Below are 106,314 nucleotides of genomic sequence, written 5' to 3' on the forward strand. Positions count from 1 at the left end.
AAGGTTCGCTTCATTAACTGTCTGGGATGCAAGCTGCCAAATATTGCCAACAACCACCAGGCAGCCTTTATCGTCTCTCCGAGTAGGGTCATTCTCTCCTCCCCCTTTTTGAGTCCCTTGTAGTTCTAATCACATTGTGAGCAGACAACTAATTAGAACACAGTAAACCCCCCCCCCCCTGCCCCCCTCTGCCGTACTATTGTAATTCATTCTAGTGTTGGCATCTTGAGTTTCTAGTTTGATGCATCGTGACATTTTTAAACGAAAACAAATTATAAGATTGCCAATTGAACCTGGCATTGCTTGAAGTGAACCTGTTTCTGCACATTAAATAAACCATAATGTGTCTGTTCTTATAACCCTTTCTTCATGCAATAGTTTTTAACATCATAGAACATCATTCTTTTTATAGTAAAGTTAATTCTTCGACATTCAAAGGTGTGTGAGTGCCAGGTGCTATAGTGTTGATCTCTCAACCTGAAGGTCACGAGTTCGAGTCCAGTACATGGGAATGTTTTATGAAGTTCTAATCACAGAATCTTATCAGAGTTCTATAAATAGATAGATTATACAGTCAAGACTGTATATAGATTATATACAATCAAGACGTTTTCATATAAAACTACAGCAAAGGGTTCACTCCACATCCTAAAGTTTCTTAAAACATTGCAGTTTAGTAAGTTAATTAAAAAGGCTGGTAAATTTAACAATCATTACTCGAGTATTTATAGGTAAGTTTTGAGCCGAGGCATGGAGTACAGTTATTACTATTATTATTATTACTATTATTACTATTACTATAATAAAACCACGTCCGTCTGTCCAAAGCTATGAGTGGAAGTTGGAAAAAATACTGCATCGAACAGGAATCAAACTCCTACATTCAGCTCATCAGCCTGGCTCACTACCATCTGTACTATTCAACCACTTTGCTGTATTTTGGAATAATAGAGAAGATATTTATTATGTGCCACCGGGCTGTCTGGGTGCTACTCTGTCTGTTTGTCTGAAGCCGCAGTTGATGTTGAAAACATGCTACTTTGTACAGGTTTTGAACTCACAAAATTCAGCACAACTGCCCTTCACTCTACCACCCGCACCAATCATTACCTTCCTGGTAACTTTAATCATTGTGCATATACCTATTTTCTGTGCTATTTAGACACACTTGACGAACTCTCACGGCACTTGAGACTGTTTGGGTATTAGTGTATCCTAGTATGAACATTTGCGACTATTTATGGTTTCGGCATACAAAAAACTCAGAAGGTATCTCTTTCATATATAGAGGTATGATCTTATTTCGTAACTAAAAGTGTATCAGTATCTGGCTAATAACTGGCTAGCGAATAACAGAATAAAAGTTAAAACAATTCAACTCCTGAAGAGGAAATGACCATTTGAAATCTTAGTACTCTCTGATAGGCTAGCACTGGGATTTGATGTAGGGCATTGGTGGATCAAGTAGTGGAAATGAAAGCTAGTTAAATTGGGCTCCATTACATCTCCTCAACCTTTCTTCAAGTCTATTCTTTTAAACCCTGATAGTCTCACCAATAGGATTGCAAACATGTATAAAGACAAATTCCTGCAAGTTGCGCCAGAATTTTTAGTGGTTACTAACAAAGCTTTTTTGCTGTTTAGCAGTGAACGCAAGTTGATCACCATGGTAACATTCTGTAACAACAAAGAGAGAGATTAAATGCTATCTAAGCATGAAATTAGGAAGCACAATGGCTTTAAATACTCATTTTTGGTAATTCCTATAATTTTATTTCAAGTAGCTTTGAGTGAAGCAATAAATTTATTGTTTTTACTGGAGTTGAAGAGTTCTGGTTACCCTTGGCAGAAAGGAAATTAATTTTAAAACTAGTAGCTACAACCATGGTTCATGATCCAACCTTCCACATTGAGGATGAGTCATGGGAGCACCGCTGTTCACTAAAACTAGCAACCACAGAGATGATTTCTATTTGGAATATTATGAACTTCTCTCTTGCAGTCTTATGTTTTATGTCTGATCATTGACTTCCATGCTGCTTTGTTTTCTGACTTCTCTTGCTATTCGTTTTTTTAGTCTCTTTCACTTTATATAATGCTTAGCTACATCTTCGTATCTCAGCCTGAATCTGCCGTGTTTCCTCTTTCCTTCTGGCCCTATTAGGGGGATTACGAGGAGTTATGTCACTACTTTATATGAGCTGCTGATGGAATACTGTGAAGGAAACTGCCAGTTTCCTTTACCTTCCACAAGGCAGTCAAATAACACCACCGCATGTTAAGTGGTAATCATATATATTTAGTAAATAAATATATAAATATACATGCATGACAATCAAGGAGCTTACATGCAGAGCGTGTGCGCTACGACTCTGACTTTCGAACGATATCGTCACCCTTTTTATATTTTTAGTCGTAGCTTGGGCTCCGCCCCTTTTTTGTCCTTCTACACAGGCATCCTGTTGGTCCCTCGGTCTCTTCTCTTGTTCTCTTGGTCTCCTCTCTTGGTCTCTCGCCTTTCTCTCGGTAGCTCGAGCTGTTTCGGTTTCTCGCAGGCTCAGTCCTGTGACCGTGGTGGCCAGAGAGTTTGTTATTATGGCCCAGGTCACTATGCTGTGCCGTTATAATACATAACGCCTCCATAGAGTGTTTTGATTGATAGCTTTATGGAATACCAATTACCTAGCCAAATAACATAAAAAAAATATAAGATGCAGTTAAACTATTTGCTGAAACCAAAAAATTTTTCATTAGTTTTTAATAATTCTATTGAATGAACTCTTAATTTGATTGTACGAGTTTATATTACTAGTGACTAACAGTACAGTACAACCAGATAAACTAAAATATGTCAGTTTTACCACTTGTCTGTCAAATAATAGAAATAGAACAAGCGGCGCTATGAATTGTGTCGAGGGACACGGCTGCTATTATGCATTGAACACCTACAACTTTAGGATAAGTGCCACACGTAACCCTATAAGTTTTCAGTCGTTTCGGGTTCTGCTTTAATATGAAGATATATTTCTATTATGATTCATTATACACTTGTTCAGACAAACAAGAGTGAGTAGACTGCACATCATGACACCTTGTATACCGGGGGGGGGAGGGCAGGGGTGGATATAATAAAACAAAGGTATCGTATAATGCCTGTACATCAAACTGGATGCTTTACAATTGTACCATAGAGTAGTATTTCTCGAATACTTGGGCGACCGACCCCTGAGAATAAGACGAGGGTCAGTCAATGGAATGCATTTCACCTCGGGGAACATGCTTTTTTATGTTGATTGTTTTACTGTCCTATAATAAAGCGCAATTGCACTTCAGCTACATAACAATAATTAACAGTAATTAACAATAATACATAACAGCTACATAACAATAGGGTGCAGTGGGGCTCTCATTGACAGAGAGTGAACGCGGAGCATTAGAACTGTAGTGTAGGGTTTTGTCTGCACTGAACATGCATGCCACGGACAGAGTAGATGGAGTAGGAAGTCTGGTATATTTTCTGTTACCGTTAATAAAGTTATTATATGCAGTAAGTTGATCCGTATTTCTTTCATTCTTCTCTTTAACGCTAATAAAGATATAATGTTATGCAGAGGTTTACTCATAAGAGTTTTATAAACAAGTGATACTATTTATAGTCATGGCAAGGGGTCCATGTTTTCTTGGCAAGGGATGGTTTCTTTCTGGATGTTGGGAAGGGGCAGGACGGTAAATTATTGAAAAGCGATTTAGAGGATGAGCTGTACAAACTCTTTTACCGACTCCAAAGACAAACGAATTGAACGCTAGAACAGAGAAATTTAACAACTCCATCAGCCTGCTCACAATCGTGTCATAAACACCCTTCAGTTTATGTGTAGCCTCACAAAGAACAAATATAGACTGTTATTTTAGTGTTTGTATTTTTTTAATTTTACTCACAATTGCCTTGACTGCAAACCGATAATTGATTAAATTATAAATAACAATGCAATCACACTTCCTGTGGTTCATGGCCATAAATTATCATGACAACCAAAATATGACAAATTTTATCAACTTTTTAAATAGCAATATTATTTCAGTTACATCGAAACAATGAAGCAAATTTTCCTAAAAATTATGTCAAATATTTTTTTCTATTGTTTTGTTTTATTGTTGTTGTATGGCATAATTTGAAAACATTTCTATTTGAAATGAAATTAGTGTTATTAAAGTAATATATATATATATATATATATATATATATATATATATATATATATATATATATATATATATATATATATATATATATATATATATATATATATATATATATATATATATATATATAAACTTGGACAAATTACGTGCATTGTTTAAAGTTTTACCTTTTTTCTTGGAGCTTTAATTGGTTTGTAAGAAAATAATTAAGAAACCTGTTTTCACCCGCTGACAAAGTTATTTTCGATTTTGCACTTTTGTACTTCAAAGTGACTTTTTTTGTATTACCAGTGTGCTAGTAGTGAGGTTAGCCTTCCATATTGTTGACTACACGGATGGTTTTAATAGTTACATGTATTTAATTGCGCCTGAATAAAATTGGCAAACAGGCAAACCAAATAACGATGTGCGCTGAATAAGAATTATGTAAGAACAATAAATGAGAATGAATAGTACACAGAAGCTGATAGCAAATTTGAACATACAATTATTAGGGAGATATGTATTTTCCAATACTAGATGATGAATTAATGCCCCTGGTTATATAATATAGTATTATACAAAGTATTATATATCATCCACCCCTGTGGTCTAGCTGACAACCAGTTCTTGTATTCGTGTCAGAAGCTGAACCCCCGTAACTGCTTTGCTTTAAACTGAACTTGCATTTTCCAGATTTAACACCAAAGTGACCGGTATCATATTTGTTGTTAAACAGATTATGTTTAATGTTGCTATACAATATCTGTGACACAGTTAAAGGTTTCTCTATACTCTGCATGAATGTGCAGTTCATGTGACTGACCTTGGAGCTTTGATCATTTTAACTTTTCCAGCTAGGACCAAAATAAGTTAGAAAATTGGAAATTGTAATTGAGTTTTCCAAATCAATTTATGTTCATATTCCACATAATATGATGTCATGATTATTATTAAGGGATTTCTTAACCAGTTTGTATGACAGCTAAGATATTGTAGAATGAACGTATTTATACTGTACTTGTGTTTGCCGATGTCAAAGCGCTGCCAAAAACAGTTTTTGGCAACTAGGACAGCAGGATACTAGAATATTTTTTATTTATTTTCTATGTTATCTTGTAGAGATAGATATAAAGTAAGATAGATATTGTTTTGGATTTTTCAACCATAAACTAACGACGTTTTGTTTTACGTGTTTTACTATAATCTTGTAATTATTTTAATTTTGTCGGTTTTGTATAGAGTATTCTGTGTGGCTTAATCATCATCAAATAGCCACTCTCTTGAAGCAGTCATTGATGGACTAAAAAAGTTGAAAAATAAGCACCTTGAGGTACACCAGAAGATTACTTATAGTTAATTAGATATATTATAATTTATAGTTTATTGTCTGTATCATTCAGCTGAACAGTCGTCTTATTATGACTTACTATGTAAGGGTAAGTTTATTACCAGAAAGTAAACTTACTTCAGTAGATAGTTTTTATAATCTGCCTGTTGAGGTTAGTGCATATTTTGATCTTAGCAAAGCGTGCCCGAGCTGTAGATTCAGCGTTTCATAAAGGAAATTGTTTTCTCTTGACATAATTTACTGAATGCTTAGGAGACAACTCCTTCTTTAGCATGCTTTAGCTAATCATTAGTGGAACAATGACTTTTTGTTAAAACAGCCATAAAGTTGTTTGAGATGATCAGTATAAAACAAATGAACATTACTATTAGTTTTTTATAATGTGAGTTAGGTTTTCTATGCCAATATCAGTGCTGTTTGAAACGTTATTGCAGTCATAATGGCTGCATAGAAATCGGTAAATAACTTATACAAGAACATAAGACATAAAATAAGACAGGTCAAGGTCGAAAAGGGTTTATATTTATCTATAGTCCATTCATTGCTCAGTTTCTCCATAGATACAGTGATCTATGACACCAAAAATATAGAACCTTTATTTTTATGAAGAATATAGACAATAATTTATGCTTGTTTCTGGTAGAGTGTGCAATGACTAATTCATGAAATTGTCAATTCTCTAAAAACAGATCACATCAGTCAAACACTAACCTCTCCATAACCGCTGTCTTTTTTATGAAAAGTACTATGTACTATTCTCGGTCACAGAAGCCAATGTACCTACACTAGTTATAGAGGTGTTACTGAATGTATATAAATATACTATGCAATTGGAACTCGTGGCATTGAGGCTATTCATCTTGATCCTTCTTGCCATGTTTCAGAATTTTGGTGAACTCCAAGTAATCAAACCTCTGTCCTTTTATAGGTGCTTCTCGGAATAGTTCGTCAACCTGAGAAAGAATAACAGTTGACATCCTGTAACCATGGAGCTCATTGAAGATCAAGACTCTAATAAAAAGCCAGAAGGTATGGTACACTCACAATATGGACAATTTAATGCTTTGCTTTATTGATGTCAAATTTAAATTTGGATGAAATCTGCTTTGTTCAAAAAGATTGTTCATGGTTTTTTGTGTTTGAGCAATGATAATCTTTACTAGAATATCTCAAAGTCTGTGTGTTGTGTGTATGTCCAGCTATAACGATTAAAATTTAGAATTGACAAACTGAATGGCAGAGGATTTGATCTCGGAGCCTCTCAGTCTAAGTCCAGCAATCTAGTCCACTACACTGCGATACCCAAGGAATAAGCATTTGCAATTAAATCAGTTAGAATGCTTGTGCTTAAAGCACTTGAGATTTTAAACTAGCCCTGCTAATAATTACGAGTAAGGGAATTATTAAGCCATCTGTAAACATGGCAATTGTTTTAGTAAAGATTTTTAACTAGCTTACCAGTAAGTTACCACGCAACACCAGGCTTTCACCTAGTCTTTACTATAATAAAAGCTGCATCCATCCGACAACGCGGTTGGATGTGGAAAAAAATTGTATCACACAGGATTCGAACCCAGTACCATCTGTACCAATAGTTTATGTTGCAGGATTTTTGAGTAATTGCGCATAATAGCCATCATCAGTGTTTTATTAACACACATGATGAACTCAAGACTGGCAGAGTGCTAGCTGTGGTAAAAGGATGTAGACACACTCAAAAAAACTTAAACAGTATCAGAATATGATTATTGGATGGCGAGTTAGAACAAGTGAATACCTCATTAGCTCTTTGTTCATCTTGTCAAAGAGCCAAAGAATTCAGATATAGAGCCCTATCATTGGCTAAACCTCTCACAGTCTGCTGATGTCAAAAACTGAATCAAGGAAATTACGTAGTAATTTTGATGCATATTTTTAAAAACTGCTCATAATAATAATAGTAATTATTCCTGATTCCTAGTCACATGACCTTGCACTATTCAAGCAGTGAAAATAAATTTATATTATATATAGACCAATCATTCATTTATAATAAATGAATGATTGGGCAATATAATATAAATTTCTTTTCACTGCTTGAATAGTGTACAGTCATGTGACCAGGAACCAGTGCACACCTTCTCTGTCCAGCAGCTATTGATGGAAAGTTACTCTACTGTTAATCTAGTGATCTTGACCTTGTCTTGTCGTTGCTCGCTGATTGGTCATTTTACTTCTCACTCACCACTATTTAACAACCTGTGCTACTTAAATCATAGATGAGTACAAAATAATATGTTAGATCTCGTGAATAAAACTTGAAAACCATATAAACATATATTTTGACACAAGTTGTCTGATATTTTTATATTTGTTAACCCAGCAGTAACTCAACTGCTATCTGGTGCCTTTTAGATGTATCCTCTTGGTAGCAAGCAGCAAAATCTATGTTGATTTGCCATTAACACATCTCTAAAGTGTGCCTACGAGCGTCTGACCCTAAATTGTTGCTGTTCAACTTTGTATGGTTTCATAACGCTATTTTACTAATTTTACAAATAAAATCTGCTAGAAATTCCACTGTCATACAGCCCACGACCAAATTGATATTGGAAAAAAGAAAGGGTACTGATGGTTGAGAAATGCAATATTAGCAGTCAAATGGCACTGCTGTGTAATAGGATAACTGCAATGGTAGCTGTAATGTACTGGGTGTGGGTGTTATTATATACAACAAACAGCAATAATGAAAGGAAAAGATTATATGTTTATATTTCTCCCCCTGCAATAGGAGAAATGCAATATTAGAAGTAAAATGCACTGATATTATTAGAATAACCAATATTATTAATATAGTAATACAGTAATAATAGAAAACCAATGAACAATTTTGTTTACATTTAAAAACGTCATAGCTAATAATATCAAAAAAATATCACAAACTTAGTAATAGTAATACAGTAATAATAGAAAACCAATGCACAATTTTGTTTACATTTCAAAACGTCATAGCTAACAATATCAAGAAGAATATCCAAACTTATAATTAAATATCGTAATCTCATATGAATCGTTAGAAAAAAATATCATCATCATTTCCTTTACTGAAATGAAACGATTTCAGTACTCCTAACGTTAATTACAGAAACCTTCGACAATGCTATAGAGTGGTGAAATGTGCACGTTTTTTTCGTGAAATGCGCAAGACTTAATCGTTCTATTCCCTGCCGCTCGGCGTTTCAATTTCGGGTCTTAACTTTGAAAAAAGTGAGGCTTAGCAAGTTTTAATAACGATTTTCGTCCAAATAAATCTGTCTATTTGTGTATAATCTGATCAGATGGGTACGTTTTAAGAGAATTTCGATAATTTACAAAGACTTGGTTACATATTTAAATAGGCCTATATGTGCTTGCATCGTTATTATACTTTAACTAATCTACAAAACAATGGTTAAAATTGTTGATGACATTCTGATACAAGGGTTCGTCTCATTGTTGATGAATAATTTTCGTAAGTTGTGTGCACATGCATTTATCATAAAAGCTCCACAACTTCGCATCCGTTCGTTTGGTCGTGGGATAAATTAAGATATCCTGGAAACCAAACACTTTTAAAGAGAAAGCGGTGTTTAACAGTCAGCGTAAGTTGCTATCTTGACTAAGTTGTATAAAATTGTCACATTTGCTGCAACTTTTGCATGAGTAAATTAACGATGTCCTCAATATGTTGAGTTAAAATTAATTTACTGACAATTTCACAACAATGTCAAGGGAGGGGTAAGTGTACCGCCCGCATTACATGTACCATATCATCCAGAGTACATAATTACAATTTGAAGTTGTCTTCTTTTTTTATTGCTAACCTCTAATAAAGACAGTGTCTAAGATTTGCAATCTTAGATGAATTATATCTATGAAAATGATTCGCAGCCTTCTACTAATATGATAAACTACAATTTACAAACAAATGAGTAAAGCTAGTCATAACTGCAGGTTTAGTGTTAATTGCCCTTACTGGTTGATAAGAGATTATATTTTATGATTATGTTTGCAACAATAGCTGTGACATTTACAATGTGCTAGAATGTATTTTTGTAAATTATGAGAACAAATTAGTCTGTCACAAAAATCTCCAACTATTTTGTTCATAACATCTTTCTCAGCTAAAGTTTTTAACTATTAATCGTGTATTTTACAAAATATGAGACCTAGCGAGCAGTGGATGCTTCTTAGAGGCAGTGAAGATGGCAAATATATAAGTTCAGTTTGAAAATTGGTGTTCGCCGGACTTAAGATACAAACAGGAATAGTAAGCATTGCATCAATGTACTGTGAGCAGCTTCCCTAATAAGCAACTTCTGTTTCACGAAATCCACCTGAATTCATGCTTGAATACACCTCTGAATGAGAGGCAAACGGGTTTGCAATAGTCCAAGCTGTCATGGCCTTTACCGCTACCGACCTGAATCCTTTACAAATATTCCTATTGACAAGCCGGGCGCTGAGCAAATATATTCCTCGCATTACATGCAGCTGATGGTATGTAAGCAGAGCTAAACATCACGTTTCACCTGATTGTATTACAGCGTTATTCTGAGGCAATGCTTTGCGCGTCATGCAAGCGAGCAGCGTTCAGTGTCATATCTTAGTAGGAATATGTCACAAAATATGACATCAAGTCATGGCTTGATGCTTATTCTCAAATATGCCACAAGTTCTCAGCGTAATATTGAGTGTTCAAAATCTCAGATTGTTGCTCAGCTGCTGTTATTATTAATTCACAAAATGTCATTTTTAACATGACAGTTAGCTGACAGTCAAGTCACATGACCTATCCAAGTCACGTGACCTACCAAAGTCACATGACTCTACCAAGTCATGTGACCAACCCAAGTCGTATGATCTATATAGGTGATATGACCCATCCAAGTCACATGACCCATGTATAGGTCACATGACTCCCTCAAGTCACATGACCCTTCAAGTTACATGACTCATTCAAAGTACATGACTCATTCAAAGTACATGATTCACTTCTATAATTTATATGACTCATAAAAGTTATTTAATCTATCTAAGTGTGTTTTTAGATTCTGTACATGTAGAGAGTACAGAATTGTGCTACATACGAAGCATTTGTATTTCAGTTGCATACAATTAGAGAACAACTTAAGCAGTTTTTGCCCTGTTTGGGATGCATGAGGATGCATGGTAACAGCTTCGGGAAAGATTCGTTCAATATGGATAAAAGCATGCATGGTGGTGCATCATAAAAATCTATGACTAGAGATTTTTCTAAATGTTTTCAAGTGATGATAATCAAATGATGGACCCATAACAAGCGCACTCGGTGTATGATACAAATGTTTAAGGGAAGTTGATTGCTGATGATCGATGGAGTGATCGTGTTGATCACATGTCACTACAGGCTGCATGTGGTGAACAATTCCAAGATTACGGATATGCATCGAACTAAACAAACGATCGTCATATTCCCCAATCTACGGCATGAATGTTTTTTGTTTTGTCACGAATACGTTTTCAGGGTACCCATTGGAAACTTGGAATCCCTCATAAGTCCTTGACCTATTTAATGCACATGACCTACTTACGTAACATGACCTACTACTCTATAATGTTGGTTGAGACTGTTCAATACAAATCACACTCCGCATAACAAGACGAAGACCAGAAGCATTGCATAAAATATTTTTTGTTACAGAAATTTGCCATGAAAGCATATTTTTCGCCTATCTCAATTTAAAAATTGATAGGAAATCAATCAAATCAATCAACTTCAGCAATTCGCATTCTTCCGGAGCCCAAAATTAAATTTCAAAGAAAGAATATTTCAAAATCCAGAATAGCTAAAAGTTGGGTATTCATGGCAAGCTTGTGTACGTGATTTTAGCAGATTAGCTTTACATTGATGCGTATAGTGAACTCGGTTTTACTTTGCAGGAGGAAATAATTTCCTTCGTGTAAATTATCTTGTACACCATTGTTCAACCACATGAGCTGGTAATGGTAATGTCAGCGTTGTTAACCTACATGAGCTATTGATGATAACAAAGCTTGATCATACCTCTGTATCAGTAAATCGATCACCCATTGAGGTCAGGATCTCTCGTAGATAGTCTTCATTCAGGTATCCTGCAATTTCAATAGCTGGTTTTAGATACACTTTTAGGGATTTAGACACGGCGTTACTTGAGACAAGACAGCGAGAGAAAGGTGCAATAGCTGGTTTTAGATACACTCCCTTTGGTCTAGACACAGTGTTGCTTGACACAAAACAGCAAGAGCTGTAGCCAGAAGTCATAAATAGTCATAGAGAAGTCAATATGAAAGTATTGGCTCTCTTCATAGACAATTATAGTTTATCAAACTAATTCATATCAAATTTATTGTTGAATTTTGCTCTTACGTATGAATTCTCTCACCATTGAGTTTTTTCCTGCGATGCATAGACTAGTGATAATGTCACATCAAAAGCAACATGGATTGGTCTGTGTAAAAATTAGGCCTATTTTTCAGCACAAAAAAATTGCAAGTTTATCCAATGGAAGAACACTAGTTGGGTTATTAATATACTTTCCCAAGTAATTACTAGTACATCTAGTTGGTCATAGTATTCCTATAAGACTATTTGAGTTGGCTGAATACAAACCTTTTATACAGAATACAGAATAAGCCACACATAAGGTTTGCATTTTATCTTTCTACTATTGATAATAAGAAAAAAACAGTTTTCGAAACATCGAGAAAATTTTAAGCTTGCATTCAATCTATTTTGCATTCATTTCAAATGTGGCCAGGCCAGAGAACAATCTTTCATTATAAAAAGGCTTTTTATGTTTTGCAGAGGTCACAGCAATGAGTTCTTCGATAACTCGTTCAAAGGCAATAATGATGAATATAGCAGGTTTAGAACACCAGAATCTGGCGGCATGAAGTAAGTCGAGTTTGGAAGATTGATAGTCTGAAATGCATGAAGTTAGCGTAATCAGATAGTTTCCTACCTATCAACAGCATGTATTAGAGAGCATGTTCAAACTACTACAAGTATGTAAACATCACCGATTTTGGGAGCATAACTCTATGTTCCCATGACATAGTTAGTTGGGAGCATAACTCTATGTTCCCATGACATAGTTAGTTGGGAGCATAACTCTATGTTCCCATAGACATAGTTAGTTTGGAGCATAAAGCATAACTCTGTGTTCCCATAGACATAGTTAGTCTGGAGCATAACTCTATGTTCCCATAATCATAGAGTTAGTCAGCAAGTCATCAGCAAGATGGAAGCAGTAAAAACCCGCAAGCCAAACGAGTTTTGCTACACGCATATCTTTATCTCATGTTTCATACTTTCACAAGATGGAAACTTGCGAATGATCAGCAAGAAAGTGCCGTGGAGCGAAAGGAGAGTGCCAATACAATGTTGTTCCTATCGCAATACTAATTATAAAACATAGTGTCAGGATAACCATGCAAAAAATAATAAATGTATTGCTGGACCTATTGTGTCAAAACAGCATGCTAATAAGAGAGACAGGTGTGCGCACACTATTACCTAAGGTGTAGGATGCTTCGTTTTATCTAGCAAAGTGCCGGCATTAATTCGCAACCTGCGAATATCCGTCAAAACATTCATCTCATGATAACTCGATGTACATGTGCACACAATTCCAAACCCACACAATGGAAACATAGTGTAAGGAGGAAGGTGCAAGATTTATTTCATCAATTGTCATTGATTGAGCCTTTATCAGTCTAGCTAAAGTTAACATATGGTAATTGCGTTAACATGTGTTAACTGAGCTAACATGTGTTAACTGTGTTAACATATGCTAATTGTGTTAACATGTATTAATTGTGTTAAGACATGTTAACATATTTTAACAGCGTTAGCAAGTGTTGAATGCGTTGACATGTGTTAATTGTGTTCACATGCGTTATTGTCAATAACTCGTGTTAACTTTGTCATCGCAGGTCATGTTTGTAATGTGTTTTAAAATTCAAATTTGAAGGTTTGTCAGTTCAATCTCTCATATATCACACTTGTGAGCGACATACACATTTACTTTTGAGAAATTGAATCTAAACTACAGATAGTTGATTGCAATCAGATCACTCACACATCTGAGCCATGAGACAATATAAAAAAGCAGTAGCATGCCGCAGACGATAACTATTCTCAGCTGAATAAAATATTAAATATTTTATTAGGGAAAAACGATGATACTATATGGTGTATTAAAGTTGCAAGCAATTATTTTTGTCATTAAAATAACATACTAGCTAGTAGAAATGCAAATGATATCAAGTAAAAACTATTTGCTATTGTCACTAATGTAAAATTACTTTCTGGAATGGCATTACAAGCAAAGTGAGACTAAAAGTTATATATTAAAACCTCAAAATCTATCATTTTTCATATTCTTCATTATTCATGTTTTTAACTGTAAATTAGTATTACCTGTTCCTTCCTCATCAAAACAACCGAATGCATTTTTTATCACTTCCTCTGGATCTGTGCCAGTAAGCTTTTCTCCAAACATGGTGAGGAACATGGTGAAGTTGATTGGACCGGATGCCTCTGCGATCATGCTCTCCAGGTGCTGGTCGGAAGCATTCTTCCCTAGACGAGTGAATAATTACATCACATGATCGAAGAATGCTGCGTTATTACATTGTAGCTAATTGTAGACTCCGGCTGGGATGATAGCTAATTACTCTCTAGAAAATTTGCTAAAATTTAGTGTTTTGCGATTTGCGCAAGTCTATAGTTAAATGTTAGCGCATTCATATTTTCTCTATTTAATAGTTTTATTGTAAACAGCGGTGCTCTGCTAACAGGAGTTATAGTCTGCCATTCGTGGGTTTGTATTTGTAACTTTTTATTAAATTAGTCATCATCAACAAATTGATGTTATCCATTATATACCAAAACAAAAATTTAAAAACCATCAGGAGATATTGAGTAAGTTAAACGGATGTTTTTTAAAAGTTGATGATCTAATAGTATTGCGGAGGAGTCAGGATAGTGGATTGAAGGTTGTAGCAGCAGAAAGTTCATAAACTGAAACATATGATGGTGGGTATAGTGTGTTTGCGTCGCGGAATAGAAACCGGTGTTTGTCATATATGTAGAAGGTGAACACTAAAATTTTGGGCGTAGTTCACTCAGGATTTTTAAACCTGTAACACAAATGTTCAAAGATTTTTTGATGTGATTGGTTTAAGTGTGAAAAGCTGGAATACATGATCGGCAGTACACAAATCTTAGTATAGATTTCAATAAGAGGGGTATACATTTTGCTGTCGGTATGGTGTGACGGAGAATATAACTAATTCTATGAACGCCTTTGATCAGATGACAATGCATAAATTGAAAAAACTGCAACAGGTGAGTTATTGAACAGACAGAAATATGGCGGAGTGACAAAAGAAAAATTGTACGCATTCCAAATAGACGCCTCATTATTTTATAGATTACCCACATGCCAAATAAACTATGGAGAGCTTGAATCTTTATGCAATTTTATCTTCGTCTAGGAATTTGTTTCTGCCTTTATAAACATGGGCATGATCAACACCACGTCAATGAAGCAATGTTATACATCTTTGATAAGCAATGCAACACGAATAGCAAAGTTCTATACCGTATATCATAGTGCGGTTGGGCGTATGATAGCCCTCCCCAATGCTGGCTCATCTAGATGCGCAAATATTTGCTTTATGTGTCAAATTGCCTTTCTGAAGAGAATGATGTCAGGGAGATATGAATAGTGAAATTAGCCGCTGTGTAGCATTCCTAATACATGCATAACAGCTAGACTTGATACAGATATAACACTGGAGACAGGATCGAGTAGAAGGGCTGATACGGTGCAGGTGGTACAATAGGAAGGTATGCAGGGAATTTATTGGACAAAAAGTGTGTTCATAATCGTATATAAATGTTTCCTCTCATTGAAGTTAAAAATAAACTAGATAGGAATCGACACAAAACACGGAAATTGCAGACTCGTCAACGAACTGTGAAAATGTAAGAGATGATTGACTGGGCTATGAAATGGTGAGAGAAGCAAGCAAGATGAAACCAAATGTAATATAATTATTTTTCTTTTTTTGGGAGCAGGTTTTCTACTCTATTTTTATTAATATACTAGATTTAAACCCTGAGTTGTAGATACTCATATGTAATCATAAACAGGTTATCAAAACAAGAGTCTCCTTGTAAATAGACTGATTAAAAGCCTAAAAAAATTTCAAATCGAAAAAAATTGGGCAATATTTTTGATTCAAGTTTTTATAAAGAAATACCTTTTTTACAAAATTCAGCAATTTTGTCGCACTCCCTTTATTTAGGAAACTTAGTGAAAATTACAAAAAGGTAATTATGAAATCTAAAAAAAGCAAAAGATTCCAGGGTTTGGGCTTGTTAGTTTAGGTAACACTTAGTGAGCGGTGGAAGGTAACACTGAAGCGTGGGATCAGTTGCCATGCCAACATTTGTGTACCGAGTGAGTTGAGCATGTCCTGAAGATCATTAGAGTCGATGATACCATCCCTGTTCTGGTCTATGAGGTTGAACGCCTCTTTAAACTCAGAGATTTGCTCCTTGCAGAATATTGCAAATATATTTGATGTTCGACGAACAACCCGCTTGGGCTTGTGGAGTATTTTTCTACTTGACATGTGGAGACATGTATGACACTGAAAGAAATGGGCAGTTATATGACTATGGAGATGAGATGAACAGAGGCTTGTTTGAAAGGAGAAGTCGCTGTCATTTTTTCCAGCTGATTATGACCTGTTAACCGACTCTGTTAATAAACTCTGTTAGCAGAATCTGTTAAAAACATAAAATAGTTTTTTGCCTGGGATTAAAATCTTCAAGGCTTTATAATGAAACTTAACTCTTTCATTACGGAAAGCTATAAAACGGCTCGCCTTAACACCTATTAAAAAACATCGATCACAGACCCAGACTAAATTTAGGATATGGCACAATAAATTTTGGATTTTGGGTTACCATTTTGTAAAATACAAACCAGTTTGTTTTCCTTTTACTCAGAATTCACAGCAGAGTATCGCTGTTTCTCTATTTTCGAATTAGGATGAACAAAAAGTAGAATTGTAAACAGCAACCTAAACGTACTTCTGCTAGTGAAAATCTTTAACATTGGGCCTCAGATATTACTGATAACTATAGCTTTATATTACATAATAGGGTCTGTTTTTTGGTCAAACTGCTAAAATGATGGCATTTTTTTGCAGCTGGCTTTACTAAACTAAAAACTACTAAACATGGCTTTTGTTTGTCGAATGCATTGATTCTCATGCAGAATTTTTTGCCAACTTCAAAAAACTTGTGAATAAAGATGAACTCACACAAAAGTTTAGTTGATTTAAACAAAAAGTATTGGTCTTCTTAATCATTTGCGATTGTTTTTAATAAAAATCAATAAAACTTGTGAAAAGCAGTAAAAATGTTTAAGAAAACCAGACAAAAGAAATCCTTAGGAAATAATCACATGACGGATAATGTGAGTTTAAAATTAACTCTTCAGGTGTTTCCAATTCTTTACAGTCACACCTCAACATATGAAGTGAATATGTTTCCCGATATTTGTTTTATATGTCGAAAGAGTTTTATGTTGAAGCAAGTATTTTTATAAAAATACATTGTGTCTTGTTCAATTTGTTTTAAAACCAGAAAATGAATATATGGTTAAACCTCAACATGCGAAGTTAATCTAATCTTTGTATCGTATGTAAAAACTTTTTTATGTTGTGGCAAATATCTTTATATTAATACATTTTATTTCATTTAATTTGATCTAGCGCCAAAAAATACTTTTAGTAGTTACATATAAAACCAAAATAAATTCATTATATAAATCTATGAAATAATTTGAATATAAAAACTTGAATTATACATAAAAAAATTTAATAATAAGAATAATAATAATCAGTAAAAAGAGGCATTTGCTTACCTCTGAGACCCGTGAATGGAAGTGTAAGTTTCACAATGCAGAAGTTCAGTAGTAAAGTAAGTAATAACAATATCTGGTGTAACTTACTGTAGCTTACACTAAATATGGTTAAAAGAGATTTAATTTATATATTCTCTATAATCTTTGCTTTATATCTTTTTATTGGAAATTACTTTGTATTTCAATAAAAAGATTTGAGCAACTCCTATTTTGTATGCCAAAAAACTAGCATAAGGTAATGGTAAAACAGGACTGTATATCCTTTCACAAAGTATTGTAGCTTTCAAATGCTGTCGACAGCAGTAAGTGTGATGTCGACAGCATATGAATGTTTTAGCATATAAAGGTCAGAGTGAGTGAAGCAAGTCTAATTATGGCTTTGACATAAGTTAAAATGTGAAAAAATGATTACAGCGTTCCCTACTTTGAAATTTTCGATGCCATAATCCATTTTAGGAAATTTTCCTTGATACTTGGCTCTTACGCCACCTATAACCCACAAGTTCATAGTAAGTGATGCCTTCTAAGGTTACTTTCTTTCATAACACTGAAGTAATTGCACAAAATATCATTATCTGTATTATTACTAGATAAATAGACATCAAGACAAGTTCATTTCACGGCCAATTAGCTCAAAGCTTCTCACAACACACAAACATACTTGGCACCGCGACCTTTTCACTTCACGCATGTTTACGCTTGGCTGCCTTTGCACTGACTAATCTGTTTGACTGTGTGACAAATTTTCAAAAAGGTCAAAACCTTTATCTACTCTCGTAAGAAAGACACAAACTAGTGATAAAAGTTTGCAGAACACTAATGAACATGACACAACTTTATAGGGCAAACTCACAATAGACAAATCAAGGTTGCTTCAGCTCATGCAGCTCCAGTATGCAGACACATGCTATGATTATAGTTCTATTGTGTACAATATGTTGAAGCAGGATGGTTCATTGCCCCAATAAGTTAGAGATTCTTTTCAGAGAGATAATAAAATACATTCTTTATACGGTAGTGCTTCTGATCTCTGTACAAAAGTGTATAAAATGGTATTTTAATCAAATATCTTATTATTTATGATGTTTGAATTATACAATTTACTTCAATAAATCAACCCTTTTCAATCAAGAATCAGCCCTTTTAAAGTTTTCTGTGATATGTTTAAAATGCTCATGAGATCAAACCAAACTTTTAAGCATTGTTTTGACAGCCTAGGAGAATGTAGCAACCTGTTGCTAAGCAACTAGATTCTAAACCAGCAGCTAAACCTCTACCCAGAATACCTAGTGAGGCCAGCATGTCCCCCAGATCTTCCTTGTCTATGAATCCATCACGATTCTGGTCGATTAGATTGAAGGCTTCCTTGAACTCCTGTATCTGCACCTGATCAAACATGGCAAACACATTGCTCGTCTGTCTCTGCGCCCTCTTCTTTGGCTTTGCCTTGCCCGCGCCAACCTTACGGTGGGACATCCTCTTCTACCTGCTCACACGCACACACCATGCAGAGGACAGAAACCAAGTGCATTCCATAGCTTACAAATACACACGAGTGCCATGCAATAGATATGATCCTACATGTAGAAGCTTGAAAATCCCAAAGTGTTTCTAGCATGGGCTAGCCTAGTCCCGCACTCAAGGATTTCCGCCAAACCCACCAACCCCCACACACAAAACACACAACACAAACAACAAGGTAAACTCACTAGTCGCGGTCTTCCGCACGAATATTCAAAAATACCAACAGATGCCAATTCTATCGGCCAAACACAACCAAACACAACTTACTAATGAATGAGCAACCTATTAATGTATCTGAATACTTCATATAAAATAGGCCAACCAAGTTGCATAATGGTTAATACCCATTTTTTCTCTGGAAATATACCTGCCCGCGATTTTTGGCCAAGAATAACCAGGGTTCATCATACACCGAAATGTCTCTCACGGGTTTCAGAGATAGTCCGTTATCTGGCATTATCGGCTGGGTCCATTGCTCCTGTAACGCCCGAACCTAATCTAAAGTACAGGCTACCTCCGGAACCCGTGAGAGACATTTCGGTATATGATGAACCCTGGTTATTCTTGGCCAAAAATCGCGGGCAGGTATATTTCCAGAGAAAAATGGGTATTAACCATTATGTAACTTGGTTGGCCTATTTTATATGAGGTATTCAGATACATTACTAGTTTGCCCATCCATTAGTAGGTTGTGTTTGGTTGTGTTTGGCCGATAGAACTGGCATCTGTTGATGTTTTTGAATATTCGTGCGAAAGACCGCGATTAGTGAGTCTACCATGTTGTTTGTGTTGTGTGTTTTGTGTGTGTGGGGATTGGTGGGTGTGACGGAAATCCTTGAGTGCGGGACTAGGCTAGCCCATGGTTTCTAGATTCACCCAACACAAAATCATTAGAACATTCTACAACTGATCTTTAGCTATCGAGATCTGTCTTAATCACTTATTGCTGTTTAATCAATAGCCTAGGTTCTGGTAATTTGATGGAAATGTAGCCAATCTTTAGATGTTGATATTTAAAATAATTTTCCAGCTGAAAAATGTACATATATAATTATACTATGACATATAATATAAAGAACACTTGGCTGTTAGTCAATCATTACAAATTTGTATCAAGCATATGTAGATCTGCTCTACTCCGTTTCGAACGATAATAAATAATTGTTAGATAATTATGTATAATTATATATAATTATATTTAGTTATAATTATAGATTTATTGAGTTATTGTATAAATATAAATGTTGCTATATAACTCAATACTGAACTAATAAGAGTACTGCTAACAGACCAACTATTTTTGCTGTTGAAGTTAGGGAAGTGCTTATAGTAAGGGGATAATATAGTGACACCCTCTGCTGCCTACTTTGGCCATAGGCTAGACCAGTGATTCTTAACCTTGTTGGATGTTCTGAACGGCTACCAGTCTCATATGCATTTCACCGAGCCCTTCTTTATTGAAAAATAAAATATGATTTTCGACATTCAATAAAGGTACTGGTAAATATTTGACCGGTGCTCAAAAAGAACTGTATATTAACATCACTGTGTTTAAAGACAAAAGCCAATACAATACATAAACTCATCACAACAAACTACTTTTTTTTTATAAAAACTCGTCCTTGGAAATCAGTGTGACTTCAGCTGCTGCATGTAAGAGATCTCTTATGTGTCTTGACCTTTGCTGAACCCTTGAGACTGACTCATTGAACCACTACGGTTCGGTTCGATCAAACCCAGGTTAACAATCACTGCTATAGAATATCTCACAGTTAACGGTGTGCTAAGGTCTGGTGCTGCTAGACCTTATACCTTAATTTAGTTGTTGTGTGATACACCATTTGTACACTGTACTCTTATATATACAGCCAGAAAAATACAACCAAGATTCGGAAGGCAGTCTTATCACACTGTAATCCGAATGTTTGCTATAATAGCATCAGAAGTTTGAATGTTATTTCGAGCTTGCTTAGGTATAAAAGTCTAAACTGAATCTTGACACGCTGACCCTAGACTAAGCGCTGACCCTAGTGCGCTGACCCTAGTGGGCTGACCCTAGTGGGCTGACCCTAGTGGGCTGACCCTAGTAGGCTGACCCTAGTGCGCTGACCCTAGTGCCCTGACCCTAGTACGCTGACCCTAGTAGGCTGACCCTAGTGGGCTGACCCTAGTACGCTGGCCCTAGTGTGCTGGCCATAGTGTGCTGACCCGAGTGGGCTGACCCTAGTCTGCTGACTCCACTGCGCTGACCCTAGTGTACTGACCCCAGAGTCAGACCCAAGTGTATCTGACTCTGGGCTGCATATCCTAGTGTTGCCCACCTTAGTGTACAATGCTGTCTGATTTAACTTTTGTGAAAAGCAATTATTTGACTCCACCCTAGATAGAGAGATACTTTAACGAAGCCCTTTAGGAAGCCATGCGTAAATAAGTAAAATACTGCACCTGGAACAATCTTTAAGGTGATCAGCCACTGTCCTTTACCAATATCCTTTCTTCCTATCTCTGCACCTGAACAGTTCTACCTCAGAGCAACTGAAGGCTTCGACTCAGACCTAATCTAGAACAAGGCTCATTACACAAATCTGCAATAGAATGCTTTCTATTACTGGTTATGCTTTCATCTAATGTAAAGCCGCTACCTTATCATGATGCGTAATAGCGTTATTAGTGAGCCATTTACAGACACGCCCCAAATTAGGCGGAGTAAAGATTTCTTTACATGCTGTGACAACTCTTAAACTGTAATCTTAATTTTGTTGAAGGAGTCTTTACATAAAAGCAGTGCATACCTACATGTATATAAATGACATTTGCTATCTGATATAAGAAGGTTGAGAAATAGAACAATAACCAAAATATGGTTATAGGCATTAAAGAAGGTGTACTATCAAAACAACCACATTTATGTTCAATTAACCGTTTCCTGCCACTTTGGTAAATAGAGGGTTTTGCCGGTTGCTTACTCATTTTCATGAATGGCGTAATTTTCTTTTTGCGTAACTTGCGATTAAAATGATAGATTGGTGTGTATTTTTGCATTTATTGTGAGTAAGAGGTAATACAGCTACATATACAAACAAAAAGTTGCTTATTCTGTAACATATAGACACTAAATCTAGTAAAATGCCTAAATAACATCAATAAAATGATCTGATTCAGAGCCGCCCTTACTAATACCCGAATCAGAATCTACTCAAGTACATACCTGAAGGAGTTCACCTGATATATTCTATGCTTCCTTCACAGCAGGTCTTGTATTTGTTATATACTGTTTATATGTTATACTCGGCTATGATGTTGGCAAATAAAAATGCGGTAGAAAAAAATTGTTTACCTAAAACGTTAAAAGAAACTTTGTAAATTCTATAGCAACAATTAGAAAATCATATTTGTGAGCATAACTTAGACTCTTGATTGTTATATGAAACTAGAGCAGTAAAAGTAAAGCCATTTGAAACATTTTTAATGGGCTTTATTATTATTAGTTTCGATATTGAAATTTGACTATAGTCACCGATGACAAATTACTATAGGATCAACTATATTGTTACATGGCTGTGAATGAGTTAATTAATCTTGATGCCAAACTCTCCAAAATTGCCAAACCGTCTGAAGAAAAAAATCTGCATAGTTAGTAAATTTTTTTCAGATTTCAGCAAAATAATAAAAGTGTAAGAGTTATTTTGTGGTATCTACTACCTATTTAGAATCAGGCTTTAACGCCCAGAACTGACTTCACTTACAATGCTAACAGGATATCATTTCATGTTGCTGTTGATGCATATCACAAATATCAAGGAAAACCTACTGATTGCCTCATGTATGCTTGCAGCCATTTCCATGATTGGTACTATGAACGAACAAATACTTTTGTAATCTAGTTGTACTAAAACTCTACAAGCCATGACCATTCCTTCTAGCTGAAGGTAATGCAATCAACCTTCTTCCATCAAATTTTAGAACTTTGTTACGAAGGAGTTTCCAGAAGCGTCGAAGCGCTTTAATGGTGTAAGAGGGTGATTTATTGATGGTTATTAGTCATCACTCGCTCTCTCAGAGATTCCATCAGTTTAATCCTTCAGATGATCCTTCAGACTTTAGTCATGTAAATTTAAAGAGACTGCGGAGAGACCTGTTGTTCAGTGTACCGTCACTCTTCTGCTCATCAACAGTACAAGCTCATGAAAGGTAAGTCTATCGTACGTATACAGTATCTCATGGATTCGATGCCAGACCACTTGTCAGTTTGCATTTTCTACATGTGTCCCAGAGAACTATGTGCGGTAAAATATATCTACATATCTATCTATATATCTACTGCAATTTTCTGTCTATCTAGTGTATATATTGTATTTACTGTATTACTGTATTTATTTATATACTGTATCTATCTATAGTTTAATAGGGGCACGCAATGAGCTACTGTTTGTACATATCTATGAATTTAAAGTTGTCCTGTACACACCACTTTCAACCATAGATGGTGGATATGGTATCAACTTGATTGATGACAGGATCCAATCAGAGCATGTTTAGTATTTGGACGTGTTCATAAATAATTATGTGGGCATTTAGAGTTATCTGATGCCAACTACACATGCAGATTTGCTAACATTATAAAATTCTCTGAATTAATTGATGCAGTATTGTCTTGGCTTTCAGATAATATAAAATTTACTGCTTTCAAAATAGTAGCACTGGAGCTATGAAGCGCAACATGAGTAAATGACGGGACATCACAAGATGTCTCATCATTTACGCATGTTTAGGAACATGTTTAGTGTTTACAGAATTATGTTTCTTATGTATGAAGAATTGGATTAGTATAGTCACAAATTTTGAATATTTATAAAGATCTCGAACAAGAAACCCGTCTCATCTACCATTGTGACAGTGAGAGGGTTAATCTGTCTTAATGCTCGTAGCAAAAGCTCGTAAACATGAAAAAGCAGTCAAATTGTCTGAAAACAAATCTATTTAATTGTTGAAAAAAAAATTTATATTCCAGCAAAATAATAAATACAGTCAAACACGGATAACTCGAACTTCACGGGACCGAGCGAAAGTGTTCGAATTATTAGAGCGTTCAAGTAATCAGAGCACTGTCACAAGTCCATGTATTTACTTATTTATTAGTAGACACATGTACATATACAAACTATAATATAAATCAAAAGCACAAATGGCTTGTTTCGAATTAAATGCTTCTAATGTAGAGTTTAAAACGTTTTTATCAAAAAGTATAGAGATTTTTCTATCACTTGAGATTGATTTGTTGTTTGAGGTGATATTATTGCCAGGACGTTTTTAGATTGACATTGGCAAAACTTGATTGTTGTTGAAATGCTCAAAAGAAAAGACATCAGTACATATACAAACTATAATATAAATCAAAAGCACAAATGGCTTGTTTCAAATTAAATGCTTCTAATGTAAAGTTTAAAAAGTTTTTATCAAAACGTATAGAGATTTTTTTATCATTTGAGATTGGTTTGTTGTTTGAGGTGATGTTATTGCCAGGACGTTTTTTAGATTGACATTGGCAAAACTTGATCATAGTTGAAATGCTCCGAAGAAAAGACATCTTTTTCTTTTGAGTGTTTTACCCACGATCAATTTTGCCGATTTGTCTTGAAGTTTATGCAAAGATTACCTCACTTTACCTTGCTTCCGAAGGGCGAACGCTAATATAATATTGCTAATATAAGCGGATGTTTGGTATAAATCAAATTTCACCAAACCTTTAGAAAAGTCGTTGACAAAAATATTTTGCCGATGGTGGTAATAACGACACTTATGAATTACGAAAAGTTGAGGTTTACCTCTATGGCTTGGAATAAAGTGATTTTCTAAAGCGATAACAACCGTTTCGGTAGCCGTTGGGCAAAAAACAGTTTGAGTTAACAGTGTTGAGTTCGAGTTATCTATAGCAATTTATCATTACGTGGGAACGGACCAAAGAAACCGTTCGAATTAACCATGTGTTCGAGCTATCCGTGGGCGAGTTATTCATGTTTCACTGTATTTAGAAGTCACATGAGCTGTAGCAGCCATTGAGAACCAGGCTTTAACACTTACAATTCTAACAGGAAATATTTTAATGTTGCTGTTGTTATTTTTGTTAATGCAAAAGCTCTCACAATCTTTTTACAATTATGAGGAATATATAATACGAATCTGAATATCACAAGTATATCACATGTATATCACAAGTATATAACATGAATATCACCATGTTAATTATATGTATATCACATGTATATCACATGTGAATCCATCAAGTAGGGAAATGGAAAGCTCCTTAATATTAGCACTGTTCAGTCTGTCTACTACCAGAAGGGATATTCTCTAAATTACAAAAATTTTAAATTCATCAATTTTAAACCATGTGTCGTAATAATATGTACAGTTTATATATCATGCTGATTTGAAACTGACAAGACTGGAGTAGTGGCACAGGGTTAGACATTACAGTGGACCCAAAGGCTAGGCTATTAGAGAAGGTATACCAACTGCATTCGATACAGCAAATTAATTGCTTTCTTTTTTTTATATAAATTAGGAATCAATTGTCTTGCCTTTCATTGTTAAGGATAGTTAACCAGTTTATTCCTGTTGAACTCAACTTCATTTTTTGGCTTAGTTCAGTTCTTTTACTCAGCAAATGTTTTTTAACCATGTTTAGAATTGGCAGAATTTTATTAGTTTTATTTGATCCATAAATACACTTTATTGGAATTTGATTGGTCAAAGCTAGATATGGTATGCTGTAGTGATAGTAGCATTTATGCAAGTAGAGATAACTCTCAAATAACTTAATGTGAAATATTTACAATATTTGAAAATTGAATGAACTGCAAATTTTAACCTCAAAGTTTCTGTAAGTTTTCTTTCTGGAAGTTTTTCTTCCATTTTCCTCCTTTGATTAATAGTCAGTGTAGCTGGGAGTCTATTGTGATGAAGTCACCTGAAACATGTTTCTAGGCATAAAAATTGCGGGTGTTGGCTGCCGATGACAGCTACCCTAGCTAAACTGCGAAGTTTAGGGTGGCAAACACAGCGTTCCCTAAAAATTACAAACAATGGTAACTGGGCTTTCAAGAAAATCACTGCTCTATTTCCCTTTGTGGCGCTGGAGATCTAACTACAACTTATGTACTGTGTTGTGTTCTTCTCCTGCTGGGAAACCACAAGCATATTTCCTAAAGTCTTGTAATTAATCAATGTCGTTACTCAACAGAGTATTATTAAAGATCGTGAAACCATAAATCACTAAACTAAAATGGTGATTGTCTCACTATGCACGCTCATATGATACACTGTTGGGCTGCTTTAAGCTCAACTAGGCGTAAACTATTACGTGTACATATAAACAAACAATGAGCTCATCGAAGAACGTGTCATCTACTGGAGGAAATTGTGAAATTCCCATTTAAAACTTTGGAAAAAAACATTCAGAGTTGACGTCCGAAACCGTGTGCAAATATTCAAAGATGGTATAAATATTAAAATATAGGCATTAGGATGTGGTTAAGCTTTTCGTGGCACAAACAAGCGGCTCATGAAACGCTAAGTTCGCTAAGCAACGACAATTGCAAACCAAGCAGAAAGTTTAATTACTACCAAATGCTAGTTGGTCCTAAGTGAATGATTTAGAGGGGCTGTCTATCCATGTAAAACTGTGTTAGGAATAAGGGCTTATCATAAATGACTTACCCAGTTGTACAACTTGCAAAGTTACTGTAGTTATTGTGGTGAGAACTGTTTTGTACATAAAACATAACGTTTCATGCCACCTATACGAAAGCTTGTTAAAAATGTCATACCAATTTAGAAAGAAACCCCATTTGTGATAAAAACTAATGTTATAACAACAATTATAAAAATGTGACGGTAACTGAGGGCAGCAGTTGTCGCGAACAGACAACTCTGAAATGAAGCTGAAGTTTATATTTAAATACCGGTACCCAACAGATCTGTCTAAATAAGACCTACCTTTAAGCTGTTCGATGCTGCTGTTCTGTGCCTGGAATTTTTTCAAATAAACTAAAGTGCTAAAAATAAAAAATTTTTAATTAAATTTTTAAGAGGTTAGACGAATCCTGTGAATCACTCTTCACTATCAGTCCAGCCTAGTAGTTAGCTTATTATTAGTGATGTCAGCCCATAGTTAGGCATGCCAACTTATAAAAGCCATACAGAGAAAATGGTCCGTTTGTACTAAACTGTCTTTCGCAAATGATGATATACAGTGATTCTATTAAACCCTTTATAGTTGGATAGATGTACCAGTGACTGGAGTCAGGCGAGTTACTTTGAGTATTAGTTTCAACCATAGACCTATTAACTATACTATACTATTAACTATATGTATAGTTAATAGGTCTATGGTTTCAACACGTCCAGGAAATAATGAGTTCCAGTGGTCCCAAGTTCAAGTAAAAACAGACAGGAGAATATGTAGACTAAACACAAGTAGTACAACACTATCTTATAAAAACTAACCAGCTATGTTAGTGGTGACAGATGAGGGTAATAAACAGTGAAAGGCTGACAGGTAGTAACAGGTGGGAGGATTGAATAAGAAATTAATCTTTTCTTCCCAACAATTGCTCTTGCAGCTGAGTGTGGGGTCACTCGGTGCATGTACATGGCTGGTAATGAACATGTGGGTGGCATTCTTGTGGCTGATATTAAGATTTTAAACCTTCAACATTTTTTCCTTTTATCAAATTAAATAAAAGTGACATTTAGATAACGGAAGACAAAAAGGGGTGTATGATAACTTTGTAGCGTTTGTGTTATTTCTGTATTTCACTTTAAACTGTAGATTTTTGTAAAACTGATATAAAGAGAGCTTTTTACGGCTTGTGGATGACTTTTATGTTTCACATGATGTTCTTTCTATATATAACTTATGGCAGTGATAATAAGCTGCCATTGCAGCCGTTTTGGAACTTTAAAGATCCTCACGGATAACTCACAGCAGTCTATTTAGAGTTTTGATTTTTTTAAAGTAATAGTTGATAAAATTTATCCAAATTTTATTTTATTTATAAAACTTGTTATTCATAATTAAGCTTTTTGAAGTCCCTTAATTTGCATCAATATTGACCATTTTTATTGCTAACAAAGTGTGCGGAAGAATTCTTTTATGAAAGACATGTTATAAAAGGGGAAACAAACATCATGTTTATCAATAGTTTTATCTAAACCGGAGGAATTTTGTTTACTACTGCACTTTATAAAGATATCCTTCAGGTAGAACCTGACCAGTTACTTCAGACGTTGTTAGCCCTGCCCCAACTCTTTTCTTCTGCTGTAACGTTGTTATAGTAACAAATAAAACTAATAGTTAAAAAGGAATATTCAGCTTATAATTTTCTACAGTGCTTTGTCAAAGTGCATCAATTGCACTACAGATTAGATTAATCCAACTGACCGATTGACACAATTGACCGATGATAACTTCGGTATCTGCATGGTCATAATGTAATCAGGGATTTGCTCAAGGCCAAGGTCCTAAGGAGAATCAGAACTTTCCTTCACTAGAGATTGACTAGATACAAGCTACATATTCCCTAGATACACTCAAATTTTATTGGTCGATGTCAAAAGTGTGAAACTGATCCTCTATAAGTGGCCGATGTAAACAATATTTTAGGGAATGTCTGAACTTTCCTACACTAGAAAGCTTCTAGCTGTTGCCATATTATCTCATAGCACATGCTGGGTCTCAGCAATAACTATAGATTCCCTGAATGCTTGGATAGTCCGTGAAGATATAACAAAGCGGTAAGATTGTTAGTGAGTGACAAACTGTAGAGCATCAATTGCGTTTTTCGAAAGTGAAATTTATTACTTTGTTTAAACTTAAAAATTACATTGCTGTGGTTAATTCATGAAGTCAAAATTCATCAATTATTTTATCTTGTTTGTTTTTAGATGCCAAAGTTGTTGATCGACGTATTGCTCCTAGCCTTGCTAGGAGTGGTAGTTAAAGCAGATGGACAGACGCTGGAATATTTGGAGCAGAGGCTAGCAGTAAGTACCAGTAATAAATAGATATAAACGTTATTATCACCGGTCAATGCCGGTCAGAGTAAATTAGGTCATTAGAAAAAAATAGAATGAAAGAAAAAACTCTTTTATATAACGCTGTTCTATATGGATTCACAAGGTGATGGTGTATGGTATAAGGTGTTGTGGACTTTCTAGAGAAGTAGGAATGTAATGGACTGTCAGGCAGATTGGAGATGTGATCTGAGTGTTTTAGACAGCAAATGTCTAATAACACAGTTAGCACCTCAGCATCAAGGACATTCAGATGCTGATTATAACTGTCCATATCAGGTAGCATATTAGTAGAAAGATGTTGGCTTATAAACGTGTATCTGCATGCTCAGACAAAATAGACAGGAATTGTTGTAGTCCATGATTTTGATCTCTAAAAGTGTTTGCCTGCTCGTGACAAGTGAGGAGATTAAAGAATGACCTGTTCACAATTTTTCTAACAGGCATTCATTGTTGATGAAAAACATGAACCTGTAATTAATTTCTACAAAAAAAACAGTTACTGATACACACATATTGTCTGTTGCCTGACACTGCAATTTTGTTGGATGTAAAATAATTTTCATGAGGTTCATGCTACTAATAGGTGATAAATCAATTTAAAACGCTACAGAAAATTATATTTAGTGAATAAAGTACCATAATTTCCTTACAATAAAACAAACTATGCACAGCTTTCAATATGTGACAAGTCGTATCATTTTCAATGCAGATGTGCCATTTTATATAGTGCACAATGGGCTCCCAAAGTGAAAATTGTCAATGTGGCTTAGAGTTTTGTGAAGCCAGGTCATTCCCAACATTCATGAAAATATAATGTTTGTAGCATGCGGTTGCTATGACCTTCCTAAATCTCAAATAATGATATTGTTTAAAATACTTTCCATCATCTTTGAAGATGAATTTTTCAATATTTTGTGTTGACCATATTGACAAACACCACTTTTGATAAAACGTCGTAACTCAGGTTAACTTGCTTTGATTTCAATTCTGAAAACAGTTTTGAAAAGCTGAGAGATTTTTCTATTAGATAAGGCTTAAAGAGTTTGGTTATCCAACTTCATTTGTATTGAAAATGATAACATATATAAGAGCCAGTTTTGTCCATTTGTCTATCCAAAGCCATTATTTAAGGTTTTGGTAAAAATACACCTCACGCAAGAACCAAGCTCAGATATTCCATTTAGCAGACAGGCACGCAATCACCTGCGCCAATCGACTTCTCTTCCATAGTGAAGAATAATTATGCTTGTACTTATTACACTTGAAGATCTTTCACAGTGTACCAGAATGCCAGCGTACTAGTTATATATTGTAGTTTTAACTCCGAGTATGTCTTTGCATCAATAATCTGATTATGACAGCCGATTAAAGGGTTATACTAACACCATTGCACATATGTTATAAGACAGAGTGAAAACTGTAGAAATTTTGTTCAAAGTAAATAGTGCTAATAACTGCTAATAAAATGCCAGAGAATAGCCTTAACTACAATAATTACTAATTGGAATAGACTGAGGATCCGTAACAGGTGCCATCTCAATATTAAACAACAAAAATCAGGAATTTTTACGATCATAGAAACAATGAACAGAGGAAATCAATTGGGACAGTTTTGATTTTGAATGAAATGAAACATAATCAAATGTACTCACCCATGGATACATAGTTACATGTGACCTTTGTAATTAAATTACCGAAGAGTATCACAGGACATGTTGTAAGCAATGCACTTACTTATGTAAGCCGTGTATATGTAATGAATAGCTTCCATACTTTCGGGGCGTTGACCAATAGAATTCATTAAATAACATGTAATAACTATAGCTAAATAACACTTAGCAAATATAATTCTTTTTAAATCATGATTAGAAAACTAAGTTAAGTGTAAACAAAATTTTTACTTAAAAAGCTTTACTTTTTACTTTAAATCATTTTAGTTAGAAAAAAAAATTGTAGCGCGCAGGATTCAAACACACAACCTCCAGCACGGTAGATAAAGGCTATAACAACTGCACCACTCTACCACCTTACTGCAGTTCTGAATAACTGTATGTATAGTTATTACAACTGACGATCTCTCACAACGCACTCGCCTGCTAGGTACTAAGAACCAATAAAAAGCAACAGATGAAATGTTGATGGCTATCACTGGAGGAGTCAGTAGTTGTTGTTGATGCATGTCATCAGTGAGTTGCGACTGCAGATTCACACACAAAGTCGACTAAACTAGACTCATTTTTACTGACAGACGAAACTTAAAAAGGAATGAGGTGTTCAGAGAGGACACGATAGCACTTTGTGAATGGTGTAACTATAGCTACAGAGATGCATTAAGAGGTCGTACAAATGTGGTGAATCATCTTACACATCATGTTGTGTGGGCACAACTCTCTTGTGAAGTCCAATGAGATATGTGATGGTGTGTCTAATACATAGGATGATTACTTGTTCAACAGACAGAGGTTACCCCAAAATTACTCTCAACTGGTACAACACATGAAACAAACCAGATGTGGTTCACGTTTCACTTCACATACTTGCACTACTATGTTAGGATAAACCAGACACATTCATGTCTGAATGATAACTGTAAAGGTGCTAACTGTGAAGGAGTTAACTGTAAAGGTGCTAACTGTTTAGGTGCTAACTGTGAAGGTGCTGACTGTAAAGGTTCTAACTGTGGAGGTGGTCATTGCGAACAGGCTATTCGTTAAGATGCTAACTGTGCTAAGTATAAAGATGCACACTGCGAAGGTGCTAACTGTAAAGGAGCTAACTGTGAAGGTGCCCACTGTAAAGGTGCTTTGATGAATAAATTACAGACGAAAAGATTGCAGAAACAGTCATTTTAAAACAGTCACCGGTAACTGGGGTGAGAGTAAATGCTGCTATTTTTAGTTTGAGTTTACGAGAGACTAACATAGCTCTATCGACAAAAGAAGGTTTAATTGAATATTAGTAACTCAAAGGCTACACAAGTACGTCTCTATGTAACAAGTCATTTATTATTCAATCAGCATACAGCTTATAGCGCTTGCCAGGCGCCGCAGGTGGAAATGAGTTTGCTGAAAAACAAAGATAAGTTCTTGTAGCAAACACTGCTGTTTTACACAGCTCACAATCTTCAGCATGATAGTCAATATGAAGTCTTATGCAGAAGTATAAAGCCACTCTTTTCAAGTTCTACTAATAACATAATTCTCATAATGTTTACACACTTGAACTTTAGGACTCAATAAGCCTAATATAGTGAACTTGAATATAAAAATGTTATATATCATTTTAACCCTAAAATATGCACTTTTCTGGGATTTTATTGTATCGTTTGTTAGTTACAACTTTATACTTCCTAATTACAAGAGACTCTCACGCAATGACATCTGTATTAATGAAACATTAGCAAAAATTAATTGTTGTTAAATCTTTCTTTCAAGTCATTGTGTAAAATTATGAATAGTATGAATTCAATCATTTTTGATAGTTTAAACATTCATTTCTCAAAATAGCATTTAGTGAAACAAAATGGTTACATTAAACTCTTTTTAACAACATAATAGCCAGAGGACTGTTTTTAAAGACTAGTACATAGAATAAACAGTTAGAGAAGATTCTGAGAATTAAAACGGTATCAAGTTTTTGTTTGCTTGTCCTATTCAAGACAAATCACATAAAAAATTTAAAAACTTAAAAAATACATATACGTGTACCTATATTTAGGAAATGCTAGATTATTGTAGGCAGCTTCACATTTTTACACGTGACTTTATATAGACTTTACCTTCATTGCTTTACCTATCATGCTCCTTCACACATCTGTCTTGCAATGAAGAAGTATATTTTGCTATAGGCCTTGGAACTGCAACATAGTGAGTATAGACAAGTTATCACCTCCTTGGCAAGACAAATTGGCATGCAACAATTCTATGTGGAAGAGATAACAAGAGCATCTGGAGACTCGGGTCTAAAGCAGGCACGAGTGACTCATACGGGTACCCGAACTTACCACACCACCTCCTATTCAGGTACTGCTGCTAAAACAAAAACCTACAGTAGGTCTACATTCTAAGCACCAAGCTCTTCTACGTGGGAACTAATAATTAAAAATGTCATAATCTACTGAAATCACACAAAAATCAGTAGATCTATCAACACATGGTTCATGAATTAAGATGTAAAACGAATATTTAGTTATTATTTTAAATCATTAAAAAATATAAATAATGATGAGTAGGGGCAAAACTAGCAGATTATAAATTATTGAACAATTGTATCGCACAACAATTTAACTTCAAGAATACACAAAATACTATTACTCTCTCGAAAGTGGTAGTTGTCACCACCTTCCTGTGAGAAGCCAACTTTTTTTAATTTAAGAAGCACTGACGGAGAAAAAGGCAAACTTCTGCTTTAACCACTTTTGGCTGCTTTTACGTAAAATAATGCTTTAAAAAATAATTTGCGATGAAATTTTTTCACTAAACCTGCACCTAGTGTCAAAATAGTCAGTTGTGGAAATAAGCGTCTCTGCAAGTTCTCTATAACTTTTAGAAAGCGTGAAACTGGCCATTGTTTTTGTTAACCATTTTTAAACCTGCATGCTTGAGATTTAAATTTATCTGATGTTGCACAACTTGACAATTGCACAGCCACGAAACGGGAGTTTTAGAAAGTTGAGTAGTGATTATACTCTCACTGATTATAATAATTATTACTATTGTTATATTTGAACAATAAGAAGCAACCTCTTGAAACATTTACTACAATCGACACTTAAGCTGGTTATGTAACAGATTTGTAAATCAACTAAATAGACTGGAAACCTTTACTAGCAATATAATCGTTGTTTTAAAAAGAGGGTGACAGATCATTTTACAAAGTTGATACCAAACAGCAATATTTTTCCATTTTTACTTAAGTAAAATTAGGCTAGGATTTTTCTCTTTTGATTTGCCCTTCACATGATAGCATGCTCAAATGCTACCAACAATGGATTTTTCCACTGCATGCGCAATATTTCATATTAGCAAGTATTGTTTGTATATCTGTAATGAAGCTAAAATTAGGGATTTTCCATGAGCTGCTAGATAACCTTTAAAAAGTCTGAAAACAAAACTGCTGAATTGTGATATGCATAATCGCCTTTTGTAATACCACAACATTTATATAATATACTCCTTGCAATCTTTACTATAATAACAGCCGTGTCCGTCTGTATGTCCAAAGCTGCACTTCAAAGTTATTAAAAAAGATCGCTTTCAACAGGAATCAAACTCACAACTATTTGCTTGGAAGATCAACTCTACCACCTACACCAATTGATCGACTTGCCGTGTTTAAAAATAATGGTGCATTTAGTTATTACACCTGACAATCTTTTACAGCATACCACACTGCTAGGGTACTAGTTTTTACTAGTACTACTGTCTAAAGTTATAGTTGCAAGTTGAAAAAATTGCGTCGTATGAGATTCGAACTCATGATAGATAACAATGCATAAGACCTAAACTGCATAACAATTCATGCCTCAAAACTTAGACTTGACAACAATGCAACCATAACTAAGATGGTAGTACAAAATGTGTTAACGACAATTAGTATCAAGTTATCCTAAATTATTTTTCACAAAAGATTTGAATAGGTTCCAGTATTTAAAAGTTTATACAATAGTCTGGCTTTTAGTTAGCCGGATGAATCATCTATTGCATAACTAAATGACAGTAACTTGCTTTTGATGTTTACATGCACTACTCCGACTAAAAAAAAGTTGTCTGCTCCTGTAATCATAGCAGAATGCATAGAAGTTGTTGCCTCAAGGCTTTACCATAGAGGTTTGCATGGCAAGCTGCACATGTGCAATTTTACAATATGATTTTTACATGTATTACGCATATTGTTTTGCTCAATGCAATCATCTGTGCGGCTCTTCCTTGTGCTTCTGTAATATGAGACGCTGCTAAGGATTCAAATCTCAATTATACCAACTTTATTTATTTCATTCTAACATTTTAGTCGAGTCTTTTGTCTATTCAGAAGTTTTACTTCCTTCAAGATAGTCAAGAGCTGGTGTGTATTTCTTTGTTGCATTGCGAAAGTATGACAGTGTAAACTGCCCCGTCCATTCCAATGACCTGCCCTTTGATCTGCATGCTGAAAGGAGGAGCTCATGTAACATAGTGTACATCAATGCAGATGTGCTGCATAAACATTATAGCAGTAGTTATCTACTTTTGCATGAATAGTCGTACAACTCCTTTACGCACATAGTAGCAATGTCCAGCTAATAACACACACTGTAAACTAGCTGTGCATCAAGGTTGTATTTCAGAGGCTTCTAAAAGACTGCGTGTACTTGAAGCTGCAAATATTTTTGCTAAGCCAACTTTTTGTAAGATATTTTACCATTATTTATAGTGAAGGTTCCCATTGCAGATGTGAAGGTAGCAGCGATACATGACCATTCCAACTACCCAAACACACTCGGCATGGGGGAGATAATTGCTGTTCTGAATGGAGTAGAGTTCAGAACAAGGCATAATGACTATAAGTTGGTTATGCCAAGTAGGACGAGCAAGGTCTATGGAGCTACGGAGCCCATACCCTTCCCTGAAGTTCCACCTGAGGTACAGACATACCAGTAGAGGGTGACATAGAAATATCCATCAATATATATCATTGATAGATCATTGGATATCAACCAATTATTGGATAGATACAAGGAACTTGGTCAAATCAAATCAACAAACTAGGTGTCTTTTTAATGTTTTTATTCTATAGCAACTGACAATACTAACTGTTGAAGGTGAGTTAGTGTTTCATAGAGAGCATTTAATTTGATGATTCTAGGCGGAGAACGTCCATTTGTCCCTAACATTAATGTTTCACCAAACAATACAATTAACATTTTGAATTGTTTTAATTTAATAAATACAAAGTCATTCAGCATTAAAAATCAACTCATAAACTCAACACTAGTTTGATGCTAAATATAAATACAATTAGTCTATAATACACAATAATAAAATAACTTCTATATGTATTACTGACCTGCTAACCAAAATTAGTTCCTTTTAAACCAACTCTCAAACCTTCTAATAACAACTCTAGAAAATAGAATGTAGACAATCCAAATTTGCTATTAATCAGGTTCTTGCCAAAGGAAGTGTTGAAGAACAAGAAGAGGAAATGAGGTTATGGTTTAAAGCCTTTAAGGATCAAAACCCCAGCGTGAGAGACTATAGGAAGTACTTCAAGGTAAGACAAATCCTTAAAGCTTTGTAGATTTTCTCCCTTTACCACAATTTTTGGTAGACCATATTCTGGAAGGCTAGTCATTATGTATGAGATGTGTTCAATTTAATTTCTTATTATTATACAAGCTGTCGAGAAAATGCCAACTCTTCATAAATACTGTGACTATGTCAAGCTCCATGCTTGTGGTCTGATATTTTAAAATAACATGACATACTCTGTTAGTGTGTGGAGCCTGAGCAAGTTAGCATAGCTCCTTAGTGACACTAATTAAAAATTTTTCAGATTCCACAAGTAAGCTAATGACAGATTTATTCTTACTGTGAATGTTGGCCATTGTAGTTCAGGGTGTTTTGATTTATCTTCTCTTACAATAGAGTAGTTACTATTTTTGTAAAATATTCAAAAGGCCATAAACAAAACAGTGTTTCAATTATAAACAACCATCGTATAATTAACTCATTGATCGAAGGCCAATGACACTTTGGTTTCACACAAGGGCCATTCACTCGTAGTTTGTTGTTGTTTGTTTGTTGTCACTCCAGTCCAGTTTGTCCATCCTGGTGAAAGTTGAAAGCACAGCAGAAAGTGTATTTTCTCCGGTCACACATTTAGTAGTGTGGCGCTGAGTGCTTCGTAATCACTACAATTTGCTGATCTATTAACTAGTCTGTGCTCTATTATTTTTTTATGCCTTAATTACAGCCAGTCTTATGCTATATGGAAGGAATGTGGACAGAGTCTAATGGTGACTCCATGGATGAACCATTTGAGAGTGACAGACATTTCCTAGCAGCGGATAGCTTCTTTGACTTACAGGTATGTCGTTCGTCAATGACCCACATATAGGTCAGCCTGACACAAAATTATGATCTAAATAAGAAAACTGGAAATTGGGTTATTAACATGATATTTTGAAGGAGTAAACAGAGAGATTCTATAAAATTGACTAGTTGTTTATTATTTTCTGGCTGTTCGCCAAAATCGACAACGACTTGCATCTTAGCGATGCATGCTTGGGTCAAGTAGTATGGTAGAGAAGAGGTGACCCAGTTTTCAGTATCACTTCCGTAACTGTGAGATTAACCTGAAGGGATGCCGGTGCAACACGTCCAGTCTGACAGAGCCATGTAGCCATTTCACTTGCCCAATGTGTGAAGGACAGAGGTGGATCTTAAATGTGCTCGCGTTGTCAGTGTGGTACACAGGGCCTCCAAGTTATGGTCTAGATCTGAAAGACCCAGCAATTTAGGGTTGAAAGCCTGCTGAGAGCTTTTTATCAGATCGGCATTAAGCAGGACTTAACCACCAACCCTATGCTTGACATGTTGACACGTTGTATTAGCCCAATAAAAGCGGGTGTCAAATTTTTGTTTTAAACTAAAATAGAAATCACTTTGTTTCATTCGTTATCAGCCTCCAGTAACTTACATCTCAAGTTCAAAAACTTGTAACTGCAAAAAACAGTCAAATTACCAGTTTGTTATAAAACCTTATTAAATGTTCAATAATGTTATGGACTTATACTATGCCTAGGACAAAGCTCAGTATACCTCAGCGACTGGCCGCAAGGACATTGGAGAAAATTACGCATTTTTACCAACCAAGCTTTCACGAATGACGGACAGCGGGTTCCCAGTCTATTCGCAATGGAACTATAAGATCCTTTGTCATCCTCTTAAAAAGGATGTCCCTTTGAGCAGGTACAAGTGATTTTATGCATGTTTAGGTTTTACAAATATATATCATGGAACATTAATCTAGGCGATACTCAAAAGTTTTTTTCATTTCCAACACAAATTGCTACACTGCTTTCATGACAACAATCCATAAAACATGTTCATTGAGGGCAGTTGTCCTTAATAAGCATGTGAAGGTAGATTCTTTAGTTTCTAGTCAAATAGATTGTGGCACATTTATATAGAAAGGTGAAAGTTTTTATGTTGCCAATTGAGCTCAGTATTGCTTGAAGTAAGCCCGAGTTTTTACATGAAGCACCAGTAGTGAGCCTGCTTTTATCAGTTTTCCTTCACGCTAAAGAAAATGAGTGATACTCTGGGCACCACCACTGCTGTTGGCTTAAATTTTTGAATTGTTTTGGTTTTAATTTGTGTAAAGTTAGTTACCAAAGTTTGCACAAAAAATATTTATAAATTTACAGCTTTTTAAAGTACGTACTACCCTTTCCTTTAATAAGATATTAATGCGTTTCTTATCCTTTGAACACGCCACAGCGATTGGCGCAGCGTAAGCTAATCGCTCAACCATCTGTCGATAGGTTCCGGTTGGAAGATGATCTGGGCGCGAGAGTCGCTCGAAGCAAATCTTATGAAAAAGCCCAAAACGAAAGATTTGCACGTTTCAGTTTGTGGCCACCAATTGCTGGGGTTAACTCCCAGTTTCGACCTACTAAAGAAGGATACACTCGTCTAACTACAGGAAGTTACCTCGAAAGCCTCATGGCAGAGATCCCTGGTATGTGTCGGCAGCGTGAGCTTAAGCTGCTATTTCTCCCTCAGTTGGTCAGATCTAAAACTTGATCTCTTTGCTCTGCTCTATTCTCTCAGAATTAGACTAACTCTAACAAATATTTCCACCATATTTTACATAATTTTAATCCTAAAACGTTAGCCTTGACTAGATGGAAAAACATTCATTATTTCTTACGATTGTAGGAAAGGACAACTACATGGGGGACATCGTTGATGACGTGTTCAATGAAACGGCATATGACCACACCTATAGACCTTCACTAAATAATCGTGAAGAAGGGGCAGCGCTTCCTCAACCAAAGAATGTTGCCTATTATCATAGGTACACATTCTATGAGTACACAGCATTTCATGATGAGCTGTACTAAAAGATGAACACACTTTTACAAGTGGTTCATTGTGTGCATGGTGTTGACCATTCACCATTTTAAATTGAACAGGGCCACTGCTGCGATAATTACATTTCTATTCGTGATGTAAATAAATTTACTGCTCATTGCTGGTTCGCGATGTTGCGGAAGGAAACTGGGAAAATTTATGCATTGCAACACATGTAAACAACTTCGTGTCATTTGTTGTATCCTGAAAAATAAGAGAGCAGGCCAGAGACAACTCTGGAGTTTTAGTGAAACTATGTCTGATACTGAACCCTTGAAACTCAGAGAAAAACTGAAAACTTCTGTCTAGATATTGTTGCACACACCTCAACAAATCTGTATGCTATGACTGCAGGCTATACAAGACCAAGACTAGGGATGCTATGGGCTCAGAGATTAGACACAGAGCCTTCTCTGACGCCAGCCTCTATATCGCGTACAACACAAGGTCACAGATCACCCCAACATCTGTATGTAGACAGCTTGTCTATTTCATACTCTTACGCAGTCATGCTAGTGAGAAACATTGTTAGTATCTGTTCTTAACTAGTAGGTATTGTTGGACTCGTATCATAGGTACACAGTCTATGAGGCTAGTTGTTGCGCTACTTGAGCTTATGCTGCTATGCAACCAAGTTTTATATAGTTTAGTAAAAAAATCATGCTTAAAAAACATTGTTGCATGTGCTGACTTTCTTTTGACAGCTGAACTGGTGCAGGAAAAACAGGAGATGCTCACCATCACAGGCATGGGTGAGATTACAAATTATATAAATGTAACTGAGGTGTGGGAAAAGTGGATAGGAAAGTATTATACCTATAGACACTAGCACCCTGAGAGATCTTCAGATGGATTAACTAACTGTACAATTATTCCTAAATGTGGCAAGGAGGTTTATTAGACATCTCACAACGGATTTATTTTTCTTGCTAAAAAGAGCATTTCGATTAATCGCATACCTACATCATATTCCTGCATATATTATTCCAACGAATGATCTTTCCAAATCTTTGCATCTTTTTACTCTGCCTCTGCTAAATGTTTATTTTACTTCAAATCCAGGTTTCAAGATGTTTCATGGTTTGTGTCCTCATTTTTTACAGGACAGTTACAGGTTCTCACTTCACTTCAACCTACATGCTATGAACAAATTGCACACAACCTTTAACAATTATTTTGAAAATATCATTGCCAGCTGCTCTAACAACTTTCCACCTGATATTCGTTCTCTTAGCAGAGAAAGGTGTTTTAAACACTCTTTGTCAAACTATTTATTCGATTTTAATGGTTAATTGTTACCCTTTTTTGTTTTTTGTTTTACTACAGTTGTATGGCCTAATTTAAAAAACATTCATATTTTTTAAATGAAATTATTGCCAATAAAGTACTATATATATATATATATATATATATATATATATATATATATATATATATATATATATATATTAGTGAAGGTGGAAATATTGATCTTCCAAGCCAATAGTCTGAAGTTTGATTCTTATTGAAAGCAATCCTTTTTCCTGAACTCTGAGCATGTCTTCGGACAGATGGAAACGGCCTTTATTATAGTAAAGATCTAAGCTCATGTGTCATGTAATGTATTTAGAGAGGAGAGTGTGAGGCAAAGATATGCAGCTCCTGGACACACAGAGTATCTTACGCAATACCCCTCGAGATTGTCTACCTCAACCCCTTACAGTCCTGGAATCCATATGACTTCAAACTACATGAAGGTAACCAGGTATTGATATGCCTTTCTACAAATGCTCAACCATTATAACACCTAGTGTTATTGCAAAGGTGCTCGTGGAGTTCAGTTAATAAAAGTACATTTTGTAGAATTGAGATAATTTTCTGGCACTTTGTTTTGACTATATTCCCAAAAAGCTCATGAAGATTTACGCTGTTAGCGTGTTGGCAGGTGATATTTCTTGAGCTAGCAACCTGATTTGTCTACTGGTCGAATTGCTCAGTGCTAATTGGATGATTTGCTATTTTCTACTACAGCTTCCAACATCGCAAGCTTCAGGCATTTATTTCATTGCTGTTACATGTAAAAAGTGCAACACACCGGATACCTAATGGAGAATACTGGCATTCCAATAAAACTTTTAATATAGGACATGTAACCCAAATGCAAAAATTTGTTATCCGTTAAATTAATAATGAAGCTAATAAAGCTAATGTAGCTAATGTGGTTATAGTTGGTGTGCCAGTTAGTGGAATCAAGGTGCAATAATAGGGCAGTATTAAAAGAACAGGTATAAGACCAGGTCTGTGGTATTGCTGACCAGGGCTGTGGTATTGCTGATCAGGTATGTGGTATTTATGATCAGGCAATTTCAAGAGTTCAAGATGACGGGTTTCGGGCAATTGACATTCAGGCTTGACTAGGCAATTTTGGATATGAAAAACCGTGTTCTGCTTAAAACAGTGACTAGATAACTCCGGCTTAGTGAATTGTAGTTGAAATTTTCGTTTATTGAATTTCCTGCAATCTAGTGTACAACAGTACGTATCAATTGTAAAAATAAGGAAAACTATAATTGACACAAATAGTTGCAAAACTCAATGAAAAGGTTTTAAAAACACGTGCATTTCAATTTAGGCAACAAGACACAATACTTCAATTGGCTGTTTGACAAAATGACTAATTACAATTGGCTGTTTGAGAGTTCAAGGGCTTAACTATTTGAGCAAATCTACAACATTCGTAACAGTGTGTTACTTCTCTGTTCCATTCAGCTGATCTGACTCCCCAGAACTGGGGCACCAACATGACATACAAACGAACAGGAGAGTCAAGTATAGAAAAAGCAATACATGGCAACTCGAACATCTACTACTACAGGACACCAAGGACATTCTTTGGTAAGTGCAACAGAAACTAAACAATGTAGGAGAAAATATCTAAGCTTATTCTTCTACTGAACAACAAAGAATGCTTGATTGAAAAACTGGAGTTGAGATGTAGAGAAAGTGTTGCAATGGACTAGCTGTATCAATATGACCAAATACAACAAGGAGTGAAGACAGGATTGTAATAAGATCTAAGTGTTCAAAAAAGTGAACTGGCTCTGAAAAAGAAATGTTTCACATGAAATAGGAAATTATTATAGGTTTATATGTCTTATATACAGGGAGAACATCGTCAAGCAAGCATCATACAGATTCAAATGTGAATTACACAATAAAACATTCCATTAAAATAATAAAACTAAATTATCGCTAGCCAATGAATGTTGATGGGCAAATGCTTCAGCAGAGAATTAATGTCATGATAATAGTTGGCCAGACAATTAGAACCTTTATGAAATACAGTGGTGGATTTAATCGCCATGAAATACAGTGGTGGATCGAATTGTCATAAAATACAGTGGTGGATCAAATTGTCATGAAATACAGTGGTGGATCTAATTGCCATGAAAGTCAGTGGTGGATCAAACTGTCATGAAACACAATAGTAGATCAAATCTTATGGTTGAACAAGACCAACTTTAGTCATCAATCTTCTGATGTAGAATAACATAATTACATGCTTGTAGATGGTGGCATCAGCACGCATGACCAGGCAGACACTGCGAGGGCCAGCATGGCTGTTCTTGATCAGAATGGAGTCATGAGGTGACAAAGATATATTACACTAGTGGGGGATGGAGCAATATTAATTCAAAACGTAAAATGATGATAATTTGATGGAACCAAACCATATCCACACATATCTAGCATACTACATAAATAAGGCCATGTTATATCCTTGAACTTGTTCAGGTGTGGTCACTAGAAATATCACCAAAAGGCTGGCCATCAATGATCTTTTCTCATATACTGCGGGAGATCTCCGCAGAAAACACATGCAACTTGTTGTCAAGTATGAGTTAATCTTTTATTCAGACAAACAAGAGCAAGTGGAATACACATAATGACACCTCGCATACCAGGTGTTGGTATAATCAGACAGAGATATCCCATAATGCCTGTACACCAAGCTGGAAGCTTTGAGTATAAGGAACTGGATGCTTTGAAAGATGTTACCTTAGAGGCTGGTGTGTACAAGCGCTTCTATAGACACAAGAGAGAAATGAATGGAACACTAGAAGAGGTAATTTTTAAAACTTCAGTTTTCTCACAATCAATTCATAAGAACTCCATAACAAGACTAAATCTGTTGTTTAAACTTTTGCTTCCGAATAGATCAACACTTCAGTGGCTCACGAGTAGTTCTGAAATGAGAACATGCTGCCGATGGCTTAGATGCTAATTCGGGTGCATTGGTGTTTTTTGTTAAGCACCTCTGCATCACATACATGTCTTAAGACTGGTTCACACCATATCGCATTATGTCGACATTAACCCTAAAATACATCGATGACCACGTGTTAACAATGTTCAGACTACCACAAACCTATCCGAGTTTACGTCGGCATACCGTCCATGATATAATATTTTCAGTACATTATACAGTCGATGAAACGATGAGCTACTAGTCTTGCAGCTACTATCAAGAAAAGAAATATAAATTAGGTAATTTATGACAGACAATCACCATCGCCGAAGCAGTGTATATTGCAGTTTTCCTGACAATTTTGCAATTTTTCCCGACATAACTGTGTTGTCTCGGCGATGTGATCAGTTTGCGGTGCAATAGTTGATGAATAATCGCCAAGAGGACAACTCTGATGTACAGTGATACAGTGTGTACCAGCCTTTAGGAGCAAGTGCTTTATAGTTGTAAAAGGTTGCTAGGGTCAGCCATTGTGATGTTTCGTCTCTCATAGCAGTTACAGAAGATAATAAAATAGTTTTGGAGAAGTAACTCGAGTGACCAATATGTGTAAAAAATATAGAGGAATAAGGATTCTCTCTTAAACATTAGAAAAACATTAGCATACATGGTCGAGTGGTCACTCAAGCATAGGAAAGATGTCTCGAACTGAATATGAGTTAATAAACATGATTATGTAGCTAACAATTAGGTTGAACGCTTTTTGTGGATCATCTTGAAGTCTGTGTTCCAATTCAAGGTCTGTAGTAACATAGCCTAAGCAACACAACTAGTATGCGGCGTATCTCGTTAGTCAAAACACCAAGACAGAGGGAGTAAAGCAATACGCTAAAATAATAGCTCTATCTAGATCTTCAGAATTTTAAAATTCAGAAAACTGATTTACAGTCGTGTTAGATTCTCAAGTAATCCGTTTATCATCAGTTTCATTATTGCGCAAAATGCAGCAAAAAATATTAAATAAATACCAATAGGCTTTCCATATGTTGGGGAGTAACTTTGGAGTCTTTTCCCTTGCTCTGGTAAATCTGGCATTTTATATAAAATCTGTTAAATATTTAACAAAGCTTTCAACTCAAGCAATCTTGACTTTTATCTTCACATTTCCAATTTAATAAACACAACTTTATCCGGTGAACCTGCCAGTTCATATGCACGTATTATATTTTTCAAAGGTGTTCACATTTGAAATTTCCAATGGAGATAGAAGCCCAGTTGGTCCGCACCACCACACGGTTGATTTAACGGAATCGCAGATAACAAAACTGAGAGCAGGAGAGAGGGTGGAAGCCTTAACTTCTTCAAATGCAGGACACAGCCACGAAGTGACTTTAGAGTACAGAGTGGCTACATACCCTGACAAAGATCTTGAACACTGTAAGTAGACCAAAAAATTACTATACAATAGGTCTTTTACTAGATGTTTGTTTAGCACTGACACCAAGTGGAGGGGCGATTACATCATGCTAAGTAGCAAGGTAGAACAAGCAGTAGACCAGAATTAAATGTCATGATTTTATTAAGAATGCTGGTACTTTTCGGTTTTGAGTCTTTTGACACATAAACTGTTATAACTGCCTAATGATACACACCATAAGTGACATTAAGCAGAAGAAACGTTAGCATTCCTAATATGCATTTAGATTTTCAGGGAACTAAGTATAAAAGATTGGCTTTTAAAATTACAACGAGGTCCAAATAACTTGGATTTAAGCGACTTGATTCCCCAAACGTCTAACATTTCTTTCAAGCTCTTTTTCTATATTGTTTACAGCTCAAAATAGTGTGCTTGATTACATCTTATTCTGACTAAACAAAAGTAAAAATAACAATTTGGAAAAGCATCTGACCAAATAATATGCCAACTCAAGCAAAATATAAAAGTCAAACTGCTGACATTAGCTCATGTACACATTGTGACATAAACTCAAGCGATAAAACATATTGTTATCTACATCTTATATAAGCATTAATCATAAAATATAATTGTAACTTTTGTTCCTTTTGTAATTTAATTCTGACTTTAAAGAGTTCACTTATAAATACCATTTTTGAATAAAAATGAAATAGCGTGAAGCTTGTGTAAGCTTAGCTTTCTTGAATATAAAATATGAGTACAAACCAGTGTTATAGGATGAAGGGAGAACTTAGGGTATGAGAATGGGTTACAAATATATTACAGACTAGTCTGATAATTAGAATAAGTAATCTTCAAAAGAAATCAATGCATGGAGACATTGGCTCTATGCATAAATGTTACGTTACTTGATTCAAAACTTAAAAGCCTAACCTGGTGTACATAAGCAAAACCCCGATCCTAGACCATATTAACAAGTTTTAATCTACTGTGAAAGTACTTAGGATAGCACAACTCCTTTTGATAGCACAACTCCTTCTGAACTGAATATCGTTTTGAACCTCCAAGATTGTAGAACTCAATGAAAAACAGCAGAACTCAAATAGGTAGATAGTGTGGGGATTCGAGAGCACTTCTAACCAATTTCCTTCTCACATGTTCCGCTCAGTATCTCGCCTTCATCTGGCTTGCCCCTAAGCGTCACATGCAACATTGGTCAAACTTAAAATGCTCTTGTGAATATATTGTAGTGTTTATCACCAAATGTGACAACCAAGATTGGATGTGTTATGATGGACACAAAGGATGGTCAATATGCAATGAATGCCCAGATGGATTTCCTGATGCCTAAAAGTGTCACATCTCTTCCTGCATGATATTAATGATTAAACTTTTTAGAAGCATGAAATATGTCATATCGTAAACCAAATAAATGTGTACCTTGTACACCAAAGCGCTCATGAGGCTTTTTGTTGGCTTACGTTTTAATGGGGGAATAAATAGCTTCAAGTCAAAATATCAAGGCAATTGGAGTTATGCGGTGCGTTGATGGTAGCACAGAGAGCCAAATAAGGAAATTAGCCTTAGTTTTACAAACTGTCAGTTAATTTTTCAAAATTATTCGATTGCAACGAATCTTTTCATTATTGACGCATAAAAAAAACTGATGGTGGTATTCTGTTGCTTGTATGAATTTTTACACCTTTCAGCTATTATTTTCATGGTTTCATGTAGTTCAGAAGTAATGACCGTAGTAGTCCAGCATTGTAGTCTACTGCATTGACTGCATCGAATGTACCAAGCTATGAGGGAGATGCTCCATCTAAACCACTTAATTATTTGACTTTACACGGCACCAATGACATTATACTATATATATATGTAAACAAGCCATCAAATTAACCATTGTGCCTCTAGATATCAATTTATCTTTCTTGTGTTCAACTCAGGCTCATTGGCCACATCCAGCTCGCCGTGTAATCATATCTTCCCTAAGGGGTCATCTTTCATCGAGATTAAGAATTACCAATTGATATGAAACACTGATAACACAAGTTGCAGTACAGAACTACAAATCCCATAATGTAACATTCTGCCATCTCAGGTCACTCAGATCACTGCAAAAACAGCTGCTAGCAAAAATAATCCTCACAATGACAAATCTGTAAACCAAGTTCTATGCTGTACTGAATTTTGCGGGGTTGGAAAGAATCATGACTTTTTTAAATCAAAAAATCAGATTTTCTTGATTTAAATCAGATTTTTTTTAATTTAAATAGGATTTTTTTAAACAACAATTACCAGCTTTTTTTATAACCGCTACCATAATATTATTTTATTTTGTTGCAGTGTGCCACATTAAAACATTAGCAACATAGCAAAACAACTTAGCATCACTTTAATTTATTCAAAGTTATTTATTTTAATTTTGACCAAGTTGTGCAGTTCATATTCACAATAGACCCTTTAAAAGTCTCATTTTTGACATGGGAAAAATAATCAAAAATGATTTCTTTAGGATGATTTAAATCATTTGATTTTAATCGGCAACCCTGGAATATTGGTTGGTTAATGTGTCAGAAAATGAGATTATGTGAAGTTAATTGGCATTTTGTTCAACTACTCGCTATAGATCAGTATTACAGTAAGTTCTAATAATGTAAACTGCTTGTTGCTATTAAGAAATGTTAGAAAATCAAAAATGGCACATCAAAGTTCAGTAAAAACCTGAGATGAATGTTGAGAAACAAAAATTTCAAATAAACCATAACAATGCTAACCAGTGTAGCAGATATTTCTTAACCAATTCTCTAGCAAAGATTTTGGAGGAACGAGTAGCTGCCCTTTTCGTGTTACTCCATGCTAGTAAAACAATGTCCAGTTAATTGTAAGAATTCTGGAAATAATTTATTCTTGCTTGAATTATACAAGTTGAGAGAGGCCAGTAAAACCAGCAAGACTGAACCAACTTTTAACAACCACTGTTTGAACATAGAGTGCCAAAAATCCGTATATTACAGGAACTTGATAACATACCACATTGCTACATGTTATGTTAAAAATTCAGCGAAAACTCATGTCTAAAATTAGGCACTAATTAGGATGGTCGATTTGGCAATGTTGAAGAACTAATGAGACTACTGGTGCTGTTCTCAAAAGAATATATGCAGGAGATACCTGAGTATGTGATAAGTAGCAAAATGGAATCCGTTTTCTAAGTGGATGGAAAAATTCAGGCAAATAAAATTGAACTATGTTGACTAAATTTCAAGAAAAAAAATAGAAGGCAGATATTCAAAGGTCCTAACAAAATGTTTTGTGTCTCATTGACATATACCAACTTAATCAGTAATATCAGAACACGCAAAAACATAGACTCAACATTGAAGTTTTTTAGCATATTTCGGTATACAGCATAACATTATTGTTCGGTTGATTGAGAGTGAGACTTGGGATGTGCAATAGCTTGATATGCATTCCAAATATCCTCAACTGCAACATCAATGTCAGCAAATGATGTTTTGATGCCAACACTGAGACGAATAGCATTAACTGCAATATCGGAAGGAATGCCGCTATTCAAAAGAATTGGGGATGCAACAATTGCATTGGAATGACATGCGGCCCCTACTCCGGCGATTATCACCTTGCAATGTTGAAGAATAGCTCGTCCTAGAAATCTCTTTCCGACAAGTGAAAAATTGCAGGTGTTTGGCAAACGGGTTGAGTCACTACTTTTGGCATTAAAATGAATCAGAGAACCAAACTTTTGTTGGAGACTGTCCTCTAAGTAATCTCTGACAGAAAGCAGTTGAGACTGGTAGGAATGAATATTGGAGCTTACGAGTTCAGACGCTTTCCCAAGCCCTACAATCATTGCTACATTCTCTGTGCCTGCCCTGTAACCATTCTCCTGTCCTCCTCCAAGAATCATAGGTTGAAGAGGAGCGCCATTACAGTGACCCAAACCACGAACATACAAAGCACCGATTCGTGGTCCATAAAACTTGTGCCCCGCTATGGTTAAGTAGTCAACAGAAAGGTCCTTTACTGAAACAGGAATTTTCCCAATCGCCTGACAAGCATCTGTATGAAGGTAAATTTTTCTATTCGAATGTTGGTATGGACGAAGCTTTTCTGACAATTCCTTTACTGGCTGTAAAACTCCTACAATAAATAACAGCTAATTCCAAAGAAAACCATAAACCAAAGCTAGAAATGAGACGTACGGTGTATGAAAATTACATTATTATATATCAAAATAGAACATTAATTCGTACCAGTTTCATTATTGGCTAACATGAGTGAAATCAGAGTAGTCTGGGGTTGAATTGCCTGCAGCACATCTTCCACCCGAATGGCATGAGTTGTTTTGTCCACATCCACAAAAGTCACTTCTACTAACCCATCATCTCTTAACTTTTCTAAAGGCTTGGTTATTGAAACATGTTCAATTGATGATGTTATAATATGAGGAAGTTTAACAACCTCATCTCCAGCTCCATAACCATTCTGCAACTTTTGTTGGCATTTAAACATGTTTAGCACCATGTTGTTAGCTTCGGTTCCCCCAGAAAGGAAGACAATCTCATTAGGGTGAGCACTAATCATGTGGGCTGTTGCTCTTCTAGCATTTGCTACAGCTTCTTGTGCTTGAAGTCCGAAAATGGTATTGCTGCTCACATTTCCCCAAGCATCACAAAGAGCATTAACAACAACTTGTTGAACTTCAGAAGCAATCGGAGTAGTACCATTATTGTCCAAGTACACGAATGACGTAGAATCACTTATTTCAGAAACCTTCATACCGTCGAAACGCTGAAAAATGACAGCATAATTAGTAGTGACAAGCAAAGTCACCTACTAAGTAACTTTTATGTACGGAAAAAATTAAAAAGTACTTTGAACAAAATGCCCTCGAAACAATTGCCGAAGGATAAAAGTATTTCAGGAGACACAATATGGAAAGGCTGACTGTGGTAACCAATGCAGTAATTAAATGCTATTTCTGCAGGTATATTAAAAAAAAATTTGATAGCCCAACAAGAGTACAACTTCATGTGACTAGGTTAATCAAGTATCCACACAGGTTGGAGAAGGCATCACTTAGTAGCAGCTGATACTGATTCAAACTAATCATCTGTTGCCAACTCCATCTCCGCATTTTCCTACTAACCTAATTAACCACCTACTCAGTAGTAATTGCTACCTTAATTGACCCACTATTAAAAGCAATTTTGCCAATGTGATATGGATTATGAAGTACTTAAATGAGCCACTGCCAATTGAACTGGAAAAATTGGACTTTTCAAACTGCTGAATACGCTACTGGTGAGTGATCAGATAATTGTATTTGGTACTCCAAATTCCATTCTAATATCAACCATAATAAAACACAATAAATAAAAATGGATAGGAACCAAAAAGCAGTACACAAAAATGTCCACTGACAACCCAATTATTCCACACTGAACTGCAACAAAATCTGATACACATTTTATCGTTTTCGTGGAGCAACATATAGCCTAGAGGCTTTAAGGGAATGCCTCCAATACGAAAGCTTTTTACCACATACGAAGTATATTATGGTTGTACATAACGCAAACAACGTAACAATTTTTTTAAATGCGCTGAAAGTTTTCACTTCTTGCTTTACTCATGTTGTAATCTTAACAAAATTACACTGTTGTTTAACGAAATCGATAAAAAAAAAACATTTTATTCTAAAGCAGCTGCTCATTATTCACAATTTCTATCATTTATACTTTTATCAAACATGTTGTATTCCTATTGATTATTTTATACACAATCTGTTTGAACATAAAGTTTCAATTCAAGTACATGTGATTTTTATCTAAAGAAAGATGCCCATGAGCAGCGGCTTGGGCACCACCCCGGATTTCATCATAACCCGCGGAAAGTCGATGATAAACCAATTACGTTTTAAAACTATTCAAATTTAAGTATATTATCAAAAATACGTTAAAAAAATTGACAATTTATTTCAACAAAGACTTAACCTAAATTAATTTTTAATGTAAAAACCACTCCTGGGAGATTTGTTATAAACATTAACCCCGCACTGAATGTCTTTCTCAAACATTTTTGTGATTGTGCATGTTCAATTACTGAATTCAAAGCATAGCTGCGTTTGAGAATATTTAGATACAGCAATGCGTGAAGAAAGCTATAGTCTAGTGTCTGTAAATTTTAATAGTTGCTACATACTGATTAGCTTTGCACCAGTAGCACTACTTACGAATATATATGTCGAATTTCTCCCTAAATTATTTAAATGTACATCACATTAAACGACTAATCTTAGTGTTTACCATCAAATCTGAGGTTTTAGCATACGGTTTTAGTCGCTATTTAATGATCAATTTTACGTAGTCCACTTTTCAAGCCCTCGACGACAATGTCAATGAACTACAGCGAACTCCCTTTCATCAGCCCCACTTTGTCATTCTCTTCTTCGCAATGATGCACAAATCATATTGATACTTCTCGCATTTGTGTTACTTGTTTTTGTTGTTTTTTACAACTAACGGATTACCATGATTAAATAGATTTGAAGTCAATATTTTTATGTGTTCTTCGATGTGTCTTCTCACCACTGTTCTCTTCTTCTTTCTAACACTTGTAGGCCTTAGCTAGAGTTCGTCAAAGGCTTTATATTACATTATTGCTAGTAGCAGGGTGTTAGTGGTGTGAATATGTTATGTGTGCAGCTATTGAGCAATCTTTGATTTGAGCTCCTGACGGTGTGTGAAAGGAAGCTATTATGTTTGAGAGACATTTTGGAGGATCCATTGATGGTTTCCTCTAGTTGGTGCTCTGGTGAAAACCATTTTTTCCGGTCGTACATGCAGCAACAGGGTTGGATAAAACCACAGTTTTTATGAAAAAACTAGGTTTTTTGGTTTAAACCAGTTTTTATGGTTTAAACCGGTTTTTATAATTTTACCAAGGTTTTTGCAATTATAAGTCTAATTAACATCACTTACCATAGCTGCATGATTGAGTATTGGACATACATATGTGGAATCATCTGTTAAAGATGGTACTGTGGGAGTTGTTATGGGAAAAGAGAGAGAAAACATATGGAAATTTCGGAATGAGTCTTTAATCAAACATGATCAACGAAATACAGAGCAGAAATCTTATCACATAAAGTGAATATTTTACATTTGCCTTTATGTATAAGTAGGAATTTTAATCCAAGTGATTAGTCATGGAGTAGTGTAGAGCAGAGCATAATGCAGATGCATTGGTAGTGTTTGGAGCAGTGGCAGATGACTCAACCTCTATCACCTGAATACTAGCATCACTGTCTAAATTGGGGTTTTCAGCTTGACATTTTGCTACATAAGCTTTAAGCCTAACTGCGGGACCTCGCGTTACGACAGCACACCTATTACATTTTGTCTTAAAACCTTTGCCTTTTGCAGCTCGAGTGAAAAACTGCCAAACGGGATCCTGTTTGCGAGGCATGTTGGAAATTTTAGGCACAACTTAAACTTTTCAAAACACCAAAAAACTTGATAAACTGAATTCTAACATTCCAGCCATTTTTGTTTGTGCCCAATAAATGAAATATTAGTTTGCAAACTTAGCTTTTGCCCAAAAGCATTTTATTGTTTTAATTTCTAATTATAAGTAATCCTTTCTCACTGGCCAGACTTGAGAAAGTATTCATTCATTATTAGAGACGATGATTGGATTAGTATATTTCACATGGCTTTTATATTTCATCAGTAAAAAGTTCATCATATCACTTGATAAAACCAATTGAAAATGAAATTCACTAATTCATTGTTGTGCTAGGATTTCATGTAGTTGCAACTTTAGCTAAGCCATCACTTTACTACTGTTTCCTAAATAAACTTCCACAGCTGATAATTACATAAAATTTCATTTTTACCGCACATGAAACCACTAGAAGCTTAAAATATTATGTGTTTCACAAAAAATAATGAAAAAACCATAAAAACCGTTTTTTTCGGCTGGTTTAAACCACTCGGTTTAAACCGAGCCAACCCTGTGCAGCAGTTTGTCATATTATGTTTTAGTGTTCCAGATATCACGCAGTTAATGCTAAAACATTGAACAGACATTTCATATGAAGTTTACCTGTTGTTAAGAGTTGTAGCATTGCTCTTTTTTATCAAGCCAACAGTTGTCTGAGAAAATTTGAAAACATGTTAGTTTTATGACAATAAATAGGCTGAAGCTATAATAGCTGAGCCTAAAGTATTGTAATGTACATTCATTTGAGCCATTTTTTAAATCTGTTTTTATTTATCAGAATAACTAACATTCTATGTCTATGGTTAGAATTCTTGCAAGTGAATTATGTAAACTATCACTAATATGATATTAGCGAACAGTTAAAGCCTTAAATAGCTGAATAATACACTTCATTTTGTTGTTTGACAGGCCATAGACTGCTGAATGCTATCTTTTGCTTGCGATATTGTTTATAGTAGCATCTATATTTTTGAACATCAAACTTTTGTGTGAAATTCCTTGAAGATTATCTTAATATTTTTGTTTATTAATTAAGCATCTTCCCGCTAGAAACTTTTCTATTGATTGTTCTTTTTGTTTCTCCTAGCATATACAAATTAATACAGTACCATCTCAGTATCATTTGTTCTTTAAGAGTTAAGCTAGTCTAGGGGAACTCAGAATATTTTTATCTTATATCAATCCACCTCTTCCCATTCATAAAATTTTAGCGAGTTATTATTATTTACAATTACTAGGACAAGCTTTAGCAAAGCAAGCATTTTAGACTTGTCTAATTCCAAAGTCAACTTACCAAAATGAGGTCATAGTTTTCATATGTAATGTACACACTTATGCAATTAACTTTGCAGGAAGTAAAATGAACAGACTTTTATAAAAACATCTTCCTGGTGTCTCTACAATGAGTGACTTGAAGAAGAAAAGATCTGGTCGTGATGTCAAGGCCAGATTATCAAACTCTAGCTCGACCACAAGCAGGGAAAGTCTCCATGATAATAGCAATTGCAATGAGCTCAGGTCACATTCTAGCAAATCTAGCTCGCAAGCCAGCAGCAGACGATCAAACGGGACAGCTTCTGTCAATCATGGCAAATCGCAAAAACGGAACAAAAACTCAGCTGCTCCACGTAATGGTGTTGCACAGAACAAGTCTCACAGTCAACAAATTCTAAATACATCTGCTGATAATCTGGTTGGAGATGGTAGGAGCCACAGTTCACTTGAAGGAACTGCAAGAGGTCTCTCCAAGGTTTGAGTCTATTACTTGCCATTCCTTTTTGCTTGTTCTGTATACTATTATCAATAAAAATTGGCTCGAGCTAATGGAAATATAATTACATGAAAACATGAGTTTTGCAAAACTGAACAATGTAAGTTTCATATGATAATTGTCAAACATTGAAAATTGTTCGAGAATTTTAATATCATTGGATTTAGATGTAGCAGGGTTTTAGGAATGACAGGTTTTTACTTCTATTTAATTTTAATGAAAATATAATATTTGGATTGAGCAGAATGATGTAATTTTACAATGTTTTCTACGCAATATTCGGCATTAAAATAACGTATGCCTGGTGCACCACAAAGGTTATGCTTCTGGTTTCGTTACCAAAATGTCACCTCATTGTTGTCTTATCTTGAGTTGTTTTGTTGGTTGGAGTAGGACAACTCCATCCATAACTTCAATTTTTTTATTAGAAATCTGCCATGTTTAAAGCATTTTAACGAGAAATGCCTTTCAAATTTTAGTATCTTTAGTCTTTGAACTAATGACCCTATGAGGTTTAACTCAAAAAACTTCAAAATGTGTCCAAAAATGCTTCAAAGTCAGGTTATCAATGAATTCACATACAATTATCTCTTAGGTTGGGTCAGATGTATTTTCGACTTGACAAGTCATGAATCTTTTGGAGCAATAACAGGTGACCCATGGTCAGTCATGGGTCACCCATGACTGACCATGGCGCTATCAATTATAGAATGAGCACCTGAACATGCCTTGCCAAGTCCTGCCATAGTTTAGTTGTATGAGTTTATTCGGGCATTTTCTGATTCTCTACATGTACCCTAGGCCAGTGCGCATGACAAATGATGTAAAATATCTGCCGTGGAATGGTGTAGACGATAAGACCCCATTTAGTCTCAAAGGTTGACTTGCACCAAAATTCACATTACAGTTATTTGATATGAAAAGATTCACCATGTCTTACTCTGCTGTGTTAAAGGTGCAAAATATGTGGAAATGTGATTACAAGTTGATAGCTCAAAAATGAACAGGTAATCACAGCCATCACGAAAATGTCGTAGATTGGAATCCATTTCCAAAGAGGCTCAAATGGAACGTGATTGAACAAGATGGCTTCTGTTTACACTTTCATGCAGCCTCATTCGTCGAAATATTTTCGCAAATATACTTCACACATTCAATAAAATCATGTCTATTGTCCTTACGCGTCTATTTCATCATAATTGTAAAACTGTCATTAGAGCACTGATATCTCAAAACCTACCATAAAAATTTGCTTAATTTTTTAACCTCGGCTCGAATGAGTGCATATCATCCTCTGATGAACATGAGGAGCCTGTTGATCACATGCGATAGTCGAAAAATGCTGCAGAGACTGTTCGTGGGGCTTGGCGTAAAGTATGGGTCAAATGATCAGATTACGACCAGATGATTAGACCAGGCTGAAATGATACTGTGAAGTAACGAGCATTTATATTTGATACAGGCTTTCCGGTAGAACCCGAAGTATTTGTCATAAACTAGTGCTATGAGACGTTTTATATCGAGTCTTTTAGTGGCCTTTAATTTCACAGGATAACATTACGTGTCAAAACAATAACCAAACTGTTGGTGTACGTCAGCCAAACAAAGAGATTCCAAACTAAGGCGTTTTTGTGATGGCTGCGATTAACTGTTCGTTTTTTAGCTTTTAAGAGCTTGTAATCACATTTTCACATACTTTGCACCTACAACACAACAGAGTAAGACATGGTGAACTTTTTGATACCAAATAACTGTAATGTGAGATGCAAGTCAACCTTTAAGCATATCCATTAATTTGGAGTTGTCTTTTACATGCTGCTCTCAGTCATGGGTGAGCGACATAAAGAGACTCAATTGAACAACACCGACACTCTAACAAAGAAATTTGAGGGAATCCAATAAAATTTCTTCTAGCGCACATTAAATTACCCCCTCTACTCCCCTCCTCTATCTCTTACCCCCCTATACCTCTTACCCCCTCCTGCTTACCCCCTCTACCCCTTAACCCTTTCTCCTCTACCCTTTACCCACCCCTCATTATCCCTTTTCCCTCCTTACCCCCTCTACCCCTTAGCCCTTTCTCCTCTACCCCTTACCCACCCCTCCTTTTCCCTCCTCCTTATTCCCTCTACCCCTTAACCCTTTCTCCTCTACCTCTTACCCCCTCCACCTTATCTCTTCCACCCCTTAATCCTTGGAGAACTATGAAAATACTGAACAAATTTTGCTTTCTGTAAAAAGATAAGTTGTTGTAAACAGCCTTGTAGATCGGAGAACTACAGTAATCTATAACTGGATCTAACTGTTGTTTATTGATGGTTGCAGTCCATCATAGTACATACTCCGTGTCACCTATTAGTCATTTGTATGTATAATATAGTACTTTGTAAATATTGTTTGAAATAGCATCTTTAGCAGTTTATATAGCAATTTGTCCAGAGAATCTGAGAATGACCTGCTGTCAAAAATAAGATGAAGATTAACTGTACTAACTACCCCTTATGCATATTCGCAATGCCAACAATAAATTTTAAATTGATCAAGAATATTGTAATGGTTTTGTTACGCAGTATCTATTAATTTTTTTGGTTTGCTATAACTCTGACATTTTCTAAATAGTCGTTAGAGGTTCCATATAACTTGTGACATGATCAAATTGCGTAGAACCTCAGTTCCTTAATCAATTATTTTGGAAATATCATTGCTTGCTCTCTTAACATTGTTCCCCTGACATCTGTTAGAAAGCTATTTTAAATGCTATATGTTAAACCATTTATTTTATTAACTAACTGTTGCCGTCTTTATGATTCTTGCTTGGCATAATTTAGAAAATAATTTTGTTTGAAATGGAATTATTTTCGATACAGTAATATAAAAAACTTGACATAACTTGTAAAGTTTTAAACCTACCTTGCATTTAATTCATATTGATATTTTGTAAGTTATTTCACATGTTTTCTTCCGGTAGTAAGCCTTAATCTAATTAGCATCGTGGATAGGCTGAGTCAAGCTCTGACTTGCCACACTGTCTGGGGAATAATAGTACATTTTATTAGCAGATGTTTCAGCAGATGTTCAGTTCAGACAGTAAAATAGTTGTCTATTAGTAATCGGGGTCAATACACTCCTTGTTCACACGTGCATATTGGGTGCCACTCGTTGAGGTTGTTCATTCTGTAAGCTCTGCGCTATCGGGGATCAATATCATAAAAGTGCTTACTGTTCGCTTACTTCAGCAGCATGTGAATGGTCCATTGATGAGTCATGACCGAGTGAGGAAGATAGTCCAAGAAGAAGGCCGTGCAGCAAGGAATCTCATTGCGTATAACGTACCTGCCGGCGACGGAGGTCAGACCAAAACTGGTAAGTGATTTCTACCGCTACTGTCAAGGAATTTCTGATACGAGGTGATGGCTTGGCGAAATTGAATCAGTCAACTTTGGATTGAAAAAAGTTGTTATTAAATAAGCTTTAACAAAATTAAGAATTAGTCAGCTGATATTTTATTGAAAGGCGTATATCATTATTCGTGTGGGAGGAATTGTCTCGCTTCCAGGCCTCATAAGCTTTGTTATCATGTCATTATAGTTCCGCCTATGTAGTTTTCGCTACAACTAATGTCATGGTTGAACTAGGAGGAAATAGAATGATAACAGTCCTTTGTTTAGTCTTCAGGTCACAGGTAATGCATGTGTCATAAGGAAGAGGTCACAGGTAATGCATGTGTCATAAGGAAGAGGTCACAGGTAATGCATGTGTCATAAGGAAGGGTATATTCCAGACTTTCACAACTTTTCGTAAGTTTTGTTTTCAAAGATGTTTTACACCATCTGCTACCTTTTTTTTATAGGAAATACCTACATAGTCTTCTCTCTTATCATCAGCACAATTTACAGGAATTTTTAAATTCGTACTTCATTCTCCTTTGATGTTTGAAGTTTAACGCATCTTTTGAGAGAGCCTGACAGAGAAATGCAACAAGATTCCTTCGTATAAATAAATCTCATCGCAGGTGATATTATACAGAAGAGATTTATATAAACATTTTATACAGTTTACCTTTGGCGAACGGTATGAAATGTTCACGCTGTTCATATCTCCCGTTAAGGAGGCCTCGGGGTGTTTATTCCAACATTACCTAGCTCTCCGTACCAAGTTGATTTGCATCAACATATATCCATTTCATCTTACCATCTTCAGTTTGGTCTTCTATTCATTCCTGTTTGATATCGTTGTGTCTAATCTGGGGTCCTGAATAAATACGCTTATTGACATAGTAAGGCATAGTGAATCTTTTAATACCAAATAACTGTAATGTGATTTTGTTGCAAGTCAACCTTTAAAAACATTTGTCTACAACAAAAACTATCCCAGCAGTGTCTGGGGGCTTGTGAAACCGACAAAATATTTGGAGTCAATCTCTGAGGCCCATTCTTCAGTGAAAATGGTTTTATTGCTAGAAGTTTTAATCTCAGTATAAATATTTGATTTTAAGCTTTCTAATGATGTACAATACTCATGGCTTGAAGAGATTATGCAGTAAGTAAAGTCTATTCAGAGTTAATCCAATTTTTGCTAAATGGACAAGACATCAAAGGCAGGGGTGATAATACTTTCGTCGGTCGCGCCTGTATGTTGTTGTAATTGCCCTGGTATGTTGTTGTAATTGCCCTGGTATGTTGAAACTATTTCAAGGCTATATTCTGTGTGTAATAACTTGCTGTAATTCTAGTTGTAATGGATTGTCTCTAATGATCAATTTTATGTAGAAGTTGTCTTATCCTGGTCAGACCATACAGATCTAGAATTAATCAGCACTTTATTCATTTTAAATAAGATAATGTAGCATCTTTTTCATATAAAGGGCTTTTAGATTCCTCATAAGTAGAGGGTACATGGTTGGGTACATTTGGGCATTTGAATTACAATCACATATCCTTCATGATTTTAGGAGAAATACAACAGTTTTTGCCTTTATCAAAGTACAGGATGAATGATAATTGAGTCAGTAAGGTTCATTGAAGCGGGAAAGCATATGTGTGGTGATGCATCAGGAAAGTCTGCAACTCCAGTCTTTATAAATATTTTAATGTGTTTACACAACGATAACCGAACACTTGCTTTATAGCAAATTGGTTTTAGGTAGATGCTAACAATTGGATGAATCTGTGGGCCATTCATACAGTAATTACTGTCATTCACAAATCACTGAAAGTGGCATATGAAAGACAACTCCAAATTTATAGATATTCGATAAGACTAAACGAATACTTATTGGCTCACCCTGTTCGATGATAAATTTTTTAACGTTTTAGAGTATACGTAGGGAAGCTGAAAGTACTCTATGTTTACATCCTGCCAAGAGGTGCCGTGTTTCATCACTTGTTCTTAGTTTTCATCTGGTCTTATTAAAAGACCACCAGGGTTGGCCGATTTAAATCAAATGATTTAAATCATCCTAAAAAATCATGTTTGATGATTTTTTCCATGTCAAAGGCTGTGATTTAAATCATCCTAAAATATCATGTTTGATTTATTTTCTTCAGAACTTTCCCATCTTAAAGGCTGACCCCAAAAATGGGACTTATAGAGGGTCTACTGTGAATATGAACTACACAACTTGGTCAGAATTAAAATATAAACTACTTTTAGTAAATTGAAGTAATGCAAAGTTGTTTTATGTTGATTATGTTTTTTAAGTGGAAAACTTCAATAAAATAATATTATGTTAGAGGTTATGAAAAAAATGGTAATTGATGTATTCAAAAGAATCCGATTTAAATTGAAAGAATCTGATTTAAATTTAAAAAATCCGATTTTTTTGTTTTTTCAAAAACATCATGATTTTTTCCAACGCTGAGGACCGCCAGCATTCACTTTAAAACTCTCAGGTCAGCTTTTAGTAATTGTCAAAATGGAATCGATGTTCACAGACACTCTTGTTCTGAAAGTTTTTTAAGTCTCACAGGCCTACATCATTGAAACCTCCCTATTGTTCGATATACTTAAGGCCTCGCATGATGTTCAACATATACAGCTAAATCTCTATTAAAAGTATATAAGCGTGCAAATATTCATGTTACTCCGGACCGCTGTATCAATTAGTTATTATTGGTCCCTCAATGTAATGTTGTCACTGACCCCATCGTTCGTGTCTAATCTTAGTGATCTTTCCTTGCAGCATTCAAACCAATTAAATCTCCGAGGAAACGACTTGTCTCAGGGGTCGGGCGGGACATGAGTCCAGCTACTAAGCGAGATGATAGCTCCTCAGTTAGGTCAGCAGGAAGTCGGCCCACCAGCTCCCTTGGCTCACAGGCTAACCGTAAGACGGATATGAGAGCTAGATACTGGGCATTCCTTTTCGATAATCTGAAGAGAGCCGTTGACGAGATTTACCAGACGTGCGAGACGGATGAGAGTGTGAATGAGTGTAAGGTAAGGTCATACGGTCTTTCGGTCCATGTTATGACAACCATCATGAGGTCCTCGGGTCCATGCTATGACAACCATCAGAAGCTCCTCAGGTCCATCTTATGATTGTTATGGCAACATTTATGCACTTATGAGACATCAATGAAATGTAAGCTCGGCAATGAGTAGGTTGGCGGTATCAAGTGATAGAAATGTAGTCGACCATCGTTAAAATTGACCCTGTTAGTCCAGATATCGGATAAGACGGACCAATTTGGACAAAGCGGCTGCATTCAAGGTACAGTTACGTTCAAACAATTAATAACCAACCGGTTTATATTCATTTTAGTTTAAATTTAGAAAATTATTAATTGTAGGAAACATTTTTTTCATTAAAAATGTTTATATAAATCACTCGCAACAGTTCAATACATTTCTCAATCACATCGTTTGTGTGCTATGTGCCTTTTATGATAGTAAAATATAATTTTGTATGATTTATAAATGCGTTAGAAAACCACAACATAAGTTTGAAAAAGTAAATTATTTAATATTAAGTAAAACAAACTGGTTATAATACTTAGCGTGCATGGAAATTTTTACAAATAGCTTGCTGTTACAGGAGTTTTCTAATCTTCATTGTTATTTTGAAAGATTTCCACAACTCAGAAATATTTTTTTCGTGCTGGTTAAATATCTTAAAGAAAATATGGTTCAGTGCATGGTATATAGTGCAATGTATATAGGCCTTTTTAATGTGATTTTACCTGTATATATCAGCCTATCTTTCGTTTTTTCGTGACGACATTCTATCGTGGTCCGCCATCTTTGTAGATATTTTTTACCGTTGAAAGCACGAAGCTCCTGCAATTAATTTTTGCGAACGACGCTGTTGTTCGCAATTTTGTATAGCGACCTGAACACTTTATCCAGAGAATGCCGATATAAAATCGAATTAACATCAAAAATACTATCCAATAACGTAAAGTGAACGAACATGACGATTGTTTGTCTACAAAAATGGCAGCATTTTCGTGACCGAGCGCATGTGCATACGAACTGATGATGTAAAAAACCGATTGATATATAAGCATTTACATGTAGATTAACCCAGACAATCGGCTAAACCGGACCACCCCTTTTTAACGAGGGTTGACTGTATCCTTAACTATGATGGAAATAGCTTACTATAGCTTACGATAAATATGGTATCTGAATATAAATATATAAATATAGTATTTAAATAACTTGACACATATCTTCATTCTTTTTTTATTTTATCTTTTCTAGTGGCTGGTTTCGCTTGTGCTTACAAGGCTGTAATGTTTTGAGAACTTCAAAGAAATTGTAGTTAAAAATACGTTGTATGTGAAGATGGAGACTTGTTCAAGTTTTACATGAGAATATCCAAAAACTCATTAGGCCTATATGAGACATCAAAAGACTCATAATTTGCAGGTCAAGGTTTGACTGTCCATAGTTTAAAAGTAGGACAAATATGGCAAAGTTCCCGTAATCCATCCTAATCAATATATTTAGTAAGAGATTACAACTCCCAGTTGTTCTCTTAGGATTTGCTAATGTAGTTGAATGGATGGTTCGTTTGGAGTTATTTATTATTTGAAACTAGTTGAAAAAATAAGATTTACAATATTTATAAGATTTACAACTGATAAATTATTTATGATAAATTCGGTTTATATTTGGGTTTAGCAATTATCTACTACTTGCATTTCACTTGCTTCTTATACGCTTCATACGAGCTGAAGGATTTTTGTATTACCTTAAAGTCTAGCGAAATAATATCTAGAGAAACTAACTTTTTTATATGCAAATATTTACTTTTAGTTTTAAAAATACTAAAGCAATCATGCACTGGAAAACGAGATTCATTTTGTTGTTTTGACTTTTGAAATAGGTATTAAGAAATGCGAAAGTTTGCTGGTATTTTAGGGAGTATATTAAAGATTCCAGCCGTTTACGCTTAGGCTCATAGGTAGAGTGTACTTGCAGAAAAATAGGAGGTAATTTGAAATGTTTGAACTATCGTTAGGTTTGCGATTTCTGTACGAAACGCTCCAGAGGCGAAAAATGTAAAGATCCTTGCTAACTTTTTACTAAAAAAATTATATTATAAAGTTTAGCATAAATTAAAGTATTTTTTAAAATGTTTTAATAATTTGAAGTTGGATGTCCTACCAGTGACCTTTTGGGTGATTGAATCTCGAGCTACTGTTTGTAGGTCAGGCGCTCTAGACAACTAAGCTATGACAGCTCACGGCGCTTATAAAAGTTTAATATCTAGAAATGTAGTTAGAATGGATGACCCATGAGCAGACAACTTTTGTCATTTTTTTTTACATATTCATATGGTTCATGCTGTGTAGAAAATTCTACACTTTTTATCTGAAGGTGCTCACTGTATAAAGAAAATAAATATCCATACATTTATAGCCAAATTGTCATATTACACGCTGTCAATAGTAATCCAAATACTTTTTTTTATATGTAAAATTTTGTCTAGTTTTACTTTCGTGCAGTTGAAATGAAGTGTGTAAATATCTGTGTGATTCTTATACTAATAACTAACAGCAAGCTCGACAATGAATGAGATTCCTTTCAGTTTCTATCAAATAGCCAGCGGGTGGGTGTTTGAGAGGCTGGTCCTCAGGAACCAGATAGAGTTTTAGTACCAAATATTTTTATCAATCTGGCGGAAGGCATGCAGCATATGCATGTAAAGTTCGGATGAAATCAGCCAAAAATGTGGAAGCCCAAAGCGGCCCCACGGACTAACAGTCAGACACAATGATAAAGTTGGAATCATTATTATAGATTTGGTCTGCTCCGCTGTACACTGTACACTTCAGAAGCCTTGCTTATATGAACTGCAGGAACTAAATTTTACAACTGTGTATATAGTTCAAATTGATGAGCAGTTGTTCTCTTCAACATTGTAATGTTGGTGATTATGCTGTACCATATCTAGCCTTATGAATATTACTGCTGCTGTACAGGAAGTGATCATGATACTGAGACAGTGCACTAAGGACTTTGAGTCTCTCATCAATCAGTGGAATGTCATCAAGACCTACGAGCATCTTGAAGAGGCAGGACAGAGGTTTGTCTTCTCAACCTCTCCTCTGTTCAATTATATGTCATGGTAAAATATGTGCCATGGTAGCACCCAAATGTTCATGTCGGTTCATATTTCATATAAAATTTCTTAAACATTGAGTTGAGGCAAAAAAAAATTTAATAAATTAGGCATGTTAATGGAGTGATATTACATAGAGGAATTGGGAGAACTTTTGCTTTTCATAATATTATAAATGATAGAATACACTGGGGACAGCTTGGGATGAGTCGCATTATATTTTTGTAAAAAATCATTCTTACTTTGATAAAAACTATTGTTATCATTTATTTATATTTAGTTTTAAAACAAAGTTCCAATCCTGTTTTAAGTTTTATCTCCATCCAAAAGATCTCTGTAAGATGTTGTCCTTTTTCAACTGATTATATTAGAGTTTTACAATTCTTCTTGCACTTTGTTGAACACCTTACATCATTTTCACGGTATTCCTGAGCTTCAGATGTTTGAGAGCTAAGGCTATTTCTGCTTTTAACTCGAGGCTTGAATAGCACTAAAATGGGTTTGCATGTTAAATGCTAGCGAATAGACAACATTTGAACTTCGGTAGCACAAAGAATGTGCACCCTAGATTTTTGTTCAACGTAGCTATCTCAGCCCTTCCAACGAGTATAAGAACTTAAGGTTATATATATATATATATATAAAGGTTTTTGTCAGAATGAAAATAATATTTGTATGATTTGATAAGTTCATCATCAGCTACCTGCTTTCTCTCTAACCAGTCTACTCCTTGGACTTGTTAGAGAGAAAGTTTTTACAATCTAGAATATTTATATTGATCTGAGACAGTGCTTTGTCATTGAAACTTTGTGCCTTTAAAATTAACTAAGATGATAATTTTAGCACTGTGGCAATGTGAAAATATTTTCACAATTTGTACGCACATTCTTGTAGGCCCGTGGCTTTGGCGTGGGAGGTAAGAAAGACATCGCCTGGCAAGTTGCATCTGGCTAATCGAGAGCAAGGTTCTCCATGTTCTGTGGATCTCTCCGCTGTTGAAGAATCTACTCGAGGCAGGCATGACGGTCCAAGTAACAGCTGGGCTGACCTCGTCAAAGGTATGCATAGCCACATGCAGCTGTGAAGGGTTGGATGACACACATTGACGAAATGTCTTATTGGTGTAGCCAATTGTTGTTAATGTGTCGGGAATGCATTGTAGATGCGCCGTCTATAAATTAGCATGTTGGCGGATGTAAAAACTGACATATTTAAGATTGGCTGAAAGAGTTAACCTTAATGAACATAATATTGATATCGACAGCCCTTCACCCAAACATTTGTGGAAAAAAATGTTCTCATTTGTAATAGATTGATGAAGTCATCACGTCTATTGATCTCTCAGGGCACACTAGTCTGTCGCACACTAGTCTGTCGCCACTAGTCGGTCGCACACTAGTCTGTCTGGGTACTAGTAATAATAATAGTAATTATGATAATAGAAAACTCAGCAAGGATATGATGGCCTTCAAACGAATGGAGTCAATTCTCATTAGTCAATCATTTTTGGTCAATGTGATGCATGGTATAGTAGCGACGTTGTGTGTATCAAGGCCTTAAGTAGGATGACGTCTGTAGCCTTGCCAATAATACAGTTCAATAAGTGTAAGACGAGCAGTGTACAAACTTATAAATGATAACCTTTTCTGTTTCTATTTGTTTAAATCAACTTAAATATTACCTCTATGAGTCTGACCTTTATGCTTGTTCATATGCTGCCAACTAAACATTTTTGCTTCTGCCTATATTATACTTCATATACATTAAAAATACTTCATATTTTTAGAGCAGCCAAAAGCTTGATCAACCGTGTATGCCGTTTTTATAGTATATCAACAAGTTTAATAAAAACTAAACTAAGACTCAAGTACGTGTAATAAGTTTGCTAATGTTCGAATAATCGATGGTGGCACAGAGTAGATTTAGAATCCATAGAAATGCAATCTCAAAAAATTAAATATTATGGCAATACATTCGTAATCATAGTTGTAGTGAGAGTTGTTTGTATGGGGAGCATTGGGCTATCGTAGACACGACTCTAAAAGCCTCAGCCAAATAAATGTCGCGCTACTATTGTGTCACCCGTGTTAACTGCTAATTTTGATTATGCTCTGTTTGATTGGAATTGGGTATGTGCCGCCTGTAAAGGCACATACAGTCAAACATGGATAACTCGAACTTCACGGGACCGAGCAAAAGTGTTCAAATTATCAGAGCGTTCAAGTTATCAGAGCACTGTCACAAGTCCATGTATTTACTTATTTATTAGTAGATACATGTACATATACAAACTATAATATAAATCAAAAGCACAACTGGCTTGTTTCAAATTAAATGCTTCTAATGTAAAGTTTAAAACGTTTTTATCAAAAAGTATAGAGATTTTTCTATCACTTGAGATTGGTTCGTTGTTTGAGGTGATGTTATTGCCAGGACGTTTTTAGATTGACATTGGCAAAACTTGATCGTTGTTGAAATGCTCAAAAGAAAAGACATCTTTTTCTTTTGAGCGTTTTACCCACGATCAATTTTGCCGATTTTTCTTGAAGTTTATGCAAAGATTACCTCACTTAACCTCGCTTCGGAAGGGCGATCGTTAAGCGGATGTTTGGTATAAATCAAATTTCACCAAACCCTTAAAAAAAGTCGTTGACAAAAATATTTTGCCGATAGAGGTAATAACGACGCTTATGAATTACGAAAAGTTGAGGTTTACCTCTATGGCTTGGAATAAAGTGATTTTCTAAAGCGATAACAACCGTTTCGGTAGCCGTTGGGCAAAAAACAGTTCGAGTTAACAGTGTTGAGTTCGAGTTATCTATAGTAGCAATTTATCATTACGTGGGAACGGACCAAAGAAACCGTTCGAATTAACCATGTGTTCGAGCTATCCGTGGGCGAGTTATCCATGTTTGACTGTATTTAGTGTTTTCTGTGTTTGTAGCCTTTGTACTTATCTTATCACTCTGTTTTGATGTTGTCTCGCCGTATCTCTCAGTCCTATTTATATAGATTCACCATTCATGTGATAGTCATATATATTTTACTTAATTTTTTACTTGTTATTCTGATATTTTGATAAAAAATAAGACGTTATTATGAGACCATTTTTTGTATGCAAAAACTTGCAGCTCATAAAAACTGTCAAGATAGAGTTAGACCTCATCCTCTCAACCAAGACCTTCTTCGCACCCCAGATTTCTTGCTCACATACAAGATACTTTCCCACTCCCAACGTTACTGATATTTTTCTTTTTACTCAGGAACTCTGACTGTAAAAGAGCTGGAAGCTCAGCACTTCCAACAGCTAGAACAGCGACGGCTGGACCCGAGTCTCCTTCTGCCCTCTGAGCTACCTCCTCAAGATGTGGTCAAACCCAGTCCTCTCAAAGTAGAGAATGGTTCAGGTTGGAGTTGTTTGCCCTTTTGTTTGCACTTGTTTTTGCCTGCTAAATGTAATGACCAATGGCTCAGATGAATTACTTTATTATATTATGTGGTTGGTCAAGTCAAGTTTTTTAATTGTTTTCATGTTTTCGAAGGTTTAATTTGTAATGTTATATAGCTTGTATCATGCTTATTTTATAGCAGTATCAGAGAATGTAGAAAGTCCAGAGCATTTAGAGGGAGGCTCCAGTGATGTGGAAGGATGGGAAACTGTTCGTAGGTCGAGGTCAAAAACATCTCCAACATCAAAAGGTTCAACTAGTTCTAAAAGTTCTGTCACGTCAAATGGTGCGGGAAAGTTTCACAAAACAGCCAGTCGTAGCGGAACCACTAATAGTGCTGGTAGAAATAGCAAAAAGCATGCAAATCCATCTCTCTCTAAAGCTGTAAAACCACCAAAAAATGCAGACAAACCAGCATCCCTTTCAAAGAGCCTTGAAAACATTGGCGGTTCATATAGAGATGCTGTGGTCAAGGCTTCCTCGGAACAAACACTTGGGTGGGTGAAACAACTCCCGGAGGTATAACCAATGTATTCTGGTCAATCTAACAGGTGTTAATAGGGCAGGCATTTATATAAATTTTATTTACGTTGAAGCATTGGTAAACAATAATTCCTTTGGTCCCAGATTCCATATTTTTTGTTTGTATTTCCGAAAAATTGAAAATTAAGTCGGTTGTATTAAAATGACATATTTTTAATATATCGTTCATTTTGTTTGTACAAGATAGCATTGTTATATAAAAGGGTCCTATTCTTCCAGCAATTCCAGCAACCTTAATATTCTAACAAAACATTTACTATTAAATAAAAGTCTGTTTTGTTTTGTTCAAGGTCAGACTCGATTCAATATCTTTGTCCAGTTGAAGTGTAATCTCAATATCTTTGTCCAATCAGAGTGTAATCTCAATATCTTTGTCCAATCAGAGTGTAATCTCAATATCTTTGTCCAATCAGAGTGTAATCTCAAGAGCTGGTTTGACTTATAGGAATGGTACTGAGGAAGAGCCTGTCTCAGATTCACCTGATCAGTCCTTGCGTCGTAAACTTGACATGAACTCGCAAAAAGCGTATGTCGCTGAGAATCCTCCTCCAAGCGATTCGCTGCTCATGATCGCGCTTCCTGATGAACACAATGAGCTCACACTCAACCTTCCGGTGACTGAGTCTGAAGATGAAGATGTCCTTGCTATGGAGCTGGAGCGGGTAAGTTATAATATTTATTCGTTGGCACCATGGCAGTATAATGTTGCGTGTTGTATCTCTAAACACTCTCATGACTTAGTAGAGTGGCTACAGGATGTGTTGCAGACGATTGACCTTATATGTTTATGAATAAGGTAGGCTAAGATTGCCACATAAACCCACTAGTTGCTAATTTGAGTTTATAAAGCTACAGAAAGTAAAAATTCAGGTCATTATGTAAGGAATAAATCTGAGTTTCATACAAAACCAAATGACTTATTAAGCAAAGGTTGTTGCTATAGTTACTAACCCAGCCAAACCTTGAATACCAAGTTACTATTTTTGATAGAAGTTGAAACCCTCATATGTTGAAATAAATAATTTTAATATTCTTTTCATAATTTATATAATTTATTGAGGATTCCAAAGATCTATAGTTATTCTATAATTAATATTATTTAGTTTACATGTAGCACTAATAATAGCAATGCACTATGTACATGTAGCACTATTGCAATGCACTATATACGTGTAGCACTATCGCAATGCACTATATACATTTAGCACTATAGCAATGCACTATATACGTGTAGCACTATAGCAATGCACTATTAACTTGTAGCACTATAGCAATTCACTATATACGCGTAGCACTATAGCAATTCACTATATTCATGTAGCACTATAGCAATGTACTATATACATGTAAAATAAATGAAAGGAAAGATATGTTGCATGTATAAAACTAGATTAACAAAGCAGTCTTTGCTATAATAAGGGTCGTGTCTGTTTGTCTGTCTGATGTTGCGAGGTTAGGAAAAAGATTACGGTCTACAGGATTTGAACTAGCGACTTTGGATTTGGTAGACCAACACTTTACCTGCTGCACCAATCAACCTGATTGCCTTATTTTGGAATAAATGTGCAGTTAATCATTACACCTGATAATCTCTTTGAAGCAGGCATAACAGGAACATGTCAAGTTTGTGTGTGTCCAGGTAGTGTGTTTCGATTACTAGTAGTTGTTGTATTTGCCGGTAATCATATTGAACAAGCCTAGTGTTACAAGGGTGTACATATTTGTGACATAATATGTATACTCTCATACTAGTTGGCTTTAAAACTAAAATAGAGGAGTTTGCTTGTACATTCACACCTAGACTCTATATGCTAAAATATAAACTCTATAACGTAAACGGCTGGAATTGATTATTTACGTTGTTAAGGTATAAACACACTAGGCGATATTTAGAGCGATATCGCGCTGCGTGGCGCTAATCTGCGCTAGAATTCACCCAGCGTGCTCATCCAGAGCGATAACGTTAGACTTTCTCTGCACAACTTTATTGCTAGCGAGATGCATTTCGATTGGTTGGATTTTACCAGAATGCAATTTTATGGCGGGTAATTATTTCTTATCGATGTTCACCAACGTACAGCAGCGACAATTTGCTATTTTGTTAATATTGAAACATCTTCAGAACGAGCACTGAATTGTTCATAAATTTAATAATAGCACTCCCAGTCCTGTGCACCATAACAAACAAAAATTACAAAAAATCCATGTTGAAAACCAACATTTGGCGTCAATCGTTGCGCAGGTTGACCATCTTGAGAACGGTAAATATTTAATACATTAGGCCTAAATATAAAAAACCACTACAAAATAAAATATGTATAAAAATAGTAAAAAATATTTCAGTTAAAAATGCAATAATAGTTTTTTCTTGTCTCGTTGTAGTGTAGGCAGTGTACAATCCGTGAAAGTGAGATAGGTTTAATAACAAATGCGTAAGTTGTTTACGTTGTCGCCTAGACGGCACCATATTGATTGACCTAAATTTATTAACAACTCCGAAGAAACTAATGGTACGGAATTTTATTGGCAGTTTGTGGGCGTGCCCATTATATCGCTTGCTAGAGAATCGCTCAAGTGTGCACACGCTAGCGATATCTCCGCCCTCCTCATGACACTCGCGATAAAATCGCCTAGTGTGTTTACACCTTTAAAGTCTCTACTGTATTTACGTTGTTAGAGTGTCTACTGTATTTCTAGACTATTTATGATTTATATCTGAATACCTATGACACCATAAAGCTATACATTAATATATCAAATGCCAGTATGACCCATACATGATAACTGGAGAGTTATACTATAAATCAGGTTATACCTCTATAATAGCGTATATCCCTACACACCTGGAAAGATTCATCAAACTGAGACTGGCTTATACACATATAACTTTGATCCCACCAAAGAGAAATGCCAAAAAGACAACTTTCACATCACACAATATCACTGATCTATTCAGTCATACATGTACATTCAGCCATAAAAGTGAGATTTTACTAAATCAAGCCTATTCTGACTCCATTTTAGTATTAATCTTAGCTCTACTTTAAAATGCAACAAAATCTCATATGAACCAGTACAGCATGTTCACCTTAGACGTTGTCCTGCCTTTTGAATCACTTGATCGAAGTGGGTTCGCATTTTTTTCTTATTGTAACCTGTAATTTTTCTGGTCAGTAGTAGGAGTAGTACTATGTAATTATGCTTTCATAAAAAAACTTGCAGTGATCAATAAATTGAACATCAATACTCTCTCGGTATTAGCTCCTACAGCCTACCATGGTGTTTGAGGGGTCGGCCTAACATGGTATTTGGGAATCGGCCTACCATGATATTTGGGAGGTCGGCCTACCATAGTATTTGGGAGTCGGCCTACCATAGTATTTAGGAGTCGGCCTACCATGGTATTTGGGAGTCGGCCTACCATCGTATTTGGGAGCGGGCCTACCATGGCATTTGGGAGTCGGCCTACCATGGCATGTGGAAGCCAGCCTATAAGCAAATTTTGGAGAAGCGGTAATCCTTGAGGGCTTTTTCAAGGGTTGTCTTATCTGTATGGTACATTGTAGCCTAATATCTGAGTAAATACAATCGAACCTGATACATTGATAGAACCTTTACTGGAAGAACCTTTATTAATTTTGTTAATTTTTTGTTTTGTATTTGATCCATATCAGTCATGCCAGAAATGTCTGTAGTGTTTTCTGATAGCAGAAGTGGTATGAACTGGACTGTATGCTTATTCCTATAACTGACCAAATCCTTGAAGGCGCTACATATGTGTCATGATATATATCTATCCACTATGTAGGCATTGGGTCAAGATGATGAGGCTCTCACACAACAGGATGCTGCCATAAAGTCAGCGATTCAAAAAGAGCAGACCTATCTGCTTGCGATTGAGGAGACCCAAAGGGAGGAGATGCCTCAAGAATATCGTGATGAGGAACTAGATGTGAGTAAAACACATGGTCGGGCGGGTACTCAGGGAGGAACTGGGGAGGAATTTTAGGATATCATTATTGAATCCAGTTTGGAACTTTTGTAATTTTGTTGTTTTTCACATTACTTCATTTTCTTCGATGTCGTTTAACTGACCTAATTAATTGACCTAATTAACTGGCCTGATTACCTGACATATTTGTAGCTGACTAAAAAGTTAACATTCTTTTCCTTGTCATTGCAGCTGCTATGGTATCTGGAGGTTTGTACACCTGAAAATAGCTATTCGGAGGGTAACTTTAAAACCACTGGGAGGTTAAAAAGACCAGTAGGGTAACTTTAAATGACACTTTGAAAACAGGTTTTTAATAGGGTTTGTTAAATTGGAAAAGTACGCTGTAAATGTTGTCCTATTTTTACATGAATGCATAGGAACTCCTAATTTTATGTTTTTATCATTAAGTTTCACCATCCACAAGGCTACCGATCAGCTTGATAGGTTTGGGTTGCTTGTGTACAGCTGGTGTACCATTCGTGTATATTCGCTGAAGGATTTGTGTACACGGAGTGCACTGTTTGCACCAGTGTACGATCTGTGTACATCCAGTGCACTGTGTGTGTTCACTTCTGTGTATGCACTCCTTGCAATCGATATAATGTCTGTGTACATCTAGTGTACACCCAGTTCACAATCTGTATGCCATGTCGAATTATTTTATAACTTTTAAAAAGCTCTTTTGGTTTTAACTAGGCTGCGTTGTTGTTTTATTATCTAGCAAACTTATAATAGGTATGGAAGATGTGTTTTTAACTGTAGTTCTGCAGTTATAATTGAAGGTTACAATTGTTTGTCATTCAGCTCAACACCAATGTTATGCAATGAATGTTACTTCAACTGAGCAAGAAAACAGCCTGAATTACTCATTTGTGGTGCCCAACTTTCAACCCTTTGACTAATAGTGGGAGTTGTCAAACATTGGAATAATTTTCTAGTTATCTCTCTTGGTATTTTAAATTCTTAAAATGCAACCTTCGAATGCTGGAAGTTGTTTAAACAAAGTCACTATCTTTGATATTTGATAGACAACCATGACTGCTAGTATATAGGGTACTTGCTAATGCACATGTGACGACCAATGGCAACCGATCTTTGCTGAATTCTAATTGATGAGCAAGATTTAGAGGTTCAAAGCAATACAATGTTTCAGTAGGCTTGCGGAAATACTATGAGAAATCAATTAGTTAATTTGCTTCTGTTAGCTTAGATCAGTAATTGTTTGTAGTTCTAGCCTGGAAAATTTGTATTCAGTATTATTGTTGAATCGCCGGAGATGTTGTTCACAGCGAAAGAATGAAGCTAACTTTATATGTTTATAAAACTTTAACTTCCTTTTCAAATAACTGCCTTTCAAGAGGCAATCCAAATAAAAACATTGCATGTGGGAATTTTAGGCTAATCTATTTTGCAAGAATAGTTTTCGGAGTGTCATGCACTGGAATAGTTGGCGGGATTGTATTGATTACGGGGATGGAATGGGAGAGTTCACAGTTGCTGTGCGCTTTGCTTTTACTGTCTGCTGCCAGCATGTCTACTGGCATCTTTCTTTCTATTTGAGTTTATGCACCGACTCGCACAAAACATCTTTACTTATTTGCTTTAGCTATACATATGCTATTATGGAGTTGTCACTTACGTTGAAAAGGCAACTCCTTGTCTCATTCATTCGGAAAGTTGTATTTTCTTATAGAGTCATAAAGTTGCTTTATGAAGTGATCTCATTATAGTTTTAAATGTTTTAGATATGGATGAAGTGCATGAAACAACTTTCGTCATGAACCTGTTATCATAAAAGCATTTCCCATGAATTGAGATATAGTATAGGCATTGGTTTTCCCATGATTTGAGATATAGTATAGGCATTGGTTTTTTGTTAGGGCTAGTAATAGATGTACATTTAAGCTGAGTTTGCCCACTATTTTTAGAATGTCTTGTTTTATAGTTTACGAGTTTTACTATAGAGATTGGTCTTTATTGCGCTAGGAACACTTCATAAGCCATCATTTTAGACTATGCTTTGCTGTGGATCTAAGTCTATTTCTCAGATTTACGTTTGATCCTAACATACCATTTTCTATCGATAAGGTTACTATCGAGATTACTATAAGATTACTTCTGAGTTTAAAAGTGATAAACTTTTTTTTGATGTTTTTCTTGAATAGTTATACTGTATTTCATCACTAGTTTTGAAGCTAGCTTAAAAAGTTGGAAGCTTGAAGTGATCATTTTTATCGTTAACGTTAAATGGCTAATCTCTTTGCTATTCTATTGTTTTTCGTATTTAGTCTCGTAAGTGTGCTTACAATTCATTCTTTACTTGATTGAGATTTCTGCATTCGCAAATGTCTTTTCTGGAAGAGTCTCATGTTGTGTAGCATGTTTTGGATGACTTTTATATCTGCATGTTTTTAATGTATTCCAAAATGGTCTCGTGTGTTGTAAATTTGTTTCATATCAATTTTCAAATGTTGTATAGTATAGCTATTTTCTGGAAAGTTCTTCGCTGTCCTGTTTTCGCTTTCAAGGAGGTAACAAAATGTAATGACTCCACCTTTAAAACAGATTTCGGATATTGTGTTTAAGTTTAGCAGAAGTTTAGCATGACCCTCTACTTTCTGAGGAATCTCTCAAATACCTTGCTTGTATTTTTTGGAAGGTTCTCGAGTGTTTGTTCATTTCTGTACAGAGTGTTAATTATATACATGTATTCATTTGTTTTATAGTATTTGCATCCAGTAACCAGTATTTTCTATGATTCCATTGAACATCATTTCTTAGTTTTAGTTTCTTTGCAGGGAGCCAACAGCGGCCTAGATTCCATGGATGTGTCTGCATCTTCAGCGGGTTGGGAAGCGCTAGTAGCTCGTCATGAAGCTGAAATGGATCGTCGCAAGCACCTAGGGCTAGGATGGGCAGATATGGATGACACGGAAAGCCGGACCCCTGGGAGGGGAGCTCATATGCATGAGAAGTTATCATCCCCATCTCGCAAGAGGTAGGTAGTAAGGTAGTAGTTAGGGTAGCTTCTGCCTTGTCTGGCATGAGAAAAAAATAAATAAATGACAAAAAAATTTCCAAAAAAGTAGAGAACGCTCAGCTCAGCTGCTTATGTCCCAATTTGGGAGCCGTCTAACCATGTAGTGTTTAGACAATACTCTTGTATTCAGCCTCTAAACCCCATGGTGTGTTGACCTTTCTCTTATCTTATGGTTAGGAATAGTTGGTGATGTAAAACAATTCTGCGCCCTAAATTTCTGTAAGACTTGGAAAAAAATACGATTTTATAGAAAAAAAATCGGTTTTCCTTTTATTTAAATAAATTTTTCTGTTGTTTATAATTTTTTGCTCATTATTACTGATTTTTGCCATTCTCTTGGTTTTCTTTTATTGATAATATCTAATCATCGTTTGTTAATCAGTCAGATCTCATGAGCACTTGAGTCCCGACCATTTCCAGCACTAATACAGCCACGTAAAAGGTAACAGAATGTATAAACCAAGTTCATCGCAAGAAATCTGTCTGAACAGGATTTCAGATTAGCCCTTGATTAATTTTGGCATGTGCAAAGACAGCCTCAAAAGTTTGAATCGCAGAACATTTAAGCAAATAAACGAAGATAGTGAAATTTGAGTGATATTGCCCTTCGTTATAATAAATAATACAACAAAACTCACTAAAAAATGTTTCCGTCTCAAAAAAGCTCTTGTTATTTTTTGCAATAATTTTACACAGTTGTTTGGAGAATAGATAATGTGAATAAACTAGCAAGGAAGATGTGAAAGTATAATAAATTCACTAAAATTTAGGCTATACAATCAGTTGCGAGTTGCTCTACTTTTCTGAACCAAATTGAACACGAATTTTCATGTTTCTCCGGTTCGGCCTTGAAGCATCTGATACTAAAAGTTTTAATCCAGTTGCTGTGTGACCTCTATTTTAGACTGCTTGTCTAGAAGTATAACAGTTCCGTTTCATTTGGTAAGGAACCTCTTTCTCTTGCAATTACCAAGTCTTACTAGCTCGCATTGGAGTGACTCCTTTATAGTGTTTGAGTTTATCCGATTGCCGTTGGCAGATCAGTGATGGAATCAAAGAAAAGACATGAGGAAAGGCAAGCAAAAGCTGCCGAACTGAGGGAGCGGTTTCGACAAGAGAAAGCTGAAAAGGTGAAGGACCTAACAAAAAAAGTAGTGGAAGTCAGGCTATTCAAGGACAAGATGGAAGAGCAGAAGCGAGATTATTTGGATAGGAAGCTACAGGAGGCAGAGGAGAAAAGAAAGCTGCAGCTCAAACTAAAAGTTAAAAAGGCTCATGAGGAGGAGACAAAGGTGAGAGTTGTCCATTCTCTTATTGCATTCAGAGGTTGCCATGACATAAAAAAGCTATGGCGATACACAGGCAATGGTAAATTATTTGTATCATAGATCAAGCCAGTTTTCAATATATTTCATTATATGTATTCCGACATGGCTTATGATTTTTGCACCAAAATCATATTTTGTTAAAGGAACTCTAGAATTCTTGCGTTGAGATCCGTTCATCTGATTGTTTTTATTATCAAGCTAATGTTACACATATCATTATTGACACCTGTATGTATGGAAACTTATTAGTCAGATACATAGGATGAGTTATTTTTACCTCCATCTACCAAGTTACAGGTTTGACAAGATTATAGAGTAGTGACCAGATGGCATCGTCTGCTACTGCTCTTGCCTTTTAAGGAAACGATCTTATACAGGTGCTGAAATTGCTGATAGTTGAGGTCATGTAATATTCTTTTGATACATCTGTGACTCACACACTAGATAATTAGATCGGCTATTCTGCTTTGCGAGTTCCTAGAATTGTTAATCACTAGACAGAGTTCCTCATGTGAGATGATGAAGATGATTGAACAAGGAAAGTTTGCTTATCTATAGCAATTAATGTTTCACTATAATTTCTTCATCGTCTGCAGCAAGACAGATCCGTTTCTTTAAAGCAAAGTATTTGCTTGAGGTAGGAGTTTCCTGTCAGTACTGCTGAGTGTACTGTTACTGGACTGTCAGTACTGCTGAGTGTGCTGTTACTGGACTGTCAGTACTGCTGAGTATACTGTTACTGGACTGTCAGTACTGCTGACTGTACTGTTACTGGACTGTTAGTACTGCTGAGTGTACTGTTACTGGACTGTCAGTACTGCTGAGTATACTGTTACTGGACTGTCAGTACTGCTGAGTATACTGTTACTGGACTGTCAGTACTGCTGAGTGTACTGCTACTGGACTGTCAGTACTGCTGAGTGTGCTGTTACTGGACTGTCAGTACTGCTGAGTGAACTGTTACTGGACTGTCAGTACTGCTGAGTGTACTGTTACTGGACTGTCAGTATTACTGAGTGTAATTTTACTGGACTGTCAGTACTGCTGAGTGAACTGTTACTGGACTGTCAGTACTGCTGAGTGTACTGTTAATGGACTGTCAGTACTGCTGAGTGTACTGTTGCAGAACTGTCAGTACTGCTGAGTGTGCTGTCAACGTTGCTAGGAGTCTAATTTATTGATTGCAGGCGAACGAAATAGCCTTTATAAACAGCTTACAAGAGCAGAACAAGAAGATGGACATTATGACCAAACACAAGGACGTGAAGGCACGACTACTTGACATTCAGGGAGAACGGCAGCGGAAGATTGATGAGAAAGCTGCCAAGGAGGCCGCTGTTGAGGTATGAATGGGCGGTCTTAAGGCAATCAGTCGATTTGAATTTAGTTCTTCTTTCTACGACAAGCCCTTAAAGAGCACAAGTTTGTCACCTTTTTTTCGAGCTGGTTTTGACTTTTATTCCGTTTGCTGGAGAGGGTTACAGACTGGAGCAACAGACTGGATACACGAGTATGTAGGTCATTAAATATGTTCTTGTGGGCCGGATCATGTTATATTGGTTAATAATAATTGAGAAAAAATGGACCAATCAGATGGTTTGATTACATGACTAGATACTGCGATTGGCTAAATTTATGTTGTCATTCATACACCGCCATGACATCATCTAGCTTACATCTTACTGTAGGGAAATCACGTACATGAACACAACAGCAAGCATACACAAGCCCAGACATCCGTATCAGTGATCTTGCTAGTGAATAATGCTTTCAAGTCGGATACTTCACAAACGCCAAATGCATTTGACTTATGGCCACTCATCACTAGTGAGATTACTGATATGGATGTCTCATCATGCGTATGGCTGCTGTGTTTATTTATTTTCTACATCTCTGAATTGCCTTGGGTTAAACTATAAATGTTGTACAACTCAGGAGCGGCGGAAGGCTCTGGACGCTGAGAGGTCAGCGAGGTTGGCTGAGATGCAGCTAAAGAGACGAAGAAGAGAGGAAGAGATCGAGCATGGCAAGCTTGAGAGGGATAAGGTATGCATTTCTATATCTTTAGGTAATCTCTGTGTGTTCAAGCAATTTATCGAAGACACTGCCCTTTAGCTGAAAGGAAATCACATTCAGGTGTCTTTTTTATTTTAACACTTGGCTCCCACAAGCTGCTATTATGAGCATTTGGCAGGTGTTTCGATGGTAGTTGTGTTATCCGAATAAAGTTAGTTAAATAGTCTGTATTTTCCAAGAAATTTGTTTGTACTAAGCTTTAGCAAGGTCTCTGAAAGTGCGTAATGGGGAGGGGGGGTTTGGAGTGCCAACAAATAAATGATTCATGTAGTGTATAACCTGTGTTCTAAACATGTATCTAGTCTTGTTTCTTACTATCCATAATATTCAACAAACAAAATGATTCTATAATATTCTTCTACTAAAAGTGTCGGTATTATTCAGTTTACGTTATCTGGATAATAGTCTTCTGGATACAATCTTTATCAAGATAACTTGAATTTCTATACCTTTCATAATCAAGGGCAGTAGGATTAATATATGGCCAGATAATAGCTGTTTATGAGGCTCCAGGAACACTGTTTCCTTTCTTAGTCATCTCCTTAATGTTACCCCTACGTCATCAACATATATTTGGTATGATAATATCACATCTGTGAATTACATATGTGTAGGTGTATCACACTTCATCACCCATATCAGGCATATGAATCATATTATCACACTTGTCTATCACAATCTATAACACATGTCTATCACAATCTATAACACATGTGTATCACTATATAACACATGTGTATCACTATATAACACATGTGTATCACTATATAACACATGTGTATCTCTATATAACACATGTGTATCACTATATAACACATGTGTATCACTATATAACACATGTGTATCATTATATAACACATTCATACAAAGGAGCGAACTGAGGCCCTGAAGGCCAAGGAGAAGGAACACAAAGACAGGCTAGCTGAGATAGAGAGGCAGCAACAGGCCAACATTGAGGAACTCCAGAAGAAGATTGAACAGAAGGTGACAACTCTTTGTTCATTCTTTATTTCATATATCTTGTGTTGTCTTATTTTGGTTTTATTGAGTAGTTTATTTTAACTGACGAACTGTTCACGTTTTTAGGTAAACAGTAAATAATCTTACAACGTAAATAATCCGTTTCGGGAACATTTGCGTTATAGGTTTTACGCTATACGAACAGAAAAATACGTGTAAATTGCCCAACGTTTTCCAAGATCTTCCCAAGCTCACCCTTTTGGCCCTTTGAAAACAAAAGAGACCCGAGGCTTAACTTTTTAATTTAATGGCCATATAGTAATTGCTGTATTATTGGTCTGTACCAAGGACTTTTCCTTTTTTTACTGAACACTTTCATTGCTTTACTATCTAGCAAACTTATAATAGGTATGGAAGATGTGTTTTTAACTGTAGCTCTGCGGTTATAATTCAAGGTTACAATTGTTTGTCATTCAGCTCAACACCAATGTTATGCAATGAATGTTACTTCAACTGAGCAAGAAAACAGCCTGAATTACTCATTTGTGGTGCTCAACTTTCAACCCTCTGACTAATAGTGGGAGTTGTCAAACATTGGAATAGTTTTCTAGTTATATCTCTTGGTATTTTGAAATTCTTAAAATGCAACCTTCGATGGACCATAAAGTGGTCATGAAGTTATGACCACTTTATGGTCCATGATTGCGTTAATTTCACAATCAGTTTAGGAGAGTGCACACTTTCAATGTCGAAAAAATAATGAAAAATGTTTTTAATATCGAAAATAAAGTGAAGTTAAAATATATTTTTACTATAATAAGAGCGGTGTTTATCTGTCCGTCTTTAGGGTTCAAGATTACGATAAAAGATAACTTTGTGCAGTACTCCAACTCGTGACATTCAGATCGGTAGACCAACACACTAACATCTGCATCAATCGATCGCTTGAATAATTGAGCTGCTACTTATTCTCTGTACTTTATCGACACAACCGCTGATCTCTCACAGCTAACTAGAATACACCATGGTACTAGTGTATATATATACAATAGATATAAAATCCTACACATCATTTTCCCTCCCAAGCATGGCAAGAAGGAAAGCGATAATTTTGAAGCTAACTACGCGATTCTGGTTAATGAAATAGAATTTGAGAGCTTGCACCAACTTGACATTGCGTTTTGTGAAATTTTTATGTAGTACGAAGCAGAAAGTTTGTACAAGTTCTTTACGTTATGTAGAGTTTACATTATAGGAGGTTTATGTTAAAGGAGCGATTTTTATTAGTGTAGTTCCTACGAGAATCTCATGTGTTTCAGAAAGGAAACTTATGTTTCTGGAGTTGTCTTCACAGAATAGACAACTCGCATTAGTTTCAACATATTTGTATAATTAATAAATTATAAATGTCATTCGGTTATGTGTTCTTTTATAGCAAAGTGATAGCACTCGGAGGCACAATGAAAGGCTGCAGAATATAAGGGAGAAGGCTTTCATAATGAACGTCTTAAAACATTCCACGGAGGACCAACCAGATGCCCCTAAACTACAGCCATATAACACTAAAAAGATATGCACTGTTTGTAACATGGTGGTAAGTGTTCATGTCTATAGTACGTATCTATTATTAACTGTTGGAAAACAGGATTATTCTATGATAGTTTGTAAAAGAGAGTCAGGACCCCATGGCTACTCCTAGCTTTAGAGCGATAAAAATGGCAAGTCCCATAGGTATTCATGTGATGGATTTTATGTTTGCTTACTTAGTTTTTGTGAATATATACTAAATACAGGGTATCAATTTGAAACAATCACATTCTCGCCAGACATAGGTAACAGGACGAGTAGAGGTCCAAGGAATTGCTTGTACATCAGGTGTTTTGTATATATTACCATATAACACCTTTGTATCACTGTATAGCACCTGACCACTGTATAACGCCTAATTGCTTTCATAAAAAGGTGATCAAGGACAAAGTTAAAAAGTGCAACAAAGTTAAAGGTACAAAGTTCGTTGCATAGCAGGGCTTGTGTTTACTACCCTAGGACACTTATGTATTCGCCTCATCTAACTTTCGCGTTTTCGTGGAGTCATCCTTTCACGAAAATTTCATGGGCGAAACTAAACTATCATAACGAACGAGCAAAAACGCGGAATTAAATAGCTTTGTTCATTGATAGTCCAAGAAACAAATGGCAGCAAGCGATCAAATTGCATTATCGACCTCGCCCACACCATTCTACCTGCGGTTCACAATTACAAACTAGTCCCAAATTTGAATTTTTTTCTCTTATCGGTGAACTGAACCTGAGGAATCTAATTATGTTTGTTCCACTGCATTTATTTTCACACCACTATATTTTCACACTCATCAGAGCTGCGAAATTAATTTGCAGCGAAATTTTACTCTGTATGCTACTCACGAAACTAAATACTAGCGAAATATAAGTGTCCTAGGGTATAATTGCTCACCTATAATGAGCTTGTATACATCGAAGGTGAAGTCGTCGTATATTTCCAAGACTTCTCCCTATGTTCAGTTTCATGTTTTAGATACCTTCCGAGGTCCACCTGCAGAGTCACCTTCGTGGTCAGCAACACCAGAGCATGCTCCAAGACAAGCAAACGGCCAGCGGTGGTTGGAGCAAAGACCAAATAGTAGGTTTCCTTCTTTGACTTGATGGTGTTGACTAGTGTATAGATAGCCTTAGGGCAGCAACCAGATCATCGGGGATGGCAAATTATATTCTGCACTTTAGCCACTAATCAAGCGTTTAGGATAGTTGCATCTTCAAGTGATTGCAAATGTTTAATGTTTGAAAATGTCAAGGTTAAATCTTGTTTGAGTGTTTTAAATATATTTTGTTATCGTGTAGAACATTTAATCTCTATAAACTTCGCATCTTGCCGTTTTGTGAGTTATTTTCTCTAAAACCCGTCACTAACCATCGCAGGAAACATTCAATATCGAACACCTGCAAGATGTGCCAGGAGACTTTGTCGACCCTAAACAGGTGTCCAGTCGAGAAAGGTCAAAATCATTAAAAAAGCGCTGCAAGAAGCTCAAGCATCGTATGCAAGCAAGGTAGGTTGTGTAATTGAGATTTGTCTGCACATGGATTTGGTTGCGTTCATGCCGGAAAGATAACTCTTAATGACTTGTGTTATGGCGGTAGCTATGCTGTTACGCCTGTGTTTAGCTTACTTTGTAGTCAGCCAACAGCCACTTATTCTAGCCTTACACGTTCAATTCTTTTTATCATTATGAAAAAAATATAATTCATTGTTTTTGTTTATTATATCGATTAATGTATGTGAGGTTAGGAGATATTTTATTACAAACAAGTACTAATCAGCCTTTTGTTAATGTGGATACTGCACTCACTAAAAACTAGTCTGAGATATATCACATAAGTAAAACATTACAATCAATAGCGTGAGACGAATCAACCAATATTTAAGCTAGGGAATATAGGGAACAATATTAGACATGAATATAATTAATATATATTTTATTTCAGTCTGTTATATGCAAGTTTGAATTTGTGTAGCTAAGAGCGGTTGACCATTCAATGTCTAAACCTGCTATGCTAAATTACATTAAGTTTTCTCTTGAGTTTCTCTGCCTTGTGGTTGTATAATTGATTTTATCCTGCTGCAGTTCTGGAGTTGATTGTTTACAAGGCTGCAGTCGCCTCGTTCATATGTATTTTGTCTGTTTAGAATTTAAACACAGAAAATACTTGCATGCTGTGTGCATCTTGCATGAAAATGGTGTGCATGCTGTCGGCGTATAGCGTAGCCACATTGTTAATTGTCCGTGATATGAATCTCTTTGGCAAATGATGATTTGTTATAAATTGTTTGTTGCGTTATTGGAAAGTTTTATTTTTTGCATTAGTAAAGATTTGTATAGATTATTAATACTGAAACTAATATCCATCTAATAGATTAGCCTGAGTGAGTGTAAATGGTTCGATTATGGCGCTTACTGCTGTGAATCAACCAATGGATCTTCATTTTAGCTGAAACTTTCCTTTGAGCGTTGGCATGATGTTTACCTTTAAATAAGGCTTATCGTAGTGTAATAATCTGTTTTATTAGTGAAAAGGTCAGTGCTAACAGTTTGCAAGTTGATTTGTTAAAAAATTGAGTTATAAAATGTAGACACCATTTTTGATGTAGTCAAGTCAGTTTTTCGCACAAATTTCACATATTAGAGATGCTGAAGTATTTCTCTAATATAAAAAATATGTCTAAAATACATTTTATAGCTCCGTTTTTATACTTTACTTTCATCTTGAGAAAAATTGTAATCCGATAAAAGCTTCCTCGTGTGCAAGATAGAGGTTAGGGTACTTGGCCCTTTTAGAGCTAGTCATTGTAGCAAAATGAACCGCTATACAGAAGTACATGTATATTTATATGTATATAGAAGTATATAAAGTATTAGTATTATATGAAATGTATGATAATAAACTTGATTAATAGAGATTATAAACAAACAAGTATATCCACATTAATTAAACCTGAAAATGGCTCGTACTTCAGAAATAAACATATTAGATGGTTTATTAAGCTTTTATGTTGAAGAGTCATGTCAGTATTCAGGGCTTTTAGGCTGGTCTCTGTTTTATTATTTAAACATTTTTAATAAAATAATGATTTCATAAAAATTTGTAAAATAATTTTTCAGTTGATGCTGAATATTTTAATTTTATTCTTTTTTATTAACAGCGATATCATTTTATGCAAAAAAAAATTTCATACATTCTCATTTCCGTAAGCCCTGTACACGCTGTATCGCAGTATTTTGGAGTTGCCTTCTCTATGATTATTCGTAGACCATGTGAACCCGTTAACAACAGCATCACCGAGACACCGCATAGATGTTGGGAAATGTTGCAGCAGATATTTCGCAGTGCATCCATAACAGTGTGCACCACTTCGGCGATAATGACTCGCTGTCGCAGGTTGCATGACATATATTTCCCTGCATGATAGCTACTGCACGAGTAGTATTTCAGTGACCATATGGTATAGTGAGAAAACTATGTCACAAACTACATGTATTCGCTGATTTGAATGCGGATGAGTTTGTGATAGTCTGAACAATGTTATCACAGACGATCACCGATATATTGTAAGATTACTGTCGATATACTGCGATACAGTGTGTACCAGTGTTTACTTGACGACATGCGATATTCTGTTAGCACTGTATGTTCTCTCTAATAGACAGTATTGTTTCATTTCTTATTTGAATTTTTAATCTTATGAAACAGGGAACATTCGATAGGGTTAGCGCGCGGAGCTTTACGATGTCAATAAAAGTATTTCAAAGCTTTTAGAGTAATTACACTTCTCCATAGCTGTCACTCATTAATTTAGCTGATGGACTCTCTCATCGGCCAGTTACTCGTCTCTTGTCTGCGTACACGCGAGTCGAAGATATTTCATATCATATCTTTGTGTTAATTTAATTAGCCTTCATTTTGAGAGGTATTACTTAGTCTAATTGCTGCAGGTGTTCCCGAGGATACTCCATGAGTTTTAATTGCACTTCCTTCATTCGACAGCGTCAGCGCAGTCAGCGGCTGAATCAAACTCTTATTCATCCTAGAATAGCGATTAAACATCCCTTCTCACTTAGCTTATTTCCTCGCAACATCATCCATCATTTAAAATTTTTTGCTAATGTAATGCAGAATTTAATGGAATTAAATATCATTTACATAATTGTTAGTAAATATATAAGGTGTGTGTGTGGCATTTGTGTGTTTCTCTTTGTAGGGGAAATGAGTTTGAGGCAGGCCTCGACCTGAGGCAGGAGACTGTGGACAGTCAGCACAAGGCTAAGTATGTATTAGTAGGTTATACTACATCTGCCTCTATTCGTAACCGGTTATTTTACTTGGGTTTTGGAGTTGTGATCTTCCTTTAAACCGTAACTGTCATGAACAACTTTTATCGTTTTTACCAGGTAAATCAGACACGCTGATTCCGATTTTGTACTCAAAATAAAGATTAATCCACTAACTTTCCGAGTAATGAAGGCTTTTTTAAAGCGTTTTAATATCGGTCTCGAAAACAACACGATCGGCATAACAAGCTCCGCTCATAAATACGTGACGTAACCTAGCTTTTTAGAAACAAAAGTCACGTAGGGATGTTTAGACCGATTTAGAATAATAGAGATGGGTGTTTTAAAATCCATTAATATCTAAATTCAGCCTTAAAAATAATATCAGTCTTTTCTGAAAGGTAGATAAGCTATTTAGCATTGCATATTTAAAAAAGCGCGATAACAACGCTAGCTTGTGATAAAACCGCCCTTTTTGAGCTCACTTTTCTCGGCGTTCAGCCCATTTAAACGTCATGTAACAAGCTATGAGCAATTTTAAATAGTTTATATACCTTTCATAAAAAACTGAAATTATTTTACAGGCTGGATTTAGATAATAATGGGTTTTAAGACACCAATCTCTATTATTCTAAATCGGACTAAACGTTCCTAACTTCCGTTTCTGAAAAAGCTAGGTTTCATCACATATTTATGGGCGGAGCATGTAATGCCGATTGTGTTGTTTTCGAAACGGTTATTGAAACGCTTTAAAAAAGCCTAAATGACTTTGAAGGTTAGTGGACTAATCTTTATTTTGAGTACAAAATCGGAATTAGCGTGTCTGATTTACCTAGTAAATTCGATAAAAGTTGTTCGTGACAGTTATGGTTTAATATATTCTTATAAACACTCAGGGACATGATCTCTTTTTGAATTACATTTAATAGTTGATATTATTGTCTCATACCTTTGCTTTGAGTATACTTTGTGGTTAGATCCATGAGCTATGGGCAGGGAAAGAGGAACACAATCTCTTGTTTACTTCTGATGATGTGCCGGGACATTTAATCAATAGGAGAGTTCTCTGTCAGTCCAGAATTAATTTATAGTTTTTCTGTTCAATGTACAGTCAGTTCCAGGCTAAAGTTAGTATCAATTTTTTATTTCTGCAAGCAAATCGCGGATGTTAATTATATATATATAATGATATATAATATTTTAATATATTATATATATATATAATTTGTAGAGAATTAGATAGAGTACTTATTTTGGTTAGCTACTGGCAGTTTTGTGTTTTCGAAATCATCAGGCTGTAGATCTCTAGCCTGATGATTACACAAGCACAAAACTGCCAGTAACTAATCAATATTAGTATTCTATCTAATTCTCAACTAATTTATACTGCTCCATTCTATGTTGAGCACTGTAGTTTTAGTTCTACATGTACTTATGATGAATTTCAATGTATTTATAATTACTGAATTGTATTGTTTAGATAATGTTACTTAAAACATTGAAGATGATCGTTAAGGACATAGACTTCCGTGCTAAAGAGAATCTAAATAAATAATATTCAGTGAACTATGTTTATTTCTAACACTATCCGCATCCATCCGGCTGTATCAGCTAAGAAGTGAGCTAAGAAGGCTGTATGATTCACTTCTACCTGTTTCTTGTTACTCGGTGTGATTTCCTTGAGAAAATAGATGATTGCAACAAGTAGTAAAGTATTTTGTTTTAAACAGTTACACGAATAACTTTCCATTGCTGTAGGAAAATTTAATTTTTATTTTTATTGGCCGTGTTGTTACAAGTGATCACAGCTCATAGTTTCTGATAGAAAATTACTGGTTATTTTTAATGCGATCATAGATTGATCCTGTTCTTCACTGATCTAGGATTGTCTGGTGTGCTGTAACTAATAAATTCTCAGGTGTATAAAGTCTATCAGGGCATACTGGTTCACAGTAATATAGGGTATTTCTACTCATTCTTCACACTCATTATATAGCTCCGTAAATTTTGTCAACAAATTTTTTGCATAAGATACCATATGCCCACTCTATGGTTATGGTAGTAAAAAGTTGGGGGTTGTGTTTAATATTAGAAGGCATATTTTCAGGTTGGTATATTACATCGTATGTAGCCACAGTTGCTATCTGAGTGGATAGTTTACATTAATATTGACTGCTTTAGTTTAGACTAGCTGAATGTCTGACATTGCACGGGTGTTCAAAAACAGTTTATAAGCAGTGGCAGGCATTGTAGTTGTCATTGGCTAATTTGAGTAAGCTGGTATCCGTATTGCTAAACTTACTAATAAGAGTAGTGAGAGCAAGCTTTAGTGACGTTGCGCGTAATGCAGAGCCACTAAGCGTATTTTAACCCAGAGAGCGACTCACATCATATCGCCAATGAGTTCATTGCATCTTGTGTAGCCTAATGAGTTAGCTTCTTGCCTTGTGAATGGGAGGTTCTGAGATCAAATCTTGTGCAGTACGGATTTTTGTTGCTAGATTTATTTTGCTATAGCTGGACAGACGAAGGATCAAATTTGAGATTTATATATGTATAGATTGATATAGCGTAACCTCTAGGAGCTCTGTATTTCATGCCAAAATTTTCTACATATTTGACCCTCATCCTCTTTCCGTCAGCCTTGGCTTTGAAAAAATAATCAAACTTGTTTTTCTGCGGATGAATTTTAAACTTGCATTTGTTATGAGATGTTACACTGGCTAGCTCTCTGTTTTGAAATGCTCTCAGCTGATTGATTTGTGACACTTGTAAAATCTTTTTCCGAGATGTTTACCTGTAATGTTAGCATAGATGCGTGCCATGCATTGTAGATGCTGTAGTGATTTGCTGAAGCTAAATTTAGTTCAATAACAGATCCAAGACTTATTATTGTTTTTAATGGTTGCAGGTAGCTCGGCATCCATTTCATTTTTGTCATTTTGTAGATGAAAGCTTAATGAAATTTTCTTATGTAATTGCGAGCTTCTATGTTAGATGGCACCCTTTGTAAAAATATCATATTTGTCATTCAAAGTATTGAACTATAAAAATTATTTGATACAAAATTCACAATAGCATTTGCATTCGCTATTAATAACACTAAAACATGCCCATGAGTCTAAACTGTTTCAGAGCAGCACTTAATAGAAATGCTCCTTGACAATAGGAGGTGTCTACATCTGGTCTCTCACGATTCACATGCCGTTTTGTAGACTTAACAAGATTGTGAAGGATGTGAACAAATTTATGCAAGCGCAAGAAAGGGGTCCTTGGCCACAAAATAAGATCTCAGCACTGGACAGAGTCCTAGGAGAGGCTGTTCGGATTCTCGATAAAAAGGTGGGAATAGTAGCTGTTTTGGAGTTGTCAAGGAATGGGGTAGATATAATTATTTAGTGCGTTAGTCAGGTGCTGAAAAGCCAGGTAGAATATATTCACTCTGTTATACAGGTGTTGAAGGACCAGCTGGCGTTCAGGATTTGTGGAGGGCTGAGCACATTCACGAGACTCCTTCAGCTTCTTCATGAAGAAAATGTGATTCAGTTATACCCCAAGTATGACCTTTGTATGACCTAATTCTATCTCATTTATCAAAAAGCCACTGTAGTCAAGTAAAGCTATTCACTACAGTTCGGGAATTATTTTATCACTATAGTATATAGTTTTAGTCACTGTAACATACGGTAGTTGTAGTGGCTACACAAACCTACTTTCTGAGGTACTACGCTCAGTAATGTGTTGCCGGCTACACAGGGCCGAACGTGTGCATTGATAATGTATTTATGACATTTTGCATGAAATGATAATCTGTTAATCAACCTGTGGCTTGTGTATATTAGTCAATGACTTACTATCTTCAAGGCTGTTTTATGATCTTTTTATTTTGATTGTTTGAGAGATGAGCTGTTGCAATAACAGGCTTAGCATTTCTATGAACTTACTAAAAAAACAAGAAATGTCCTTGGGCTTATCAGAACTAGTCAAGAATACAGGAATGTTGCAAATACGCGCTCAACAACGGACAAAATGTTCGACCTAGTGCTGATGCAATCGGAAGCATTTTCTGAACAAATGTGTGACAACAGCGACCTGTCTAACCATCCTTTCAAGTTGCGAGTTTTGCAAGGCTGTTTCTCTGGCTTATGATAAAAAAAGAAAAATTTAATGTTCACTTAGTTCAGTTAGCGTGAAGGTGAGATTCGTGCTACCCTGATGAATTTTAAACATTGTAGGTGCTGTTCCAATGTATGCCAGGTTATCAGACTGGCATGCAAGTCGTGCTTTGAGAACTGCCACTACTTTCTCTTCAGCAATCGCACTGGAGTTATCATAGACTTACTCATCACTAGACTGACTGTAAGTTTCAATATACTTATCATAGACTTACTCATCACTAGACTGACTTTAAGTCACAATATGCTTATCATAGACTTACGCATCATTAGACTGACTGTAAGTTTCAATATACTTATCATAGACTTACTCATCACTAGACTGACTTTAAGTCACAATATGCTTATCATAGACTTACTCATCACTAGACTGACTTTAAGTCACAATATGCTTATCATAGACTTACTCATCACTAGACTTGCTTTAAGTTGCAATATACTTATCCAAAGTAGTCAAATAGTTATAAGCAAGCTGGAATCATATTAATTTTTAATAGAGTTACTCATCGCTAGTTATAATAACCTATCATAGACTTACTCAACATCTGCTTTAGTGTCCATTGTACTAAATCCATCCAGCATATTTAGTGTGTAGGAATCTGTTGCACTTCATGTTGCACTTGAAAGTATGATTGTTAGTTGTTTTTATTACTTTCTTGGGATGGCAAAAGATATTTCTACTCTGCTCACAAGCATCTCATAATCGTTAGAATATTATATGTTATTGAGATGTTATTATGTGTTATTGAGATGTTATTATGTGTTATTATATGTTATTGAGATGTTATTATGTGTTATTGAGATGTTATTATGCGTTATTATATGTTATTGAGATGTTATTATGTGTTATTATGTTATTGAAATGTTATTATAACATCTCAATATCATATAATAACATCTCAATAACATATTATGTTATTGAGATGTTATTATATGTTATTGAGATGTTATTATATGTTATTGAGATGTTCTTGTCCCAAAAGCTCAATTTTTAGTTATCAAGTTTTTATGCCTCTAGAGCCTGCCATTGTCTTTTGCCATTGTCTCTTACCATGCTTGACCCCAGTAAACAGTAAATGGTAAACTGTAGTAATAGGACAGTAAATACATATTTTATATAATATTATTTACTTAGTGAATCTCCCAATCGATTTGTAGTCTCAAAACACATTTATAGTCTTCAGTAAATATTGTGGTTGCTGACAGCATGGTCGAGAAATATTCATTGCGTTTCTATTTCTCAGATGCGTAAACCAATCACTGCTAATGTCGCTACTAGTTATCAGCTACTAGTTATTAGGTCGAGGCCAAAAAGTCTAACTTAGTGACCTTGACCTTTATTCGTGTAGCCTAGTTTCTAACGCTTTTTATCAGCTTACCAATATTCAGTGTTATGTTTAATAACAGATATTAAAGTCTTGTTACTACGCTATTTCTCTATGTTACTAGTGGATGGTGGATGAGACCAACTCAAAGCTTGATGTGATAGAGTCAGCGGCGCTCGGCAGCACTGCTGACAGCACAACACTGGCCAACTTAATAAATAACAATACAATAGATATAACCATAGATGTGGTAGCCTCTTCTCTTGTGCACACCTTGGCTGTCATACTCTCTTGTCTTTCCACGTCGAATCCCCAGAGTAAGGCGAGTGACAAATCATCCTCTTCCCAGCGACCCGGTCTCGACGCATTCAACAGCAGGATCAGTGATACTATTAGGTTGGTTCTTGTTATTTAACAGAGTGATCAGTGATATGATTAGGTTGGTTCTGGTTTGGGTGACTATTAATTCTCTTAGTGCAATGTGGCTATGGAAGTTGGTTTATTTGTATCTTTGCTTATTGAAATCTGTTTATAATTGGCTTCATTTGTCCGTGGATATGTATGTTATCTGTAAATATCAACTTTTAATTAAACAAGCTGTCTGTAGAATTGAATGTTGTTTTTTTGATACACACCAGGTTTTAGGCACAAAAAAGCTTTGGATTCAGTACCCATAAAAGGCATTTGGGCCAAAACAACATTTTTTAATGAAAATGATTCTCAATACAATTTATAATTGTGATGACTAAAATGGGCTTCTCAAATTGTTAAGACTCAGCTTATTAGACTGAGGTCCTAACCAACTGACCTAATAGACCACAATGATAACACTTATAGACTGAAGTCCTAACCAACTGATCCAATTGACCACATCATAACACTTATAGACTGAGGTCCTAATCAACTGATCTAATGGACCACATTATAACACTTATAGACTGAGGTCCTAATCAACTGATCTAATTGACCACATTATAACACTTATAGACTGAGGTCCTAATCAACTGATCTAATTGACCACATTATAACACTTTTCGACACCCCAGTGTGCCAGTCAGGGATAAGGATTGCTTTTTTATATCTCTGTTTAATTTGCTTTAAAATTATTATAACAAAAGAATAAAAATTAGAAATCCAAGTTATATTTTTTTTACTGGACAACATCAAGAATGTCTGCTTTTGTTTATCTTTGATTATTTATTATCAGATGATGTTATCTAGGTAAAAGAGGGAAGAGCTCACTTTTGAAATGAGGCAGATTTTGTTAGCCTGTGTCGTTTTACTATAGAAAGTGCTGAGCTCAATGTCTTTTCTCGCTCCCCTCGCAATGTTTAGGCGCCTAGAATTAGTTCTATTTTTTATCAAAGATACACAATCACAGTTGGAGTGGTAGACAAGCTTCAATCGCTCTACACAAATGTCCGTGGTTACCTGGATACCAATACACAGCTATTCCATTTCCTACAGTACAGCATCAGCTTCCTCACAGCTATCAGCAAGTTGACTGTCTCTCAGAGGTAAGGTTAGATAAGCTATAATAGATTTGTTGCAAGGTGTAATTTAGAGTATGGTAGGTCTGTTGATAGGTACAATGTGCAGTGTGGCAGGTCTGTTCAGAGATACAATGCTAACTATGTCAGGTTTATATACAATGTTTAGTATGGTAAGCTCGGCAATGTAATGTATTATTGCAGGTCTGTTCAGCGATGCAATGTTCAACCTAGCAGATCTGTTTAGAAACAATGTACAGAGTGGCAGGTCTGTATAGGGACAATGTACAGTGTGGCAGGTTTGGTTAGGGGCAATGTACAGTCTGGCAGGTGTGTTTGAGGACAATGTAAAGTGTGGCTGGTCTGTTTAGGGACAATGTACAGTGTGGCAGGTCTGGTTAGGGGCAATGTACAGTATGGCAGGTCTGGTTAGGGGCAATGTACAGTCTGGCAGGTGTGTTTGAGGACAATGTACAGTGTAGCAGGTTTGTTGTAAAGTAGATTGTATCATGTGGCAGGTCTGTTGAGAGACTTGTTTACTATGTATTTACTCAAAAATATCAGGTGCTGCGTAACAAATCCATTTAGCAGAAAATTGCCGTAACTATGTGGTTCCAGCGCTTCTCTAATAAATGCCAGGTCATATGTTTGTTGTTTACATTTGTCTTAAAATATATTTAATATCGCATTGACAACAGATAAAGCAAACAATATTCAAAATGGTTCACCTTCATTCCTTTCCTTAACTGTGTGTATCAGGCAAATCTGTATTTAAGACACATTCCTGTGTACTAGTTTACTAGTTTCGCACTAATTTTCATTATTTTTCCGTAATCGAACTGTACTTGATGTGGCTAGTCAAGCCAGGAGTAAGCACTTTCTATCGTCATTTTCTTGCACCAGATATTTACAGTATGATAATCATTTAATCACTTATTTTTTTTATTTTCTGTCATATTTTCACACGCTATAGTTTACCAGACTAGTAGATCGCTGTTGACCCTCGTAAACTTTGACCTGTAGGCAGCAAGATGTATTTGACTCACCAAAGGCAGATTCAACTGAGTTAATGCAGACGTATGAGGACATTGAACTCGCCGGTATCATGTCTCTTCTTTATGGCATGTTGCTTCATAATGTGCCTACAAGAGGGGAGGTATCCACTCCACCCCTACTCTCTTCCAACACCCTGACCGTTACTCTTGTGGGACTCAGGCTTATTAACCAGTTAGCTACTATGGATTTGAAGCTAGTTCAGGTATAGGAACATATTTTTCTTACTGTTCAGTAGCCCTAGGACCTTTTTATTTTCGTTGTAATTTTAATTAATTTTAATTGTTTAATGATCACGGTTTCTTTTGCACAAAATTTTCTTTTAAAAAGTTTTTTAAGTGTGGCCTCATTTTTAGTCTGGTGATGTCATCAGGCTAGCTGCTTGTATTTCACGTACAACTCTAAATAAAGGCCTTGGCTCGCTAAGGTTCCGGTTGAACTCCACGGGTTTGTTCACTAGGAGTAGGCAGTATATCTAGTGGTGGCTGAAAGGGTATATTACAGCACTTGTTTGTCCCACTTCATCTCTTTGGGTTGAAAAAATTAAAAAGTATTTACAAACCTTCTTTAATAAGCTCTTGTTTTGAGAAAAATAAACAATAGCAAAATATAACAAAGCAAAGTATTTTATTTTGAATTTCAAGCATGAAAGCAGCCAATTTTTTGCTAGATAATCAACTGTACAGGAATAGTTGCTGAGCTTACTTCATCTCTTTCCAACTCTATTGCAAGAGTAAAGAGTAGTGCATATATCACCCAATACTATTCATGTGTCTGTCTAACATATTCAAGTATATCATGCTGACTTCTTACTTCAATGATAGTTGTCTTTGATGTTCAGCGAGTCTCTACAGCAGTGGAACTGTTTCTTTTTGTATTGGCAGCGAGTGCTTGGCTCAGAGGGCGTTTCTCTTGAGCTCCGTCACATCGTCAGTTATCTCATATGGTACTGTACACAACACACGGACAATGAAGAACTTCTGCACGAGGCCATCCTCTGCGTCAACTACTTTGTGGTCCTCAACGCGGACAATCAGGTAAGCTTAGTTTCTACTCTTTTGTTCCTTGCACGTCTTTTGTTATAGATGGGGGTCCTCCCATGTTTTGTGACGATTCTGACGACGCGACGACAGGGATATTTAAAAAGTGACAGACGAGACGACCATTTACCAATGCAGGTGACGAGGATTGCGTAAATAAGATTACTAAAGGTACGGCTGCAGGTAACGAATTTTTCGTTGGTTCGGAGTTCTGGCCGAAATCACGAAAAACGCAGAATTAATCGGTCGAAATTCACAGAATTATTTGAGCTGTGCATGCCCACCGAGTTTGTCGACGAACGCTTTTAACAGATTAAAGAAATTATTAGCGAGCACGATTCCAACAGCTTTAGCAATTAGTATAGTCCAAGACATGTACCGTGACACACAATAAAAATACGAAAGCATTTCAACATAGAACACACGATGTAACTGTCTAAGTCGCGCTATTATTAGTTGGCGAACACGACTTTAGCAAATTTTAAGATATATGTAGTCCGAAAACATAATGCGACACACAAGAAAATTATTACAGAAAGTTATCATAGTAAATACGATGCAACTGACTTGTTTGCGCTAGAGATGTCGACATTCTCTACCACAAATCTTTTGCTGCTAAAAAGGAAATATAATTAAAAAATAAACAAATTGTAGCTATAGCGTCCAAACAATAAATACATTCAATAACGAAATCTAAGCAGTTGCATCATGTGTACTATGTTGATTTGCAATTATACTTTTACTATTGTGTGTCATTATACGTCTCTTGGACTATACTAATTGCAAAAGCTGCTGAGATCGTGCTCGCTAGCACGATTCTAGCAGCGCAGAATAATTCTGTGTGTTTCAATCATTTCGTGATTTTGGTTAGAACCAACGGAAATTTTGTTACGTGTTGCCGTACCGTTACTAACTTATTATTTGTTCATAAATCACCACGGTCAACCGAAACTTCACTAGTTTTGGTTTGAAGCATCTGGCCCAGCATTTATAGACTGCCAAATAATTAAAGCAATGAAATGCCACGACATTGACTGCAAATCCGTTTCCAAGTCTGTGACTGACAGTGATTATTAAAGGCAATCTCGGTCTATTTTCAGTACAAGAAATATAGCTCTAAAAACCTAAGACGGCTGTCACTCTTCGCGGAGTAATCAGCAACGCTCCCAAACATCACTAATATGTTTGTGAAGGTCGCTGGTTGAGCCATGCTTTTGGTTAGCAGAAGTTCAAACCTAGCGAGTTTCAGATTTTTAACGCAACCCAGTGCCACCAGTATAGATATTTGTATTAAAATAACGAATGTGAAGAAAGAGGTTGTTTTGGTTACCAATTTGAAAAAGGTGACAGTGATTTTAAAAGTGACGACAGTGATTTTAAAAGTGACGACAGTGATTTTAATAGTGACTATTCTGACAACAGCTTTGTGTGGTAGGACCCCCATAGATGGTGTAAGTAGAGTTACTTACACAGCCACACCTCGACATACGGGTTTAATGCGTTTCCGGACTGAGCTCGTATGTCAATTTTCTCGTATCTCAAAGCAAAGTTTCTTATATAAAATATCTAAATACAACTTAATCTGTTTTCATCCTATGGAAAACCATCTAAAACAGAATATTACGATGGAAAAATGTGTTTTTGTTCTGATTCACTACATACGCTTAAACATTAACAAAGATCCAGTGTTTATGTTCTGCAATAAATATGATAGTATTATTATTGTTATTATTACCTATGTACAGTGCTATATGTAGCTCTTTCCCTCGAGACTCGCAGCGGACAACGGCAGTCTGAGAGTGATTTGACAGCAAAATCTTTGGTATGCTACACTTTTGGGACGCTAACGTAACATGAATTATAAATTTAACTAAAATGAATTTATCTTACTCAACATAGACCTAAAATATATTTAATCTTACACTAAACTTAATTCCAGTTTTGTCTTGGTTTTAATTTTTTATCATCTGTCGGTTTGGCTCATTTTACCTCACTTTCATCTTGACTTTTAGTCGGCTTTATTAAAACTGGTCCGACGCGAAAGACTGAATGATGCAGCCTTGAAAGTAGCCTCTCGCCATACTTCTTGCTGCTCGCCATACTTTGCCACCTTGCGACCGCATTGAGAACCATTTCATATGCTCGTATCTCAAAGTAAAAACTGGCTCAAAATTTTGCTCCAATCTCAAATTTCTCATATGCTGGGACACTTTATGTCGAGGTATGACTGTATTAGCTGTAAGAATGTTTTAGGCGCTGAGTAACCTCTGTTGGTTTTTGAAGTGACCTTCAGTAATATGTTATCTGCTGCTTCAATTGGATGGACTCACTGGCAGCTGGCAGTACACTCAAGTCTCTGCATGAAATTGCGCAAATTCTCAAATTTGTGGTGTGAAATTTAAGCAAATATTTGACTTCATACACTTGAAGTAATTTCCAGATACCGCAGACGAAGTTTCTCAAAGCACCTCAGTTTTGTATGTTCTGTTGATAATAAAAATTGAAAAAAGTAAAAGATTAGGTTGAAGTTAGGTTAAACTTGACTTTGATCTTGTCTAAGTTGGAGTAAATCATACATATTTCTATCACCATCATGCATATTTTTATCGCCATGGGATACCTTCCGAATAAGTTATGTTCTTTATCCCATGCGCCATCTCTCTCCTGCACTTTATTCATCAGCATCAGTGAATGAGGAGCAATAATACCTCATTTTACCAATGATATACAGCCCCCAAGGATAGCCGACGGCTATCATAAGGGCGGGGTTTAATGATGGAGCTCTGTCCAGATTGTGCTAGCCTGGGTTTCGGAGCAAACACAACTCTCGCGGGGCGGTCGCGTTGCCTGGTTAGGTTTTGGAAAACACGACTCGCTGTTATCGTTTCATTAGCTCATTCAGTCAGTAGACCCCGCAGTTCACAATAGCAAACCTTGAATTTCTACAATGTAGGGGTAATACCTAACCAAAATAATGGATCCATGCAAAATAAAACATTTCAAATTACCTACTTTTAGTAATTTTAAAATTGGTAAAAGTCGTAGTATATGCTTAAAATTGAATATAATTTACCCGAAATTACCCGAACAACGGCCTTTTTTTCCTAGTTTTTGATTAATATTTTGCCACCCCTAATATAAAATGACTAAGTCTTTCATCGTTGTCACATTGTTTTACCTGGCCAATAAGATGGGACAGCAGGCAAAGTTGTGCAGTGTAGTTTTCATACTCAAAATCTAAATACAAAACCGAATTTGGGCTATTTTACGATTGTGACTATTAATATCACGAATGCTTGCGAATGGCAACTGACTGATCATAATGGTGACAATATTGGGATACTATATTTATTTGAAAACAAAATGACTTCAACAGATAAGTAAAATAACCACTGTAGTTCATAATATCTGTAAATTTACAAGGGGCTTTATTCAGCATATTTGTTTGTTCGGGTGCCGTGTTCGGGTTCATCCCAACAGAGCTCCATCATTAAACCCCGCCCATATGAGAGCTGTCGACTATCCTTGGGGGGGCTGTATATCATTGATTTTACTAATTGACTCTCTTCTAATTTATTTGTTCACATTTTCCTGGCACTATTATTTTTGGTTGGTTTTCATAACTATCTAAAGTATAATTAAAGTACTAGCGCATGTTTTTTTGATATGAAATGTCTTAAACGGTTTATAGTATATATTGGTTCCAGCGTAGAACATGGGAAGCCAATCTCAGAACAAATTAAATTTGTATGCTAAGGTTGACTATATTATTTAATGATTTTTTCCAAGCATAAATAAAGTTTAGCTTAGAATTTTAAAAGTAAAGGAAGTAGTATTGTCATTATTTTACATGCTTTGAGCGCTACAGGAAACTGCTTACTGAGTTGGGAGTAGTTTGTGTGGGCGCATAGATTTATCATCCTTTCTAAGGGTCGGTGTTGTCAGTGTACACCGAGTTGGGAGTAGTTTGTGTGGGCGCACAGATGTATCATCTTTTCTAAGGGTCGGTGTTGTCAGTGTACAGGCTTTAGTTAGTATACCCTGATGAACCATTTACAGCCTGCAATATTGAAGCATCGCTGATCTTAGCGTGTGGATGTTGTCAATAAACCTTAGCGTGGCATGTAACACCCAAAATATATTATTTTCAAGTACAAAAACTGAAATATAGAAACAATATTAGTATAAATATGATTTAAATGAAATAAAGTTACAAAATGCATGCATGTCTATGTTTATAATAGATTATGTCATGCCTATTGTTTATTAGTTGGAGCAATTCTTTTTCTGTAAAGGTAGAGGCTACAGATGTGTTTTATTGACAATGTGAACACTTTGTAAATGTCTCATTCCAAGCCCTCTATGTCTTTTTGTATTAAATATCAAGTTTTATACTATACAGTTGAAGCCAAGGTATTAAGCCCTCATCATTTTCTGACGTCAATTAGGTTTTTGCTTTATTACCGCCACTCTATAATATATGCACACGCATATACTCCACAATATAATATGCATATCAAATGATTCCTTAGAAGATTTTCTATTCTTTAAAAATATTTATCTAAAACAAAAACTATCCCAGTAGTATCTGCGGGCTTGTAAAACCGACAAACGAGCTGTGGGGAAATTTTGTGTCAATCTTTGAGGCCAATTCCTCAGTAAAAATGATTTCATTGTTAAAGTTTTAATTTCATTAGAAAAATTTGATTCTCAGCTTTCTAATGCTGTGCAATACTCATGGCTTAAATAGATTATGCAGTAAGTGAAGTCTATTCAAAGTTAATCCAAACATTGCTAAATGAACTAGAAAACAAAGGCAGCGGTGGTAATACTTTTGGCCACACCTCTAGCATAATTAATTAGCCTTGTTTCCTTCCTTCTCACTTCAATAAACGCATGAAGCTTTACTATAATAAGGGACGTCCGTCGCCGGGCTTATGCTTTAAAAGAAGGAGCGGTTTGAAGGGGATGTCGAACCCTTGGTAAGTCGACACTTCACCCGCGCCAATCGACCTCCTTACCACACTATGGAATAATTGTGCAGCTATCTATTACACCCGATGATCCCTCATGGTGTGCTAGTTTTACATACAGTAGTTCAAAAGTGTGCTAAAATAGATAAGATGAGAGAGTTGTTCTTATGGAGGAACAGTAAATGTAACTTTGTCAAACCTACTGACTGATCTACAGATCATTTTATAATAGAAAGCTTTGAAACTACGTAATCTCTTTGTAATTGTGTAGTAGAATCATTTTTACTTAGACAACTGTTCAGATCACAGTATAGAAACCATCCCTATATTGACAGGCGATAGTCCACTCGGGCCAGAGTCCAAGCATCCTGCAGCAGCTCTGCTCTCTACCCTTTCAGTACTTCAGTGACCCAAGACTGACGCTGATTCTCTACCCGTGTCTCATTGCCGCTTGTTACCAGTCTGACAGCAACCGCAATATTTTAGAGCAGGAGCTCAGCTCTGATCTACTCGCCAATTTTTTAGAGGTCAGTATCTTGCACACCTGTGTACATATCCTCGCTGTTTGTTATCGAAGGTTTCAAATTTTGTTCGTTTGACGTTCTCTCTGAAACCCTGTCAGATTCATCATATATTTCTAAGAATATTATTTATTTTCCATGTAAAAAGGGTCTCTGCATTTAATACTTTAACTTGTTTAGGGATGAAGCCCTAACGCTGTTGATAAGCTGCCAACTAAATGCGACCTCTTGTGGTTGAGTTAGTAGAGGCATTGTAGTTCTAAGGTGCTTCCAGATTCCCCGCGCCTAAGGAGTACACTACTGGACTAGACGTGAGGGGTTTGAATTCCAATCGCACACCCCATGCAATTGTAGAATTACGTTAGTTTATCGCTTTTGTTAAAGTACATAGTAGTATGCTCTAACTGAGGCGTGTTTAGTCAATTGACAGCCGATAAATACATGTGCGGCCCAAGTACTGTATAAATGGTTCAATATTTTTAGACCATGTTAGAGCTTTAGAACAAACACACTCGGTTTGTGCTGAAGAGTTTTTGTATTCGTTTTGTTTATGAGTCATTGGTAGAGTAATTATAGGTCAGTCACATATCACTGAAAGCTGTAAATAGATGATAACTCCAAATTGACGGATATGCATAAGACTAATTGAATGCTCACCACGTACTTGTTTCATAATAGACATTTTTCAATATTTTGTTTCGGGAATTTTGTCTGTAGGGAATCCGAAAGGAGCAACTGTACATCTCTCTACACTACTGTTGAACATACATCAACACATTTCCAAATTTCTCGTGTGAACTCACCTCTCATGAAGAGTTTGGGGTGGAGCTAGTCCTAAATAGAAACATAATCGTGATACTAAATTTTATCGATTTTTTAAAGAGTTGTGGGGTAGTATAGTAGATATTTTCAAATAATTCATTATGAAATCTGTATTTCTGCCTATCTCAGTTACCTATTGACTTTTGAGACGGATGCCTTGTTGTCTTTTATCATCAGCAAGCGGCAAAAAATATTGTATCATTCAAATCACCAATTTTACGCATATGATACTTTTAGCATTTTCAATTGGTATTTATAGGTAAGGCAGATGATGAGTGTGTGTATTTGTACAGGTGTGTGTACGAATGCTTTCACTTGTAGATATGTAGTATTTGAAATGGGTTTGTAGTATTTGAAATGGATTTGTATTGTAGAGGGAACACCCCAGGGTTTGTAGGAAGGAGTATATGAATACCGTCAGTTATGTTTGTTTTCAAATTATTGTCTTGTCAAAGTTCAAAATTAGCAGCTGGCTTGTGCTAATCAGTAGAATCTTTATGTTAGCATTACATTTTATTATATTTGCTAGCTTTTTTCATTTTCTGTCCAAAGCTTCTTGTTTGGTCTGAAGCTTTTTGGCAATAGCTTTAGACAGTAATTCTCTTCTTGTAGGAGTCAGAGTTGCAGCTACAACAGAAGAAGTTGTCTCCTTCTGTCACTAGGAAATCTAATTCAGGTAAGATTTTAGGTGGTTCATAAACATAGCTTTTGGTTAGCGAATTGAATTGCTTTTTCACTAACATACGCTTGTTAGAACATATTATGGGATTTGAAACACATCAAGTTGTTTGAGATTTCTCGAAAGATGAACCGTTTTGATCAATGTAGGTTTCTAGCAGAATTTTGTGGTTACTTTTTTCAATTATTGAAATGGTGGACAGCTCTGAGGACATTCTACAAACAGGCTTGGGACACTAATTGTAAAGCCTCAAACATGCTGACGTAATAACATAATAACATCAGCATTATGATAATTACTTGTCCAAGCACACTCGAGGCGTCACACAAACAAGCAAATTATTTTGTTCTTGAAATTAAAAAAAATACTTTTTGTTGCTTTGCTTACAAAATAAATTTTATTTTTTAGTAGTTGAAAAACAGTTTCTGTTTACAATAGCGTTGTATTACTTTAGAGTTTTGAGTGACCAAATTTTTGCTGCAAATTGAACTGATTTTTTCACTATGATTCTGGTTTCATTTTAAAAATTATTCTTTAATGATCAGTTAGCCAATCACGTCAAAAACATCAGGCTCTCCTCATCTCATGATTTTGATAGCATTTATGGCAGCGTCAATGCTAGTGAATTCACCACGACTTCTTTCAATATTTCTTAAATGGGCTCCAAGTCTTTAGTCGAAACTTATGACACAATCCAAGTCATTGGCGCTCACAAGGATTTGTCATCATTGCGTTGGCATTGCCAGGTGAATAGAGGTCAGTATGGTATTACACCATGGAATTATAGAGATCATTGTTTACATGAGAGAGAGAGAGCTCACGCCGATATATGAGCGGCGAGTATTGATACAGTGAAATGGCAGACTCGGCTGCTCTTTCAACAATGCAAAGGCTGTCGAGAACAGCCCTTACCACTGCCTGTAAATATTTATTCTGCTTACTGTGACTGCTGCCTGCTGCCATACAGGAAGAGACGTTAGCTTTGTGCTGCGTGTTCCAGCTGTTGGCTCTGGGATGCTTCAACAGGAAGCACATAAATGCAGCCGTATAGTTTTTTGCTGACGTGATGTGTAATTAATGTTGTGGCATTTAAGACTGTAAATTTTGATTTCAATTAGTTTTCTATCTTTTGCTCGATTAGATGATTGTATTGTAATATTATATCACGCTGTTAAATATATTTGTACTGGAATAGTGCAAATATGTAACGTGTCACTAAACATTTGAACATGGGATTATGGGAGACTTGTCAAACCAAGAAGAGAAAACATTCCTCTATCCAACATGTTATATTATATACATAAATAATGACCTTGTAGCAACCATATCTTTACAGGTAATTTTAAAGATTTATGCATTTTCATTCTGTCAGAGATGTGATTGTAGTAAGTTTATTTGCATTTCCGTTTTAACAGAAATTCATTTTTTTACTGGGAAGCAAAAAATTATACAAAAATTTTAAAAATTTGCAATATTTTACAAGCTTTTAGGCTATTCATATATGGCAGACCTTTGGTTAAAAAAATTATTTAAACCAGTTTATATTATTATTGGCAATATCCTGAGCTCTTCCGAAGTGCCTAGCTAATAAGAATTCTTCTAGTGGCAGCGGTGCTAGCCCTGCTGACCAAGCTTAACTTGAGCAGTGTGGTATGATTGGAACTGGAGTTGACAGTCAATCTTTTATTTAATAACCAACACATGATAGTTTACATATTTACTTGAGGTATTGACAAGCAGCCCGCACGCAGTTCTTGTTTACAAACTGCAGCTCTTCATCGAATGCTGACTATAGCGCTTCTAATTTCAACAAAAACTTTTTATCAGCCACCTTCTAGGATTTACTCACAGAATTGGAAGAGCAGTTTTAACCATTTTAATAGCCCGTAGCCTGCAAACAATTCTCTTGTCTTCACCGAGTGTTTGAAACGCTGCTTGGGATCCGAACTGTTTTAATCATTGCCTTTTTCACCCGTCGATGAAATGCTTATTATTTTTACAATTTTATAAATCCATTTATAACCAGTTATCTGTCGCTACACTCGTGCCACAATGGAGGTGGGGTCTGTTTCTGTCGCTTGTTTCAGACCCTTTCACTAACTAGCTATCAGCACTGAGCTTCCCCTGCATCACTCTAGTGATTTCATTACAGGCCTCATCTAGTTTAAAAACTCCTTTCAAAGACCATTTTCTGTCTTTTTATGTGTTTGTTTAAACATAGTAGCAGTGATGGACTATTGGTCTAGAGCCATGACCTGTGGTGACATGCTGGGGGTTCAATTCCCAGAAAAGGTTGCTGATAGTGGCAGGAACTTCGTTCAACCTTGAATTGTTTTCTCTATCATTTTTCCTGTGCCTATTTCAAAACGATATCTATAGCCTTGTAGCAACAGATATCGTTTATGTACTCGTGAATGCTTTCTATGCTACACTGTAGCATAAAAGGCATTCGCAAGTACATAGGCATTCGGCAAAAGACAAAAAAAGTATTTTTATACACTTCAACTGCATACATCTCTCCTATGACAGAATAACAAGAAAATGTATTGCATCGTTTAAACTTTCAAGCAATATATTTATCTTAGGAATCTTTTGCTATACATTATAACATCGCCACTAGTAGACCTGTTTAGTTCCTAAAGCAAACAGCTTTAGGAACTAAACGCTTTAACCTCGTTTTTCTATAGGTTTACATGTACATATGTAAGTATATTCCCCTTTTCAATAAAAAGGCTCTGTAGTTCACATTAGACTCTGCTGAACGCAACTAAAAAGACTCTGTTGAAAGGTTTATTTACAGTTTCAGTTTTACAAATATCGTGTAAACCTGAGGGTGGGAAGTTATAAAGTTGGCTGGAAGGAGTTTTATGAGCAGATATTTTTACTTGTCGATTGTTCGTATTTGAGTAAATAAATTACTCAGTCTTTGTTATACTCGAGTCCGCATATTTATCATCTATCTGGAAACACGTAACCTTTTACATGCAGAGCTTTAAACTTACTGTCAGTGAGCTTTCAATCCAACAGTGTTATATTAATTTATAAGTTTATTTCTCGATCTGTCGAAATTTTCTGTATGCTCAAGGCCAATCTTTCTAACAACGTTTTTTGTTCAGCATTATTGTGGTTGATCTTATTATATTATAGTTGTATTATTGTATGGCGAGGCCATTATTATTGTATTATATTATATCCAAGGCGGTGTTAACTGAAGTTTAATTTGCTGGATTCTCTTTATGCACATCAAGTTAGAAGCCTACCGGTGTCAGATGTTGTTTTGATTGTATTCGGCAGAGTTTAAAATAAAAAACTAAATTACTTTATATTTGAATCTATTAAATGTATTCTGTTGATACAAAAAACTTTAAAAACTAGTTGGTTTGTTTATCTATATTAAACAAATTTAATGGTTAATTTTAAATTAACAGTTTCATTTTTTTGAGATAAAATTTCATGTCCTTAGATTTGTTTGCGATACTGACAGTTGTCACTGGTAAGTTTGAAGTCAGCTAAGAGAAAACCTGCACTCATCGTGTGGCTAGTCGATGTTATGTTCTATAGGCACATCGTTGGCATTTAGTTGTATTTTTTGTCATTTGGTCATGTCTCTTTAGTTGGTCGAGTTGTCTCTTCAGTTGGCTAGCCAAGTTGAAAGTCAGGCAAAAATGTAAGCAAAGGTTGGCAGGTGAAAACATGTTCTCGTGTGGTAACTGTACTGCTAACATGAATCTTTCATATAATACATAATTAATAATAAGAATAATCAAGAAATAATGATAATAAGAATTATCATGCAGCTTGTGTTTTACAGATGGACGCATGGCGCTAGCCGTCAGGTTCCCAGAAAGGCTCTGGCAAGATGCGAAACAGTATTTCTCCTCCTCTAGCTAGGAGTCTGCCAGCCTCGACCTACGCATTCCTCATCCACTTTTCAGATCTCCCCGCCTTCATATCAATTTGCTTTAATATTTATTTGTATAAAAGCATGTAGTGGTGATATTAGCAGATGCGCAGGTAGATGCGCAGGTAGCGCTGTGTTTATGAGCTCTACTATAATTAGTCACTGGCATCAGCTAATGTTTGCAATCAGTTTGTCATGTGCAGGTTTTTTGTGCCTCCGGAGATCGTTTGTGTTTGATTTTTTAATCTCCTTAAAATTTGGTTTTTACTTTATTGATTGAGTTATTATGGTTGGTGAAATACAGTACTTGTTCTTATAGGATGGTAAAACCATGGTCGTGCTACATATTGCAGATAGACCCTGAAAAGTTTACCATTGTCAACGTGGCAGTTTTTCAGCAAGCTTGATTGTTAAGTACGATAGTGTATGAATACAAATATGGACATACCTTTGTTCAGTGAAGTCATTTTCCGTTACCTGTTGTTACGGACACTCTAAATGTAACTGAATGGATAACAAACTATTGAATCTCGTTGTGTCCTCAGTGAGTAGTGTTTGTAATTTCTCTTGCAAGTGTTCAAGTTATGACGTTAAAATTAACATTCTTTTGCTGAAACCCAAGTTTCAGATCAATGTTTGAAGTTGGCAAAGGTTGGTGATAACAAGTTAGCCAAGGGTATCATGGCCCCAACCTAGCCGCGCATGATACAATTGCTGTGAAAAGGCTCAGGCCAAGGACTTCTGCGTTTATAATGCCGTAGCCATTTTATCTTTTACCCTTTTATTTAGCTGCAGTTTTGATTGTTGAAATCAAGCATTTCATATAATTATTCAAATGTTTAAAAAAGTTTTGTTGCATTCTATCTTTTTATCTATCGACTTTGTTGAATGATATAATTAATAATTTCGTATAATTATTCAATTTTTCAAAAATTTTTGGTGTATCCAATTTGTTTACGTGATTCTTTTTATCTTGTGACAAGGTGAGCTGAACTGCTCCTATTCGAAACATGGCCTCACTTTTAGCCATCGTTGTAAGACATCATCGGTTGAGAGCAACGGCCCATCTCGGCTCAGGTTGCTGTTGCATAGGTGTCTTGTGCGCTGTTTGTTTTCTTGTCTTCAAGTGGTTAGATCTGCTTGTTCTTTTCTCAGCTCTGATCCCGTTGCCTTGACTGTCAATATTGCACTCATTGTTAGATGATACACCTTCCCTTCTTGCTATTCATCAGAGACCCTCGTGATGATTGTAACCTTATAGATGAGCAGTGCATGTACACTAACCCACTCATCCCCTTCTCTCTCTTTTTGTCACTAGATTG

General features: G+C 35.8%; 5 protein-coding genes across 6 annotated transcripts; 3 read left to right on the forward strand and 2 right to left on the reverse strand.

Moving 5' to 3' along the window:
• Nucleotides 1-6,033: 6,033 nt before the first annotated feature.
• On the reverse strand, nt 6,034-21,656 carry LOC137392055 (myosin regulatory light chain sqh-like). Of its 2 annotated transcripts, none has more exons than XM_068078669.1 (5): nt 21,490-21,656; nt 16,042-16,237; nt 13,995-14,156; nt 11,598-11,665; nt 6,034-6,486 (listed from the first exon to the last, which is right to left on the reverse strand). In XM_068078669.1, the coding sequence occupies exons 2-5, from the start codon at nt 16,217-16,219 to the stop codon at nt 6,385-6,387; spliced, it is 510 nt and encodes a 169-aa protein (XP_067934770.1). In that variant the 5' UTR covers nt 16,220-16,237; nt 21,490-21,656; the 3' UTR covers nt 6,034-6,384. The 2 variants fall into 2 exon arrangements, with proteins under 2 accessions (XP_067934770.1, XP_067934769.1); XM_068078668.1 differs by lacking the exon at nt 16,042-16,237 and adding an exon at nt 18,807-19,006.
• Nucleotides 21,657-23,127: 1,471 nt separating this feature from the next.
• LOC137390239 (uncharacterized) lies at nt 23,128-46,347 on the forward strand. The gene is made up of 17 exons (XM_068076557.1): nt 23,128-23,235; nt 28,993-29,091; nt 32,972-33,146; nt 35,554-35,744; nt 36,268-36,375; nt 37,078-37,191; nt 37,909-38,075; nt 38,651-38,847; nt 39,048-39,186; nt 39,597-39,711; nt 39,947-39,994; nt 40,852-40,978; nt 41,991-42,116; nt 42,791-42,869; nt 43,140-43,347; nt 44,706-44,907; nt 46,138-46,347. Exons 2-17 carry the CDS (start codon nt 28,993-28,995, stop codon nt 46,236-46,238), a joined length of 2,196 nt encoding a protein of 731 aa, XP_067932658.1. The 5' UTR covers nt 23,128-23,235; the 3' UTR covers nt 46,239-46,347.
• Nucleotides 46,348-47,898: 1,551 nt separating this feature from the next.
• LOC137391289 (selenocysteine lyase-like) lies at nt 47,899-49,628 on the reverse strand. The gene is made up of 2 exons (XM_068077716.1): nt 49,168-49,628; nt 47,899-49,054 (listed from the first exon to the last, which is right to left on the reverse strand). Exons 1-2 carry the CDS (start codon nt 49,496-49,498, stop codon nt 48,309-48,311), a joined length of 1,077 nt encoding a protein of 358 aa, XP_067933817.1. The 5' UTR covers nt 49,499-49,628; the 3' UTR covers nt 47,899-48,308.
• A 4,191-nt stretch (nt 49,629-53,819) lies between these two features.
• On the forward strand, nt 53,820-67,733 carry LOC137390395 (S phase cyclin A-associated protein in the endoplasmic reticulum-like). Its single transcript, XM_068076727.1, has 7 exons — nt 53,820-54,167; nt 57,425-57,551; nt 60,370-60,626; nt 63,620-63,723; nt 64,654-64,817; nt 67,023-67,166; nt 67,348-67,733. The coding sequence occupies exons 1-7, from the start codon at nt 53,820-53,822 to the stop codon at nt 67,731-67,733; spliced, it is 1,530 nt and encodes a 509-aa protein (XP_067932828.1).
• Nucleotides 67,606-105,236, forward strand: LOC137389884 (S phase cyclin A-associated protein in the endoplasmic reticulum-like). Its single transcript, XM_068076037.1, has 22 exons — nt 67,606-67,705; nt 68,197-68,413; nt 71,560-71,703; nt 74,544-74,743; nt 75,825-76,077; nt 77,301-77,456; nt 78,049-78,159; nt 79,060-79,173; nt 80,585-80,743; nt 81,704-81,808; nt 82,105-82,235; nt 84,944-85,009; nt 88,229-88,355; nt 88,467-88,570; nt 89,249-89,372; nt 90,638-90,909; nt 91,881-92,030; nt 93,027-93,261; nt 93,941-94,093; nt 99,405-99,596; nt 101,025-101,088; nt 104,903-105,236. Exons 2-22 carry the CDS (start codon nt 68,261-68,263, stop codon nt 104,980-104,982), a joined length of 3,093 nt encoding a protein of 1,030 aa, XP_067932138.1. The 5' UTR covers nt 67,606-67,705; nt 68,197-68,260; the 3' UTR covers nt 104,983-105,236.
• Nucleotides 105,237-106,314: the final 1,078 nt, after the last annotated feature.

Source organism: Watersipora subatra, chromosome 3 (genome assembly GCF_963576615.1).
Source record: "Watersipora subatra chromosome 3, tzWatSuba1.1, whole genome shotgun sequence".
NCBI classification, from domain to species: Eukaryota; Metazoa; Bryozoa; class Gymnolaemata; order Cheilostomatida; family Watersiporidae; genus Watersipora; species Watersipora subatra.

What these genes read in the sequence shown, in the direction of transcription:
- LOC137392055 (XM_068078668.1), bottom strand. Translation starts at nt 18,996, where the DNA reads ATGTCCCACCGTAAGGTTGGCGCGGGCAAGGCAAAGCCAAAGAAGAGG. An exon ending in GGACATGCTGGCCTCACTAG is followed by an intron (nt 14,157 to 18,806) that starts GTATTCTGGGTA and finishes TCACTCGTCTAG; the next exon opens with GGAAGAATGCTTCCGACCAG. An exon ending in TTTTGATGAGGAAGGAACAG is followed by an intron (nt 11,666 to 13,994) that starts GTAATACTAATT and finishes TTGAAATTGCAG; the next exon opens with GATACCTGAATGAAGACTAT.
- LOC137390239 (XM_068076557.1), top strand. Translation starts at nt 28,993, where the DNA reads ATGCCAAAGTTGTTGATCGACGTATTGCTCCTAGCCTTGCTAGGAGTG. An exon ending in TCCCTGAAGTTCCACCTGAG is followed by an intron (nt 35,745 to 36,267) that starts GTACAGACATAC and finishes GCTATTAATCAG; the next exon opens with GTTCTTGCCAAAGGAAGTGT. An exon ending in CCTCATGGCAGAGATCCCTG is followed by an intron (nt 38,848 to 39,047) that starts GTATGTGTCGGC and finishes TTACGATTGTAG; the next exon opens with GAAAGGACAACTACATGGGG.
- LOC137391289 (XM_068077716.1), bottom strand. Translation starts at nt 49,498, where the DNA reads ATGATTAGTGCTCACCCTAATGAGATTGTCTTCCTTTCTGGGGGAACC. An exon ending in GTTAGCCAATAATGAAACTG is followed by an intron (nt 49,055 to 49,167) that starts GTACGAATTAAT and finishes TATTTATTGTAG; the next exon opens with GAGTTTTACAGCCAGTAAAG.
- LOC137390395 (XM_068076727.1), top strand. Translation starts at nt 53,820, where the DNA reads ATGAGTGACTTGAAGAAGAAAAGATCTGGTCGTGATGTCAAGGCCAGA. An exon ending in CTGCAAGAGGTCTCTCCAAG is followed by an intron (nt 54,168 to 57,424) that starts GTTTGAGTCTAT and finishes CGCTTACTTCAG; the next exon opens with CAGCATGTGAATGGTCCATT. An exon ending in CGGAGGTCAGACCAAAACTG is followed by an intron (nt 57,552 to 60,369) that starts GTAAGTGATTTC and finishes CTTTCCTTGCAG; the next exon opens with CATTCAAACCAATTAAATCT.
- LOC137389884 (XM_068076037.1), top strand. Translation starts at nt 68,261, where the DNA reads ATGAACTCGCAAAAAGCGTATGTCGCTGAGAATCCTCCTCCAAGCGAT. An exon ending in TACTCATCACTAGACTGACT is followed by an intron (nt 89,373 to 90,637) that starts GTAAGTTTCAAT and finishes CTATGTTACTAG; the next exon opens with TGGATGGTGGATGAGACCAA. An exon ending in AAGTTGACTGTCTCTCAGAG is followed by an intron (nt 92,031 to 93,026) that starts GTAAGGTTAGAT and finishes TTTGACCTGTAG; the next exon opens with GCAGCAAGATGTATTTGACT.